The sequence below is a fragment of the Oncorhynchus gorbuscha genome, linkage group LG08 (genome assembly GCF_021184085.1).
Source record: "Oncorhynchus gorbuscha isolate QuinsamMale2020 ecotype Even-year linkage group LG08, OgorEven_v1.0, whole genome shotgun sequence".
Taxonomy (NCBI): Eukaryota; Metazoa; Chordata; class Actinopteri; order Salmoniformes; family Salmonidae; genus Oncorhynchus; species Oncorhynchus gorbuscha.
In genome coordinates this window covers 54,340,298-54,484,476 of record NC_060180.1, presented here as the reverse complement: position 1 = coordinate 54,484,476, position 144,179 = coordinate 54,340,298, and the positions used below count along the sequence as shown (strand labels likewise).

The 144,179-nt window shown below is 43.0% G+C and overlaps 2 protein-coding genes across 3 annotated transcripts; both read left to right on the top strand.

Moving 5' to 3' along the window:
- Positions 1-11,419: 11,419 nt before the first annotated feature.
- Positions 11,420-49,990, top strand: LOC124041840 (cadherin-12-like). 2 transcript variants are annotated; one of them, XM_046359903.1, is made up of 12 exons: positions 11,420-11,808; positions 17,706-17,973; positions 29,625-29,919; positions 31,164-31,283; positions 32,821-32,988; positions 33,350-33,537; positions 41,604-41,857; positions 43,100-43,236; positions 46,359-46,480; positions 46,626-46,740; positions 48,257-48,508; positions 49,276-49,990. In XM_046359903.1, exons 2-12 carry the CDS (start codon positions 17,731-17,733, stop codon positions 49,806-49,808), a joined length of 2,427 nt encoding a protein of 808 aa, XP_046215859.1. In that variant the 5' UTR covers positions 11,420-11,808; positions 17,706-17,730; the 3' UTR covers positions 49,809-49,990. The 2 variants fall into 2 exon arrangements, with proteins under 2 accessions (XP_046215859.1, XP_046215860.1); XM_046359904.1 differs by lacking the exon at positions 11,420-11,808 and adding an exon at positions 12,992-13,033.
- Positions 49,991-59,590: 9,600 nt separating this feature from the next.
- LOC124041838 (cadherin-18-like) lies at positions 59,591-141,677 on the top strand. Its single transcript, XM_046359901.1, has 12 exons — positions 59,591-59,916; positions 98,299-98,824; positions 111,682-111,976; positions 112,434-112,553; positions 124,269-124,436; positions 124,916-125,103; positions 125,406-125,659; positions 126,308-126,444; positions 133,415-133,536; positions 138,369-138,483; positions 140,255-140,518; positions 140,909-141,677. Exons 2-12 carry the CDS (start codon positions 98,591-98,593, stop codon positions 141,433-141,435), a joined length of 2,424 nt encoding a protein of 807 aa, XP_046215857.1. The 5' UTR covers positions 59,591-59,916; positions 98,299-98,590; the 3' UTR covers positions 141,436-141,677.
- The last annotated feature ends 2,502 nt before the right edge of the window (positions 141,678-144,179 follow it).

Below are 144,179 nucleotides of genomic sequence, written 5' to 3'. Positions count from 1 at the left end.
CTGAACCAACTATATTAATTTGGAGACAGGTCGAAACACATTAAACATTCATGGCAATTTAAATGGCTAGCTTACTGTTGCTAGCTAATTTGTCCTGGGATATAAACATTGGGTTGTTATTTTACCTGAAATGCACAAGGTCCTCCGACAATTAATCCACAGATTAAAGGCTAAACCTGGTTCGTTTCTAGTAATCTCTCCTCCTTCAGTCTTCTTCTTTTTCTTCTTTGGACTTTATATGGCAGTTGTGTGGTGGAAGAATCAGAATTAGTTAGGTAAGAAAGATAATTAAGATGTCTTATCTGCATAATATGCTTACATGATATGCTTGTTATTAAAATGTATCCCTTCGGACTCTGGTGTTGGCAGTTGCACTTCTTCCCTCAGCTGTGGCTCTGTCACCTGGGGCCCAGAGAGGGAGAAGTCAGGCGTGTCTTCCACATGTCTATGGTTCTATGCAGAATATCAGAAAGAGAAGAGAACATTATCTTCATATGTGAATGTTCTTTACCTATTCTAAACCATGTGAAGGGATGGCATGATTAATGGGGAACCACTTACTTGTCTCCACAATGTCTGTGCGCTAGTCACTCCCTCGTTTGGAGAGATTATGTCTGACCAAATATGTGTGGGGTAGTGTCTGGAACCATTATATGTCATCTCTGATGTTGCACCTATCCTGGAGTAGTGTATGACCTAGAGGCTCACTCTCCTCAGTGAGCTTGTCCAGGCATGTGGTCAAGAAGGGGTTTTACTTGAGATGGGAGTATCTGGAGTTGACAAATGATTTATGCCATTGAATGAATTGGTGTCTCTGTGCTATGAAGTACCAGGAACGAGATCGGAGCTTTGTCTTAGGGGCCAGACTAAACAATAAGAAAAGTATTCATAGCAAATTCTATCTGGCTGCGGGATACTCCTTTCTCATATATCAAGTGACCCATTCCATACATCTGTTGTTTGGCAAGAAGACTAAAAGGACGTATCTTTCTATAAAATATATTTGTATTCATTGTATGTCAGAGCTACTTGCCACAACAGTTGGAAGTGTTGGAAGTGCCGACCAGCCTTATCATTATAGAAACAATTGCTCTATGCTTTCCTTACTAATACGTGCTGAATAAAGTAATATCCTGATTGGTGATTGACCTTGTCTCTTCTCATTTTTGATTAGAATTTCCACCACAGTTGAAGTGCATTACCACCACCAACTGGACTGGAGTGTGGACCTCAGTTCATCTTTCAATCACACACGTGGCTACGCAGGCGCTCATTGACACACAGTTTAGATTAAATTATTGAATAACACGTGTACATTTATTTTGCATCTCTCGCGCACGTAACGCGAAATGTGTGGTCAGCATGCTAGGCTGAACTCCTCATACATAGCCTAATATCACAGTGGGTATGAATACAGTAGCTCACATCAAATATACAGTAGGCCTACCAAGGCAGACATGAAAACATTAGGCAGAATCATAAATAAACAGTATTCAGGTTTACCTTTCTTGTGTATTTCACGTATTACAGCACAATGAGTCGACGCCTAGGATTGGTGTTGGTGTTGAAGATGGAGATTATTTCATTATAGTCCGAAGAGTCACTGACTTCCCTTTCAAAGGACAACAGGGCTAGATTGTTGAGACGTGCAGTCAGCATTCAAGATCTGATGAACGTTTTCATTTGACCTGTACTGTAGTGGAGAAGTCTCTAAATACTATATGAAGTCATAAGAAGGGTGATGATAGCCCTTTGTAGCCCTTAGTTGATGTTAGGGAAAATGTTAGGGCTGCAGCTGTCCAAAACTTCAATAAGGGACGGGAATTCCTGACCTCCCCCACTCTGAATAAATACGGATAATTCTCAACAGAGATATGATAGTGATCACATTGGGCCCTTATTCTATAATAATGGACAGAGCCCAGTCTTAAAGTCAATCAGCAGAGTTTATTCACGAGAGTACTGAATACGATACAGTTTACCACAGGTTATAAACTGAAAATAACGTCATTAGTTTCAGCACCAACCCGTGCCATCTCCGTTCCAGTACAAAGGCTGTATCTCAAGCCTTCCCACATCCGTCTCCCTACCAATTTAATATAATTTACGAGCCAAGGTCTTCTCGTGTAGATAAGCATTCTAGCCAGTTTGAAGATATCGTTCATTCATTTCTACCAAGGAACAGACAGTCATTGTTCTAACTCTTGACCACATTCACACACATTATATTCAGTACTGGGATCAAGAAAGAAAACTCATACATATACAGCAACATAATAGTATTCTGATTAGTATATATACAGTAACATAATAGTATTCGGATTCGTACATATACAGTAACATAATAGTATTCTAATTTGTACATATACAGTAACATAATAGTATTCTGATTAGTCAGTCCTGATTGAAATGTATACATAATTAGTCATCATTGATAAAAAGTCCCTTAACAAACACCTGTTGAATATGGCCGGTGTCAGTAAACATTGGCAAAAAAAGCCTAAATTGTTGCCAGCAGCACAGTTGCAGTCATCAATGCTCTGGATAACATAAAAACATCCTAACCAGCTCTGCTTGGATGAGTAAAATGGTCAGTGAACGGTCCTCTCACGTTAGCCAGTTATCTTGAGTTCTTGACTGTTGTTGTTAGGACAGAACGCTTGGATCAACCCTTAAAGAAATGGGTGGGCCTAAAGCTTAAGAGGGTGTGAACAATGGGCCTAAAGCTTAAAAGAGGGTCTGAACAAAGAAGAGCTCTCCAAGTATGTACCAAAACAGTCAAAGGCTCTTTTCTCAAATGTGAAGTTACAAGTTTATCAACTTTCAAAGCAGAATTACTTTCCCATCATTCCTCAAATGCATTGCATGATATACCATTTTGTAGCTCTGTGTCTCTTCTTGTATCCAATGTAAAAAACACAGTTTCACATTTTGCAACGTAAGACCGAATCAAGGCGGTTTGGATATACATTTTTCAAAATCCCCAAAGTTGCCCTTATTAATGGCCTCTTCACTCGCCCTATGTCGATGTAGTGCTATGTCCTGTTTAGCGCACAGCATAACAATGTCCAGAACCTCTTTTTCATCACGAAGGTGCTTCCAATCCTTATATCTGTCTCTAACAAATGAGCCTTCCATAGTGGCCTCTAGGAAATGTCGACACATTTGACCGAAAACAGCGTCCCCTGTCAAACTGCATTCCAGCCAATAAAACAGTCCTTTCCACTTCCATGAGAAACACTGTGATTTTTCATTGATCACTTTAATTGGACACACTCACATTTTTGGTTGCGTGTGTGGTTTGTCAACTGCAGACAAATCTGCAGGTAGATTTGTGATGACATGCTCACCGTAACAAGGTAGGGCTTGAAGATGGTGACTTAGCTGGGCTGTGGAAGTTGAAGCAGTAGCCATGCTAGCCTCCTCATTGGCTAATGACTAGACAGATTGAACTCTGGGGTCTTCATCCTCCATCCGTGGCTTTTGAAAAAGCCCTTTGAACTTTGGTTTGCCAGAACTTGTGACTAGCTAGCTAGCACTATCTTGCATTAGCAAATAATTGCAGAGGGTCAAAACAATTTGCCCACTGTTAGCTAGCTAGTAGTCCTTGTGTGGGGAGGGTAGATGTAGCATATGATTGCTGGGTCTAATCCTGAATGCTGATTGGTTAAAACCGCATTCCAGGTGGAGTCTATTCCACAAGTTACCACCAGCTAAATCTATAACGTTACAATGTCTTTTTCCTCTGTTCCATCTGACTGCGCAATCCACTGTCTCATCAGCCCAGCCAGGCACTTTATAAACCTGATCTCCACTCTAAAAAGGATCTAGACCTTATCTCACATTTCTTTTAGACTAACATGTAGTTTTCCACAGAGGAGATTTGTATAAACCTTGCTGTCTGTCTATATGATATTTGCAGCATTGTTTAAATATTCAAATTCGATCTCCAGCTGTCCCATAGTAATGAACGAAATCATGAATCAGGTGGCATCATTTGAAGAGATATATACAAATAAATGACAATTGAAAAAAGCTAAAATGAAACAAAGTGCAGCTAATTTGCAGTCTTTCCAGCTTCAGTTTGAAGTGATTGTGTTAGCTTTGTTGTTGGCTAGCTCCCCTGAACAACAGTGTCCTGATGAGCGAGAACATGTTCTATGCCAGGCGAAATTGTGCCTCGTTGGCTCATTGTTATGGATGTATCCGAATAAATGTCATTAGAAAACAGCTTATACAAATGCAAATGTAGCTACTTTGCTGTTATCCTGGCTGCACTTTTTGACGTGACTGTAAGTTAGCCGTAGTTGGCTAGCTAGCAAGCAAGGGATAAGAACGTTGCCCGTCAGTATGGCAATGGAACATTTAGAACAAGTTACTGGGTGGCGTCCATAGATACAGAACAAAAAGACTGAACGACTGGGTCGCGTCTCTAGCATCTGAACCTATAGAACGAATGACCAGCTGGATTTGGTAGCAACCCTAGATTTGTGTTGGGAATATATCTTGTGGAAGATGAAATAGTATGAATAAATTCATAAAAATAATGTTTTTTAATTAAAATACTGTATGTCAATCATTATTTAAATATGTTGATAACCCTTTGTATAAAAGTGATTATGCCCGAGAAGCCGGTGTTTGGAGGATATATTGGCACGTTTTGCCGGCCCTCGACTTTAATACAAAGTGTTAACCGGCTTCGGGGGCATTTACACTTAGATCCCTAGTACCTCCTACTGCATTTATCGCCATTTCTGATTATTCAGGAGACAATGCAAACAACAAACATGTATTTCTTTTTTTTGTTGAAAAATATATGTTAAGCCATCCTGATTGGGTGTCCGAGTGTTCAATCCTCTGGCCCTGCTGTGGCTTCAACTCTGGACCCATGTCCTAGTAATCCATGAACTGTAGTAACCCAACTCATTATAGTAAATTAATGACAGTAACAGGTTGACATGTGGTTGGTAGGAATACAGTAGAGTAGATCCCCTGAAAGCACTGCAGAGATCAACAGGGTTAACTGAAAGTCAATCCCCAAAGTTACAGCAGGCTTACTAAAGCAACACAACATTTTGAGATTATTCTAGGAATCGGGAGATATGGTTTTCCAGGTAATCCATTTGAACAGCTGAAAAACACTCACATATTTAACAAAATATATATATTTATAGCATAAAACGGTATATTTGTTCATCTGAACAACCTGACGATAAGTGCACTATAATATAGTAGGAATGTGTAGGTCCATATGTTATACTAGCAAACCACCCTTACCGTGTGACAAATGACTGAAGAAGGAGGCAACTGTATCAACACGTTAGATACTATCTCATGGGAAAAGCCCTCTGGACCTTATTAAAGAATAGAAGTAATGTGTAAAGTAAAGTTTATTGGGTATTTGTCAGGAGAAAGCTTTGTTTTGTTCATTCCACTAAGAAAATACTGTGGGCTTCATGGAGAAAAAAAAACAATTACTCTATAGAGTAATTGTATAGTAAATTTTATTTCTGAATTACGACTAACTACAAAACAATTTACTCTAGTCTATTTTTATGTGAACAAGCGAAAAAGTTTATGATTTGACCAGCTCAAAACATTGAACACTGGCTGACTATTATAGTACTGTATACAATGTGAGATATTGTATTGGTTTCTTGAAGGAGGCATATTGGGGGGGGGGGCTAATGAGAAAATACTATAGTATACTATGGTATAAATACTGTAGTATTACTATATTTATATATAGATGCACAGTAAGAGCCTACAGGGAGTTTTACACAAGTAGTACATGTGTACATTTTCAACTGAGAAACAAGCCCACTGAGATGTGAAACTAACCCTGACCTTGGTGGGTGTAGTGTCCATCATTATTTAATTACATGCGTAGCCTTTTTTTTACTCATGGGAATTTATGAATTCATCAATCAAATCTTACATTCTGAACGCACCACCTTCCCTTTGGAGGAAATAGAATTTGAGGAGTCCATACCAATCTCCAGAGAGGGAAAATAAGTGCAAATGCATTTTACAACATCATTTTCTTTGTGCCTAAATATCCGCATGATGGAAGACAATCATGAGTCTTACCAGGAAGCTATAAGCTGGCCAGGGTGCAATGTTGCAAGAGCCTGATATGACACAATCCAGATACTGTAATGTTTATGCCAAAAAGTATGTTAATTTCCATTTTGATGTCAACTGGATGGGAAAATAATGCTTTGCATGTGTAGGGAATCCGTCTAAGCCCTTAAGAATATGCATAAATACTCAACATATTTTAGCCAAACTTAAAGCTTATTTTAGCTAGGAGAAACAACAAGTTTACACACATAATTACGTTAGGGACGTTGCCGTCTGCATCGTTGAGCACATTAGGGGCTTGATTTGTGTCCACCCTGTCATGGTAGATTAACCACCCTGTTAGAGAGGGTGCTACTCTACTTAGTCATTAACCTGTTCTGACTGACCTTGCCAGGGGCTAGACCCACTGAGGTCTCACTCTCCTGTACAAGCTGAGGACATGCTTCGTTTATATGCTGCCCTTAGAAGCCACTATCCAGTCTCTTATAAGGATGAATAAGAATGATAATATCACTGACTGCATTATACAGTATACTGTAGATTATATAGTGTTAACAATAACATAACAATCTATTTTAGTCCATTTCTGACCTGGTAATATTAAAGGTACTGTAGCAGATGAAATATTCTTTCTCCTGGGGGGAAAAGGATGAAAAAGGATGATTAATCATTAGATTGAAATATTGCAATATTATTTTCGGAAGGATAACCAAATCAGTTTGTTCTCTGAGACCTTATTACCGTCTGTGGAAGTGAGAGACAGGACAAATTAAATGTGCGTGGCTGACCATGATTTAATTTGATAGCCATTGCAGAATGCCTCTTAATATCTGATATGTCGCCCTCATTTGTGGTCAGCCAGAGGCACAGGGACTATGAATAGAATAGCCTGTTGGTTCGAACACGGACAGACCTGTATGAATCTAAGCCTCTGCTCTATAATATCATGCAGAATCTAAAAAAGGATTCTGCCCTCTATTCTCCTCTCATATTTTCCTTTGGAATCTCGGAGGACATGTTCAGCACCTCCACACCTTTGAAGAACACAAGAGACCTTTCGGTTCTGTTTAAGTTTACAATGAAACGCTAGTGGAAGGATCCAATGAGACCAACATTCCAATCTATTCCAAGTGGTTGGGCAGAAACAATATCAGGAAAAATCTTCTTCCCCCTCAAGGACAATTTCTAACTCTTTTGACCTCAGGGGGAGGTACTGAATGGCCTAGACTACGTGCCATCACTTCCCAAGTAATACATGTAAAGCAGAGGAGGATGGTGTGAGGAGCTATAGGAAGAAGGGCTCATTGAAATGACTGGAATGGATATAATGGAACAGAGTCAAACATGTGGTTTCTATATGTTTGATGTGTTTGACACCGTTCCACCGTTCCTCCCACCAGCCTCCTCTGGTGTAAAGTAAAGATTGTCATGGCAAAACCAAGGTATAAGAGAATATTGGGAACAGATTCAGCATTCTACTATTTCCATAATACTCAGAATTGCACTATATTCTATAGGCTACTGCCTGGTAAACAAGAGTGAAAGCTTTTACTGATCTGCCATCTTAGGTCAAGGGGAAGATGGAAAAACACATGGAGAAAAATCATAACAATGGGAACGGTTATTCTCCCAGGAAATACACAATAGTCACTTCCATATCCAGGAAATTCATAAAATCACACTCTGGAAGCTCCTACCCTACTGCATGTTGGGGATTTAGTCTCTTCACACGTCAGAAGAGCTGACAGACAATATGAGTTTAAAAACAGCCACATGGGCCAGTGCTCTCAGACCTCATTGTTTGTCAGAGACACGGCACATCAGCAACTGTACAATTCAATTCCCTTGTGATTTCATGAAACCTCATAGCATCTTTGCACAATTCCTTTGTATTGCATTGGATTATCTTCACTTTAGTGGCAGCCACCCCCCATCTGTCACAATGGCACGCAAATCCAAAATTGGTACAGTAGGGGACATAAGCAGTTTAAATTTTTGTTGGGCCTCTAAGCTTCTGTATTTCCTTAAGGCAAAGCAGCAAATCCTTTATCAGGCATCTGGAGCTACTTTAACCTGTAATGAGATGCCTGTTTTATTTGTTCTGACTGCAAAGTGTAACACGGAAAAGGAAATAAATGATCTGCATTATATGGTCAAAGTGTGTGCTAGGGCTTATAAGCAGTACGGTAGCTTGTCACATCCCAAGGTGGGTGTGGGGAGTGTTTTGTAGCTACCTCAGTTTATCAGAACATATGATTCTTCCTTTTCAGAATGCATCAACAGTACACAGATTCTTCATTACAGGTTTTGGCAATGTAATTTAAAAATCTGCAAAAGTACAGTCACAACTACTCCTACAGGTTGCTTGCCAGACCTGTTATATCTACAGTATCTCTCCACTCTCTCTGATTATCCTGTTTACAAATATGCACACACACACACACACACACACACACACACACACACACACACACACACACACACACACACACACACACACACACACACACACACACACACACACACACACACACACACACACACACACACACACACACACACACACACACACACAGAGCACGACTCAGCCCACCATGTGTTAGGAGGATTAAATTGTGTTTCTCAGGGGGAACACCATGCCATCTGGACAGGGGTTGATCAGAGCAGGCAGGGGATTCACATTACTCCATGAACAACAATCAAATTAAGACCACGTTTGGAGAAAGGCAGAGGGTCAGACTCACAGAGAAATGCTATCATGCAATGTTATTATCAAAGTGTGTTACACACCACTACTACCAGTTGCAGTGGCTTAGTCTGTGGGGAGTTCTTAAAGGTCCAATGTAGCAGTTTTTATCAAATCATGTCTGGGAACAATTAAGTACCTTACTGTGACTGTTTCTAATTAAATTGGTCAAAAAGAAACAAAAATTGCTTCTTAGAAAATAGCCATTTCTGAAGTAAGAATTGTACTAGGACTGTCTGGCAGTGGTCAGCGTGGGAAGGGGGAAACTGAAAACTAGCTGTTATTGGCAGAAAGGTTTGGAACGCTCTTTCTTATTTATCTATCAACTCATTGACCGTCTGGTGATGTCACCAGGTAGGAAAAATCTCCATACCAACAAAACAGGCTGAAATTTCAGGCAGTATTTTCAAACAGCTCTTAGACAAAAATCCCAACCTCATAGTGTGGAAATAGTGTGGAAATACACTCATCTTACAGTTTATTAGGTACACCAACCCATTCACGAAAATGGATCGCTCCAACAGACAGTGAGTCATGTGGCCGTGGCTTGCTGTATAAAGCAGGCAGAGGGGTCATTTAGGCATTCAGTTATTGTTCTATTGACCGTTAGAATGGGCAAAAGTGAGCGTTGTATGAACGTCAGTGCTAGGCGTGCCTGATCCAGTATCTCAGAAACGGCTGCTCTCCTTGGCTTTCACGCACGACAGTGTCAAGGGTTTACCGAGAATGGTGCGACAAACAAAAATCAACCAGTAAGCGGCAGTCCTGTGAGCGAAAACAGCTCTTTGAGGAGTGTGGTCAAAGGAGAATGGCAAGAGTTGTGCAAGCTAGCAGGCGGGCCACAAACAGACAAATAACAGTGCAGCACAACAGGGGTGTTCAGAACGGCATCTCGGAACGCACAAGTCGTTGATCCTTGTCACGGCAATTGCAGCAGACGACCACACCGGGTTCGACTCCTATGTGCTAAAAAAAGAAGAAGCAGCTCCAGTGGGCGTGCAATCACCAATACTGGGCAATTGAGGAGTGGGAAACATTGCCTGATCCGTCAAATCCGGGTCCCTGTTGCGTCATGCTGATAACAGAGTCAAGATTTGGCGTAAGCAGCATGAGTCGATGGACCCATCCTGCCTGGTACACGGTGGTGGCGGTGGTGTATTGGTGTCGGGAATGTTTTCAACAGATGTTTCCGACACCTTGTATAATCCATGCCCCAAAGAATTTGGGCTGTTCTGGAGGCAAAGGGGTATCTGACCCGGTATTAGATGGGTGTACCTAATAAACTATCCGGTGAGTGTATATATAAAAGACAGAAAAATTATGTTTTTGTCTGCAGTGGGCCTGTAAATTGCCTTAATGATGGACAAGACCATGTATTCCACTACTACTTCTATGAGAGCAGGGCAAGTACACAGATACCATGCCACTGGGAGAGCTGAACAGACCCCTTACACCCTCTGACTACATCCCAAATGGCACCCTATTCCCTATATAGCGCACTGACTTTGACCAGAGTCATATGGGCCATGGTCAAAAGTACTGTGCTACATTGGGAATAGGGTGCCATTTGGGACACACACCGTGTGATCTGGTGATCGTGTGCTCTGTCTTAATTGTTTCCCAGGCATGTATGCTGTACTTTCGTTCCATTACTGTAGGAACTGAGCTAGGGTTTAAATCCCTCTTTTCTGTCAGCATCCTAACCCATAATCCACCCACATCACTCTCTCTCTAAACTGTAAACCATTTAAACTCTTGTTTGGGAGGCTCAGTATTCAAACAAAACATGACATTTAGCCCCTTCAGTGCATTTACAGTTTTATACAGTTCATGTCATTTTTGTGCTTTATTGACCAATTCTATTTTCATGGAATTACTTTGTTAAATTGTTTTCATTACCCTGATTACATTTGTTTTTACCTTAAACTCCGCTGTTGGGTAATCTTTTATTTTATCTTTGTGGCTGCTTGTCATAGGCTACAGTGTGTGAGATGACATGCCTTGCTGAGCCGTTTAGAAATTACACTATTTACAAACAAAATAATTTTTTTCATTATCTCTTCCCTGATTTTGGAGAAAACAACTCTCAGAGAACCAACCAACGAATGAGGGCCAGAGCTAGACAAGGAGGAAATGATGAGAGAAAAATGTGGAATCCAAAATAGGTCAGCCCATAATGAAGGACATCATACATCAAAAGCTATTTTAAAACTTTGAGTACTGGAGCTTTTCTATTTAAAAAATGGATAAAGTGCATTCATATGAGAGTTTCTCTAATCTATCAATTTCTGAAGACTAGAATATGTAACATTTCATTTCTTAACGAGCCTGTAGCCCACTTTAGTCACACATGCACACACGCACACGCACACACACATACACACACACCCCCTACATGACAGCGCCTCATCAACCCTTGTGTCAGTAATTGAGTCTTTACCATCAAAGTCTCATGGCTCTAGCAAGCTCCTCAAATTCTGAACACAACAGAGCACATCACTGGCTGGCTCCAGCAGGGAGTGGGTTCCTCCCCTCTACTAATGCAGGAAACTAGAGGTGGGAGGACGATTCCAGACCAGCATGGGGACCTTAGGGGATCGAGACTCTCTGACACCCACTTCAACTATATTCACAACACACGGAACAGGAGCATATCAGAGTGCTGGGCTTGCAGCTTGGCTTGACGCTCTGTGCACTGCTGAGCACTCCTGAACACAATAGTACTACATACAGCTGATACTCAATTTCTCATTTTTCATCTCCTCCACACTCATCTGCTGCGAGATAGTGAGAAGAAAGAGTGAGAGAGAGAGAAATAGAGAGAGAGAGAGTGTGTGTGTGTGTGTGTGTGTTTGAAGGGCTGTAAGTCTGAATGTGTTCTTTGCTCGCAAGGGAGTTGCATTGCTTTTGTCATCAGACATTTGGATTAATCTGGTTTTAAAGCGCACCAGCCGGAGAGCCTGGGAGAGACAGTCAAGGTATGTGTCACTGTTAGTGTCCTTAGTTGTTGTTTTTCTTTTATTTTTAGCATAATTTATTTTTATTAGGCAACAGAGAAGTGGAGTAGTTATACCCACTGGGGTAGATGCTGAAGGTTGATGTTTAGTTTAAGAGAGTTCCAATTCATTTCACTGATTCATTAAAAATAATAATTGAACTAAATATTTGATCTTTACAAAGATAAGATATATAAAGAAAAGATATGAAAGTAATTAAATAAGAAATTACCCGTACAGTAGCAAATCAATTCTGTCCATATCACTATAGGACATACAGCCTACTAACTCTATCTAGCTCACATGGAGTGTGCCTATATGGATTCATTTAGAGATATATTGCATTTGAAGGGAAAACATGCAGCAGGTCAGTCAATGGTATTGAGCTCAATGATCTGCAGTGGATGAAATTGATGCAAATGGTGCAGGTATTCAAATAGAGTGCACTGAATTCCATATTAAGCTGGTGTTCTCTCTGTGTGCATTTAAATGGTAAACACAAATGCACATGTAAGATATTCATTTGACCCATTTTGCTACAGAAGTAAAATGATCCAGCAGCAACAGGAAATGTAAACTCTATTTGGATTATAATTCATCCACATTTCTGTAAGGTTGATACATTTTTTTGAAAGCCTTTTTAAACCTCAAATACACAAAAAGTTGTACATATCCTGCATTGCAGGAAAGTTCTCCTGTAACAGGGTGATCAAAATAGGATCCTTCATCTGTATATGCAAAGACAACTGCTTCAGTTTCTTTCTGTTCTCTGCTGTTTTTAGCGCAGATTGACGTTTATTGTCATGAGTCTTGTCTTGGAGGCAGAACTGAGCCATTTCCCCTTAGATAGGCCAACTGCAAAGTCAAAATTGGCAATATTATTAAAATTCATGAAAACAAAAATGTGCTTTTTGGTCTTAATTTAAGATTAGGGTTAGGAAATATATATTGTGTTAGCAGTGTGGTTACGGTTAGGGTTCAGGTTATGTTTAAAATCAGATTTTATGACTTTGTGGCTTGCCAGCTTGCGACCACTCTGCAGAGCTGACTCCAGAACAACATTCATGATGAAAAATGCCAACCTGAGTTTGTATCTTTTATCTTTACTTTCTATTTCTATTTATGTATTTATTAAGGATCCCCATTTGCTGCTGCCAAGGCAACATCTACTCTTCCTGGGGTCAAGCAACATTAAAGATCACAGGAGGTTGGTGGAACCTTAATTGGGGAGGACGGGCTCGTGGTAATTGCTGGAGCGGAATAGGTGGAATGGTATCAAATACATCACATGGTTTGATGCCATTCCAATTGCAACGTTCCAGACATTATGAGCCGTCCTCCCCTCAGCAGCCGCCACTGATTAAGATGTATGAACACACTATATGCCCAAGCATTGTTTCTTGCCTTCACTGCATTAATAAAATATGAGAGTAGGCTACAATAGACCCTGCTAGCATATTTAGTTCTTTGGAAGTTGTAGGAACATAAGTTTATGGTTTCCCATTAATTCTGGGAACAAAGTGATATGTTTCCTGACATGTAAAACTGAACATTTTTTAAATGTTCTGAGAATGGAAGTGAACATGTTCCCTGTTCTAGCAAACATATTTATTTTGTTACGTTGCAGGGAAGTTCTGAGGATGTTTTACTATGGTTCCCTGGATGTTTTCCAGGGAGGTTTTATTAACGTTCTGAGAACATAAATGAACATTTTAACTGAATATTTCAATAATGCTAGCTTATTTGAACTGTTTTGAACTCCAAGCACAGATCGGTGAGATTTGAACGTATTCTTTTTTATTTTCTCCCCATGGGATTAGTCCACTGTGCCACCAGGATGGAGCTAGTTTCTTTTACTCATACAAAGCTGCTAATATTCAAACAAACCCTAGTTCAAAGGAAACAAGCACTCATTAAGATCACCTGAACACACGTAATAAGTTTTGTTGACGCTGAGAACAGAATGTATATGTTTTTAAAGGACAATCTTAAAATGTTCTTTGAACGTTACTAATGTTTCTTGTGGTTTTAGGGAACATTTTCTTAACGTTCTGAGAACATGACTTTAAATTGAACCATGAGGAAACCTGCAGAAACCAACATAAAGTTGGTTCAAGAACATTGTTTCATAACTTTCTCTGAACTATTTGAGAACATTCTCAATGTCAAACCAGTTGGAGAACGTTCCTAGAACATTATCAACATTGAAATTAAGTGTAACCATGTTTTAACTTTTAGGAAACGTTCTGTTAAAATAATTAAATACCAAGAAAATAATGTTTCTTTGTCAAGTTCCATAGATGGGCTGAGAATGTTCCAAAGCCAAGCAACTATCCTGCAACATTCCCAGAAATGTGTTAGAAGGTTGTATGCAAAATAATTATAGGACAACCACTCTCTCACCAAGCTCTAAGAAACATATGGTTCTCGGAACGTTATGTGTTAGCTGGGGAATATCTGACATTCCACTTTTCATAAAAAATATGTATTTATTTACTTTTTTGTAAAGGCCGGTTTTTAGCACAGACATCACCGACACATGATGTGTGCATTTCTTTATGACTTGCCTCAGCTCTATGCATACAGTATGTAATGGAGTTAATTGACTAACATATCCACACAAAATAAAGTTGGTCAAACCATAAAGATAATTGGCCATATTCTATAAAACATTGAACATTCAGCATAATCCCTAAATGATTAATGTACCATAAGGGCATCTCAGACCATCCCTTCATGTTTCTGGTGATGTTTGTGCCTTTGGCCATGACTTAAAGATATGATTATGTTCAGAGGTTACTGTACAGTACATATAAGCCTGAGGTTCATATGTTGGTGCACTACCAAAAACACTGTTTGTCTAGGCTATGCTGGTTCAGATTGGAATCTACATCATATGACAAACGGGCTCTTATGTAACACGATTGCAGTCAAGCAAAACCATTTCCTTTGTCCCGGAATATTGATGCACCAACAAAATGACATGAAATTGTGTTATACAGCACAAAGATGTCTCCTAGAAAAGAGCTATTGTGAGTGATAGTTTAAGCTTTGTAATTGTCTGCGTCCCTTGTACGCCTGTCGTTGCAAACTTGTTCTTCGTTTTTATCTAAAAGTTTTAACACATCTCTCAATGTAGAGAAAGGATGCACATACAAAATCTACAAGTCTGTTATTGCTTACTGTAATCTTTAACATGTATTAAATTCAATATAGTTCAGCCAGCACAAAAATGTTGGCTTCTGCCTTTCTCAAGGGATGCTGTTGGATCTTTCAACAGATCTCTCAACCAACAGTTCTGGAAACCTCAATCTAACTCAGCCTGACATTGTCTGGGAGTTTAAGGATAATTCTGTTGGATTAGGGGTGGCTTTCTGTTAAGTCACATGTTTGTGCATTAAGGGGGTTGGTTGAGCCCTCGTTGGCCAGTATTAGTGCAGTGAAGGCTCCCGCAATACACAAACTAGTCTGTTCCCATAAGGCCTTCTGCTCTGAGGGCAGACACTACAGGACACATCTCACATTATCTGTAAAATAACACTGATGACTGATGATGGCCTGCTGATTAGGACAAACAATAGTTTATAGGACACAACAATAAAAAAGTCATATGGATGCAGGTATTATATTCCACAAGGTCATCCAACACAGTTCAGAACAAATTCTTATTTACAATGACGGCCTACCGGGGGATCAGTGGGGTAACTGCCATGTTCAGGGGCAGAACGACAGATTTTTACCTTGTCAGCTCAGGGATTCGATCCAGCAACCTTTTGGTTAGTGGCCCAACGCTCTAACCACTAGGATACATACCGCCCCAATTTTTTTTTGTGGTCGTCATTCGGTGACCACTGAACTTAGGAAACTGGCATATGGAATAGTCGAGTGCGACACGACACAAGGACATTTTGTTCAATCTTGGGATAAGAATGGCGGGGGTTTAGCCCTCAGCGAATACAGCAATGGATGCACAATAACCTGTCTACCAATGTAGCCTACCATTGCCTTTCAACAGACAACACAGGAAGAATGCATTCAGATTGGGAGCACAATGAAGGAGAGAAACTGTACTGTAAATTTGTATAAACCTGATGCTAAAAATAAACCGGTCTGTTGAAGCAGATTTGTAGGGGGAAGGATTGAAGTAAAGAGGGTAAAGAGGGATGAGGGGCGGGATCAGTGAATGTGGGCCTATATATTGAATGTGGGCCTATATATTATTATATATATTATTATATATATATTATATTATATTATATTATTAGTACTTATCATTCAGTACTGTGCATGCAGACACTGCACTGTAAACAACTAACACTAGTGTATAATGTAATTTGCTAGAAAATAATCCTGCAGCAGTAGGAATTGTGAATTATTATGTGGATTATAACTCATAACTCATTTTAAGTGGAAATTACAAACTTTAGAACCCTTTTTGTATACACCACAAGTTTGCATTTCCTGCTGTGCAGGAGAATTCTCATCAACAAAAGAGTGATCAAATTAAGATCCAACATCTGTATGTAAGTGGAGAGGTGACAGGAATTCTACTTGATTATGCAACATGAAAATTGTTCTCTATTCTCTAGTATGCAGTTGTTGTTAGATATGCAGGAATGTCACATACTCCATGCAAAGTAAATTACAAATTCAAACCACTAACAGAGAACCTGAATCCTTGACATCTAGCTTTTGCACTGCGTCCTCCAGATCAATCGAAGTAAGCATATGCCGATTAAAACACCTGGCTTTCTGAGCAATCTTTTGAATTATTAAGACATGCGCAGATCAAATACACCGCTTAATCGGCGTTCCCTGTGGTGGATTTGATCTGGGCATGTGCCAGCACCAGCAGTGCAAGGCTTCCTCTTATGCGCGAGTGAAGTAAGTTCGGAAAAACTGACAGTATGCATCATCTTACAAAATGTTTTCACATACAAACTTTAAATGTCCGAACTCAGAATCAAATAGGTTTCACAAAAATAACATGGCCACTATGGTAGGACGTTTATTTTGATTGCTGGTTTTCTGAATTAACAAAAGTTCCATCAGGTAGCCTGATTTCAGACGATGTAAACAAAATGAAAAGGGAAATCATTATTTTTGCGAAGCATTTAAACATTTGAAACACACTTTTATGTTAATCTGACTATGCACAATAATTGTATTCTTGTGTGTATGTAATCGTGCTTAGGGAGTCTCTTTCTTTTATCTGATCTACCTTTCCTCTGTATGTGCGACTGTGTTTGATGTTTGCTCCTGCTCCACTAAATTCACATTGCCTGACTTGCAGAGTTAAATGCACTCCTGAGGACCAATTTGCTCATGTTTCGTTTTCACTGAATCATGATCCGTAAAATCCCTCCAGTAAGATACTGTCAAGCTTGACTAGACAAACATATAAAGTGTATTATGACCTCAATTATGAAATAAATTGGAGTAAACACAGCCTGAACAGATTTTGTTAAACAATGTTGATGAGTTGCTGATCGGGCAGTTATGAGATAGGACTGTTTGAAGTACTGCTGCTTATAACAATGTATTACAATGTATTACGTAGCCTCGTCCTAGGCTCTATTACCGCATAGACTGAGAGACAGGTTTGACAGAGAGAGTTGGTTGGTGGAGGAGATTACTTTCCATGTTGTCTTGTAACTACTTCAACTGCAGTGTAAAGTAAGACCATATCACTCCTCTTTCCACCAGCAGACTAAATTCAATGAGGACTAGTTGAGTGAGAAAACCAAAGATCCTGGAGGCAAATCTAACAATGTCTCCACAACATCCCCCCAATCCCCTTCTACCTTGGGTCTTACAACCCAGCTGTTATTGTCTAACTCACAGTCTCTCACTGACTCACAGTCTCTCACATTCAACAGAGATCCTCCACTGCCCAGATTGCCAATGATCACAAAGAACGGTCTCCTGCTGGTCTTTTGGTTTCTCTTGGACAAAGGCTTCCTGGCTCCCCTTCACTCTCCACCCCAAAGCAGGATGGGAAGAGAGCACCACCTGAGGGGCATGGCAGGACAGGGACTGAGGAGACATGGGGCGTCAGGGGTTCAGAGGGTAAAGCGAGGATGGGTGTGGAACCAGTTCTTTGTACTGGAGGAATATATGGGATCTGAACCACAGTACGTTGGAAAGGTAAGGCACAATTTTAGGGTTCTGGTTCTCTAAGACTTATCAATATACAGTTGAAGTCAGAAGTTTACATACACTTAGGTTAGAGTCATTAAAACAAATTTTCGAAGCACTCCACAAATTTCTTGTTAACAAACTATAGTTTTGGCAAGTCAGTTAGGACATCTACTTTGTGCATGACACAAGTAAGTTTTCCAACAATTGTTTACAGACATATTATTTCACTTATAATTCACTATATCACAATTGAAGTGGGTCAGAAGTTTACATACACTAAGTTGACTGTGCCTTTAAACAGCTTGGAAGATTTCAAAAAATGATGTAATATCTTTAGAAGCTTCTGATAGGCTAATTGACATCATTTGAGTCAATTGGAGGTGTATCAGTGTATGAATTTCAAGGCCTACCTTCAAACTCAGTGCATCTTTGCTTGACATCATGGGAAAATCAAAATAATTCAGCCAAGACCATTTGTAGACCACCACAAGTCTGGTTGATCCTTGAGAGCAATTTCCAAACGCCTGAAGGGACCATGTTCATTTGTACAAACAATAGTACGCAAGTATAAACAACAGCCGTCATACAGCCGTCATACCGCTCACGAAGGAGACGCGTTCTGTCTCCTAGAGATGAACATACTTTGGTGCGAAAAGTGCAAATCAATCCCAGAACAACAGCAAAGGACCTTGTGAAGATGCTGGAGGAAACCAGTACAAAAGTATCTATATCCACAGTAAATCGAATCCTATACCGACATAACCTGAATGGCTGCTCAGCAAGGAAGAAGCCACTGCTCCAAAACCACCATGAAAAAGTCAGAGTATGGTTTGCAAATGCACATGGGGACAAAGATCGTACTTTTTGGAGAAATGTCCTCTGGTCTAATGAAACAAATATATAACTGTTTGGCCATAATAACCGTCATTATGTTTGGAGGAAAAACGGGGAGGATTGCAAGCTGAAGAACACCATGCTAACTGTGAAGCACGGGGGTTGCAGCATCATGTTGTGGGAGTGCTTTGCTGCAGGAGGGACTGGTGCACTTCACAAAACAATGATAGCCTCATGAGCAAGGAAAATTATATGGATGTATTGAAGCAACATCTCAAGACATCAGTCAGGAAGTTAAGGCTTGGTCGCAAATGGGTCTTCCACATGGACAATGACCCCAAGCATACTTCCAAATTTGTGGCAAAATGGCTTAAGGACAACAAAGTAAAGGTATTGGAGTGGCATCACAAAACCCTGACCTCAATCCTATAGAAAATGTGTAGGCAGAACTGAAAAAGCATGTACGAGCAAGGAGGCCTATAAACCTGACTCAGTTACACCAGCTCTGTCGGGAGGAATGCGCCAAAATTCACCGAACATATTATGAGAAGCTTGTGTAAGACCTCCCAAAACATTTGACCCAAGTTAAACAATTTAAAGGCAATGCTACCAAATACTAATTGAGTGTATGTAAACTTCTGACCCACTGGGAATATGATGAAAGAAATAAAAGCTGAAATAAATCATTCTCTCTACTATTATTCTGACATTTCACATTCTTAAAATAAAGTGGGGATCTTAACTGACCTAAGAAAGGGAATTTTACTAGGATTAAATTTCAATAATTGTGAAAAACTGAGTTTAAATGTATTTGACTAAGGTGTATGTAAACTTCCGACTTCAACTGTACACCTCTGTTTAACCTCTGCCTTCACTCCTCTGATGAGAGTTTGAGGTAAGAAATCAAACAGAATAGATGCTTGGGCATCTGTTCTTTAAGACTTAAAGAATATACCAATAAGCAGCACGACACAAATCACATCTAATTGCTTGGGCTGCTTGATCGGTTCTGGCTGTGACTTTTGCAATTTTCTCAGTATCATCTCTAATTATCCACACACAAAGGAGGTTAAAGAGTGTTTTGTGCCGTTCTAAATCAAATTTCAAGAGGCATTAAGAACCATCCTGGAATCTGGCACTTCCAGCTCAAATGGGATAATGTTTTAGATTGACTTGTCAGCTGCTGATGCCAAGGCAATCTACTACGGCCTTTCTCAGTACTCACGGTCTCGCTGGATATGTTTCTGTTGGCTGAGAAAGGAGGGATGGGACACATTGTCAAACTGATGCTACCGCTGCTGCTTTAAAATTACTGAGTGATTCACTCCTCACAGAGTGTGTCCCCCAAATGGCACCCTATTTCCTACATAGCGCACTCCCTTAGACCAGGGCGGCCATAGGGTTCATGTCAAAAGCAGTGCACCATACATGGAAAAGGGTGCCATTTGGGACATATCCAGTTTCTGTGTTGAGAATGAGGACGACAGCATCGAGCCGTGCATGGCCAGCCCCGAGACCACAGATTAATCTGCTGCCAGTTAATAGGGGACAGTGTGAAGGATCAGGACCTTGATTATCACTGTGAGCTATATTTTTGGAAATGGGAACATAGATCAAATCTGGCTTGGAAACAGTGTGACTGCCAGGTCATTGGGAGAATCCTAATTGCATACTTCTCTTGCCTAGCCTTCTTCTCTAAACCCATTGGAGGAGAAGGTCAGAGGGGAGAGAGACCAATGGGTTTGAGAAGGATGCGAGACAAGAGGACGCAAGGAGTATGCAATTGAAATTCTCCCATGGATTCGCATTCAGCTCGGGAGCGCTGTCTAATGGCATCCATAACTCTATGGAGGCATATTGTTGTATTTAATGATCATTTGCACATGAAGACTTTTTTCAGCCATTGCTTTGATTATTGTTTCTAAATGTCACCTTTGTATTGAGATTTAGCGAGGCAACACTATTATTTATAAACAGATTCAAAATGGACAACTTTACCAACAGGTAATGACCACAGCTTTGCTGGCAAAACAGGAAAACAAGTGTTTTCTTCCATAACACCTTTGTGTGAACATTTAAAAAAGAAAATGACTGCACCAGTGTTTTGCCGAAAGCTCCTCTGCTGGGTTTGTCCCCATGCATTATGCAACCGTAGAGGCAGACACAGACACAGCTGAGCAGCAGAGTGAAAGAGCCACATTTAAACACTAGCTTACCTTATGCTCCTGGATCTGACGTTCTGCAAGCTTTAGAGGAAGTCTATGTGCAACCGTACTCTGTACAATTAAACAATCTACTTCTGGCCCCCATACTGAGCAAAGGCCATCTGCAAGGAAGACAGGGCTAGTGGGCTAGTCTGGTCTCAGCCAAAACACACTAAGCTTCTCTCTAGTCTAAATCCCTGGGTTAAATTGTCTGTGGTGCTTATGATCATTATAACATGCTGGTTGAGTCTCTCAAGGACAGCCACTTCTCAGGTTAAACTACAACATTTTACTCCAGTTATCATATCATTTAGCATTTTGTATATGTCTGCAGCGCCACTGGCTTCCATGACCAGGGGGAAACTTTCACATTCTGAAATTGCATTTTTGTGCCCCCACCCAGTTTTATAATTGGAATGTGATACAAAACAAGGCAAACGTGTTCTTTAGGACCATGCGTACGCTTCTGAGCGGTCGGGTAGGCTGTTTGGAGTGTTTTTCAGACTGGATAAATAAAATTATAATAACTCAAAAAATATACGTCCCCCGCACTTCTAAAACAAAAGCTCCGCCCATGTCCATGACTATCCATTGCTGCAGGAGATGATAAACTGATCATCATTAGTTTTAATCAGGAAAAGAGCACACCTCTCATGCCCTTTTGAAGGAGAATATATCACCCCCTTGCCCCCTATTCCTTATTGCTGGATAACCTTTTACAATGACACATTCATTTATCTTACAGGTGCCCCTGTGTGTGACTTTCAAACACTCAAATAACCACATTATGCATCAGATTGTATGGATTCGGCTAAATATCAACACCACATTCTATTCTATAACTGTGCTACTGCCAGACAGTTTCTCCATCCCAACACTGATTTGTACTCAGGGCACAAGCTACTCCTCTGCAGAAAAGCACTGGATGGATACTTTTAATAATTCTATTCAAATATGTATTTCCTCCTGATTTATTTCAAGCCAGACATTGTTCCTGTGGAGGTCTCATTGTTTTTTACCACAAATGGCCTCAGTTTTTGATTCACTTTAAAACTCATTATATCTAAACTCATTGTCAAAAAAATTGTGTTCCGCCTGCTGAATGTGCCAGGTACATCAGACAGTAAATGCACATAAAAGAATGTGATGAGCAAATGTGTCTTGAGATTTCGCCCTCTGATTTAATTACATTCAATTCAGTGACTTTCTAAATAAACCATTCATCTCATGGGAAAGGTTTTATGGTCCTCTGCATGCTGAAACTGAATCTCAGTGGTTATGTCCAAAATGGCACTCTATTCCCTATAATAATAAAATGGCACTCTATTCCCTATATAGTGCATTACTTTTGACCAGATCCCTATGGGCCCTGTTCAGAAGTAATGCAGTACATAGCGAAAAGAGTGGGGAATTTTATTGCTCTGTGGCTTGGATTATATGCTACAGATGTAGGATTTCATTTGCTACAGCAGGACAATGATCCTGCAGCAACAGGAAATGTGAATTATTATGTGGATTATAATTAACATACATTGTTTGTAGGGGTTGATACATTTTTTGTTAGGGCAAACCAAGTCTGATATTTTAAAGTGGAAATTACAAACTTTTGATCCTTTTAAAACTTTGAATACAGGTTGCATTTCCTTCTGTCAAGAGGTGACAGCAATTCTACTTGATTATGGACTATGACAAGTATTCTCTATTCTCTAGTATGCAGTTGTTAGAAATGCAGGGATGTCACATACTCCATGCAATGTAAATTACAAAGTCAAAACACTAACAGAGAACTTGAATCATTATTCTAGCTTTAGCACTGCTTCCTGCAGTTTCCGTCATTCACATAAAATAAAATCAATGTTTGGACTTACAGCTGAAGTCGGAAGTTTACATACACCTTATCCACATACATTTAAAATCTGAGTAAAAATTCCCTGACTGATCATATGAGATGTTGCTTCAATATATCCACATAAATTTCCTTCCTCATGATGCCATCTATTTTGTGAAGTGCACCAGACGCTCCTGCAGCAAAGCACCCCCACAACATGATGCTGCCACCCCCGTACTTCACGGTTGGGATGATGATAATAATAATAATAATAATATATGCCATTTAGCAGACGCTTTTATCCAAAGCGACTTACAGTCATGTGATCTTTGGCTTGCAAGCCTCCCCATTTTTCCTCCAAACATAACAAAAGTCATTATGTCCTAACAGTTATATTTTTGTTTCACCAAACCAGAGGACATTTCTCCAAAAAGTACGATCTTTGTCCCAATGTGCATTTGCAAACCGTACTCTGGCTTTTTTTATGTCAGTTTTGGAGCAGTGGCTTCTTCCTTGCTGAGCGGCCTTTCAGGTTATGTTGATATAGGACTCGTTTTACTGTGGATATAGAAACTTTTGTACTGGTTTCCTCCAGCATCTTCACATGGTCCTTTGCTGTTGTTCTGGGATTGATTTGCACGTTTCACACCAAAGTACGTTCATCTCTAGGAGATAGAACGCGTCTCCTTCTTGAGCGATATAACGGCTGCGTGGTCCCATGATGTGTAAACTTGCGTACTATTGTTTGTACAGATGAACATAGTACCTTCAGGGGTTTGGAAATTGCTCCCAAGGATGAACCAGACTTGTGGAGGTCAACAATTTCAACAAAGAGGTCTTGGCTGATTTCTTTTGATTTTCCCATGACGTCAAGCAAAGAGGCACTGAGTTTGAAGGTAGGCCTTGAAATACATCCACAGGTACACCTCCAATTGACTCATGATGTCAATTAGCCTATCAGAAGCTTCTAGAGCCATGATATCTTTTCTGGAATCTTCCAAGCTGTTTAAAGGCACAGTCAACTTAGTGTATGTAAACTTCTGACCCACTGGAATTGTGATACAGTGAATTTTAAGTGAAATAATCTGTCTGTAAACAATAGTTGGAAAACTTACTTGTGTCATGCACAAAGTAGATGTCCTAACTGAATTGCCAAAACTATGGTTTGTTAACAAGAAGTTTGTGGGGTGGTTTTAAAAACACTGTATGTAAACTTCCGACTTCAACTGTATGTGCTGGACACTGGCACAATGCATTGCATCTTTCATGCTCCTTTACAATGAGTATATTTACATGCACACTAATAATTAAATATTAAACTGATTATGGCAGTAGGCCAAGTCTGTAAATGTCATGTTTTGTCTTATTTTGTCTTGTCATTTTGCTTTTCCCTCTGTTCGTTTTCCCCCTGCTGGTCTTTTTAGGTTCGTTCCCCTCTTTCTCTCTTCCTCCCTCTCTCTCTTCTCTCTATCGCTCCGTTCCTGCTCCCAGCTGTTCCTATTCCCCTAATCAATCATTTAGTCTTCCCACACCTGTTCCCTATCTTTCCCCCTGATTAGAGTCTCTATTTCTCCCCTTGTTTTCCGTTTCTGCCCTGTCGGATCCTTGTCTATTGTTCACCGTGCTGTGTTTGTGTATCGCCCTGTCGTGTCGTGTTTCCCTCAGATGCTGCGTGGTGAGCAGGTGTCTGAGTCTGCTAAGTTCAAGTGCCTTCCCGAGGCAACCTGCAGTTCAAGATCGAGTCTCCAGTCGGTTCTCGTCATTACGAGTGGAAATTGTGTTTTTTGATTGTATTTTTACTTTACTGGATTAAAGACTCTGTTTTCGCCAAGTCGCTTTTGGGTCCTCATTCACCTGCATAACAGAAGGATCTGACCAAGAATGGACCCAGCGACTATGGATTCTCTCTACTCTACTCTCGAGTTGTTCGGCAGACACGAGCAGGAATTGTCTGCTGCTCGGCATGCCGTTGAGACCCTGGCCGCTCAGGTCTCCGACCTCTCAGGACAGTATCAGAGTCTTCGTCTCGTGTCACCAGCTACTTCCGGTTCTTCCGAGCCTCCGGAACCTAGGGTTAATAACCCACCATGTTATTCTGGGCAGCCCACTGAGTGGCTCCTTTCTCACCCAGTGTGATATAGTGTTCTCTCTCCAACCCAACACATACTCAGAGAGAGAGCTCGGATTGCCTACGTCATATCACTCCTTACTGGTCGGGCTCGGCAGTGGGGCACAGCTATCTGGGAGGCAAGCGCTGAGTGTACTAACAATTATCTGAACTTTAAAGAGGAGATGATAAGGGTTTTGATCGCTCAGTTTTTGGGAAAGAAGCTTCCTGGTCCCTGTCTTCCCTATGTCAAGTAATCGATCCATAACGGATTACTCTATAGAGTTTCGCACTCTTGCTGCCTCCAGTAACTGGAACGAGCAGGCGTTGCTCGCTCGTTTTCTGGAGGGACTCCACGCTAAGGTTAAGGATGAGACGGGAGGTTCCATCCAGCGTGGATTCTTTGATTTGCTATTGCATTGAACGACGGGTAGATCTTGTCACCGAGCTCATAGAAGAGATCGCGTTAACTGTGTCTCCCCTCTCTCCGACACTACCGTCTTTCCCCACTGACTCAGGTGTTGAGCCCATGCAGCTGGGGGTATTGCATCTCGACTAAGGAGAGGGAAAGGAGAATCACCACCGCCTCTGTCTCTATTGCGGTTGCTGGTCATTTTGTCATTTCATGTCCAGTTAAAGGCCAGAGCTCATCACAAAGGGGACTGATAAGCGCTATTTAGACGGTCCTCTCCGTTTGATTTACCGGTCCATCTACGCTGGACCGGACAGCTTCCTGCAGTGCATTAATAGACTCTGGGGCAGAGGGCTGTTTTAGGCTAAGCCTGGGCGCGGGAACATGACATTCCTCTCAGACAGTTGTCATGTTTGCCTTGGATGGTAGTCCTCTCCCCAGTATATTATATGAAACACTACCTTTAACCCTCACTGTATCTGGTAACCATAGTGAGACCATTTTTTTGATTTTTTGTTCACCTTTTACACCTGTTGTTTTGGGTCATCCCTGGCTAGTGTGTCATAATCCTTCTTTTGATTGGTCTAGTAAATCCTTTCCTGGAACGTTTCTTGTCATGTGACGTGTTTAATGTCTGCTATTTCTCCTGTTTGTTCTGTCCCCTCTTCTCAGGAGGAACCTGGTGATTTGACAGGAGTGCCGGAGGAATATCATGGTCTGCACACGGTCTTCAGTCGGTCCAGAACCAACTCCCTTCCTCCTCACCGGTCGTATGATTGTTGTTCTGATCTCTTCAAGAAGCGTTTTGCATCCGCTTCTATCCTTGTTGCACCTGACGTCACTAAACAGTTTATTGTTGAGGTTGACGCGTCGGGGTGGGCGTGGGAGCCATTCTGTCCCAGCGCTCCGATACTGACGATGGGGTCCAATTTTTCATCGCCTGTCACCGTCGGAACGTAAATGATGTGGCTAAAACTGCTCGCCATCCGTTTAGCCCTAGGCAAATGGCGACAGTGGTTGGAGGGGGCGACCGTTCCTTTTGTCGTTTGGACTGACCAAAAGAACCTTGAGTACATCCGTTATGCCAAACGACTGAATGCGCGTCATGCTCGTTGGGCGTTGTTTTTCGCTCGTTTCGAGTTCGTTATTTCTTATTGCCCGGGTACTAAGAACACCAAGCCTCATGCTTTATCCCATCTCTTTAGTTCTTCTGTGGCTTCTACCGATCCCGAGGGATCCTTCCTGTTGGGCGTGTTGTCGGGTTGACTGTCTGGGGAATTGAGAGACAGGTTAAGCAAGCACTCACGCACACTGCGTCGCGCGCGCTTGTCCTAGTAACCTTCTTTTCGTTCCTGTTTCTACTCGTCTGGCTGTTCTTCAGTGGGCTCACTCTGCCAAGTTAGCTGGCCATCCCGGCGTTCGGGGTACGCTTGCTTCTATTCGCCAGCGGTTTTGGTGGCCTACTCAGGAGCGTGACACGCGCCGTTTCGTGGCTGCGTGTTCAGACTGCGCCAGAAGAAGTCTGGTAATTTTTTTCTGCTTCTGCTCCTGGTCTTGCTGGGTCTCAGTCTGTTCCCTGCCATCGCATCTCTCCTGTTCTTGTTCCTGCCCTTGCTGTGTCTCAGTCTGTCCCTAGTTGTTACTCTCCTGGCCTGTTTGGTCCTGTTTGCTCTAAAGCTTTCAGTTCTCTACCCGTGTCTCTTTTTTTTTTAGAGTAGTACCCTAGTTTCCCTTTTTATCGTTTTTTCGTTACGGTCCTGAGGAGAGGAGTTGGGTTCTTTCTCGGGACGTGCTGGACCGTTTGATCTATGATTTCCTCCGTTGCCGCCAGTGTTCCTCCTCGAGAGCGCCAGGAGGCGCTCGGTGAGTGGGGGGTACTGTCATGTTTTGTCTTATTTTGTCTTGTCATTTTGCTTTTCCCTCTGTTCGTTTTCCCCTGCTGGTCTTTTAGGTTCGTTCCCTCTTTCTCTCTTCCTCCCTCTCTCTCTTCTCTCTATCGCTCCGTTCCTGCTCCCAGCTGTTCCTATTCCCTAATCAATCATTTAGTCTTCCCACACCTGTTCCCTATCTTTCCCCCTGATTAGAGTCTCTATTTCTCCCCTTGTTTTCCGTTTCTGCCCTGTCGGATCCTTGTCTATTGTTCACCGTGCTGTGTTTGTGTATCGCCCTGTCGTGTCGTGTTTCCCTCAGATGCTGCGTGGTGAGCAGGTGTCTGAGTCTGCTAAGTTCAAGTGCCTTCCCGAGGCAACCTGCAGTTCAAGATCGAGTCTCCAGTCGGTTCTCGTCATTACGAGTGGAAATTGTGTTTTTTGATTGTATTTTTACTTTACTGGATTAAAGACTCTGTTTTCGCCAAGTCGCTTTTGGGTCCTCATTCACCTGCATAACAGTAAATACACTACATGACTAAAAGTATGTTGAAACCTACTAGTCGAACATCTCATTCCAAACTCATGGGCAATAATATGGACTCGGTCCCCCCTTTGCTGTAATAACAGCCTCCACTCTTCTGGGAAGTCTTTCCACTAGATGTTGGAACATTGTTGCGGGGACTTGCTTCCATTCAGCCACAAGAGCATTAATGAGGTCGGGCACTGATGTTAGGCGTTTAGGCCTGGCTTGCAGTCGACATTCCAATTCATCCCAAAAGTGTTAGATAGGTTTGAGGTCAGGGCTAAGTGCTGGCCGGTCAAGTTTTTCCACACCGATTATTTTATCTCTGTATGGACCTTGCTTTGTGCACAGGGGCATTGTCATGCTGAAACAGGAAAGGGCCTTCCCCAAACTGTTGTCACAAAGTTGGAAGCACAAAGGGCAGGCTGAACAGGCCCCGATTAACATCGATGGGGCTGTAGGGGAGCGGGTCGAGAGTTTCAAGTTCCTTGGTGTCCACATCACCAACGAACTATCATGGTCCAAACATACCAAGACAGTCGCGAAGAGGGCACAACAAAACCTTTTCCCCCTCAGGAGACTGAAAAGATTTTTCATTGGTCCCCAGATCCTCAAAAGGCTCTACAGCTGCACCATCGAGAGCATCCTGTCCGGTTGCATCACCACCTGGTATGGCAACTGCTCGGCATCTGACCATAAGGAGCTACAGAGGGTCGTGCGAACGGCCCAATACATCACTGGGGCCAAGCTTCCTGCCATCCAGGACTTATATAATAGGCGGAAAGCCCATAAAATTGTCAGAGACTCCAGTCACCCAAGTCATAGACTGTCTTCTCTGCTACTGCATGGCAAGCGGTACTGGAGCGCCAAGTCTAGGACCAAAAGGCTCCTCAACAGCTTCTACCCTCAAGCCATAAGACTGCTGAACAATTCAAAACATCGCCCCCCCCCTCTCTTTTGTACACTCGCTGTTTGTTACCTACTGTATGCAAAGTCATTTTGGCCCCACCTTCATGTACAGATTACCTCAACTAGCTTGTACCCCCACACACTGACTCAGTATTGGTGCCCACTGTATATAGCCTCGTTATTGTTATTATTATTGTGTTACTTTTATTATTACTTTTTATTTTAGTCTAAATCTTTTCTTCTCCTGAACTGCACTGTTGGTTAAGGGCTTGTCAGTAAGCATTTCACGGTAAAGTCTACACTTGTTGTATTCGGCGCATGTGACAAATAACATTTTATTTGAGAATCATCTAGAATGCCATTGTATGCTGTAGCATTAAGATTTTCCTTCACTGGAACAAAGGGGCCTAGTCCAAACCATGAAAAACAGCCCTAGACCATTATTTCTCCTCCACCAAACTTTACATTTGGCACTATGCATTCGGGCAGGCATTCGGGCAGGTAGTGTTCTCCTGGATCCACCAAAACCAGACTGCTCCATAGTCCAATGTCAGCCAGCTTTACACCACTCCAGCTGACGCGTGGCATTGCACATGGTGATCTTAGGCACATGGTGATCTTAGGCTTGTGTGCGGCTGTTGACCATGGAAACCCATTTCTTGAAGCTCCCGGCGAACAGTTCTTGTGCTGACTTTGCTTCTAGAGTCATTTGGGAACTCGATAGTGAGTGTTGTAACCGAGGACAGATTATTTGTTTTAGAGTAGTAAAGTACCCTGAGATTCCTCACTTACTTGAATAACATAATGTTGTATAACAGAGGTACAACACAGTTGTGACATGGCTGAAATATAGCTCATGGAGAAGGTTGGGGAAATGTGAATACAACTAAAGTCACATAAATAACTAGGCCTAGTACATATATACATACTTTGATTCATTTACAAATACAACATGTTTTCTCTATTAAGCTTCACACAGACCTGGACAGGGATGACAGTGAGGTGAAGTACACTCTCTCAGGAGAAGGAGCAGGCACCATCTTCACCATAGACCAGACGACGGGAGACATCCACGCCTTGATGGGTTTGGACAGAGAGGAGAGGTCTTACTACACATTACGAGCTCAGGCTATGGACATGCACACAGGCAGGCCTCTGGAGCCTGAGTCTGAATTCATCATAAAAGTTCAAGACATAAATGACAATGAACCAAAGTTTTTAGAGGGTCCATATACAGCCAGTGTCCCAGAGATGTCACCAGGAGGTAAGAAAGGCACCTATACTGTATTTTTTGGCTTGTAAAAATCCATACGGGGTAAAGCTACTATGACATTGTTGGACAGTGTTGGACAGTGCGCTACACTATGATATTTGACAGGTATCCTTTAGGACTACTGTACAGGCCTAGTTATACTGTCTATGATTTCATCGTCATAGAATCATATGATTGAGACCGACATAGGTTGGATTAATGTCATTGCAGGCAGGTGGCCTTGATGTTTTCTGTTGTAAATGTTTATGCAGTTGAAGGGAATAAAGTACACTATTTGCCACAAAAACACACATTAAAAGCCAGCAACACTCATTCACAGTAAATTGCAGTGGACTCGCCCAGTGTTGGTCATCTCGAACAAACCGCACCATTTTCTAAATGCTTGCATCGCATGCTGAACATAATGAAATGAGCCGTTGTTTAAAGACCTAAACTGGGCTGCGACCGGGGTTGAATAACAAAACATTAAGTCAACTCAACAACATTGCTAACGATGTACTACTTTTAACTAGACCTCAAATGACACTGGCACCAATACAGAGAGCACATGACCAGTCGATGGAAGTGAGGGAACACAAACTAAAGAAAAACAGATTCAGTAAAGACAACATATACATCACAAGTGTTTACAAATGTTCATGAGCTCATGAAGACTGCATACACAGGAAAATGCAACAGATGATTGACATGGAATAATGAAAGAAACACATTCTAAGGAGCGAAATGGCTAAACGGCAGTATGACACAAAACAACACTGGCATTTCGGTAATAGTAGCGAACTAAAACCATGTAATTTAACAAAACACTGTGCTGTAAATGATTGGGTAAGGTCTTAGACAAGTGTCAATGATAAATGCATTATTTAGCCTACAGGGTGAAATTAATAGACAAGGCCTACACATTGATCTACATAAGAAGGTTAAATTAGGGATGGAGCGGCTAGGCCCCTGTGAGGTGAGGTTTATAACACCATAATCTCTTAATTCTCATAAAGTTGAAACCATGTGAAAGCTTCAGACACCAGCATTCATCCAAAAAGTCCAGCTAAATTGTCTTGCTTTGAATGACATCAGAGATCCTATAGTCTACGTAGGTTACATTGCATGTGTCTGATTATGTCGTTACGTTTTTCTTGATAACTCCAAAACCATACGGATATTCTTAAAACGTAATGCTTGACGTCACAAAAAGAACAGAATTTCTAACAATTTCCTCCCCTTTGTCTGACACACAGGTACTTTTGTAATGCAGGTGACTGCCACAGATGCTGACGACCCCACCTATGGGAATAGTGCACGGATCGTCTACAGTATCCTACATGGACAGCCTTACTTTTCAGTCGACTCCAAAACTGGTGAGATCACAACACAGTTCAAATCAAGGCACATCCACAATGTCACGTGGGGAGATTTGAAAACCAAATGTGACTGGCTTTTATGTGACTGGCTTTTACAACGGCAAAATGTAAAGCTGTACCACTGGTGTAACCAAATTGAAACTCCAGGATGCACAGCAATACACAAAAATGTTTGACCAAATTGGACACACTTTAGAGCCCTGACCACTGCAATATCTTATTTTTATGTATTTGATTTTTACTGGGAGAACTTGCACAATTGGTGGCTGACTAAATACTTTTTTGCCCCACTGTACATGGCCAAAAGTATGGGGCACCGGTTCGACGAACATCTCATTCCAAAATCATGGGCATTAATATGGAGTTGGTCCCCCATTTACTGCAACAGCAGCCTCGACTCTTCTGGGAAGGCTTTCCACTAGATGTTGGAACATTGCTGCAAGGACTTGATTCCATTCAACCGCAAGAGTATTAGTGAGGTTGGGCACTTATGTTGGGCAGTTAAACCAGGCTCGCAGTCGGCGTTCCAATTCAACCCAAAGGTGTTCGAAAGAGTTGATGTCAGGGCATTGTGCAGGCCTGTCAAGTTCTTATACACTGAGTGATTCATCACTCCAGGGAACGAGTTTCCACTGCTCCAGAGTACAATGGCGGCAAGCGTTACACCACTCCAGCCGATGCTTGACATTGTGAATGGTAATCTTAGGCTTGTGTGCGGCAGCTTGGCCATGGAAACCCATTTCACGAAGCTCCCAATGAACTGTGCTTGTGCTGTTCATTATTCCAGAGGCAGTTTGGAACTCAGTAGTGAGTGTTGCAAAGAGGACAGATGATTTGTACGCTTTAGCACTTGGCAGTCCCGTTCTGTGATCTTCTGTGGCCCGCTGAGCCGTTATTGCTACGAAATGTTTCCACTTCACAATAGCAGCACTTACAGTTTACCAGGGCAGCTCTAGCAGGGCAGAAATTTGGCATCCTATGACGGTGCCACTTTGAAAGTCACTGAGCTCTTCAGTAAGCCCATTCTACAGCCAATGTTTGATTATGGAGATTGCATGGCTGTGTGCTCGGTTTTATACACCTGTTCGCAACGGTTGTGGCTGAAATAGCCAAATCTACTAATTTGAAGGGGTGTCCACATACTTTTGTATATATAGTGTACACTGAGATAGCCTTTTTTGCAGATAAAGTTGGACTGAGAGTATAGGGAAACACCCTGCTTGACAACACAGTGCAATTCCTTTACCTTTTTACTCATTGTCAGTGGCAACTTGTGACCCTGTTGTACCTGTACCATGGACTGACTCCCGATCAAACGCTATTCACTATTTACACAAAATCCACCTCTTCTTAATTCCCCCCAGTAACATCAAAGTGGATACGATTTCTTATAGTCACAACTCATCTCTCTTTCTACCCCTGTGTTCCTCTCTCTCTCTCTCTCTCTCTCTCTCTCTCTCACTGCATCTCTCTCTTGTTTTTCTCCCTCACACACACTTACATCTTCCCTGTTTGTTTCTGTGACCTTGAACAGGGGTGATAAGGACTGCTTTACCCAACATGGACCGTGAAATGAAGGAGCTGTACCAGGTCCTTATTCAGGCCAAGGATATGGGCGGGCAGCTGGGGGGACTAGCCGGAACAACCACCATCAACGTCACCCTCAGCGACGTCAACGACAACCCCCCCAGGTTTTCAAAAAGTGTGCCACATTGCATTTAAATGACAACGGTTTTGTTTGCTGTTAGCCAATAAATCTAGTAAGTCTAACTGGTATGAAAGTTGAATGCCTGTGTAAATTGTGTGTGCTGAATGTCACCTTATATCTCTAGGCAAATTAATCTAATGATTAATTCATGTTAATTAGTGTAAATCAATTATAATGAGGTTATGCACTGTCTATACATAATCAATTGTTTAAAATGACCAGAGAAGTGATAACTGCACAGAGGATAATGTGAGTCTGTTGTCCTTAACACTACCGCCGTGACTTGACACATACAACCTGTTATTGGCTGATTTTTGTATTTTAAACTTTCTTGTCCATCTTTATTTTACGGCAGGTATTCTCCACCTCAGGGTCTCAGAATCATCGTCTGTGGGCTCAGCAGTAGGGAAGGTCAGAGCTCATGACCTGGATTCTGGGAAGAATGCAGAGGTGGAATATTCTATAGTTCCTGGTGATGAAGGCAACATGTTTGACATCACCTCCAACGGGCACAGTCAGGAGGGAATCATAGTCCTTAGAAAAGTAGGAATTCACCACACTTCACCAGTCACTTAATTTAACTTGCACCCTTTTTCTCTGTGATGAGGATACTGTAGGTCCAGAAATGATATCCATTGCTCATGTTTATGGAACAGTTTCTCAATTTCCTTCCATAAGAATTTCAGATCAGTTATGATAGATCATGAGCAATGCAGTTCACATAGATAATTAAAATAATGGACTACTTGGGCCTTGGAATATTACTAGATTGTTTCTGCATACCTACTCTTATCACAGCTACAAACCACCCTCAGAACCTAACCAGGAGGAAGTAAGGAGAACTTGATGATCCCTATTTCCTGGAAGTCTAAAACTGTTTTGTGATAATTTTCGCAGGAAAGTGCCCACCCACTGGGCACTGACGTCATGTCAATGTCATTTCCACATTGGTTCAACGTCCTTTCTTTGGAATTACGTGGAAACAGTGTTGATTTAACCAGTGTGTGCCCAGTGGGCAATGTTTTTGGATTTAGCTGACATGAATAAATAAATGCCTCCAAGGCTAGGATCAGAAAACACACCTCCTGATGGGATGTGACAAGAAGGAACCCCTTTAGACATCCTCTTTGCAGCAGCTCTTCTCTCTGTGACCCACAGACTTCCAAACTCTTATCTTCACATAAATGGATAGTTGGGGGAAAAAAGAAGCTTTTGTACTGGGTTTGACTGCACCTCTCGTTTGTTCTGGGATGATATTATTACTTGTTCACAGATGCGGTCTGTATCTTGCAGCTGTGCGGGTTCCGTCGCAAATACTGTGTTTTTGTGTTTCTGGAGGACGTCCTTGGATAGATAGACGTCTCCCGAAGTGCCACTTGCATTTGTGTGACAATGAAACATTCGGCACTTTCTTGCAAATACATCGTGGGAATTATGTGTAAATGCACCGTTGTCTTCTGAAATTGAAATGATTATAGGGCCATCGTTTTGTAGATCTTTGTATCACAGCCATCTGTCTTATTGCTCTGTCTATTGCTCCCACCCTCTAACTGTGAGACATCTACAAGATCCTGACAAGTAGCCCAAAATGACCATCCATATACCTGACTTGTGTACATTTGTTAAAACATCACGTGACCACCCACTGTGAAAGCCCAGGTGTTGGAGGAAAGTATAGAAAATTGCTGAGACAGGTTATTTGACTCCCGTCTCTGACTTAGGGAGGGCTCAGCCAACGTTTGCCACAGTGTGATAAGAGGATTTGGAATAATGGGTTCAAGGGATAATCGGCTCCGTCAAAATAAAAGATTATAGTGAAATGGTAGGTAAACTGCCTGTGGGATTTGAATGCCCTCGACATGTATTTGTGTGTCAAGATATCGGGGTCTTTCTACATTGGACAGTTTGCTGGATTTAGTTGCGGTCTGAAAGCACAACCGAATCTAAGATATGCTTCAAGACTCCAGTAGTTATTATCTGGAAGGTTTCAACCTTTATACGTTAGACTATCAACCACTTTTGATTGATTTGAGATAATATGATCTCTTTCCAAGCTGAGTTCTGGTATATTACAAAAGTAGTTACCATGTGGATTATCAGTGAATTTAAAAAAATGTCTCCCCTCTCATTTTAAGTAGTAGGTTGAGGCACTTTTCTATTCAATTGATCTCCTAGATGATGAGGCAAGGGAGGTGAGTCAGGCACACAGGAGGGCAAAGTGAAAACAGCAGGAGCTTCCTCACACAAATACTGTAATTGACACCTCTGTGCCGATGATAAGACATTCCACTAGGTTGTGGATTTGTGGTGGAAGGTAGAGTAGCAGGGTATAGGCCCAAAATAACAATGGGTGGGTTCAATTCACAGATCATTCATATTTTACCTGCTAATTTACATTTATGCAGTGTTGCAGGAATTATGTTCCCTGCATGTAACACTGAACAGTGCTTTTAGGATGGGATGGCACACATGCTGTGGTGTCTGTCCTCCTGCATCACCGGCCCACTCCTGTTGTCTGTCTGGTTGTTATATAGTCAGCAAGGTGGCTGCCATTTTCACAGATGACCAGATGTTTGCATGCATGTGCCTCAGACAGGGACTGCTGTGTGTGTGTGTGTGTGTGTGTGTGTGTGTGTGTGTGTGTGTGTGTGTGTGTGTGTGTGTGTGTGTGTGTGTGTGTGTGTGTGTGTGTGTGTGTGTGTGTGTGTGTGTGTGTGTGTGTGTGTGTGTGTGTGTGTGTGTGTGTGTGTGTGTTGACAGTGAGAACTGTTTGGCTGTAAGCACAAACTAGGGACCCAGCTGAGATAATGTAAGACTGTAACATAGGGTGAGAAAGCTGTTCTCAAAGTATCTTCCTGAAAATCTGTAAAAAACTAAGCACTCACTTTTCATGTCTCAAATGGCTTAAAAGCGGAGACACTGAAGAATATGAATCTCTTTTGGTAAAAGCACATGGAAACCAACCCTTTTGGTTAATTTTAGATTAATCAATCTTGGTTGGTGCAGTTAACAGTGACATTTCCATATCAAAGTGCTTGACTTCCGTCTCTGTTGAGCATACTAAACCGAACAGAGTGTCATGCAGGTGAATGAGGACCCAAAAGCGACTTGGCGAAAACAGAGTTTTTAATCCAGTAAGAAACTTTACAAAACAAAAAGCATAATACTACTCGTAAAGACAAGAACAGACAGGAGACTTGATCGAGAACTGCAGGTTGCCTCGGGAAGGCACTTGAACCTAGCAGACTCAGACACCTGCTCACCACGCAGCATCTGAGGGAAACACGACACGACAGGGCAAAACATAGACACAGCACGGTGAATTATAGATGAGGATCCGACGGGGCAGGAACGGAAAACAAGGAGAGAAATAGGGACTCTAATCAGGGAAAAGGATCGGGAACAGGTGTGGGAAGACTAAATGATGATTAGGGGAATAGGAACAGCTGGGAGCAGGAACGGAACGATAGAGAGAAGAGAGAGCGAGAGAGTGAGAGAGGGAGGGGGAGAGAGAGGGATAGAAAGAGGGAAAGAACCTAATAAGACCAGCAGAGGGAAACGAATAGAAGGGGAAGCACAGGGACAAGACATGATAATCAATGACAAAACATGACAGTACCCCCCCACTCACCGAGCGCCTCCTGGCGCACTCGAGGAGGAATCCTGGCGGCAACGGAGGAAATCATCAATGAGTGAACGGTCCAGCACGTCCCGAGACGGAACCCAACTCCTCTCCTCAGGACCGTAACCCTCCCAATCCACTAAGTATTGGTGACCCCGTCCCGAGAACGCATGTCCATGATCTTATGTACCTTGTAAATAGGTGCGCTCTCGACAAGGACGGGGGGGGGAGGAAGACGAACAGGGGTGCGAAGAAAGGGCTTGACACAGGAGACATGGAAGACAGGATGGACGCGACGAAGATGTCGCGGAAGAAGCAGTCGCACAGCGACAGGATTGACGACCTGGGAGACACGGAACGGACCAATGAACCGCGGAGTCAACTTACGAGAAGCTGTCGTAAGAGGAAGGTTGCGAGTGGAAAGCCACACTCTCTGGCCGCAACAATACCTTGGACTCTTAATCCTGCGTTTATTGGCGGCTCTCACAGTCTGTGCCCTGTAGCGGCAAAGTGCAGACCTCACCCTCCTCCAGGTGCGCTCACAACGTTGGACAAACGCTTGAGCGGAGGGAACGCTGGACTCGGCAAGCTGGGATGAGAACAGAGGAGGCTGGTAACCCAGACTACTCTGAAACGGAGATAACCCGGTAGCAGACGAAGGAAGCGAGTTGTGAGCGTATTCTGCCCAGGGGAGCTGTTCTGCCCAAGACGCAGGGTTTCTGAAAGAAAGGCTGCGTAGTATGCGACCAATCGTCTGATTGGCCCTCTCTGCTTGACCGTTAGACTGGGGATGAAACCCGGAAGAGAGACTGACGGACGCACCAATCAAACGACAGAACTCCCTCCAAAACTGTGACGTGAATTGCGGGCCTCTGTCTGAAACGGCGTCTAACGGGAGGCCATGAATTCTGAACACATTCTCGATAATGATTTGTGCCGTCTCCTTAGCGGAAGGAAGTTTAGCGAGGGGAATGAAATGTGCCGCCTTAGAGAACCTATCGACAACCGTAAGAATCACAGTCTTCCCCGCAGACAAAGGCAGACCGGTAATGAAGTCTAGGGCGATGTGAGACCATGGTCGAGAAGGAATGGGGAGCGGTCTGAGACGACCGGCAGGAGGAGAGTTACCCGACTTAGTCTGCGCGCAGTCCGAACAAGCAGCCACGAAACGGCGCGTGTCACGCTCCTGAGTCGGCCACCAAAAGCGCTGGCGAATAGACGCAAGAGTGCCTCGAACACCGGGATGACCAGCTAACTTGGCAGAGTGAGCCCACTGAAGAACAGCCAGACGAGTGGAAACAGGAACGAAAAGGAGGTTACTAGGACAAGCGCGCGGCGACGCAGTGTGCGTGAGTGCTTGCTTAACCTGTCTTTCAATTCCCCAGACTGTCAACCCGACAACACGCCCATAAGGAAGAATCCCCTCGGGATCAGTAGAAGCCACAGAAGAACTAAACAGACGGGATAAGGCATCAGGCTTGGTGTTCTTGCTACCCGGACGGTAAGAAATCACAAACTCGAAACGAGCGAAAAACAACGCCCAACGAGCTTGACGGGCATTAAGTCGTTTGGCAGAACGGATGTACTCAAGGTTCTTATGGTCTGTCCAAACGACAAAAGGAACGGTCGCCCCCTCCAACCACTGTCGCCATTCGCCTAGGGCTAAGCGGATGGCGAGCAGTTCACGGTTACCCACATCATAGTTGCGCTCAGATGGCGACAGGCGATGAGAAAAATAAGCGCAAGGATGAACCTTATCGTCAGACTGGAAGCGCTGGGATAGAATGGCTCCCACGCCTACCTCTGAAGCGTCAACCTCGACAATGAATTGTCTAGTGACGTCAGGAGTAACGAGGATAGGAGCGGACGTAAAACGTTCTTTTAGAAGATCAAAAGCTCCCTGGGCGGAACCGGACCACTTAAAACACGTCTTGACAGAAGTAAGAGCTGTGAGAGGGGCAGCAACTTGACCGAAATTACGAATGAAACGCCGATAGAAATTAGCGAAACCTAAAAAGCGCTGCAACTCGACACGTGACCTTGGAACGGGCCAATCACTGACAGCTTGGACCTTAGCGGAATCCATCTGAATGCCTTCAGCGGAAATAACGGAACCGAGAAAAGTAACGGAGGAGACATGAAAAGAGCACTTCTCAGCCTTTACGTAGAGACAATTCTCTAAAAGGCGCTGTAGAACACGTCGAACGTGCTGAACATGAATCTCGAGTGACGGTGAAAAAATCAGGATATCGTCAAGATAGACAAAAACAAAGATGTTCAGCATGTCTCTCAGAACATCATTAACTAATGCCTGAAAAACAGCTGGCGCATTGGCGAGACCAAACGGCAGAACCCGGTACTCAAAATGCCCTAACGGAGTGTTAAACGCCGTTTTCCACTCGTCCCCCTCTCTGATGCGCACGAGATGGTAAGCGTTACGAAGGTCCAACTTAGTAAAGCACCTGGCTCCCTGCAGAATCTCGAAGGCTGATGACATAAGGGGAAGCGGATAACGATTCTTAACCGTTATGTCATTCAGCCCTCGATAATCCACGCAGGGGCGCAGAGTACCGTCCTTCTTCTTAACAAAAAAGAACCCCGCCCCGGCCGGAGAGGAAGAAGGCACTATGGTACCGGCGTCAAGAGACACAGATAAATAATCCTCGAGAGCCTTACGTTCGGGAGCCGACAGAGAGTATAGTCTACCCCGAGGAGGAGTGGTCCCCGGAAGGAGATCAATACTACAATCATACGACCGGTGAGGAGGAAGGGAGTTGGCTCGGGACCGACTGAAGACCGTGCGCAGATCATGATATTCCTCCGGCACTCCTGTCAAATCGCCAGGTTCCTCCTGAGAAGTGGGGACAGAAGAAATGGGAGGGATGGCAGACATTAAGCACTTCACATGACAAGATACGTTCCAGGATAGGATAGAATTACAAGACCAATTAATAGAAGGATTATGACATACTAGCCAGGGATGACCCAAAACAACAGGTGTGAAAGGTGAACGAAAAATCAAAAAAGAAATAGTCTCACTGTGGTTACCAGATACTGTGAGAGTTAAAGGTAGTGTCTCAAATCTGATACTGGGAAGATGACTACCATCTAAGGCAAACATGGGCGTAGGCTTGTCTAACTGTCTGAAAGGAATGTTATGTTTCCGAACCCATGCTTCGTCCATGAAACAACCCTCAGCCCCAGAGTCAATCAAGGCACTGCATGTAGCACCCGAACCGGTCCAGCGTAGATGGACCGACATAGTAGTACAGGATCTAGATGAAGAGACCTGAGTAGTAGCGCTCACCAGTAGCCCTCCGCTTACTGATGGGCTCTGGCCTCTTACTGGACATGAATTAACAAAATGTCCATCAAATCCGCAATAGAGGCACAGGCGGTTGGTGATCCTCCGTTCCCTCTCCTTAGTCGAGATGCGAATCTCTCCCAGCTGCATGGGCTCAGTCTCAGAGCCAGAGGAGGGAGATGGTTGCGATGCGGAGCAGGGAAACACCGTTGATGCGAACTCTCTTCCACGAGCCTGGTGACGAAGATCTACCCGTCGTTCTATGCGGATGGCGAGAGCAATCAAAGAGTCCACACTGGAAGGAACCTCCCGAGAGAGAATCTCATCTTTGACCACTGTGTGGAGTCCCTCCAGAAAACGAGCGAGCAGCGCCGGCTCGTTCCAGTCACTAGAGGCAGCAAGAGTACGAAACTCTATAGAGTAATCCGTTATGGATCGATCACCTTGGCATAGGGAAGCCAGGGCCCTAGAAGCCTCCCCACCAAAAACTGAACGGTCAAAAACCCGAATCATCTCCTCTTTAAAGTTCTGGTAATTGTTAGAACAATCAGCCCTTGCCTCCCAGATAGCTGTGCCCCACTCTCGGGCCCGGCCAGTAAGGAGTGAAATGACGTAAGCAACCCGAGCTCTCTCTCTAGAGTATGTGTTGGGTTGGAGAGAGAACACAATCTCACACTGGGTGAGAAAGGAGCGGCACTCAGTGGGCTGCCCGGAGTAGCAAGGTGGGTTATTAACCCTAGGTTCTGGAGGCTCGGCAGGCCAGGAAGTAACAGGTGGCACGAGACGAAGACTCTGGAACTGTCCAGAGAGGTCGGAAACCTGAGCGGCCAGGTTCTCCACGGCATGGCGAGCAGCAGACAATTCCTGCTCGTGTCTGCCGAGCATGGCTCCTTGGATCTCGACAGCAGTGTTACGAGCCTCTGTAGTCGCTGGGTCCATTCCTCGGTCGGATCCTTCTGTCATGCAGGTGAATGAGGACCCAAAAGCGACTTGGCGAAAACAGAGTTTTTAATCCAGTAAGAAACTTTACAAAACAAAAAGCATAATACTACTCGTAAAGACAAGAACAGACAGGAGACTTGATCGAGAACTGCAGGTTGCCTCGGGAAGGCACTTGAACCTAGCAGACTCAGACACCTGCTCACCACGCAGCATCTGAGGGAAACACGACACGACAGGGCAAAACATAGACACAGCACGGTGAATTATAGATGAGGATCCGACGGGGCAGGAACGGAAAACAAGGAGAGAAATAGGGACTCTAATCAGGGAAAAGGATCGGGAACAGGTGTGGGAAGACTAAATGATGATTAGGGGAATAGGAACAGCTGGGAGCAGGAACGGAACGATAGAGAGAAGAGAGAGCGAGAGAGTGAGAGAGGGAGGGGGAGAGAGAGGGATAAAAAGAGGGAAAGAACCTAATAAGACCAGCAGAGGGAAACGAATAGAAGGGGAAGCACAGGGACAAGACATGATAATTAATGACAAAACATGACACAGAGGTGTTAACAAACTGAACCAAGACAAGTATGTCCCCCTAAGCTTTGTATTTGACCATTGCACAGTATATTCAGTGTTCATGTAAAATGTTCGCTTTTTATGTTTTTTTCTGTGTTGATTGATATTTCTGAATAATAAATGCATTTCACTTTGCTGATTACTCCTTCACTCATTATGTTTCAGCATCTCGACTACGAAAACAAAAGGTCGTACACCTTTAAAGTGGAGGCCTCCAACGCTCACCTGGACCCCCGGTTCCTCCACCTGGGCCCTTTCAAAGACACCACCACAGTCAAGGTCAATGTGCTGGATGTGAACGAACCCCCTGTGTTCACTAAGACCTCTTACACCATAGATGTGTATGAGGATACTCCTGTGGGCACAATTATTGGATCAGTTACTGCACAGGACCTAGACGCAAGCAGCAGTGCAGTTAGGTTCGTCATCATGCATACATTTATACATTATATATATATATACAGTACCAGTCAAACGTTTGGACACACCTACTCATTCAAGGATTTTTCTTTGTTTTGACTATTTTCTACATTGTAGACTAAATGTGAAGACATTGAAACTATGACATAACACATATGGAGTTATGCAGTAACCAAAAAAGTGTTCAAAAAAAAAGGGTGGCTACTTTGAAGTATCTCAGTTATAAAATATATTTTGATTTGTTTAACAATTATTGGTTACTACATGATTCCATATGTGTTATTTCATAGGTTTGATGTATTCACTATTATTCTACAATGTAGAAAATAGTCAAAATAAAGAAAAACCCTTGAATGAGTAGGTGTGTCCAAACTTTTGACTGGTACTGTATTTAAAAAGTGTTATTTGCCTACTGTATGTTTACTTAAGGGTGAGCTCCATCACGGCTGGGGTTGAGAAATGGGTCCATCATGGGCTGAGTTACTTTACATTTGGGCACCTACCTCTGACATTTTAAGACCCACCGGTCGCTCTGCTCTTCAGAGGTATAAATGAACACTGATCTACTATCACATTTGTTTGTCGTCATTTTTTTTTTTTTGTCGTCATTTTTCAAATGTTTTTCAAGTACGGTTGACTTCCACTCTGTTAGTGTTGAGAGCGGGAATGTGAGACGCGGGACATGTCTTGCACAAGACCATCAAAATAGTTTGTAGCCCAGCTGTGTGTTTTTTGTTGTCTATGAATATTTCATGGCTTACTACAAATGGAAGAGGCAGTAATTCACCTTGCTTGAAAGGCAGTCTTCGTGATGGCTGCTTAATATTTTAGAGCATTACATTTGTCATCGTTCTTTTGGGATATGGAACACTTAAATGTACTCAAACGCTGATCAGAACACAACCAGGCTGCATCCCAAATGACATCCTATTCCCTATGTGGGGCACTTCCTTTGACCAGGCCCTGGGGATAGGGAATCGGATGATATTTGGGACAAATCCTTAGTCTCTACATGAAAAGAAAATGATTATTTGTCTGTGTAATGTTTGCTGTCATAGCCTTGGTCTTTATTTGATTGATCTTTCTGACATTTCGCCTTGGGGACCAATAAAATATGGATCTATCGCTATAGATCTATTACGTAGAAAAGGTTCAGCTGTAAGTCTTGATTGAGAGATGCCATGTGAGGTTGAGGGAATCATATGTATATGTTTATTATATGTTTTCTGCATGTCTTGTAGGTACTCTATTGAGTGGAAGAGGCCTGTGGACAGCTGCTTTGACATTGATACTGTGGAAGGGACCATCTCCACCAACGAGATGTTGGACAGAGAGAGTAATAGGCAGCACAATATCTCTGTAGTGGCCACTAAAGTTAGTAAGTATTGGGACAAAGAGTTAATATGTATAGAATATATATTAATATTAGAGGCGGCTGGTTGGAGGAGCTATAGGAGGACAGGCTCACTGTAATGTCTGGACTGGAATTAATGGAATGGAGTCAAACACGTTGTTTCCATGTGCTTGATGTGTTTGGTAACATTAATTTATTCCATTCCAGCCATTACAATGAGCCAGTCCGCCTATAACTCCTTCCACCAGCCTCTTCTGGTTAATATACAATGCATTTGGAAAGTAATTAGACCCCTTGACTTTCCCACATTTCGTTACGTTACAGCCTTAATTCTAAAATGTATTAAATATTCATTATTTCTCGTCAATCTACACACCCTTTGCTATGAAACACGAAATTGAGCTCAGATACATCCTGTTTCTATTGATCATTCTTAAAATGTTACCACCTGTGGTAAATTCAATTGATTGAACATGATTTAGAAAGACACACACCTGTCTATAGAAGGTCCCACAATTGACAGTGCATGTCAGAGCATAAACCAAGCCATGAGGTTGAAGGAATTGTCCGTAGAGCTCAGCGATAGGATTGTGTTGAGGCACAGATCTGAGGAAGGGTACCAAAAGATTTCTGAAGCATTGAAGGTCCCAAGAACACAGTGGCCTCCATAATTCATAAATGGAAGAAGTTTGGAACCATCAAGACTCTTCCTAGAGCTGGCTGGCTGCCCGGCCAAACTTAACAATCGGGGGAGAAGGGCCTTGCTAAGGGAGGTGACCAAGAACCGAATGTTCACTGTGACAGAGCTCTAGAGTTCCTCTGTGGAGTTGGGAGAACCTTCTAGAAGGACAATCATCTCTGCAGCACTCCACCAATAAGGCCTTTATGGTAGAGTGGCCAGAAGGAAGCCAGTCCTCAGTAAAAGGCATACGAATGCCCACTTGGAGTTTGTCAAAATGCACCTAAAGGACTCTCAGACCATGAGAAACAAGATTCTCTGGTCTGATGAAACCAAGATTGAAGTCTTTAGCCTGAATGCCAAGCGTCACATCTGGAGGAAACATGGCAACATCCTTAAGCCTAGTGTTTATCAGTGGCAGGGACTGGGAGACTAGTCAGGATCGAGGGAAAGATGAACGGAGCAAAGTGCAGAGGTATCCTTGATGGAACCCTGCTACAGAGTGCTCAGGATCTCAGACTGGGGCGAAGGTTCATCTTCTAACAGGGCAACTATCCTAAACACACAGCCAAGACAACACAGGAGTGACTTCAGGACAAGTCTCTGAATGTCCTTGAGTGGCCCAGCCAGAACCTAGTCCTGAACCCGACCGATCATCTCTGGAGAGACCTGGAAATAGCTGTGCATGTCACGTCCTGACCTTAGTTCCTTTTTTATGTCTCTATTTTAGTTTGGTCAGGGCGTGAGTTGGGGTGGGCATTCTATGTGGTCTATGTTTTTGTATTTATGAGTTTGGCCTGGTATGGTTCCCAATCAGAGGCAGCTGTTTATCGTTGTCTCTGATTGACCACCTGACTGTGCTGCTGCTCCAGTTTCAACTGTTCTGCCTTATTATTATTCGACCATGCTGGTCATTTATGAACATTTGAACATCTTGGCCATGTTCTGTTATAATCTTCACCCGGCACAGCCAGAAGAGGACTGGCCACCCCACATAGCCTGGTTGCTCTCTAGGTTTCTTCCTAGGTTTTGGCCTTTCTAGGGAGTTTTTCCTAGCCACCGTGCTTCTACATCTGCATTGCTTGCTGTTTGGGGTTTTAGGCTGGGTTTCTGTACAGCACTTTGACATATCAGCTGATGTACGAAGGGCTATATAGATACATTTGATTTGATTTGATTTGCTTGAGTACCATACATTGGCAGCCTGTTTTCCCACAATGATTTGTGGGTAGTTGTTTTCTGTGCCTGTGTTTTACCATACAGAACTGTTTCGGTTTTCATTTATTTATCTTGCTCTTTTGTATTCTGTGTTCAGTTTAATAAATATATTATGGACACTTACCACGCTGCGCATTGGTCCGATATTTCAAACTCCTCGTCAGAGGAAGAAGGAAATCATTACAGTGCAGCAACGCTCCCCATCCAACCTGACAGAGCTTGAGAGGATCTGCAGAGAAGAATGGGAGAAACTCCCCAAATACAGGTGTGCCAAATTTGTAGCATCATACCCAAGAAGAATTTAGGATGTAATCGCTATCAAAGGTGCTTCAACAATGTACTGAGAAAAGTGTCTATATACTTATGTTAATGTGATATTTCAGTTTTTTACTTTTAATACATTTGCAAACATTTCTAAAAACTGTTTTTGCTTTGCCATTATGGGGTGTTATGTATAGATTGATGAGGAAAAACAACAATTTAATCAATTTCGGAATAAGGCTGTAACGTAACAAAATGTGGAAAAAGGGGTCTGAATACAAACCGAGTGCACCGCGGCCGTATTCACAAAGCCTCTCAGAGTAGAAGTGTTGATCTAAGAGAATTCTTTCCCTTTTAATTCATCATGAACAAGAGGGGGGCACTTCTCAAAGACTTCTCTGGAGCAAATAACTTGGATGGAGTTTGCAGTAGTTCACCTACACACACAATGTTCCATTCTTTTGGCACCATCTAGTGGAATTGACTTATACTCATAGTAATGCAGACTGACAGATTATACTGTATGAACTAATGCTATTTCTCCACGGGAAGGGCGGCTTTTTATATGGCAAGCTTTTCAATTGGAAAAAATAATTAGCATGATAAGCAAATCACCCAATACTATCAACACATATTATTAATATCTTATAATTTGTCCGTGCTGCCATTTGTTTTTCTATTATTATTATTTTTTTTAAATTCAATGGCTTTTACGTGTTGTGTTATTTCATTGTCAATTTCAAATTGATTGAATGAGGCATGCAATTCCAAATGCAAACAGAGAGTGTCACTGTTGCATATTTTATCAAGCTAGAATTAACATGTGCCCAATAAACCACAATACTGATTGTTTTAAAAAAGCAGTTCAGACATGATAAGAGAAAGGGCTTTTGCAATGCTCACTCATTTGTGATGCTCACTGAGGTCCACTATGTGCATGGTGTATTTATTATGTGTTGTATGATTACTGTTTTCTTTGATTCTGCAGACAACCCTCTCCTATCCAACAAGGTCACAGTCACAGTCAATGTGCTGGATGTCAACGAGTTCCCCCCGGAGCTTGCTGTTCCCTTTGACACTTTTGTCTGTGAAAATGCAGAAGTAGGCCAGGCAAGTACAGTTTCACTGTGAGAAAGACTGTTTGCGTGCGTGGAGTGCCGGTGCGTGTGAGAGAGAATGAAAGAGAATAATTGTGATAAATAGTTTCTCCACTTGGTTCTACGCCTAAAGTTGAAAGCTCTTTGTGCTTTGCCAGGTAATTCAGACCATCAGTGCTACGGACAAGGATCTTCCTGCTGTTGGACAGAGGTTCTTCTTCAAGTCCCCTAGGGAAATCAGAAACAGGAATTTCACCGTGCGAGACTTTGGAAGTAAGCCATATTTTTTCCCTCCAGGAAAAGAAAGAGAGAGACAGAGAGAGAGAGAGAGAGAGGCACGTTCAATAAGGATATTTTTATAGAAAGTTTCTTTATACAATAATATTATACAGGGACTATCTATTATGATGCAGTGCCAGTGACTCACTACAAATCTTTTTCCTTGATACTAGCTCCGTACAATATCCACAAACAATTGGTATTGTTTAGAGTTTTTGTCACGACCCAGGGGATGTCAGGCACTGCAGCCCCCATAAGCCCCCCCACCCCCCTAGGAAATGATCTCTAAAACAACATTTTCTCTCAGCCTCATGGCAAAATGTGTAAAATAGCTTGACATTTTATTTTTTTGTAACTGCACTACGCCACTGATACCAGGGTGCAAACATCCGGCCCACGAGGGTGTCGAATTAGGCCCGCGTGTGGTTTGAGTAAAAAATCAAATGAAGTCAGTATACTTTAAAATTACTAAAATCAATTGAAAGAAACTATTTGTAGATTGTGCCCAGCTCGATAATAATCACCAGAATGAAAGCTAGACATAGAAAATTCCCAGAACGATGGATAGAGAACAATTATTTTCCAATTTGATGTAGAGGAAAGGCCTCACTGAAGTCCGGATGCGGCACACCGGGGCAAGATGAGTTTGACACCCCTGCCCTAGAGCCTTACCATCTCACCAACCTCTGTTAGTATTTTTCTAACACAATAACACATAAATATCAGGCTTGATTCAGAGGGACAGCAGCGCTCATGGCAATCGCAGAAAACAGGCACAAGGTGTGCTTTAATGGCTCCTACTTGTCAAGTGAGATCTTTGTCCATCCAGGCAGAGGGAAGGCTGTACAGAGTCAGTTCACAACCACTATCCTGGTGCTGGAGAGGCAGGGCACATCTCGACACTTCATCTCTGTATAGCCATAAAAACGGCAGGCTTGTGTTTGTTTCTCAGAGCCGTGCATTGTGCTGCTGGCCCTATTTGTTTTCTGTTGTACATTCTAAGTACACACCTTCACCTTATTTCAAATAAGCCGAAAACCAAAAGCGGTAAAAGTGACAATTATACATCTCCCCTGAAGAACATTTGGGCTTGATAAAGGTCGGCTTAGACATCAGCAAATGCATGTAGCCCAAGACCGGCAGCATTGTAGATCTTTAGTACAGGCCCCTATATTCCTCCTGGAAAGAAGAGGATTAAATAAGAACTAAGGAAGTACTGCATGTATGTACTCTCAGTTGTATTACAAGTGAACAGTCTCTGATGGTCTCTCATTTGGTTTTCAGACAACACTGGGGGGATCGTGACCAGACAGACGTATAGGATTTCAGTCAGATATTTAGAGTTAATCGTTAATGGACGTGTGGGGTTTCAGCCATGTTGGGTTAATGGTTGTCATTTGGTTTCCAGACAACACTGCGGGAATAGTGACAAGATGTCTAGGGTTCCGGGGTGGATTTATTGATTGATTTGGGACATGTAGGGTTAAGGATAGTGTAATTTGGTTTCCAGACAACACGGCGGGGATAGTGACCAAGCGTGTAGGGTTCCAGAGGCGGGTCCAGGAGTACTACGTGATACCTGTGGTGGTGGAGGACAATGGGTATCCAGCCCAGAGCAGCACCGGCACCCTCACTGTCCGAGTGTGTGCCTGTGTGACTGAAGGGTCACTCCTGTCCTGCACGGCAGAGGCAGTCTTCCTACCGATGGGCCTCAGCACCTGGGCAGTGATGGCCATTTTACTGTGCATGGTCATACTCCTGGGTAAGTCCCGTCTATCATTCAGACTGCGATCCTGGTGCAGAGGCCGAGTATTTCAGAACTTTTCATCTGACACCTTGAGAATGAGAGTAATAATGATTACCCCACAAGTATTTATTTCCAACTACAGTATGAACTCTGTAAATGCAATTAATCAGAATGTTAAAGTGTATCATTTTACACTAGGGGGAGCTGAAGTCCTAACGTACAGTAACTTCATTAAATTGATGTCACAATTTGAAAAATGGCCCTTGGAAACAGTCCCATAACCATAATCATACTTATAGGTCGATTTAGCTCATTTTTCTTGGTCTGGCCATTCCCCCCTACTTTTTCCTACTAAAGTATCTCTTGCTGTTGCATAACGCAGTGAGCGCTTCATTAGTATGGAGGAGGCTGCTGTGCTGTAGTCTCTACTGTCTGCCATTGGGAAAGAGGAAAAAGGGAGGGAGAGGGAGATGAAAGCCAGGTGAAACAGCCTTTCATCCTGTCTCAGTACTACAATAGTGACAGATAGCATGTCAAAAATGGATCACGGCTGGCCTCAGGCTGTGATTATTTTAAGTTCTCCTGCTGAAAAAAGAAGGTCTGGAGAAATAAGGAAATTAGCTAATGGCTCCTAACACATGACATCCCACGGTCTCTTCCCATACCCTCCTACAGTACCTTGAAAGGCTCTTGAAATGCACGTCAATGTATATTTTCACTGCAGTACATCTATGTATGTAAAAGATAACACACTGTGTGTGCTTGGTTCTTTTATGTTGTAGCGATCTTTGCACTCTATGTCGGCCTGAGACGGCAGAAGAAGAGGGAGACGTTGATGTCATCCAAGGAGGACATCCGGGACAACGTGATCCACTACGATGATGAGGGGGGCGGCGAGGAGGACACCCACGCCTTCGACATGGGCACTCTGAGGAACACCAAAGCCATCAAGGAAAAAATGCTCTGCAGGGGCACAGGGTCAGAGGTCACCGCCCAAACTGAGATCAATGAGTCAACCCCCACCACAGAGGGCAGCGCAGACATCATCAGGGACTACATCCACCAGCGTCTCCAGGAGAACCACCTGGGTTTCTCTGCTCCGCCGTATGACTCACTGGTCACGTATGCCTACGAGGGGGATGGGTCGGTGGGCGAGTCGCTAAGCTCCATCGAGTCGTGGATGGCAGATGGAGGAGAAGACTTCAAATACCTCAGCGAGTGGGGGCCACCCTTTAAAACTGTAGCAGGGATATTAAACAAAGACAAAACAGATCCTCCCGCGGCGGAAGTGGAGGAGAGCCGAGAGTACTTGTGAGGACAAGACAAGCAGAAAAGACTAATGTGTTGCTTTTATGGTAGATTTGTTTTTAAAGACAATGGGAATAAAATCAAGCCTTTCAGTTCAGTTTTAATCATATTTTGTGGTGGTTGTTATTGTTGTTTATTTAGAAGACAGAACATTTGAAATGTTTTATTAAAATAAACTTGATAACCCTCTCTAAGTGCCTCAGGAACTGCTCTGTTTGTATGTAACTAAAAATGTTGTCCGAATATCCAGAATCTACAAAATGTCTTTAAAAAAAAGTATATTTAAAAGAGTCCCTCTCAACCATCCTCATATAGGCCAGCTGCACTCACACAATTGTGCTAAACTTGGCCTTTAGATAATAAACCTTTAAAAGCATGCAATTGTGAAAAACTCTTATCCTTGGATTCTGATGACCGAGCTCGAATTGACAGTACTGCTAATCACAATAGGCAAATTGTTTCCATCGAAAACAAGACTTGGGTCTTGTTTGTCTTGTGCATCAGTGAGGAGCTCCACGTTTTCATCCCCTTCTATTCTTGTCAAATTAAATGTCAAGTGATTTTTAAATGTCAACTGCAGTGGCATCTTTTATTGTAATGCAATTCTTGTTGAAGACCATGAGGATGAGACTCTATCTGGAGAAATACAAGCTTTCGACTTAACCACACACAAACTTCATCAAGCAGTCGGATGTATACATTTACTTTACAGCAAGTCAGCAGGGTAAGCTCAGACCGTTTCAGAGCATTATTTGATTTGTTCATCTACAATATGTTTAACATATTTCAATGTAGGCCTATGTTGATCTACCTAAATGCATACATTACGTTGTTATAATACTAAACACACAATCCTTGAGTAGGCAAGTGATAAACAGTTAATTGTTTTAGCGTGTGTTTTATTTGTTGAAGTAAGCAAATAGGTTGTGAACCTACACTGAGTGTACAAAACATTAGGAACACCTTCCTAATATTAAGTTGCACCCTCTTAAGCCCTCAGAACAGCCTCAATTCGCTGTGCATGGACTACAAGGTGTCGAAAGCGTTCCACAGGAGTGCTGACCCATGTTGATTCTAATGCTTCCCACAGTTGTGTCAAGTTGGCTGGATGTCCTTTGAGTGGAGGACCATTCTTGATACACAAAGGAAACTGTTGAGTGTGAAAAACCCAGCAGTGTTGCAGTTCTTGACACACTCAAACCTGTGTGCCTGGCACCTTAAATCTTTTGTCTTGCCTATTCACCCTCTGAATCACACACGTACGTACACAATCCATGTCTGAATTGTCTCAAGGCTTAAAAATAGTTATTTTACCCATTTCCTCCCCTTAATCTACACTGATTTGTGGATTTAACAAGTGACATCAATACGGGATCATAGCTTTCACCTTGATTCACCTGGCCAGTCTATGTCATGGAAAGAGAAGGTGTTCGTAATGTTTTGTACAATCAGTTTATTGTCACACCTTGAAGGTGACAAAAAGATTTACGGTAATTCCTTTTTTATTGTACTGGTAAAAACCATATGGATGATTTGTAAGTGTGTAGCTCAACATATCCAATATCCACACACAGCGTATTTATTCTACTCCCAGAGAGCAACATGACATACACGTTGACCCTAATCAACATGTCATCATACTAAATCATTGTTATGTTATTCACATATACAGCAGTAACCCCCAGGCCAGAGGCAGCCACACCTCTGGAAGTGAGAACATGGATGAAGACATCATCATCAGGCTGCTAAACTACCGATACCCCCAACTACACAATATTATGTTCCTTGCTCACATGCTGGGGCCTTTATTGGCCATCCTAATTCCGTGCAAAGACATTCACTGTGGCTATTTAAGAAAATCTATTTTTCCTCAACACTATACCACCAGCAGAGGTCTAGAAAGACTGTGTTTTATTCAGGCAGTTGAAATGGCATTTTCTGAGGAATTTCCTTCTCTATGTTGAAATAGATAGATCATAAAAAGTTCCTCTTTGATGAATCCTCCAAGATGATAATTATGTGTGTGCTATCTTTCTCTTTCTCCACAAAACCACTTATTTTGTCCACTTGTTGGCAAACTGTCATTTCCAATGCATAACGAGCACAACATCAGAATTATTCTTTTAACTACTTTAACTAGCTCAATAAGAATAATTATGGAAAGCAGGGGCTGAATCTTGACATCTTATTGTCTCAGTTATCTTGTGAAGATGATTGTTGCATGTTGACTCAATTTATAGCTTTGAGATATACTGTTAATTGGGGGGGGGGGATCTGTGTATCTCTTGGGGTTCCTACTTTTTAATACTTCATTTGCACATGGATTCACTCTCTGATAAAATATCTGGAAATACTGTAGCCTTAAATATATTAACAGTTGCATAAAGTCTTAGTGCTGTAAGTATTTTTTTTATTGTTAATACTATTAAAAACTGAAGAACCCTTCAATACTCCTTCAAAGTTATTTTCAGAAATTTCATGAAATAATGATTCAGGTCAAATCCTGTTACTCTACTGTATTAGATTTTTGAACAAAAATAATGACCCAGACAAGACATTGATTAAGTGCTTTTAGATGAGCATATGCTACAGTACACATACACAGTAGCCTATACCCCCATTAAAGTCCTTTCCCCATTCTTCTTCCCAAGTGAAGTATATAATTCGTAGTTTTAGCTTCCAGGGGAAAGTAATGTACTTTGTCGAGACAAAAAAGGGCAAATGATAAAACCCCCTCAGTTTGAGAAACAGGATTTAGAACATGGATTGCTGCACCTTCTTTTGATTCATAATGTATTCATGGAGGTAGCAGAGGAAGTCAGACCAAGCGAAAACAAACCGGAGACAGTCATAGTAATGTGTTTTACTCCTGCTGTTTTCAGCCACCTTTAGCTTGTTCATGGGTAAACAATTATGAAGAACGTGAGACGCATCAATGTTTGCATGGGCTTATTGTTATATTTGTCTAAATTTCTACATGACCTGAAGGCACACAGTGGGGAGTTACATTCTGTTTTGTATCAAATGGTGAAGGATTTCAAGACTATTTTCCCTAAGGAGGACTACAGTATTTCCTAAGGATGGTACCTGTCAGTCCCCTTCATACCCTTTGCATTTCAAATAGATTTTTTTAGATGCTCATATGCATCAATTTGGGCGGTCTCAATGGTATACATGCTGCAGGTTTTTTTGGGGGGGTGGGGGGTTGCCAAATTTCTCTACCAAACTCTGCCAAATTTCTAATTGGTGTAATGTAATCCAATCAGTACAGTAGCAGCAGCCTCATATTGATTTTCTTGTTAAATTGAGTCCTCATTACAGTTTTTTTATTCGCTTTGGTACAATTTTCACAAGTGTGTGATGAATTAAAAAAATACTCTTAGTACAAATAGGTAACACTTGTAACGCAGACAGTCTTACATTCAAAACCTTTAATTGTGCGTTCATTTTGTTTGTAGACATCTTTCACCACACAACCTTTGTTCCAAAATATACATTTAATGTGAAATATAATGAGTACATTGGTTTAATCACAAATACACAACATAATGATATTATATCTTCTCATTTTAAAAACCATTTAATCCAATAGCAAAACGTGTAGTATGGTACAGTACTATTACGTACAATACATCACACTGTTTTCACATTAGGCACCAATCATAAAAAATGAGTGAACATCACATTTCCGTAATATCTATTCCAGATGTGATCAAAGGTGTTATAATCTTTCACAGTGTAATCAAGTGAAAGAAATGAAAGAAACAATGTTTAGAAGGCACTAGTTTGCATCAGAATTGCAGTAAATATCTTCATTGTTCATGCACCTGGGGAAAAGCCATGTCTGACCTACAGTACCAGTCAAAAGTTGGGACACACCTACTCATTCCAGGGTTTTTCTTTATGTGTACTATTTTCTACACTGTAGAATAATAATCCAAATCAAGAAAACCCCTTGGTTTAGCCCGGTCGCAGACGAAGGAAGCGAGTTGTGAGCGTACTCTGCCCAGGGGAGCTGTTCTGCCCAAGACGCAGGGTTTCGAAAGGAAAGACTGCGTAAGATGCGACCAATAGTCTGATTGGCCCGTTCTGCTTGACCGTTAGACTGGGGATGAAAACCGGAAGAGAGACTGACGGAAGCCCCAATCAAACGACAAAACTCCCTCCAAAACTGAGAGTTGCGGACCCCTGTCCGAAACGGCGTCTGACGGAAGACCATGAATTCTGAACACATTCTCAATGATGATTTGTGCCATCTCTTTAGCGGAAGGAAGCTTAGCGAGGGGAATAAAATGAGTCGCCTTAGAGAACCTATCGACAACCGTTAGAATAACAGTCTTCCCCGCTGACGAAGGCAGACCGGTAATAAAGTCTAAGGCGATGTGAGACCATGGTCGAGAGGGAATGGAAAGCGGTCTGAGACGACCTGCAGGAGGAGAGTTACCTGACTTAGTCTGCGCGCAGTTCGAACAAGCAGCCACAAAACGGTGCGTGTCACGCTCCTGAGTAGGCCACCAAAAACGCTGGCGAATAGAAGCAAGCGTACCCCGAACGCCGGGGTGGCCAGCTAACTTGGCTGAGTGAGCCCACTGAAGAACGGCCAGACGAGTAGAAACGGGAACGAAAAGAAGGTTCCTAGGATAAGCGCGCGGCGACGGAGTGTGAGTGAGTGCTTGCTTTACCTGTCTCTCAATTCCCCAGACAGTCAACCCGACAACACGCCCCTCAGGGAGAATCCCCTCGGGGTCGGTAGAGGCTACAGAAGAACTGAAGAGACGGGATAAAGCATCAGGCTTGGTGTTCTTAGTGCCCGGACGATAAGAAATAACGAATTCGAAACGAGCGAAAAACAACGCCCAACGAGCCTGACGCGCATTGAGTCGTTTGGCAGAACGGATGTACTCAAGGTTCTTATGGTCAGTCCAAACGACAAAAGGAACGGTCGCCCCCTCCAACCACTGTCGCCATTCGCCTAGGGCTAAGCGGATGGCGAGCAGTTCGCGGTTTCCCACATCATAGTTACGTTCCGACGGCGACAGGCGATGAGAAAAATACGCGCAAGGATGGACCTTATCGTCAGAATGGGAGCGCTGGGACAGAATGGCTCCCACGCCCACCTCTGACGCGTCAACCTCGACAATGAATTGTTTAGTGATGTCAGGAGTAACAAGGATAGGAGCGGATGTAAAACGCTTCTTGAGAAGATCAAAAGCTCCCTGGGCGGAAACGGACCACTTAAAGCACGTCTTGACAGAAGTAAGGGCTGTGAGAGGGGCTGCCACTTGACCGAAATTACGAATGAAACACGATAGAAATTCACGAAACCGAGAAAGCGCTGCAGCTCGACACGTGACTTAGGGACGGGCCAATCGCTGACAGCATGGACCTTAGCGGGATCCATCTGAATGCCTTCAGCGGAAATAACAGAACCGAGAAATGTGACGGAGGAGACATGAAAAGCGCACTTCTCAGCCTTCACATAAAGACAATTCTCTAAAAGGCGCTGGAGAACACGTCGAACGTGCTGAACATGAATCTGGAGTGACGGTGAAAAAAAAAAAAAAAAAATCAGGATATCGTCAAGGTAAACGAAAACAAAGATGTTCAGCATGTCTCTCAGTACATCATTCACTAATGCCTGAAAGACAGCTGGAGCATTAGCGAGACCGAACGGCAGAACCCGGTATTCAAAATGCCCTAACGGAGTGTTAAACGCCGTTTTCCACTCGTCCCCCTCCCTGATGCGCACGAGATGGTAAGCGTTACGAAGATCCAACTTAGTAAAGAACCTGGCTCCCTGCAGAATCTCGAAGGCTGACGACATAAGGGGAAGCGGATAACGATTCTTAACCGTTATGTCATTCAGCCCTCGATAATCCACGCAGGGGCGCAGGGTACCGTCCTTTTTCTTAACAAAAAAAAACCCCGCTCCGGCGGGAGAGGAAGAAGGAACTACGGTACCGGCGTCGAGAGCAACGGACAGATAATCTTCGAGAGCCTTACGTTCGGGAGCCGACAGAGAGTATAGTCTACCCCGGGGGGGGGAGTGGTCCCCGGAAGGAGATCAATACTACAATCATACGACCGGTGACCGACTGAAGACCGTGCGCAGATCATGATATTCCTCCGGCACCCATGTCAAATCACCAGGCTCCTCCTGTGAAGAGGGGGCAGAAGAAACAGGAGGGATAGCAGACATTAAACATTTCACATGACAAGAAACGTTCCAGGATAGGACAGAATTACTAGACCAATTAATAGAAGGATTATGACACACTAGCCAGGGATGACCCAAAACAACAGGTGTAAAAGGTGAACGAAAAATCAAAAAAGAAATGGTTTCACTATGATTACCAGAAACAGTGAGGGTTAAAGGTAGCGTTTCACATAATATACTGGGGAGAGGACTACCATCCAAGGCGAACATGCCCGTGGGCTCCCCTAACTGTCTGAGAGGAATGTCATGTTCCCGAGCCCAGGCTTCGTCCATAAAACAGCCCTCAGCCCCAGAGTCTATCAAGGCACTGCAGGAAGCTGCCGAACCGGTCCAGCGTAGATGGACCGACAAGGTAGTACAGGATCTTGACGGAGAGACCTGAGTAGTAGCGCTCACCAGTAGCCCTCCGCTTACTGATGAGCTCTGGCTTTTACTGGACATGAAATGACAAAATGTCCAGCGGAACCGCAATAGAGACAGAGGCGGTTGGTGATTCTCCGTTCCCTCTCCTTAGTCGAGATGCGAATACCCCCCAGCTGCATGGGCTCAACACCTGAGCCAGTGGGGGGAGATGGTAGTGATGCGGAGAGGGGAGACACTGTTAACGCGAGCTCTCTTCCACGAGCTCGGTGACGAAGATCTACCCATCGTTCTATGCGGATGGCGAGTTCAATCAAAGAATCCACACTGGAAGGAACCTCCCGGGAGAGAATCTCATCCTTAACCTCAGCGTGGAGACCCTCCAGAAAACGGGCGAGCAACGCCGGCTCATTCCAGTCACTGGAGGCAGCAAGAGTGCGAAACTCTATAGAGTAATCCGTTATGGATCGATCACCTTGACATAGGGAAGACAGGGCCCTGGAAGCCTCCTTCCCAAAAACTGAACGATCAAAAACCCATATCATCTCCTCTTTAAAGTTCTGATACTCGTTAGTACACTCAGCCCTTGCCTCCCAGATTGCCGTGCCCCACTCACGAGCCCGTCCAGTAAGGAGAGATATGACGTAGGCGATACGAGCTCTACCCCTTGAGTATGTGTTGGGCTGGAGAGAGAACACAATATCACACTGGGTGAGAAACGAGCGGCATTCAGTGGGCTGCCCAGAGTAACACAGTGGGCTATTAATTCTGGGTTCCGGAGACTCGGAAGCCCAGGAAGTAGCTGGTGGGATCGAGACGGAGATTGTGAAACTGTCTTGAGAGGTCGGAGACCTGAGCAGCCAGGGTCTCAACGGCATGACGAGCTGCAGACAATTCCTGCTCGTGTCTGCCGAGCATCGCTCCCTGGATCTCGACGGCTGAGTTGCGAGGATCCGTAGTCGATGGGTCCATTCTTGGTCGGATTCTTCTGTTATGCAGGTGAGTGAGGACCCAAAAGCGACTTAACAGAAACTGAGTTTATTAAAGTCCAAACAGAGATAACATAATCCTCAATCCTTTACAGGAAATGTCCAAACGGGGAAAACATAATCCTCTAGTTGTTGAGGGGAATTGCAGGATAAGCGGCAACAGACTGCAGGTCCCTTCGGGTAGGCGCAGGCCGTAGCGGACAGAGACACCTGCTCACACGCAGCATCTGATGATAAGGCAAAACACGACAGGACGGAACAAGGACACAGCATACAGCAAACAAGAATCCGACAAGGACAGAGGCAGAAACCGAGAGAGAAATAGAGACCTAATCAGAGGGCAAAATAGGGGACAGGTGTGAGAGAGTAAACGAGGTAGTTAGGAGAATGAGGAACAGCTGGGAGCAGGAACGGAAGATAGAGAGAGAGAGAGGGATAGAGAGAGGGAAAGAAACCTAATAAAATCAGCAGGGGGAAACGAATAGAAGAGAAAGCACAGGGACAAGACATGACAATATATGACAATACATGACACTATCTATGGATTTAACATGATTGGTCATTTTTACCCTAAAAGAAAAGGTAGGGTGAGCCTCCCGAGTGGCACTGCAGCGCATTGCTTTAGGCGTCACTACAGACCTGGGATCGATCCCAGGGTGTGTCACAGCCGGCCATGACCGGGAGACCCATGAGGCAGCGCACAATTGGCCTAGCGTCGTCCGGGTTAGGGGAGGGTTTGGCCAAGGATTTTCTTGTCCCATCGTGCTCCATCAACTCCTAGTGGTGGGCCAGGAACCTGCAAGCTAACTACGGTCGCCATCTGGACAATGTTTCCTCCGACACATTGGTGCGGCTCTCGACCTTCGCCTCTTCCGAGTCTGTAGGGGAGTTGCAGCGTTGGGACAAGACTAACTACCAATTAGGGAGAAAAAGGGGAATTTTTAAATAAAAATATAAGGTAGGTGCTCAGATCAGAAAACCAGTCAGTATGTGGTGTAACCACCATTTGCCTCATGCAGCGTGACACATCTCCTTTGCATAGAAGTGATCAGGCTTTTGACTTTGGTAGGTGGAATGTTGTCCCACTCCTCTTCAATGGCTGTGCGAAGTTGCGGGAACTGGAACACGCTGTCGTACACTTCGATCCAGAACATCCCAAACACGCTCAATGGGTGACTGGTGAGTATGCAGGCCAAGGAAGAACTGGAAAATGTTCAGCTTCCAGGAATTCTGTACAGATCTTTGTAATATGCATGCAACATGAGGTGATGGCCGGGAAATGAAAGGTACGACAATGGTCCTCAGGAACTCATCACCGTATCTCATATGGATGTCAAGTTCTGACCTTAGTTATTTTATGTCTTTGTTTTAGTATGGTCAGGGTGTGAGTTGGGTGGGTTGTCTATGTTAATTTTACTATGAATTGCTATTTCTGTGTTTGGCCTGGTATGGTTCTCAATCAGAGGCAGCTGTCAATCGTTGTCCCCGATTGAGAACCATGTTTAGGTAGCCTGTTTTCTATTGTGTTTTGTGGGTGATTATTTTCTGTTTTCTGTTCTGTGTCTGCACCAGCCAGAACTGTTTTCGGTTGCCGGTTTATTGTTTTTGTTCTGTGCTCAAGTTCTTTATTAAAAGATATGGACACATACCACGCTGCACCTTGGTCCTCTTCTTCCACTATCGACGACCGCTACAATGGGACCAAAACTTTACATGTTGAGTTTATATTTGTGTTCAGTGTAGTTCTCCAAGTTTGTAGTAGACAAAGCAGTATACATGTCAAATCTCTAGGTTTACCAAATGTTTAAGTGATCATCAATTAACAGCAGTGGGCTTAAACAATAGTAAAATGTCTTTAACAAAAGAGAAGAGAGTCAAATTAAAAGGAATGTGAGCATTGCACTGTGAAAGGCAATTACTTCATATGAACATGTATGGCATTTCTAGATGACTGTATGTTTTGTGTGTTGTACTTAGTCAACTACCTTTTTGATGATCTGTTTACAGTTTTGAACTGAGTTGTGAAAATGTACCACATACTTGTGAAAATTGCACCAAAGCGATTAAAAAAAACAGTATTTTCCATCAAACCCAATTGATTACACAACAGTAGTGGGAGTGCAAGAGCACAGGAGAGTCTGAGTGTGTGTGTGAGAGAGGGGGGGGGTTAGAGAGAGGGACAGCGAGAGAAAAATAGAGCAATAGAGAGGAGAGAGGGGGGACCGAGAAAGAGAGTGAGAAAGAGGAGAATCAAGAGCAAGAGGGGGAGAGCGCAGACTGCCAGAGTCATGTGCTGTCGTACTCTTCTTTTCCTCTGTATATTTAAACATTTTCTTGTACTGGACATTTTTTCCTGTTTGTGGCGGTGATCAAATGAGGACAATGCACATCCCTAGGTCTCGTGGGTGACTGGAGCTCTGGATTTGTTCATTCTTTATAGCATCCTGAATGCAGCGTGTGCATTGCATTCCTCTCTCTGCATGTGGTTTCTGTACCTGAGTCACGCGCCTTTGAGATGGAGCCATGAGATTTCAATGAAAGTGAAACAGGTAGGGTGGAACACTCCTGAGATTTTCTAGTTGATAGAAAATGTTGTTTTCAGTTACTTTTAAAGAATGTTGTGTGTGGGACTGTCGAGAGCTATTTCCGGCTGAGGGAATTTTCACTCATAAGGGATGGCTTTTGTTGTGTTGTCTTATAAGAGACATTGAGAGGGGAAATAATATGTTTTATTGTCACATACATCGGATAGGCATGGAATGTACAGAGGATGCGGTGGAGAAGACCGACAATAACATGTAAGAGAGGAATTCAGTAGAGGCAGTAAAAACTATTTCGAAATGCTGTGTACAATGAGGGTCTTTCGTGATTAAGCAATTGAAGTGAAAACAGCCATTTACATGAACTGACAGACTAGTGAGGAGCACATCAAAAAGAAACAGAGGGTAAGGGCAGATAGCTCACTTAATTCAGTTTCAGTTCACATGGCTGGATAACTTCAAGGTTCTGAGGCTGTCGATAGGTGTGTAGGTGTGTGTGTGCAAATGCTTGCGACCGGGCATGTGTGTGTATTGGCAGGGTGGTGTACTACACTCTTATGTATTTCATTATAATGTATGCATGTGTGCACCTTCATTCACAGTGTGAAAACATAAAATAATTGGTGAATATATACAGGCACCATTTAATTATGCTTACTTAGTTTCTCAGCAATATCCTGGAAATACTTTACCTCAGAATAAAGTGTATCCTAAGCGTTAATTGTACAGCTATGTATGACTCATTGGGGCATCAAAAACCTCTATTCCAAACAGGTATGGAGTGCTCCTATGACTGTTGAGGCTCTTAGACTGGATGCACCAGCACTGACAGCTGCAGCTGGCTTGTGAATCGCTTTTCACACCGCATAAGGCAGTAAACCCAGAGAGGAAGAGGCGAAGCGTGAGGGTTTTTACTCTGCCCAAAATCTGTCCACGTTAAGCAGATCATTCACTGTTCAGCTGAGTTTTTATATGGGGGGCAATAAGAGAGTTGAATTTAGTCAAGATACAAATTTATATTTTGATATGTGAGGCTTATTTGATCTAATGGAAGTTTCATAATGATTAGGTTGTTACTAGTGTACTGATATAAGTAGAACACGTGACATCCCAGAAACCTTAAAGAAAAAACACTTTATATCGGAGTTATCCCTGTTGAAGTCTATGCATATTCATGAGACTAGCATCTCTCTCTCCATTGAATACAGGTGGTTGATGTCAACACCCCTCATTGAATATTTTAAAAAGTATTCAAATAACAAGATGTATCCACCAGTTTGACAGCCCGCTGTTCCGCTCGGTGGACGATGAATCTCATTGTTATGGTGGAGAAACAAGCATCTCATAATTGTATCCAGTATCTCTGGTATACCTCAGACAGACAACAGGATCTCATATAGATCATGTGGAGAATGTACTGTAGAATAATGCAGGGATATTACACTATATGTAATGTGGCCAAAAGTAGTGCACTTTATAAGGAATAGGGTGCCATTTGGGACACATTCATCATTTAACAGTCTAACACCTACTCAAACCAGCCTCAAGTGATGATTCTCTGGCCTGACCTAACTGACTGTTAATGAAGTTGTCCACCATTAAAAGTGCTGTGGGTTTGATCACATGTGATTTTTATTTGACTTCAGTTGCAGCTTCTCAGCATGACAGCTTAGAGTGTAAATCTCCCTCTGACATCTGAGGAGGAACTCTACCAACTGACTGGCAGTCCAGAGAAATACCCACCATAATAAACTAGTTTAGCACATTTTGGGAGATTAGCAGCTCAACAGCTTTCATCTCCCATCTTATCAGGTTTGGTCCAACTTAGCTTTTATCAACTGTCTCTCAGTAGAGTCCCATCTTCTCTCCAGAACCCATCAAGCAGCTGTCGTTCTGTTTCTTTGAGATTTTGGCAATGAAGCTCTTTACCTACTGCCCCAGCTGAACTAGTGGATACAATATTTATGTTTCCAGTATGAAGAAAGTTAGAGGTAGTTTCTAGCAGGTACCCATAGACTTCCAGTCATTGCGCTAACGCTAGTTAGCATTGGCTCGTGAAACTACCTCTAACTTCCTTCATACTGGACACAGAGAAATAAAAATGGCATCCACTAGTTCATCTGACTCTGGGGAAGTAGATAAAAGGATTCATTGCCAAAATCCCAAAGTATCCCTTAATGAACAGCAGCTGTTCTTTTAATATGTTTATAATGGGGACAATTCCACTGTCATTTAGCTCACAAAGTAGTTCAGAAGTTGTCCTTCAGGAGAGGGTAAGCTAAGGCACAAACGTGGACATCTCAATATTACAGTATGCTGATATGCAGACATCCATCTTTACAGCACTGTCTCATCAGGGTCTGCAATTGAGTAATGACTATGTGTGATGAGGCTCAGACTGGCATTGTACTCAAGCCCCAAATCCTAATGACCAAAGGTAATTGCATTGGGGATAATTGCTAGACACTTTCATGTTAAGTCTGACAATTATCCACACGTCATGATGTTATCAGTCATAACATGAAAGGTCTGCCATAAAGTTGATAACTCTTATGTGCCGTTATGGGATATGTTACCAAAATTGGAAGACCATTTTTATATTGACAGATAGCAATATATGCAATTTTGTACTTAATATGATTTATCATACTGCTGTAGTTGGTATATGACCTGTTACTTTGGCTGCCCTGTTTCTGTCCAGCTTTGGCAGGTCCACTGGCATTCCTATATAATATTAAGGCATGCTCTCCAGAGTATTCCAGGCAATTATGGCCTACCAGGAGTGTGCTCAGCAAAAGTAAAACATTTGCAGAGGTAACATTTACACAACAGACAATCCCAAACCGGTCATTTCATGTATGTAACACACATTTCCCATTCCCGAGGATAAACCAACAGTGGTGTAGTCTAAGAATAGATACTGTGTGCAACTTGAATGCATAGTGCGTCATATTCGTCTTGGATGTTTCATGGAAAGCTTCATTGTCGAATTGTGTGTCGGTTACTAGCATGAACATGCATGTGTATAGAGGGATACATGATTATATTTCATTCACATAGTCCCAAACCTATGACTCGTCTCCCTATGGCACTTCTTGACACATCTAGTAGAATGATTTTTACTAGAATGATGTGGATTAGTACTCGTGTTTTTAGACAGGCCTAACATAACCACCCATCAAACCGCAACAAAAAACTAACAAAACCAAACAGACATCAGGTCATTCTGTGAGAACACATTGGGAACAGAGCAACATGAAGAGAAAAAAAATAACTCCCTTGCTTCAGCACCACTACACCCACAGCTTCCCAGGCACCCAGTCAGAATAACAACAGATTGATGCTGATGCCGCCTGCCAGTTATCTGCTCTTTAGCCACTCTATCACTTACTCAGAAAGGCGCCCTGTCACTGAGAATGTCCACAGGAATATTTGATGGACCTATACCGGTGATCCCAGACAGCGATGAAAATGTGGCCACAGAAATAACAAGCTGATGAGATAGAAGACTGTCAAGTCTCTGTAAGGCTCCATTCCTCCATTCCTAATTTATCTGACACCCCAGTGTCAGAGGGTGAGGGAATGTAGGGTGACAAGAAATTGGAAATAATATAACAGTCCCCAAATGTTGAGAGCAGTTTGGTGGATTCGGAAGGGTTATACGTTGGTAGCTCCTGAGGAGAAACCTAGAGCGAGCACACTTTTATGTGCAAAGAGAAGTACGAAGCATATGAAGTTGAGTGAAGAAGAAAGAGGGAAGTTATGATAGGAACTCTATGTGATGTAAGTGGCTCACTCAAGTGCTCAGAGTCAGTGGAGGAGAAGAAAGAAACTTTAAAAGAAGTTTCCATCAAATGCCTGATGCCGTTTCCTAGTTTAGCTTGAAATAGAGAGAGAGAGAAATTATCTCAGACGACAACCTACCTCATGGGAAGGGTAAATTGGAACAATTTTAACATTACAATGACACGTCAGATAGATTATGTTCTAAGATACTGTAGTAAATGTTTAGCCAGAGATGTGTTAGTATGTTAACACAGGGAGAGGAAAATGAGTTACCCTTCTCTAAACTTTGTAGAGAATCAAATAGAGTTCCAACATGTAATAATATATTGCCCTGCTCAACTTTGCCAGTCAAATAACGGTTGTTATAGTGCTTTACTATGAGCTCAATATAGTAGATATGATTTTCTGGTTGCCCCCTATATCAGAGCCCAGCTTGTGCTTTCTTGAACCCCTGCATGCTTGAGCATTCCATGATGTTGACCTTGCAGTAGTTCTGGCCCACTAAAGTGACTGCCTCACCGAGATTAATGCCACCCCTTTTGTAATCTCAGTCACACACCACCACTACCACAGCCATGAAAATAAATGACTAGTATCAGTGCCCATTCGTCATCTTTGACTAATGCCCAACTGTGGAATTGCAATGTGACATTTATTCACAATTTCAAAAGATAAGAGAAGGCTCTACCATGTGCATGGCCTCCTCTTCTAAATTGCCAGCTGCCTAGCTGCCTGGAAAGAAAGTGCATTTCTGGATGGAAAATGAGCACAGGGGAAAGCTTTCATCACTAAACACATTGTAATGCATTCATTTAAATTACTAAAGCCCTTGTCAAAGCTTAGACAAAGAAGACATGAGCCATGGTATGGATACACAGGCGTATTGCATATAGTTACCAAGGACAGGAGTTTTTGTTGTAGTTGCTGACTATGAGATGAGGAAAACTATGGGCCACAGTGCAAATATCACGTAGTATAGTTTCAATGTTCCATTTGGAAGATATTACATACAGAAATTATGAAAAGAGAGAGTGTAACTTGGCTCGTCAAATTCAAATGATTTGAAATTGTGATATTTAAGTCAGTTAATGTAATTGATGTCTTCCTCTTAGGCAAAAGTCTCCCTGACACCATGTAACACTGATGCCGAATTAAGATATTGGATAATGGGACCTTGTCAGGTCCACTCATTTTAAAGGAATTACTGTCTCAAGGGCTTGGCTAAACCAGTTTGCATTAAACATAGAGTTATTTGATGAGCAATCATGCTTTGTGATATGCTGATGTAGATGCCATGCAGTATCCCCAGACATTGAAAATGCTTTTTAAAAAGTATAACCCTCTTATTCAATTATATGTTGCAGTTATAGCCTAACGCCTCATCATCGTGGATCAAATATTTTCTAGCATAACTCAAATCTTGTGAATTCTTTAAAATAACTCATCCACCTGGTCAATTCATGTCAGCATGACAAAACATTGAGGTGAGGGGAATTTAAGGACAGCTTCCTAATGTTGAGTGGCACACAGACACAAAAATCCTTCTTTAACCTGTCTCCTCCCCTTAATCTACACTGACTGAAGTGGATTTAACAAGTGACATCAATAAGGGATCATAGCTTTAAACTGGATTTACCTGGTCAGTCTATGTCATGGAAAGAGCAGGCGTCCTTAATGTTATGGACACTCAGTGAATGTTTTTCATAGGTGAAGGTAAAAATCTGTGTTTTCTTTGTAAATCTTTGAATTATGGGAGTATCCATGAACAATTATGTTTGTTGAAGAGTATGTGTGTGTACAAACACACACACACACATATAGTACACACAATTGTATTCTCACTGCATAAAATGCTGCTTTTTGTCAGAGAAAAGCTAGTCCTAAAACATTGTATACTATATTGATTAATTTCCTATGACATAAGTCACAATAAACATTGTGACAACCAACAACGCACTGTGTGACATCCAACCCCGCGATTGGGCTGGTTGTCACAAGTGGACAGATTGTATTTGATGGCTTATAACGCCATGTTGGAATAAGATATGAGGATCAAAATGTTCCCCATTCCAACCCAGGACCTTGGTATTTCTCCTAATATTGAAAATAGTCTTGTAAGTTAAACTGGTGCTGAGAAATACACACAAGAGTAAACAGTGTGACAACCAACCCCGGTCTCCCCTACAGTGTTGCATAACTCAACCTGGGGCCCACCAACAGGGCCACTCATAATGTCGGCAGAGGTAAATAAATAAATGAGTCTGAAATGATAAATCACCTCCCTATCCTTTGAAGATGTGGGTGGATACCGGGCATAGATGATGGATGGCATGGGAGTCAACTGTGAAGGTTTGATGACTTTAGGGCTCTGGTATGTAAACCTCGTTTTCCTCCCATAAGCCCTTTGTTTTATCACATTCTCAACTCTTTGCTTTCTTCCATGATACTATGCGCAACCCTCCCTCCCCTGTATTTTTTTTATGTGCCGACACATTCGCTTTCATCTCAGTTAAAAATGCCCCATGGTCTGGAGGGGCTTCACGATCTTTGCTGCACATCACTCTTCCCTCCCTCCCATTCACTCTCAGTCTTATATTATTCATTAGGATTCCTTTAGGAGCAACACTCACCTATATTCAACCCTCTGCTTTGAGCTTGTTCCACCTTAGTCACTGATGCAGCAGATGTAGAAAGAGAGAGGGAGAGAGAGAGAGAGTGTGTGTTTAGTCAGCCAATCAGAAGCCCACTCCAGAGCTGCTGCAGACAAGTAAGGCAGCAACCTGGCGGATTGAGGAGATGACTCCACTGAGGTGGATTGGGAGCAGCAGTTGACAGATGGGGTAGGAAGCAAAATGAAGAGGGAGAGTCTGATCACAGCTCACTGTTCACACACCTTATCATCTGTTTGGAGAGGAAAGGTAAAGGGAAATTGTTCAGCACTTTCAATCCATCTCTGTTGTCATAGCCTTCACATCTGCTACTGTTTGTGCTTCTACTCCTGCTGCCTCTGCTGTTGGATCCTCTGAAGCTGCTTTCGCCTGTGGTGAGCACTGCTTCTGTGAATAAGTGCAAGTTAATTTGTTTTATTCACGCTGCTTTAGAGCCTCTCTATACGGCCAGGGGTGTGCTAAAGCAAGAGCCCTGACGCCACATTTTCAATGGTTTTATTGTTTCAGCTTTAATGAGCAGTGGTGTCCTTTTTATTATCACCAAGGTATCTATCACATTACCATTGGATCTCTCCTCACTCATTGCTCCAGCTCTAAGATGGAACAGGAGAGTGGAACCCTGTGGAAACAATTTCACTGCTCCATGATCAATTCACTGCAGTCTAGCAATTGACTCTGTTAGTGCCTCAGAAGGTGTAGCTGGCGAAAGACCTGGAAAAGATGGCGGTTCTGCAATAAATATCCACTTAACATGTAGAGGAAGAATTGTAGTTTCTGCAAGTGCTGATTTGTATAGAATACATAAGCGTGTATGTAAGCTGCTATTTTAAAATGCATTTGTCAGCTGCTGCACATTACTTTTTGATTAGAGAGATCCATGCTAAATGTATGTATAATTCCCTCCATTGAAAGGCCAAAGCAATTCTCCTGAATTCTGTTTAATCTACAAGGGGAGGTTTAAGACTCACTGGGACAGCCCGTCTCCGCTAGCTAGATACCTCTTCACTAATGCCTTATGCAGTGGAGAAGTCAATGTGCCAGACCCACATCAATTCTTCCCTGGAGTCATTCTCTGGACTCTACTAATCCTGTAATGAGCATTCATTCTCACCCTCAGCTCCTGAGCCTTACTAAAACAAGGGGTGGTCTTTCTTCCTTTCCTCTCCCGCCAGTCTCCACAGAGGGAAGAGGAAACCGGAAGCAAAGTCAAATTAGATTATTTTTGGGGAGCAAAAATCCCCTGCTAGGTTTTGTAGTTCTCAAACCCTGGGAGATGAGTTTTATGAAAGAAATTTCTGGGTAAATCCCCTTTGACTATGGTGGTGGATCCATGGTGGTCCCATAATGTTTTACTCAAACTATACCCAGTGACAGTGTGTGTTCTAGTAAAGATAGGGAATGCATTGTCTACCAAAATATCATTATTGCCAAGCAGGACATAGCATTTAAGAAAGTGTTTCTTGATTGCAATTGTTAGATGTGTTAGCAAATGGCCAGATGAACAGAACATGACAAACCTTGGTCTTGAAGACCTACAGTATAAACTTCAAAATATAAAGCTGCAGTTACAGCAGGGTTGGGCAAACCTTTTGGCTCGAGGGCCTCATCGGGATGTTGAATGCCAGAGGGCCGCACAGGTTGACCGATTTGTTTGTTAAAATCAATGATGATTGGGATCAGTGATGGATGGCATGAGTCAACTGAAGGTTTAATGACTTTGGGGCTCTAGCATGTAAACCTCTTTCCACCCATAAACTCTTTGTTGTATCACACAAATGTGTCTGCTTGCTTCCACAATAGTAGGCGCAACACTTCCTAGCCTTTGTGTTTAATGTCACATCACTCTTCCCTCACTCTTATTTATTAGGATTCCTTTAGGAGCGACACTCGACTTAAAGCGATTTCAGCCCTCTGCGTTGAGTTGTCCCTTACGCAGCTGATAGAGAGAGAGAGAGAGAAAAAAAAGGGATTGTGTGAGAGAGTAGAACATTTAAGGAAAATGCTGAGATGACTGTATGTGCCAATCAGGTTTTAAAATGTCCCAGGCCACCACACACATTTTTGTTGAAATGAAATGACTGTATATAAAAAGGACTTCAGGGCAATGTCATAGTATTCACGATGGTGTTACGGGATGTCTTAAAGCAGTACGTCAGTTATTTTGAGGCATTAAAACAACTTACCTAGAAAGGTACTCCTGACTGGACATTCACATTATTTTACATGGTGTCAGAAGCGGGATGACAGGCTCACATCCTACTAAGAAAGTTGACTATGGCTAAGTTTGACACACCGCAAAACTTCAGCTTTGATAAGCCGACAGAGTGGAAACAAGGTTAGGAGATTCAGAACCGTGTCCAAATTGGATCAGGAAGATGGTGATGCACAGGTCAGTTTCCTCATATACCAGCAGCGAGGCAAAGAACATTTTAAAATCATTCATCTCTGCATCGGAGGATGAAAAAGAAGACATTGAAATTGGCATGAGGAAATATAATTAGTACTTTTTCCCCCACAAACAGGATGTTATTCAAGGACGTGACTGTTTTTAATCAAAGAGTACAGAGGCATTTATCAGAGCCCTTTACATGCTTTCAGAGCATTGTGACTGGTGCGAATAGAGAAGAGCGTATATTCGGGACTGAATTGTCGTGGGCACACTGGATAAAGGACCGTCTCACAAACTTCAGATCTCACGTTAGCAACTATTGTACAATAAGTCTGTCAGAGAAAGTTAGCATGCAACTAAGCAGGCAGGGAGAAGCTGCGTGATGTGCAGGAGATCACAAGGGGGCACAAGAACCCAAAATGGCGCATGAAATGGAATGAAAACAGAGATTTAAGGGACACAGAGCAGAAGGAAAATGCAACCCTGTGTTGGAAAATGCAACATAAAAAGCAGGAAAGATGTCTAGTGTCAGAAAACCAGATATTGGGAAAGAATGTGCCATAAAATTGGTTAGTGAAGTTACAGAATATTACAACCAAGCATATTTTTTGGCATCCGTTAGCAATACCGGTAGGAGTGATGTCCAACAGACTGAAAAATGAAAAATTTACGCTGGAACAGACGCTTGTGTTATGTTTGAAGAGACATTTGATATACTCATTCCAGCCGTCTACCATTACTCTGTGAAGTCCCAGGGGCTAGTTGAATTGTTTAGGGCAATTTCAAGCGACCACCACATGCAAAGAAAAGCACTATTCCTTCCCAGTATGTCGCTCAGGGACCGTGTGTGAACAACTAACTCAGCCGGTCAACAGCAGCTGAGATTTGCCTGGTGAAATGCATCAAACAGGTTTATGATGCATTAGGAGAACATGGCTTGCTCAACACTGAACCAGTGAAAATACAACTGAAAGAGAACAGTCATATGCAGTGTACACAGCGCACAGCTTTCAATACCATTTATGCAGAAGGTGAAAGAGGAGTTGTGCAGGATAGAGGAAAATGACATTGTGGAGAAGGTGACAACCAAAAGATTGGTGTGCACACATGGTGCCTGTCTTAAAGAAATATATATACAGTGGGGAGAACAAGTATCTGATAACACTGCCAATTTTGCAGGTTTCCTACTTACAAAGCATGTAGAGGTCTGTAATTTTTATCATAGGTACACTTCAACTGTGAGAGACGGAATCTAAAACAAAAATCCAGAAAATCACATTGTATGATTAAGTAATTAATTCGCATTTTATTGCATGACATAAGTATTTGAAAGAGATATAAGACTCTAGCTTCAGAGGTTTTTTGCAATTTGGTCCTGTCATTGGCAGCAGAGAACTGGAAGGAAAGGCGGCCAAAGGAAGTGTTGGCATTGGGATGACCAGTGCAATATACCTGCTGCAATATACCTGGTGGAGCACGTGCTACGGCTTGATGTTGCTATGGTGACCAGTGAGCTGAGATAAGGTGGGGCTTTACCTAGCAGACTTATAGATGACCTGGAGAAAGTGCGTTGGGCGAGGAATATGTAGTGAGGGCCAGCCAACAAGAGCATACAAGTCGCAGTGGTGGGTAATATATGGGCCTTTGGTGATAAAACGGATGGCACTGTGATAAGACTAAATCCAGATTGCTTAGTAGAGTGTTGGGGGTTATTTTGTAAATGGCATTGCCGAAGTCAAGGATCAGTAGGATAGTCAGTTTTACGAGGGTATGTATGGCAGCATGAGTGAAGGAAACTTTGTTGCAAAATAGGAAGCCGATTCTAGATTTCATTTTGGACTGGAAATGCTTAATGCGAGTCTGGAAGGAGAGATTACAGTCTAACCAGACACCTACCTTAGCCAAATACATTGAATCTCAGTTTCACAATTTCTGACATTTAATCCTAGTAAATATTCCCTGTTTTAGGTCAGTTAGGATCACCACTTTCTTTTAAGTATGTGAAATGTCAGAATAATAGAAGAGAGAATTATTAATTTCAGCTTTAATTTCTTTCATCACATTCCCAGTGGGTCAGAAGTTCACATACACTCAATTAGTATTTGGTAGCATTGCCTTTAAATTGTTTAACTTGGGTCAAACGTGTCGGGTAGCCTTCCACAAGCTTCCCACAATAATTTGGGTGAATTTTGGGCCATTCCTCCTGACAGAGCTGGTGTAACTGAGTCAGGTTTGAAGGCCTCATTGCTCGCACATGCTTTTTTAGTTCTGCCCTCAAATGTTCTATGGGATTGAGGTCCGGGCTTTGTGATTGCCACTCCAATACATTGCCTTTGTCGTCCTTAAGCCATTTTGCCAAATCTTTGAAAGTATGTTTGGGGTCATTTGGAAGACCCACTTGCGACCAAGCTTTAACTTCCTGACTGATGTCTTGAGATATTGTTTCAATATATCCACAATTGTCCCGCCTCATGATGCAATCTATTATGTGAAGTGCACCAGTCCCTCCTGCAGCAAAGCAACCCCACAACATGATGCTGCCACCCCCATGTTTCACGGTTGGGATGGTGTTCTTCGGCTTGCAAGCATCCCCCTTTTCCTCCAAAGAGAACAATGGTCATTATGGCCAAACAGTTATATTTTTGTTTCATCAGACCAGAGGACATTTCTCCAAAAAGTATGATCTTTGTCCCCATGTGCAGTTGCAAACTGTAGTCCGGCTTTATGGCAGTTTTGGAACGGTGGCTTCTTCCTTGCTGAGCGGCCTTTCATGTCGATATAGGACTCGTTTTACTGTGGATATAGATACTTTTGTACCGGTTTCCTCTAGCTTCTTCACAAGGTTCTTTGCTGTTGTTCTGGGATTGATTTGCACTTCTCACACCAAAGTACGTTCATCTCTAGGAGATAGAACACATCTCCTTCCTGAATGTTATGACGGCTGCGTGGTCCCATGGTGTTTATAAAAATAATAATATATGCCATTTAGCAGACGCTTTTATCCAAAGCGACTTACAGTCATGTACTTGTTCATCTGTACAAACGATAGTACACGTGGTACCTTCAGGCATTTGGAAATTGCTCTCAAGGATGAACCAGACCAGAGGTCTACAATTTTTCTTCTGAAGTCTTGGCTTATTTCTTTTAATTTTGCCATGATGTCAGGCAAAGAGGCACTGAGTTTGAAGGTAGACCTTGAAATACATCCACAGGTACACCTCCAATTGACTCACATTATGTTAATTAGCCTGTATGTAAACTTCTGACCCACTAGAATTGTGATACAATGAAGTATAAGTGAAATAATCTGTCTGTAAACAATTGTTGGAAAAAAGTACATGTCCTAACAGACTTTCCAAAACTATAGTTTGTTAATTAACAAGAAATTTGTGGTGTGGTAGAAAAAAATAGTTTTAATGACTTCAACCTCAGTGTATGTACACTTCCGACTTTAACTGCAGGTATTTGTAGTTGTCCACATATTCTAGGTTAGAAATGTCCAGAGTAGTGATTCTAGTCGGGCGGGAGGGTGCAGGCAGCAATCGGTTGAAGAGCATGCACGGAAGGAGTGTTGTATGGCGTTGAAGCTCGTTTGGAGGTTTGTTAGCACAGTGTCCAAGGAAGGGCCAGATGTATACAGAATGGTGTCGTCTGCGTAGAGGTGGATCAGAGAATCACCAGCAGCAAGAGCAACATCATTGATAAAAAAAAATGTTTAAAAGAGTCGGCCCGGGAATTGAACCCTGGTCCGGACAACAGGCCCTCCGATTTGACACACTCAATTCTGTCTGAGAAGTAGTTGGTGAACCAGGTGAGTCAATCATTTGGGAAACCAAGGCTGTTGAGTCTGCCAATAAGAATGTGGTGATTGACAGAGTTGAAAGCCTTGGCCAGGTCGATGAAGACTGCTGCACCATCGATGGCTGTTATATCGTTATGGACCTTGAGCGTGGCTGAGGTGCACTTATGACCTGCTCGGAAACCAAATTGCATAGGCTAGTAATAGCAGTTGCAACAGTTTAGATCATTTTAAAAAGAGGGCAGATCATTTTAGAAAGAGGGTCCAGATTGTCTAACCTAGCTAATTTGTCGGGATCCATATTTTCTAGTTCGTTCAGAACATCAGCTGTCTGGATTTGGGTGAAAGAGCCCGGGGTTGGGCAAGTAGCTGCAGGGGGTGCTGAGATTTTGGCCGGGGTAGGGGTTGGCAGGGGGAAAGCATGGCCAGCCGTGGAAAAATGCTTATTGAAATGATCGATAATCGTAGATTTATCGGTGGTGACAGTGTTTCCTATCCACAGCTCAGTGGGCAGCTTCCCCATGGACTTTAGTGTCCCAAAACATTTTGGAATCAGTGCTACAGGAAGCAAATTTCTGTTTGAATAAGCTAGCCTTAGCTTTCCTAACTGACTGGGTATATTGGTTCCGGACATCCTGAAAAGTTGCATATCGCGCAGGCAATTTGATGCTAATGCAGAACGTCACAGGATGTCAAGTGCAGTCAGGTCTGGGGTGAACCAAGTGCTACATCTGTTCATGGTTCTACATTTTTTGAATGGAGCATGCTTATTTAAGATGGAGAGGAAAGCACCTTTGAAGAGCAACCGGGCATTCTCTGCTGATGGGATGAGGTCAATATCCTTCCAGGATGCCCGACGGGCCAGGTCGATTAGAAAGGCCTGCTCGCTGAAGTGTTTTAGGAGCGTTTGACAGTGATGAGGGGTGGTTGTTTGACCACGGACCCATTACGCATGCAGGCAATGAGGTAGTGATTGCTGAGATCCTGGTTGAAGACAGCAGAGGTGTATTTAGAGGGCAAGTTGGTCAGGAAGATATCCAAGAGGGTACCAATGGTTACGGATTAGGCTTGTACCTGGAAGGTTCCTTGATAATTTGTGAGAGATTGAGGGCATCTAGCTTAGATTGTAGGACGGCTGGGGTGTTAAGCATGTCCCAGTTTAGGTCACCTAACAGCACAAACTCTGAAGATAGATGGGGAGCAATCAATTCACATATGGTGTCAAGGGCACAGCTGGGGGCTGAAGGGGGTCTATAACAAGTAGCAACAGTGAGAAACTTGTTTCTGGAAAGGTGTATTATTAGAAGTAGGAGCTTGAATTGTTTGGGCACAGACTTGGATAGTATGACAGAACTCTGAAGGCTAACTCCGCCCCCTTTGGCAGTTCTTTCTTGTTGGAAAATGTTAAATAAAGGTTCAAAAAAAGGCAACTTGCCCCAAGCCCCACCAGAGAATGTGTAAGAGCTGAAGAGAGTTCTGGTTAACTAAGGAAGTATATCCCCATCCTTTCCATAGTAGGTCAACCACTGCATGAGCTCCTGAGGTCAAAGACAGCTTGGACTTGGGATCATGCACAGCAGGCATCCATCCAGCGCCTCAAAGAACTGATCTTCTGACGTTCTATGAAAGCAAGAGAGCCACCGAAGTCTCGGCAGATGCAAGCATCTTTGGGCTTGGTGTTGTACTACTTCAGCTCCATTGAGAGGAGTGGAACCCAGTGCGTACTGCCACAAGCAGCTCACAGGGGCAGAAACCAGATACACGCAGATTAAAAAAAGAGTGCTTGGTGAGTGCTTGGGCCTGTGTGAAGTTTGAGAAATGTCTGTACGGCCTGGATGACTTCAAGCTTGTGTCAGACCACATGCCCTTGGTCCCACTAATGAACAGCAAGACTTGGATAATGGACCTTTACGGTGCCAGAGACTACTCTTGGAGCTTATGAGGTTCCAACCCACAGCGGAGTACGTCAGGCAACATTTTGGCGGACACTGTAATGAAGTCTGTTGACACTCACAGAAAATAAAACAGACACGCATACGAAAGTGGAGTGTTACATCGCAGCCATAATCAACATACCTGCTACACAGACACGCACACGAAGAGCATCAGAGTTGCCACCGCAGCAGATGATAGAGATCAAGTACATCAGGTCAGGCTGTCCTGAACATGTGAGTAAAACCCCAGACAGTCAGTTTTTCCCCAATGAAAAGTGAACTGTCAGAGTACAATGGTATGGTCACAAGGGGGAACCACATACTAGTACCACAGACAGTAAACATTCTTGATAGAATACACGTTGGACATCAAGGTTGTGACTAAATGCAAAGAGAGGGCCAACGCCTCAGTAAGGGGGCCAGGGATCTCAGGGATAAAGAAAAAGCTCCTGTCTTGTTGTGAGCTTAGAAAGGCCCGGCAAAAGGAGCCACTAATCTCAACGTGACTCCGTGACAGGTAAGGAAAATTAATTGCTCTGGATCTATGTGAGCATAACAAAACAAAACGATCCGATAATCTCTGACTACTATGATACTACACACACCTACAACGACAGCACACAGGTCGCCCTGAAGCTGAAAGGAACCGTTGAAAGGTATGGCATTGCAGATGAGGTACTTTGTGATAATGGGCCCCAATTCTGTAGTTCCGAGTTCCAAGAAATGGCAAAGCAGCTTGACTTTAAGCACATTACTTCCAGCCCACACAACCCTCAGGGTGACGGTCACGCAGAAATGGCAGTGCAGACCGCAAATAGGATTCTCTTGCAGAAAGATCCACTGGTTCCTCATGTGCTACAGGTCAACCCCATGCACAACAACGGGAGCGAGCCCAGCATAGCTTCTCATCAGTAGGAAAATCAGAATGACACTCCCAACCTTGGAGAGAAACCTGCAACCTAAGTGGTCCAAAAAAAAACACATCAGGCTAAAGGGTGCAGCAGAAAAGAGGGAACAAGCCCTCTACTACAACCAGCGTCACAGGGCGAGAACATTAGTTGCTACTGCCGGGAGAAACCATGCTTACTAAGCTCGATCATCAAAAAGAGTGGACTTCACCTACAAAGGTAACAGGTGAAAGCGCCAAACCCAGGTCTTACGTCGTCGAGATGCAGAAAGGAGGAACACGCACGTAACAATTGCCACCTCCAGGCAGTGCCTAGCCCAACTAAAGGCATTGCACCTGCCTCTCCTGAAAGAACAGGTAATAATGTACTTTCAGACAATGGTCAACAAGAGACCTTGAGTAACAGCACAGACTAGTGGTCAAGAATGGTTACTTACCAGGTCTGGTAGGGTTAACAAACCAGTTGTCAGACTGTACCTGTAATGAACAACTATAGACTCCAAAGGACATTGAAAAGAGAAACTACAGGTCAAGACTGTCGGAGGGGGGGGTTGTAGTGGTGATAAAAAGAAAACGTACATGTGAAATATTGCGTTGCTTTAGTGTTCTTTCAAAACCTTTACTGTAACATTGTTTCTGTTTATCACTATTCTGAAGTATGGTCGTTTTCATTATGGTTACACTAACTTGTAGAAGGTGCTGAAAGTAAAAAAGTGTTAAAGTTAAAGGGGGAATTGTCAGTATTGCGCAACAGTGTTTTGGGATTTCGTAGAGCAGCTTTGTTGAGGCATTCTGGTGAGGCGTGCATTAAAATAAATTAACTTCAAAAGTACTGACTGGACATTCACATTATATTACAGGCAACACAACACAGAACCACCCAAAACATTTACAAGACAAAGGCCATCAGATAATACAATCAAAACAGCCTATTTGTCCTGGTAGGCGGCATTGTAGTCGTGGCTCGGTACAGGTCAGTTTGGGCATTGCCACTGCTGCCCGACAGCCACACCAATGCTGAATTCGGCAGCCCGCCACTTCAATGGATACTAAACATACAGATGAGTGGAAGAGAGCAAGGGTAAGGAGTAGGCCATTCGCACCTTATCATTCAGGCTCACTCACACGGGTAATCGTTAGGCCCCATCTGGAAGGTGACATACTTCGCAGCAGCATCTCTGCATCATAGCACATTCTTCGGTCCAGCTCTGTGCTCTCCCTCTGGGTTCAGGCTGCCGTAATGGTGGGAGAAGAGCACAGTGGCAGCAGCTCTGAGGCAGTTGTGTTTCCACAGTAGTAGCTCCTTTGGAACTGAGCTCTCTGCTCCCTTTTCAGCAGTCTATTGCTTGTTAAAGTGATTGCACACAGGTGCACCAGGCCAGGGTTAAATCAGTCTCCAAGGAGACCAGACAAAAAGGAGAAGTAAATAAATAAATTAGGGAAACACAAAGAAAGAGAAAAGGAAACCAAAGTGATCACACAAAGTACAATTAAGCGCAATAGTTACTGCAATTGAAACTAAGAATATCACACAAAAAATGTTAAATTAAAATTCACAAATCAAATCAAATCAAATGTATTTATATAGCCCTTCGTACATCAGCTGATATCTCAAAGTGCTGTACAGAAACCCAGCCTAAACCCCCAAACAGCAAGCAATGCAGGTGTAGAGGCACGGTGGCTAGGAAAAACTCCCCAGAAAGGCCAAAAACCTAGGAAGAAACCTAGAAAGGAACCAGGCTATATGGGGTGACCAGTCCTTTTCTGGCTGTGCCGGGTGGAGATTGTAACAGAACATGGCCAAATGTTCACATGTTCAAATGTTCATAAATGACCAGCATGGTCAAATAATAATAATCACAGGCAGAACAGTTGAAACTGGAGCAGCAGCACGGCCAGGTGGACTGGGGACAGCAAGGAGTCATCATGTCAGGTAGTCCTGAGGCATGGTCCTAGGGCTCAGGTCATCCGAGAGAGAGAAAGAAAGAGCTAAGTTAAAAAAAGTCACTGTAAACTCTCAAATACAAATTAAATACACAGAGAAAGGGCTGGTATCCAATTTGGGGAAGATTTAAGGGTGAGCAACATCTGACATATGCATATGTGATAGAGAGAGACAGAGAGAGAGAGAGAGAGCATCTGTGTGCGTCTCCATGCCTGTGTGTGTGTGTGTGTGTGTGTGTGTGTGTGTGTGTGTGTGTGTGTGTGTGTGTGTGTGTGTGTGTGTGTGTGTGTGTGTGTGTGTGTGTGTGTGTGTGTGTGTGTGTGTGTGTGTGTGTGTGTGTGTGTGTGTGTGTGTGTGTGTGTGTGTGTGTGTGTGTGTGTGTGTGTGTGTGTGTGTGTGTGTGTGTGTTTATGTGAGCCACAGTTTAGTCAGCCACTTACTGTAGAGCCCCACCACAGAGTTGCAGCAGGCAAATGAGGCAGCAACCTGGCGGATTGGGAGATGACACCACTGAGCAGCAGTAGACAGATGGGGGCCACTGTTTGTGCTGCTACTACCTCTGCTGTTGGATCTTCTGAAGCTGGTTTTGTCTGTGGTGAGCACTGCTTCTGTGAAAAAGTGCAAGTTAATTTATGTTTTATTCACGCTGCTTTAGAGCCTCTCTATACGTCCAGTGGAGTGCGAAAGCGAGAGCCCTGACGCCACATGTTAAATGGTTTTATTGTTTGAGCTTTAATGAGCAGTGTTGTTCTTTTTATTATCACCAATGTACGTATCTATCAAATTACAATTGGACCTCTCGTAGCCACTCGTAGCTCCAGCTCTAAGATGGAACTAAACAAGAGACTGAAATCCTGTAGAAACAATTTCAGTTCACTACAGTCTAGCAATGAGCTACTGTATGTTAGTGCCTCACTAGGTGTAGCTGGCTAAAGAACTGGAAAATATGTGGTGTTTCTGCAAACAATGTCTACATAATATGTAGAGGAAGAGCTGTAGTTTCTGCAAGTGCTGATTTGTATATAATTCTATTCTAAAATGTAATGCAGTGCATTTGTCAGCTGCTGCTCATTACTTTATGATTAGAGAGATCCATGCTAAATGTATGCATAATTCCCTCCATTTGAAATGCCAAAGCAATTCTCCTGAGTTCCATTTGATCCAGAGGGGGAGGTTTAAAACTAAATGGGCTAGCTAGATACCTCTTCACTAATTCTTTATGCAGTGGGGATTTCAACGTGCCAGACTCACGTCAATCCCTCCCTTGAGTCATTCTCTGGCCACCGCTAATCCTATAATCAGTAATGAGCAATCATTCTCACCATCATCTCCTGAGCCTTACTAAAACACCACAAGGGGTGGTCTTTCCTCCTTTCCTCTACCGGAAGCAAAGTCACGTGAGATTTCTTTGTGGAGAGCAAAAACCACCTGCTAGGTTTTGCAGATCTCAAACACTGGGAGTCTTATGAAAAACATGTCTGAGCTAATCCCATTTGACTATTATGTGGGGAACTCATTGTGGTCCCATTATGTTTTACTCTCACTGTAACCTGCTACACTACATGACCAAAAGTATGTGGATACCTGTTTTTCAAACATCTCATTCCAAAGAAATGGCCATTAATATAGAGTTGGTCCCCCCCTTTGCTGCTATTAACAGCCTCCACTCTTCTGGAAGGCTTTCCACTAGACGTTGGAACATTGCTGCGGGGACTTGCTTCCATTCAGCCACAAGAGCATACGTGAGGTCGGGCACTGATGTTAAACAATTAGGCCTGGCTCGCATTCTGCATTACAATCCATCCCAAATGTGTTCGATGGGGTTGAGGTCAAGGCTCTGTCAACACCGATCTCGACAAACCATTTCTGTATGTACAGTACCTCGCTTTGTGCATTGGGGCATTGTCATGCTGAAACAGAAAATGGCCTTCTCCAAACTGTTGCCACAAAGCTGTAAGCACAGAATCATCTAGAATGGCATTGTACGCTGTAGCGTTAAGATTTCCCTTCACTGGAACTAAGAGGCTTAGCCCGAACCACGAAAAACAGCCCCAGACCATTATTTCTTATCCACCAAACTTTACCGTTGGAACTATGCATTGGGGCAAGTAGCGTTCTCCTGCCATCAGCCAAACCCAGATTTGTCCATCGGACTGCCAGAAGGTAAAGCGTTATTCATCAATCCAGAGAACGTGTTTCCACTGCTCCACAGGCCAATGGTGGCGAGCTTTTATAGCAATCTAGCCGACGCTTGGCATTGCGCATGGTGATCTTAGACTTGTGTTTGTCTGCTCGGCTATGGAAATCCATTTCATGAAGCTCGTGACGAACAGTTCTTGCGCTGATGTTGCTTCCAGAGGCAGTTCGGAATTCGGTAGTGAGTGTTGCAAAAATCTATGGGATTTTTAGGTGCTTCAGCACCTGGTAGTCCCGTTCTGTGAGCATGTGTGGCCTACCACTTTACGGCTGAGCCGTTGCCGGTCCTAGACGCTTCCAATTCACAATAACAGCACTTACAGTTGACCGAGGAAGCTCTAGCAGGGCAGAAATTTGACAAACTGGCTTGTTGGAAAGGTGGCATCCTATGACGGTGTCATGTTGAAAGTCAGTGACCTCTTCTGTGAGACCATTCTTCTGCCAAAGTTTGTCTATGGAGATTACATGGCTGTGGGCTCGATTTTATACACCTGGCAGCAACCAGTGTGGCTGAAATAGCCGAATCCATTCATTTGAAAGGGTGTCCACATACTTGTGTATATATAGTGTATGTGTTGTCAGTAAAGATAGCTCATGCATTGTCGACATAAATGTCATTGTTATCAAACACCAAGCAGGATGTAGCTTTTTAGAAATTGTGTCTTGGATGAGTGCAGTTGTTAGCAGATTTGTTAGCAAATGGCCTGATGAACAGAACATGACAGACCTTGGTGTCGAAAAGACCTGTAGTATAGACTTCATAATATAACATGTAAACGTGAATAAAGCTGCACTGACAGCGGGCGTGTGCAAACCTTTTGGCTCAAGGGCCTCATTAGGATTATGAAATTCAACGGAGGGCTGGAACGGCCAAAACTTATCGCCACTCAATTCCATTGAGATGTGATGTATATGTTTTGGATTTGAGAAGTCTCAGCTAGCCTACTCCTGGACTTCCAGCAATGCAAGGGTCCAAGCTTGGTAGCATAGAAGTAGCACGTTGAGTTTATGTATGTGAGGTTTAAGCCTAGCTATCTGGTGTATCCCCCAGTAGCCTATTGTTGAGGGACATGCCCAAAGCTGTGTTAGCTAGTGACTTGATAGTGAAGTGTAAGGCCAGCCTTCTCAAAATACATAGATACTGTAGTGCAGTGATCAGTAATTTAATTTCTCTAGCATAAATCTAACTGCATTGTGCTGGTTTGGCATACTGTAAATTCCAGGGTAAGATTACATTGCATGCTAAAAGCACCATTTTCACAGGTTTCAAGCTAAAAGCTCATTTATCAAGCTTGCTAGAGCCAGGCTACAGCTTGGCTAAACTGTACAGCATGGATAATTATGTAAAATAAGTTTTACCAACATGACTCCTAAACTTAGTGTAGGGGAGAAGGGGAGGCATATGCGCGGGTCTAAGCTACGGCCTCAGATGTGGTCTCAAGGTCCACAAAGTTTTTCTCTCCAATTAGTGTTATAATTAGCAACGTGAAATACTTGTCAATTGTTCATTTGTTGAGTGGCCCTCAACTACCCAGAACAAATAGTTGTAACACCCTTAACTTGTATTTCATACAGGGACAATCAATTTACCTTGGAAACATTGGATATTTGATTTATACGCTGATAGCCTGGAAGCATGTTTAGCTATACCGTACAACACAGATGTGGGTGTTGTCATGGTATAAGTTATATATTTCCTTTGAATTTTACTATAGAGAGAAAACCTGCAGAGCAATATCCACTATATCTCACTGACTGTTATTTATAGCTACATGCATTTCTGCTGTCATTCTTAATAAATAAAACCATGTTGAGGGATGTAGCGATAGAGTGAATATCCTGCGTGAACCTACTGCTTATAGCAATAATTTCCCATGGCTATAATCTCACAGAGCAAATGCTACCTTGATTTCAGAAGATCTATGATTGTGGATGTTGACAAACGTAAATAATCACATAAGAAGAGATCGTGGAGCAATTCAGGTGATACTGTGCCCATAATGAGCCCTTGAAACAACGCTGACTCTTGACGCATGAAGCCGCACACATAGAGAATTATTGATTGATATGTACATCAACCTAATGGTGTGCCAAGTTGAAATGAAATGTTTTGTGTAGTTAATGATTAGAAAATTAAAAGCTGTATCTACAAAATGTATGAATGCAGTATTTGCAATACACAGATACTGTGATGTCTGTGCTTGGTATAATATAACCAAGTAACATGGAAATCAGTGGCAGTCGGTGCCATTTAAGACAAGGGAGGATGATCATTTTGCTAATGAGCATGGCCTCATTTCTATTAAAGCATATTGGGCGACTATCATTTATATTCCATTCAACCAGCTCAATGCAACACAGATAGATTCAGGCTATTACATGACACTCTAATTTTCCCTATACCCATTATGAGGTTGCTACAACCTAACCTATGAATGAAGTTTACCACGTAGGTGCACAGGCCGAGAGGAAAAATGTGGGTAATCAAGGTGACAGACAGTGACACATTCAATACCGCCGTACATACTCTTGCCTGCATCTAGCTGATCTAGGGTGTAATCATTAGTCCAACAGTTGCAAACAAATGTTTCTGTTGTACAAATTCAGGTATGTTTATCCTCGTTTCATTCCCGTTTGCTTCCGTTTAAGAAACGTTTTTCAACACAATCTACTCCATAACCCTTCTTATCCATTTACATTACATTTAAGTCATTTAGCAGACGCTCTTATCCAGAGCGACTTACAAATTGGTGCATTCACCTTATGACATCCAGTGGAACAGCCACTTTACAATAGTGCATCTAAATATTTTAAGGGGGGGTGAGAAGGATTACTTTATCCTATCCTAGGTATTCCTTAAAGAGGTGGGGTTTCAGGTGTCTCCGGAAGGTGGTGATTGACTCCGCTGTCCTGGCGTCGTGAGGGAGTTTGTTCCACCATTGACCATTGGGGAGCCAGAGCAGCGAACAGTTTTGACTGGGCTGAGCGGGAACTGTACTTCCTCAGTGGTAGGGAGGCGAGCAGGCCAGAGGTGGATGAACGCAGTGCCCTTATTTGGGTGTAGGGCCTGATCAGAGCCTGGAGGTACTGAGGTGCCGTTCCCCTCACAGCTCCGTAGGCAAGCACCATGGTCTTGTAGCGGATGCGAGCTTCAACTGGAAGCCAGTGGAGAGAGCGGAGGAGCGGGGTGACGTGAGAGAACTTGGGAAGGTTGAACACTAGACGGGCTGCGGCGTTCTGGATGAGTTGTAGGGGTTTAATGGCACAGGCAGGGAGCCCAGCCAACAGCGAGTTGCAGTAATCCTGACGGGATATGACAAGTGCCTGGATTAGGACCTGCGCCGCTTCCTGAGTGAGGCAGGGTCGTACTCTGCGGATGTTGTAGAGCATGAACCTACAGGAACGGGCCACCGCCTTGATGTTAGTTGAGAACGACAGGGTGTTGTCCAGGATCACGCCAAGGTTCTTAGCGCTCTGGGAGGAGGACACAATGGAGTTGTCAACCATGATGGCGAGATCATGGAACGGGCAGTCCTTCCCCGGGAGGAAGAGCAGCTCCGTCTTGCCGAAGTTCAGCTTGAGGTGGTGATCCGTCATCCACACTGATATGTCTGCAAGACATGCAGAGATGCGATTCGCCACCTGGTCATCAGAAGGGGGAAAGGAGAAGATTAATTGTGTGTCGTCTGCATAGCAATGATAGGAGAGACCATGTGAGGTTATGACAGAGCCAAGTGACTTGGTGTATAGCGAGAATAGGAGAGGGCCTAGAACAGAGCCCTGGGGACACCAGTGGTGAGAGCGCATGGTGAGGAGACAGATTCTCGCCACGCCACCTGGTAGGAGCGACCTGTCAGGTAGGACGCAATCCAAGCGTGGGCCGCGCCGGAGATGCCCAACTCGGAGAGGGTGGAGAGGAGGATCTGATGGTTCACAGTATCGAAGGCAGCCGATAGGTCTAGAAGGATGAGAGCAGAGGAGAGAGAGTTAGCTTTAGCGGTGCGGAGCGCCTCCGTGATACAGAGAAGAGCAGTCTCAGTTGAATGACTAGTCTTGAAACCTGACTGATTTGGATCAAGAAGGTAATTCTGAGAGAGATAGCGGGAGAGCTGACCAAGGACGGCACGTTCAAGAGTTTTGGAGAGAAAAGAAAGAAGGGATACTGGTCTGTAGTTGTTGACATCGGAGGGATCGAGTGTAGGTTTTTTCAGAAGGGGTGCAACTCTCGCTCTCTTGAAGACGGAAGGGACGTAGCCAGCGGTCAGGGATAAGTTGATGAGCGAGGTGAGGTAAGGGAGAAGGTCTCCGGAAATGGTCTGGAGAAGAGAGGAGGGGATAGGGTCGAGCGGGCAGGTTGTTGGGCGGCCGGCCGTCACAAGACGCGAGATTTCATCTGGAGAGAGGGGAGAAAGAGGTCAGAGCACAGGGTAGGGCAGTGTGAGCAGAACCAGCGGTGTCGTTTGACTTAGCAAACGAGGATCGGATGTCGTCGACCTTCTTTTCAAAATGGTTGACGAAGTCATCTGCAGAGAGGGAGGAGGGGAGGGAGGGGGAGGAGGATTCAGGAGGGAGGAGAAGGTGGCAAAGAGCTTCCTAGGGTTAGAGGCAGATGCTTGGAATTTAGAGTGGTAGAAAGTGGCTTTAGCAGCAGAGACAGAAGAGGAAAATGTAGAGAGGAGGGAGTGAAAGGATGCCAGGTCCGCAGGGAGGCGAGTTTTCCTCCATTTCCGCTCGGCTGCCCGGAGCCCTGTTCTGTGAGCTCGCAATGAGTCGTCAAGCCACGGAGCGGGAGGGGAGGACCGAGCCGGCCTGGAAGATAGGGGACATAGAGAGTCAAAGGATGCAGAAAGGGAGGAGAGGAGGGTTGAGGAGGCAGAATCAGGAGATAGGTTGGAGAAGGTTTGAGCAGAGGGAAGAGATGATAGGATGGAAGAGGAGAGAGTAGCGGGGGGAGAGAGAGCGAAGGTTGGGACGGCGCGATACCATCCGAGTAGGGGCAGTGTGGGAAGTGTTGGATGAGAGCGAGAGGGAAAAGGATACAAGGTAGTGGTCGGAGACTTGGGAGGGGAGTTGCAATGAGGTTAGTGGAAAAACAGCATCTAGTAAAGATGAGGTCGAGCGTATTGCCTGCCTTGTGAGTAGGGGGGGAAGGTGAGAGGGTGAGGTCAAAAGAGAAGAGGAGTGGAAAGAAGGAGGCAGAGAGGAATGAGTCAAAGGTAGACGTGGGGAGGTTAAAGTCGCCCAGAACTGTGAGAGGTGAGCCGTCCTCAGGAAAGGAGCTTATCAAGGCATTAAGCTCATTGATGAACTCTCCGAGGGGACCTGGAGGGCGATAAATGATAAGGATGTTAAGCTTGAAAGGGCTGGTAACTGTGACAGTATGAAATTCAAAGGAGGCGATAGACAGATGGGTAAGGGGAGAAAGAGAGAATGACCACTTGGGAGAGATAAGGATCCCGATGCCACCACCCCGCTGACCAGAAGCTCTCGGGGTGTGCGAGAACACGTGGGCGGACGAAGAGAGAGCAGTAGGAGTAGCAGTGTTATCTGTGGTGATCCATGTTTCTGTCAGTGCCAAGAAGTCGAGGGACTGGAGGGAGGCATAGGCTGAGATGAACTCTGCCTTGTTGGCTGCAGATCGGCAGTTCCAGAGGCTACCGGAGACCTGGAACTCCACGTGGGTCGTGCTAATGCGCTGGGACCACCAGATGATACAGTTCTGCTGAAGTAGGTGGCAGTGGCTGTGTTGTTGCCACGCGTTGTTGGTCGTTCCGTTGGTGTAATAGTTTCTACAGTGCGCTTTGTATGGTCTGTGCAGAGAGGAGAGAACAGGGATTAGACAGACACATAGTTGACAGGCTACAGAAGAGGCTACGCTAATGCAAGGAGATTGGAATGACAAGTGGACTACACGTCTCAAATGTTCAGAAAGTTAAGCTTACGTAGCAAGAATCTTATTGACTAAAATTATTAAAATGATACAGTTCTGCTGAAGTAGGCTAGCTGACAGTGGCTGTGTTGTTGACTTTGTAGGCTAGCTGGCAGTGGCTGCGTTGTTGACACTACACTAATCAAGTCGTTCCGTTGAGTGTAATAGTTTCTACAGTGCTGCTATTCGGGGGCTAGCTGGCTGCTAGCAGTGTCTACGTTAAGGACGACAAATAGCTGGCTAAAGATAATCACTCTAAGACTCAATTATCTAGATACGAAGACAGCAAAGACAACTATGTAGCTGTTTCGTTCAGTTGAGTGTAATAGTTTCTCCCTCTTTCTTTGCTAGCTGGCTAGCTGCTTCTTCTGTCGAAATACGAAGTTGCAATAGAAGTGCTGACTGTTTCACTTTGTTGTCCTCTTTCTTTTCCTTTTTCTTCTGTCCTTCTTTGTCCTTATTTTGTCTTCCTTTCTTCTGTTAACTAGATATTTTTTTGTTGCTAGCTAGCAGTGTTGATTACGTTACGTTGAATAATAACCCTAACCCTATAAAAGGTGTGTCGTCATTTAACCTTTTGAAAATGACTGATATGAAAATAGCTGGCTAGCTAACCTAGAAAATCGCTAAAGGTCTATGACTGACTACAAAAAACAATTATCTTTGATGGTCACACAGTTAACTTGTTGCAATGCAGACAGAGAAACAAGCAAGACATGACAATAGCATCGTCAGACAAGCCTCTATGACACCTCACATAAAACATTTATCACTTGCAAATTGTTTATTGTTGGATGGCTGTACTCTGCTGACAGGTGGACTGATTTATTTGGAAGAAATGCTTCAGAAAATAGCAAAGTTGAGTTACCAATCAAGCCCTAAGAAAAGTGATAGATTGTAAATTACTGTTTTATATTACCTTTACTGTTTTGTATCATTATATCATCTTAGTATTAACAGACTGAAAGTAGTGTTAGGTTTAAGCTCTTTGTGTATGTACTGTAGTAGACTAATAATGTGTATTTCAAATAATTCAGTGTCTCCTGACTGATAAGAAGTCCTGAGATATGAAAAGAGGAGCACGGGGAAATCCTGAGTGATGGAAAAGTACTGAAGTACATCTTTGTGGAAGGGAGGGGTGAGAGCTAAGGGTATAAGTGGACACTGTGCTGTATTGAATGTATGCATTCAGCTGGTACATCTTCGCTGAGTAAACATTTACAACTTCACTCTGAGTTTGGGCTCTTTTGAATGATAAATATGTCTTCTGCGTATTGAGGTATTGGTCTTATCAATTGGCGTCCCGAACCGGAATTCACACTTAAGGAACATATTTTGGAGAATAATCGGTACTAGAAGAGGCTGGGCAAAAAACAAAGGTAAGCTTGTTTGTTACCAATTCTGTTTCTTACCAATTCTTACCAACTGTATGCTCGGCCCTAATTTATGTGCTCTCTGTCACCTGGAGCTTCATGGCAAATGGTCCAGGAACACAAGGAAAGCACAAAGGACAATGCCCAAGGTCTAGTCTGCCCATCCCCCTCTGAGGGACCAAAATGTATCTCTTTTTTACAGTATTCAGAGGACTGACTATTGAGTGATAGAATAATGTTATAGTATCCATGTTTGGTATCTACCTGAATCTTGCTCAATGAGGAGAACTCCGATGATATCTATATGGATGTCTGATCTCTGATCTCTGTGTTAATGTGTATCTGTACACGTTGAACTCTAAATAACTCTACTCAAAGAGTTTTTATGGTCCTCTCAGAAATTCTGTCTAATTTACATTGGTCTCATCCCCACACAAGCTCTTAGATGCTGTGGCACCCTGTGGAGATTGGGCCTTGACGGTCAGATTATGGTGGTTGGTTTTGGGTTGAAAGGTTACACCCTCGGATGCTATAAATGGAATTAAATGCCTTTGTTATTTCTCTTATCCTGTTTCCAGTCCATGGAGGAAGGTTGTATGATCAATTCTCATTTCCTAGGCTTCTAGGCCTTTGGCCTAGTAGGCATTTCTTTGTTCATTCTTTGTCTTGTAAGTTAATATTGTACTGCAGTGGGCTAAATTAGGGTCACACAGAGTGTTTTTTTGGTGTTCTTAAACATATCTACTTTGAAACACAATTATACACTTCACACACATTTTTATGGGCTTAAAAACATAAGATACCTGTACCATGTCAGAATTTATTGGAATGTATTACATTTTGAGTTTGCATCCCAATATTATACTTTATTTGTACTGAAGAAAAATATAAACGCAACATGCAATAATTTCTAAGATTTCACTGAGTTACAGTTCTTAAGGAAATCAGCCAATTGAAATGAATGAATTAGGCTATAATCTATGAATTACATTTGCCTCATGCAGTGCAACATCTTGTCACGGGTCCCTACGGAACTTTCATTGCGTACACCTGGTCCCTATTCCCACTGATTGTGTTTGTATATATGTGCCCTTTGTTCACCATGGTCTTGTCGATTATTGTTACAATGTCCGTTGGTTCATGTGAGTACCTGTTCTGTGTGTTTTGGGCTTTCATGCCCTTGTGGATTGCGCAGATGATTATGGGTCTCGTCCCGTGTGTTAATCATTGTGCCCTTGTGTATTTATTCGACGTACTCCTCATTCAACCTGTGTTTTGTAAACGTGTTTGTTTGGTGTTTGTTTGGTGTTTGTCACCGTGCCTTTACATGGCACGCCGTAATTTGTGGCTTAAAAAAAAAACTATTAAGCATTATGTCTTCTGGAACTCTTCATGCCAATGTGACACAACTCCTCGCTTAGAATTGATCAGGATGTTGATTGTGGCATGTGGAATATTGTCCAATCCTCTTCAATGGCTGTGGGGAGGTGCTGGATATCGGCGGGAACTGGAACACGCTGTCGTATGCTTTGATCCAGAGCATCCCAAACTTGCTCAATGGGTGACATGTCTGGTGAGTATGCAGGCCATGCAGAATATGCAGGTATGCAGAAGAACTGGGACATTTTCAGCTTCCGGGAGTTGTGAACAGATTCTTGCGACATGGGGCCATGCATTATCATGTTGAAACATGAGGTGATGGCGGCAGATGAATGGCATGACAATGGACCTCGGGATATCGTCATAGTATCTCTGTGCATTCAAATTGCCATCGATAAAATGCTATTGTTTTCATTAATTTCATTCATAGCTTATACCTGCCCATACCATAACCCCACTGCCACCATTGGGCACTCTGTTCACAACATTGACGTCAGCATGCCGCTCACCCACACGACACCATACGCGTGGTCTGCAGTTGTGAAGCCGGTTGGATGTACTGCCAAAGTCTACAAATCTGAAAATCAAACAAAATGTTCTTTCTTACATGCGCTGAATAGGTAGACCTTACTGTGACATGCTTACTTACAAGTCCTTAACAACTAAAAAAGAGCAGCAGTAAAATAACAATGAGGCTATATACAGGGGGCACCAGTATACAGGCAATGTGCGGGGTCACCGGTTAGTCGAGGTAGTTGAGGTAATATGTACATGTAGGTAGAGTTAGTGACTATGCATAGATAATAACAGAGAGTAGCAGCATCGTAAAAGGGGGGGGTGGGGGGTAATGCAAATAGTCATTTGATTACATGTTCATATGGCTTGTGGGTAGAAGCTGTTTAGAAGCCTACTTGGACCAACTGTAGACTTGGCGCTCCGGTACCGCTTGCTGTGCGTTAGCAGAGAGAAGTCTATGACTAGCATAGCTGAATTTTTAGGGCCTTCTTCTGACACCGCCTGTTATAGAGGACCTTGAAGACAGGAAGCTTGGACCCAGTGATGTACTGAGCCGTACGGTCGAAGGCCGCAAGGCTCTCTCTGAGAATGGGGGCGTGCTCAGTCCTCCTTTTCCTGTAGTCCACAATCATCTCCTTTGTCTTGATCATGTTGAGGGAGAGGTTGTTGCCCTTCCTCCTATAGGCTGTCTCATCGTTGTCAGTGATCAGGCCTACCACTGTTATGTCATCGGCAAACTTAATGATGGTGTTGGTCATGCCTGGCCGTGCATTCATGAGTGAACAGGGAGTGCAGGAGGGGACTGAGCACACACCTCTGAGGGGCCCTCGTATTGAGGATCAGTGTGGCAGATGTGTTGTTACATACACTTACCACTCTTGGGCAGCCCATCAGGAAGTCCAGGATCCAGTTGCAGAGGGAGGTGTTTAGTACCAGGGTCCTTAGCTTAGTGATAAGCTTTAAGGGCACTATGGTGTTGAATGCTAAGCTGTAGTCAATGAAGCATTCTCACATAGGTGTTCCTTTTGTCCCGGTATAAAAAAAAGGGCAGTGTGAAGTACAATAGAGATGCATCATCTGCGGATCTGTTGGGGCGGTATGCAAATTGGAGTTGGTTTAGGGTTTCTGGGATAATGGTGTTGATGTGACCCATGACCAGCCTTTCAGGCACTTCATGGCTACAGACGTGAGTGCTACGGGTCGGTAGTCAGTTAGGCAGGTTACCTTAGTGTTCTTGGGCACAGGGACTATGGTGGTCTGCTTGAAACATGTTGGCATTACAGACTCAGACAGGGAGAGGTTGAAAATGTCCGTGAAGACACTTGCCAGTTGGTCAGCGAACGCTCGGGGTACACATCTTGGTAATCCGTCTGGCCCTGCGGCCTTGTGAATGTGGACCTGTTTAAAGGTCTTACGTTGGAGACAGGTTATTGTTGAGAAAGGAACACTAAATTCTCAGGCAACAGCTCTTGTGGACATTCCTGCAGTCAATTGCACACTACCTCAAAACTTGAGACATCTGTGGTAGCGTTGTGTGACAACTGCACATTTTAGAGTGGCCTTTTATTGTCCCCGGCACAAGGTGCACCTGTGTAATGATCATGCTGTTTCATTAGCTCCTTGATATGCCACACCTGTCAGGTGGATGGATTATATTGGCAAAAAAGAAATGATCACTAACAGGGATGTAAACAAATGTGTGCACAACATTTGAGAGAAATACATTTTTATGCATATGGAACATATGTTATTTCAGCTTATGAAACATGGGACCAACACTTTATATGTTGTATTTATTTATTTATTTGACCTTTATTTAACTAGGCAAGTCAGTTAAGAACAAATTCTTATTTTCAATGATGGCCTAGGAACAGTAGGTTAACTGCCTGTTCAGGGGCAGAACGACAGGGATTTGAACTTGCAACCTTCTGGTTCCCATTCTCCCTCTGAATGGCACACACCCAATCCATGTCTCAAGTGTCTCATGGCTTAAAAATCCTTCTTTAACCTGTCTCCTCCCCTTCATCTATACTGATTGAAGTGTATTTAACAGGTGACATCAATAAGGGGTCATAGCTTTTACCTAGAATCAGTCTATGTCATGGAAAGAGAAAGTGTTCCTGGTATTTTGTTCACTCAGTGTAGATCCCTACATAAACATGTAGGAGGTGGTTTTGGCATGTGCCGTTGTGGACAGGTGGGTGAAGTAGCCTGTTTGTTTAGTACTTAACAGCGTATGGTTCTGGAGTGGGAATTGTATCTAACTGGAGGAGAAAATATTGTGCATATACAAAATATTCCTAAATTAATGAATGAATCAAGAAACACCATTAGTGAGCGACAATCAAAGTATTATCAAAGGATACACTATAAAACCCAGCACAATATAACCCACAATTTGAAATTAAAGTATAATAGTTTTAGAAAAAGGAGTAAAGAATGTGGGTTCCAATTTATGAATATGATGGGAATGAGAGACATAGTGTAGATGTGGTGACTATTCAGTTCATTGAACCTATGCATTAAACCTTTGAGAAGTAGATTTTTTTAGATTTTTTGTTGTTAGACAACAGTCCTCAATGAAAATAACACACCACTTCACCCAAGAGTTAAAAGAGACTAAAACAAAATAGGAAATGATGCAGAAAGCTGCAAAGAGTAGTTCAATCGATACAATACATTTGAATTTGGTTAGCATTGGTATCTGGCTGATTTATTTTATAATTTGGGTACATAACATATTCATCTCAAAATAATAGACATTTATGAGTGAGACGCAAATGATGAATATCCAACGGAGATTGGTAATAAATATATACAGTAAAAACTTTAGGGTTGACTAAAATACAAATGATGCCTTCCATTAAGGAGAAAATAAAGGGGGGACAGTTGCCTCCCTGTGAATAGAAGTTATCATGTTTTGTCTGTAATTAAAACATCTTTGTTCACATAGTTAAACAAGTGTTAGAGTGGAAGAGAAATGTACTGGGTGATAGTGATTGAGAGATTGAGAGCTTTCATTTTGGGAAGAGTGGAAGTGTCCGAGTTGAAGGAACCAGACATGTAGACTGTGGTCCTTCTGTAGCTCATTTGGTAGAGCATGGCGCTTGTAACGCCAGGGTAGTGGGTTCGTTTCCCGAGACCACCCATACGTAGAATGTATGCACACATGACTGTAAGTCGCTTTGGATAAAAGCGTCTGCTAAATGGCATATATTATTATTATTATATTATTATATTATTATTATTATCATCATATATTATGAAAGTAACATGAAGAAAGTGAATTCTGAGTAGAAAGGATGGACATGGAAAGTAAAATGGAAAGATTCATGGTATTGTAATGAGTATTACCAGTATAGTTCATAATAGTATGTAGCTTTCAGCCAGCACTCTAATGATACAATATTTGAGCAATTTGAAGCTAAGGTTCTCAATACTCGGTCACGTGATAAATACGAGTGTTGACATAATCTACGTTATATTGTTGAATATGTTCCTCAGTGAACAGAGGGATTGAGTTTAGGCACTGATATTAAATCCAAGCTCATCATTATTCCTCCACCCCGGCACATCTGGTGTTTGGGTTAAAGATAAAATGTGCCCTTTGTGTTGTGAACATAAACAGGCTTTTAAGAGACAGTAGATCATTTGGAACAGAGGCACGAATAATTGAATTCTAATTATTATTTCTCAAATTAGATAGAGTTGGAGTAACACCAGTGATTTAAATAAGAAGTCATTTCATATAAAATAATATGCTCCTATTACATGAAACTTTATGCAAAATTGAAATGAAGAAGATCCAAATAAAAGGGCTGTGAAACAAAAAATAGTGGGTTTAATAAAGGCTTCCTGCCAAGATGCAATAAGCTCGATTGGAAAATAGAGGAATGTACTGTACATAGGTTGAGTAGTACCTAATACTGCATTTGTAGGACAGATTTTACATTTTTAGGACTTATTTAAGATTTAGCATAGGGAAAACTAACTAAATGTTTTTTTTCTTTTCCAAGAGAGGATGGGGTGTCCCCTATCAAGAGTGTAACAATGATTCTGTATCTCTCCCTTTGAAATACTTCCTGACGCCTGCTGCCTTGTGAGAGCAGTTATTGAAATTCTACAAGTGACCGAATCCGTCCGTTAAGGGAGCTCCCAAATTAAGAAATGCCATTTGTTAGTTTTTTGCCCCTACGTTTTACCCCCCCCCACCCACAACTGCATCCACACAACACACCAATCTACAAATAGGAATATTTGTTAGTAGTGTTAATACCATGTCTGATTTATTGTGTGTGGTCTTTTTATTTGGTTTTAGTAGGTTATTCACGGGTGAGAAAGGATGCACCTTAAAGGACACACAAATACAATGTTCTAGTACATTGTGACTGAATTTTGGTTGCACATACGGTACCAAGTCAAAGGTTTGGACACACCTACTCATTCCATGGTTTTTCTTTATTTTGACTATTTTCTACATTGTAGAATAATAGTGAAGACATTAAAACTATGAAATAACACATGGAGTATGTGGTAACCAAAAAAGTGTTACACAAATCAAAGTAGGCACCCTTTGCCATGATGACAGCTTAGCACACTCTTAGCATTCTCTCAACCAGCATAACCTGGAAAGCTTTTTCAAGAGTCTTGAAGGAGTTCCCACATATGCTGAGCCATTTTTGACTGCTTTTCCTTCACTCTGTGGTTCAAATAATCCCAAACCATCTCAATTTGATTGAGGTCGGTTGATTGTGGAGGCCAGGTCATCTGATGCAGCACCATCACTCTTCTTCTTGGTCAAATAGCCCTTACTCAACCTGGAGGTGTGTTGGGTCATTGTCCTGTTGAAAAACAAATGATGGTCCCACTAAGAGCAAACCAGGTGGGATGGCGTCTCGCTGCAGAATGCTGTGGTAACCATGCTGGTTAAGTGTGCGTTGAATTCTTAATAAATCCCTGACAGCGTCACCAGAAAAGCACCCCCCACCCCATCACACCACCTCCTCTGCTTCATGGTGGGAACCATACATGCAGAGATCATCCGTTCACCTACTTATCAGACCAAAGGACAGATTTCCACCGGTCTAATGTCCATTGCTCGTGTTTCTTGGCCCAAGCAAGTCTCTTGTTTCTAGTGGTTTCTTTGCAGCAATTCGACCATGAAGGCATGATTCACGCAGTCTCATCTGAACGATTGATGTTGAGATGTGTCTGTTACTTGAACTCTGTGAATAATTTATTTGGGTTGCAATTTCTGAGGCTGGTAACTGGAATGAACTTATCCTCTGCAGCAGAGGTAACTCTGGGTCTTCCTTTCCTGTGGCGGTCCTCATGAGAGCCAGTTTCAACATAACGCTGGATGTTTCTTTGCAACTGCACTTGAAGAAATGTTCAAAGTTCTTGACATTTTCCAGATTGACCGAGCTTCATGTCTTAAAGTAATAATGGATTGTCATTTCTCTTCACTTATTTGAGATGTTCTTGCCATAATGTGGACTTGATCTTTTAACAAATAGGGCTATCTTCTGTATACCACCCCTATCCCTTCACTAAAACAGTGATTGGCTCAAACGCATTAAGAAGGAAAGATATTCCACAAAACAACTTTAACAATGCACACCTATTAATTGAAATTCATTCCAGGTGACTACTCCATGAAGCTGGTTGAGAGAATGCCAATAGTGTGCAAAACTGTCATCAAGGCAATAGATTTTGATTTGTTTATGTAACGGTTTTCTTCATCTGAAGGAGAAGCGGACCAAAATGCAGCGTGGTTTCTTTGATTCATGTTTAATAACAAAAAGATAAACACGATCACTACAAAACAATAAACGTGGAAAACCAAAAACAGCCCTATCTGGTGCAAAACACAGAGACAGAAACAATCACCCACAAACACACAGTGAAACCCAGGCTACCTAAATATGGTTCCCAATCAGAGACAATGACTAACACCTGCCTCTGATTGAGAACCATATCAGGCCAAACATAGAATGCCCACTCAGATCACACCCTGACCAACCAAAACATAGAAACATACAAAGCAAACTATGGTCAGGGTGTGACAGCTTAACACTTTTTTGGTTACTAGATGATTCCATATGTGTTCTTTCATAGTTTTGATATCTTCACTATTATTCTACAATGTAGAAAATAATACCTGGTACAGAGCATGTTTGTAACTATGTTTGTAACAATGAGTCTGAAGTACAGGGAAAGAACAAACTCATTTAATGTTGTGGGCCTCTGTTCTGACATTCTGGGGAGTCCTGATCACACCTCACTAAAAAGATTATAGACACTGGGTGAAATTTAAATCTAATATGTACATGCTGATAATTATGAAGAAGTGTATTGCTGTTTTGTTTGTTTTTTGTTTACTGTATTTGATCCAATACAAAACTCACCAGATTGGGTCTGGGGTACTGTTGAGATTTCTCTCCAAGGGTGAGCCCTCTAAATCCCTGACCCTGTAACTCCCCGGTGAGATCGCCAAATATGATAGGGAAGTATAAGCCAACCTGCAAAATAGTTTCAAAAGTGTTTTAGTATTCTCTTTTGTATTAATAATGTTGGAAAATGTAATAATTAGTCATACAGTGAATAGCCTGTCATTAATTCTTGAATCAGAAATGCCCTTAACTGTTGTTCTGGTCTTTCTTCTCTCGAGGTAATGGCGATTGTGACTCTGGATGGTATCTTGATGCATGGAAGGGATCATTTGACTGAAATCAGTGTGAGCCCCACCCCTTATAACAGGCTGAAGTAATGGTGGCAATGGCGTCCACTGCAGCCCTGTCCCTCAGCACTTCTACCTGAGACCGAGCCAGCAACCTGTGTGCAGCATTCAGTCATATATCAACTGCCTTTTCTATCAGGAGTGCGGCATGAGTCCTGAGACCGAGCACATGGAGAGTGATCACTTCTAAACTTCTCTCATGCTACTGGGGCACAATTTTAAAAAATGGGCGAGACAGAATTGACATTAAAGGATGGTTGTGGCTAAGGTGAGCGATTCGTCTGGTTGGGAAAATCTGACTATCCCCCAGATACTGGTTGGGACATCATCAAGGGCCACCCACTTCGACAGGCATGAGTAACATGTGTGCCATTCTGAGTATGAACTTTAAAGCCATCAGAAGAAGAAAAGTTAGAGATACTAGAAGAATGAGTGTTGGGGGAGGGGGCTCAACCTTGCCCTTAATTGATTTGGGATTGCCAAAATAGTTTATCTGGGGTATTGGGTTGATTGTGGGGGTCCTCACACTGGAAAATGTATAGTAATCTAGACTTTAAAAAATGCATTGCGATACTGATACCACTCACAACAGTATAAGACAAGAACAAATGGGGACCATACTGAGAAAAAAGAATGCTAGAAATGTAAAATAAATCAAGTTTATTTTAACGTTAGCAGGATAAATGCTTCCCTTTCTGTAAATGTATGTTCTGCCAGTGTCTGTTAGGGCTAAATCGAATGATAAACTCAACGTGAAGCACCCTTTCATGGGGTTCATCAATTTCGGCTGTGTGACAGTTAAATTAAGAACTGGGTCTACAGTATTTGGCTACATCCGTAGTTTTATTCAGTCATTCTCGTCAATGGCTACGAGGTTGAATGTTTTGACAGAAGGGGGGAAGCAGGGACGTGACCCAGTAGACTGGAGACCAGAGTATCAATTTAAAACAAGCGCTGTGCGAAGCCCCCGCTCTGGGAACACCAGATGTATATAAGGAGATTGAGATGTTGTGCACGGGGATAAGGGACTGTCATTCTAAATTTGGGTTGGATAATTTAGCAATAGTTTTAATTCCTCTTTGGACAGGCAAGACGGAGAGACCGAGCGCTGCCCCTGAACGATTAAGAAATCGCAAAGGGAGGTGCGGGTGCATTACTCACAACAGCATATGAGAGGTGTGAGAGAAACCTCTATCTAGTCTATTTGATTATTCCTTGAATTCCTTTATGGATGAAAAATGATTTCCTTGTGAATTTATCAAGGGTTGTAATTCTAATTCGGCGTGGGCAATTAATTATATTTGTTCAGAATTTTTTCATAATTCAGAGGTAATATTAAGTTTTATACTGCCAAGGGTGGTGTTATCATAGAATATGGGGTCATCTTGCAGGTTGTTTCTGAAATGAATTCAATCTTGGTAAGAATCCATTGAATCTAAGTTAGGGAGGGTTTCCTCCAAGGTCGAGAGAGGAGGACCTGTTGTATTCTCCATCCTCTAACAAGCTACTTGTATCTGTGGTCTCATGTCAACAACACTGATGTAATGGTTAAGTTCGTCACCTGGAAGCTTAGCCAACTATGGTCTACCGGTTTATTGAAACTCTACACTCAAGCTGTTGTCATATGTTGAATTTGATTACTGTAACTAATTATCTCCAAGTATTTTTTTTTTTTTTGCACGTGACTCAGTTTTGTGCTCGACACTCAACGGCACTATTATCTCCACCTTTTTTTGTGAACAGATAACATTTGACATACCTCCCGGAGGTCTGGGACCTTTGTGGAAGGGAGAGGGCGAGAGCGAAGGGTGAAAGTAGACACTGCACTGTATAGGATGGATGTATTCAGCTGGTACATCTTTGCTGAATAAACATTTGAAACAACACTCAAGAGTTTCGGCTCTTTTGTATGACAAATATGTTTACTGTATATTGAGATATTGGTCTTGTCAAAAGGAAAGGAAAACACTAAATGCTTTGCTGCAGTGGAGGCTGGTGGGAGGATTTATAGGAGGCTGTAATGGCTGTAATGGAATTAATGGAACGGTATCAAACACATTAAACATATGAAACCACATGTTTGATTCCATTACATTTATTCCATTCCAGCCATTACAATGAGCCTGTCCTCCTATAGCTCCTACCACCAGCCTCCACTGCTTTGCTGAGTAGCAGATGGATAACACGTCTTCTCACATGCCATGGCAATATCCTTTTTAAAAACAGTGATTGAAGGTTTTTTATTGTTTTCTCATAGAATATCCAAACAACGGAATTATTCAAAAGTGTTTCAAGTACAATATTGACAGACACTGGACGATAGCTATGCTTGTGTGAGGGTGTTTACCAAGTGACACACGTTCTGTAACAGTGTAATAGACGGTGAGAATCACATGATCAAAAGCAGCTTATCATTGTGATAGACTCTGACAAAGAACGCACAAAAGAATGTCCCCAAAAAGCTATTCTGGCCTATGGAGATACAGTTATGGCTGTAAAACCATGTTAAATTGAATGTCTTTCAGTTGTGAGGTATGTCAGAGACGGCTTAGCCTTTTGAGCTCAGACTCCGCAATGTAGTTTTGAATACTCTGGTTTGCATCCGAAGCGGACGGAAATACTCAATTCATGCACCCAGCGGAAATTGCCTCTCAGAAATCAAGTCAAAATGACAGTTTTCATCAGGAAAGAACATTGTGCTTTTAAAAATGAGTCAACGTGTAATTTCAGAGTACCCGTTCCATCAAATTGCATCGGGGGATTTCACAGAAAGAAAAACATGACTCATTATCTGTGTTTCCTTAATGTTCTTTCTTCTTATCTTTCAAGGGGAAACAGCATGGCAACCTGCTCAGACAAGACCACTGGTGAAATCTTCTGAGGATCCTCTTAGCAAATTAACAACCGGCCTCTCCCCTCCGCCTCCATCCGACATGGAAACGGACCTTGGTTCTACTCTTTAATGGACAGACTGAAACAAACCATGGAATTTAAGAGAAACCTCTGGACTGGTCTTATCTACACCTAGTACTGTCTTACTATTGAGATGTCTTTGTGGCCTCTAGGTACACTGTGTGCCTAAGGTACAGTGGAGGACTTAGAGAAGCATACTTTCTCTACCATGAGAATTCCTGCTACCACAGCCTGCCTCTGCCCTTTGCTGATCTGCCTGTGCTTTATCCAGAAGAGCTATGGGACGTCCCAGCTCAGGCCCAACGTCAGAGCACAAAGTAACCAAACCAAATACCCAGACGGAGAGAGAGACGTGCACCACCGGCCCAAGAGGGGCTGGATATGGAACCAGTTCTTCGTTTTAGAGGAACATATTGGACCGGAAGCACAGCATGTTGGAAAGGTATGCTATTCATGTTCACTTTCAATGGCGTTCTTTTGATGTGAGGTATTTGCATGCTGAGAAGAAAACAGTAGGCCTACATATTGCTGTCTGTAGCTGTTTTTGCATGATACAAAGTTGATGATTGTCACTGCGCCTGGGAGTGCACAGTGACAGTCATTTGAGAGCAATTTTGTACCAGGTTATTAGAGCCGTACATTTACGAAAGGTTTAGAGCACTTTTCTTTCTTTTGGAAAAGTTTTTCAGCTTATTTTCAGAAAAATAATCATATATTTCTACTTTATATGATAAATAACCCAAATTTGTAAACCTATTACACAACGATACAACCTGAAGAAGGTATCTAAAATGAATCATTTTATGTACGAATTTGAATGAAGAATACATTTTGGGGGAATACATTTGATCAATTGTTTGTATGGTCATGGTCAGGATAGTTCATTCTTATTGAATATCTAAACATGGCAACATTATGAGCTGAAAGCAGTGTTAGCTAACTGCCTTATGATACAGCTTACCACAGGAACCAGATCTTTTGATATTGTGTAGCAGAGGCTTCTTGAAATGCACAAGTTGTAGTGGGTGAACTAATCCACTGTGAAACTGACATTGTATGACATTGACACTACAGTATGTACCAAAGGTGAGGGTTAAAATGGGGCTTGTGAGAGATGTGGGAAGTGAAAGGCTGGTAAGAGATGGCTCACACACACACACACATCCCCTGAGGGAGGGAGGGGGGTTGAGTGCGTGATTCACTCTCCTCAAAGATGCTGTGATAGTTGAATTGTGTGTTCTTCTTCCACTAAGATGGCACCTCTCTTGGTATTGATTTGGCCATGAGGAAAACAGCAGGTAATAGAGTATCAAGTAGCCATTTTCAACAGCACACAAGCCTACATTTATGAGCTTGATTCTTGTCGGCACGCTAAGTATACAAAACATGAAGGACACCTGTCCTTTCCATGACATAGACTGACCAGGTGAATCCAGGTTAAAGCTATTATCCCTTATTGAGGCCACTTGTTAAATTCACTTCAATCAGTATAGATGAAGGTAAAGATACAGGTTACCGAAGGATTTTTAAGCCTTGAGACAATTGACACATGGCCATTCAGAGGTTAAATATGCAAGACAAAAGATTGAAGTGCATTTTTATTTCTTTTATTTCACCTTTATTTAACCAGGTAGGCCAGTTGAGAACAAGTTCTCATTTACAACTGCGACCTGGCCAAGATAAAGCAAAGCAGTGCGACAAAAACAACAACATAGTTACACATGGAATAAACAAACGTACAGTTAATAACACAATAAAAAAAATCTATATACACTGTGTGCAAATGAGCTAATATTAGGGAGGTAAGGCAATAAATAGTCTGTAGTGGCGAAGTAATTACAATTTAGCAATTAAAAACTGGAGTGATAGATGTGCAGAAGATGAATGTGCAAGTAGGTGCGAAGGACCAAAAAATAAACTATGGGGATGAGGTAGTTGTATGGGCAATTTACAGATGGGCAATGTACAGGTGTAATGATCTGTGAGCTGCTCTGACAGCTGATGCTTAAAGTTAGTGAGGGAGATATGAGTCTCCAGCTTCAATTATTTTTGCAATTCGTGCCAGTCATTGGCAGCAGAGAACTGGAAGGAAAGGCAGCGAAAGGAGGAATTGGCTTTGGGGCTGACCAGTGAAATATACCTGCTGGAGCGCATGCTACCAGTGGATGCTGCTATCGTGACCAGTGAGCTGAGATAAGGCAGAGCTTTACCTAGCAAAGACTTATAGATGACCTGGAGCCAGTGGGTTTGGTGATGAATATGAAGTGAGGGCCAGCCAACGAGAGCATACAGGTCGCAGTGTTGGGGCTTTGGAGACAAAACGGATGGCACTGTGATAGACTGCATCCAATTTGCTGAGTAGAGTGTTGGAAGCTATTTTGTAAATGACATCGCCGAGGTCAAGGATCGTTAGGATAGTCAGTTTGAGGGCATGTTTGGCAGCATGAGTGAAGGATGATTTGTTGCGAAATAGGAAGCCGATTCTAGATTACATTTTTTATTGGAGATGTTTAATATGTGTCTGGAAGGAGAGTTTACAGTCTAACCAGACACCTAGGTATTTGTAGTTGTCCACATAAGTCAGAACCGTCCAGAGTAGTGATGCTGGACAGGCGGGCAGGTGCAAGCAGGTGCACCCTAACCCTAACCCTAACCCTAACCCTAACCCTAACCCTAACCCTAACCCTAACCCTAACCCAGGTCAACACATGAGAGAGCCTGGAGAATGGGAGTGGAGCTAGGCACTGCAAGGCCTGGATTAGCCTCTCCATCCCCAGAGGAACAGAGGAGGAGGATAAGGGTACGACTAAAGGCTATAAGAACTGGTCGTCTAGTGCATTCGGAACAGAGAGTAAAAGGAGCAGGTTTCTGGGCATGAAAGAATAGATTCAAGGCATATTGTACAGACAATGGTATGGTAGGATGTGAGTACAGTGGAGATAAACCTAGGCATTGAGTGGTGATGAGAGAGGTTTAGTCTCTAGAGATCATTTAATCTAGGTGAGGTCATCACATGTCTGGGAGGTGGAACAAAAGGGCTAGCTAAGGCATATTAACCAGGGCTGGAGGCTCTACAGTGAAATAAGACAATAATCACAAACCAAAACAGCAATAGACAAGGCATATTGACATTAGGGAGAGGCATGCGTAGCCGAGTGATCATAGGGACCAGTGGGAAGCTAGGCGAGCTGGAGACACGGCGATTCAGACAGCTAGCGGGCCGGGGCTAGCAGGCTAGCAGAAGGGCCTTAGGATGTCGGGGATGTCGCGACGGAAGAGTCTTTTGTAGCACCCTTGGACGTGTTATGCAGGTGAATGAGGACCCAAAAGCGACTTAGCGAAAACAGAGTCTTTATTCCAGTAACTGGCAAAAGTATACTCCTGGACAATATAAGAAGAAAACAAAACATGAAAAACTAAAATCCACTCGTAGTGACGAGGACAGACTGGAGACTCGACCATTGACTGCAGGTTGCCTCGGGAAGGCACCGACCGTAGCAGACTTAGACACCTGCTCACACGCAGCATCTGAAGGAGACAAGACACGACAGGGCGAGACAATGACACAGCACAGCGAACATCATATAAGGATCCGACAAGGACAGAAGCGGAAAACAAGGGGAGAAATAGGGACTCTAATCAGACGACAAAATAGGGGACAGGTGTGAAAAGACTAAATGAGTGAGTTAGGAGAATGAGGAACAGCTGGGAGCAGGAACGGAACGATAGAGAGAGGAGAGAGAGGGAGGGGGAGAGAGAGGGATAGAAAAAAGGAACGAACCTAATAAGACCAGCAGGGGGAAACGAACAGAAGGGAAAGCATAATGACAAGACAATATAAGACAAAACATGACAGGACGATTACGTCAGCAGACAAGTCGTGATGGATCGGCGGGGCTCCGTGTGGGCAGTCAAAGGGGTCCAGGCCAATTTGGTAATATAAGTATTGTAGCCAAAGGAGTGGCTGATGGACCTCTTCAGCTAGCCGGGAGATGGGCCTAGCACGAGGCTAGTTCCAGGTTAACTGGTGCTTGCTTCGGGACAGAGACGTTAGCCAGGGGTAGCCACTCGGACAACAGCTAGCAAGCTGCGATGGTTCAGGTGAAAAGGTTCAGAGCTTGTGGTAGGAATCCGGAGATGTGAGAGAAGCTGTCTAGCTTCTGTTGGGGGTTCTAAAGTATTGAAAATAGCAGATCCTTATCACATTGGATGAGGCGGGTTGCAGGAGAGTATTGAAATTGAGGTTAAAAATATAAAAAATGTATCCGAAATATATACAAAGAAAAAAAAGATATATACACGGGACACGACAAGACAAAGACATCTGAAGTGCTATGCCATCTTGGAAAATAATGACCGGGGTATGGTAGTAGGTGTCAGGCGCCCCGATTTGGGCCTGACCTAGAAAACGGTTATACTTTTCACGGCTTCAGATGTGTCAGCGTGATGAAAGGATGAAAAATGGCCACATGTATCTGAATTTTCTCAACTCTGCTCTGCTGTGACTAATTAGCTATACAACCTTCTCCTACATCACAGAGACTATATATACCTAGCTGTTCTCGGTATAGGCTAGACATGTACTGCACACTGAGTGTTGAAACTACACTTTCCTCTGATTTAGATAACAAGGTTACAGCCCCAGTCCACATACATCCCAACCTCTTATCAATCAATGGGATTGACGTGTAGAGGTGGTGTTGGTGCAGCGGAGGCCAGAGATGGTTGATATAGTTGCACACCGTTAATACTACCAAGTCTCTCAGGCAGCAGTGCCATCACCTCTCACTACAATCTTAATAATAAATAGTTCCAAAAGGGTTCTTCGGCTGTCCCCATAGGCAAACACTTTTTGGTTCCAGGTAAAACCCTTAAAAGTGTTCAACCTGGAACCCAAAAGTGTTCTTCAAAGGGTTCTCCTATGGGGACAGCCGAAGATCCCTTATTGGTTCTAGATTGCACCTTTTTTCTAAGAGTGTAGAGTTAGATAATATGATTAAATATCCCTTATCAGACCTCAGAGACAAATATTACATAAAATCTTTCACCCCGGCTCACTAATACCAAGACTGGGTATAAAACAATTATTGTCTGTGAGCTCTTGCTGCAGCATAAAAATTGACCTTTCCATCAGCGTGCCTCATGTAATTTGTGGTTAGCAGAGGGGGTAGATTCCTGATTTAATCAGTCGGCGGGTTCTTGGAGCGTAGTCAGTTTATCAGCCTCTGTACAAGCCTATACCAGTGAACTTGGCTCCATGGGAATTTAGTGAGTGGATAGCTGCCAGTGTATGGGAAGACAGTTTTGTGTCATTATTTAAGAGCATTCTAAATGGCATCATTGTGTAATTCAATGAAATCCTACAAAAGAAATGTGTAGGCTATGTAAAGTTTGCAAACTAGGCTATTGCCTCCCTGTGCATACACACTTCTTATTCCAAAGACTGCTTCTAAAACTGGAAGTATCTACAGTATGCCTGTGAAAGTCTATAAATGGATGTAGTAGTGGAGGGATTTTACAGTGAAATCTTGCAGTATAGCAACTGAGCCTATTTATCCTCCCTGTAGATATAAACTCAGCAAAACAAGAAACATCCTCTCACCAAACCTTTTTTAGTTAAAAAATATATATTTGTATGAACATAACAAGATTCAACCACTGAGCCATGAACTGAACAAGTTCCACAGACATGTGTTAACAGAAATGGAATAATGTGTCCCCGAACAAGGGGGGGGGGGGGGGGGGGGTTAAAATCAAAAGCAACTGTCAGTAACTGGTGTGGCCACCAGCTGCATTAAGTACTGCAGTGCATCTCCTCCTCATGGACTACACCGGATTTGCCAGTTTTTGCTGTGAGATGTTACCCCACTCTTCCACCAAGGCACCTGCAAGTTCACAGACATTTCTGTGGGGAATGGCCCTAGACCTCACCCTCCAATCCAACAGGTCCCAGATGTGCTCAATGGGATTGAGATCCGGGCTTTTTTGCTGGCCGTGGCAGAACACTGACATTCCTGTCTTGCAGGAAATCACACACAGAATGAGCAGTGTGGCGGCATTGTCATGCCGGAGGATCATGTCAGGATGAGCCTGCAGGAAGGTTACCACATGAGGGAGGAGGATGTCTTCCCTGTAACGCACAGCATTCAGATTGCCTGAAATGACAACAAGCTCAGTCCGATGATGCTGTGACACACTGCCCCAGACCATGACAGATCCTCCACCTCCAAATCGATCCCGCTCCAGAGTACAGACCTCGGTGTGACGCTCATTCCTTCGACGATAAACGCAAATCCAACCATCACCCCTGGTGAGACAAAACCGCGACTCGCCTGTGAAGAGCACTTTTTGCCAGACCTGTCTGATCCAGCGACGGTGGGGTTATGCCCATAGGCGACATTGTTGCTGGTGATGTCTGGTGAGACCCTGCCTTACAACAACAGGCCTAAAAGTCCTCAGTCCAGCCTCTCTCAGCCTATTGGGGACAGTCTGAGCACTGATGGAGGTATTGTGCATTTCTGGTGTATCTCATTCAGTTGTTGTTGCCATCCTGTACCTGTCCAGCAGGTGTGATTTTCGGATGTACCGATCCTGTGCAGGTGTTGTTACACGTGGTCTGCCACAGCGAGGACAATCAGCTCTCTGTCCTGTCTCCCTGTAGCGCTGTCTTAGGTGTCTAACAGTACGGATATTACAATTTATTGCCCTGGCCACATCTGCAGTCCTCATGCCCCCTTGCAGCATGCCTAAGGCACATTCACGCAGATGAGCAGGGACCCTGGGCATCTTGATTTTGGTGTTTTTCAGAGTCAGTAGAAAGGTGTGTCCTAAGTGTCCTAAGTTTTCATACCTGTGACCTTAATTGCCTACAGTCTGTAAGGTGTTAGTGTATTAATGACCGTTCCACAGGTGCATGTTCATTAATTGTTTATGGTTCATTGAATAAGCAAGGAAATAGTGTTAAAACCCTTTACAATGAAGATCTATGAGGTTATTTGTATTTTTACGAATTATCTTTGGAAGACAGGGTCCTGAAAAAGGGACGTTTCTGTTTTTGCTGAGTTTAGCATTTTCCCTTATGTGAAATTCTATGAAGTAAAGGCGTGCCAAGCACAATAACTCATTCTTACACCAAGAGTGACAAAAAACTCACCATATGGAAAAAGTGGACAGCAGACACACAGGCTGCTTGCATATCGTGAAATCAGATCATGCTCTGCATCCATTCTGCAACCAGACCCCTGGTGATATATTACCAAAGTGGATAGTTCCATATATTTATTTATCTATTTATCTGTTTGGGGTTTTTCCCCCATGGCTCTTTTTATCCTTTCATCTCTTTGATAATGCAGGGCCTAGGGTAAGCATCAGTCATGAGCTGTACTCCCATTACCCTGCTAGTGAATAAAGGCACCATAGCGAAAGATAAATGAATGCTACTCTCTCACTGCAGGCAGCGGTGTTCTGTGAGTGAGAGCAGTATTCTGAGCCAGTGTAAATGCTTGCGCCAGCCCAACCTTCCTGAGAAAGCCAAGGTTATCATCACAGTAGTTCCACCAACTTCCACTGAATGATATTGGCCTTGGATTCTTATGTACAGTATATTACACCTACTGCGTACTACGCAATAACATTTATTATTGTGTCGTAGCCTATTACACTGTGTTTTGGAGTGTCCTAAGAGGACAATATAGTCCACTACTTAACGCACATGTTGTACATTTGGTGCTTTATGAGTCTTGGACACCCTCCATATGATTCTGTAGCAAACAGGGTTGCTGCTTGTACCCTCTTCAGGCATGTGAGGCGGTGTGGAGGTGAACACTGTCTTTGCTAATTGCTCTCTGCTAAGGGATTACACTCACTGCCAAGAATTAAGAGCAGCGTGTGTGTGTGTGTGTGTGTGTGTGTGTGTGTGTGTGTGTGTGTGTGTGTGTGTGTGTGTGTGTGTGTGTGTGTGTGTGTGTGTGTGTGTGTGTGTGTGTGTGTGTGTGTGTGTGTGTGTGTGTGTGTGTGTGTGTGTGTGTGTGTTTAACTATACTTGTGGGGACCAGAGGGTTCGTTTTAGGGTTAGGAGCTTGGGTTAGGGTTAGATTTTTGGTTTACAGTAAGGGTACGGGTTAGAGTTAGCTTTAGGGTTAGGGGTTAGCTAAAATAGGATTTTGAACGTGACTGAATTGTGTGTCCCCACTAGGTTCGTTGTATAAGACTGTGTGTGTGTGTGCGCGTCTGAAGGGTTGAAGGTGGAGGCAATAAAAACCATACACTGAGGAATGTATAAAATACAGCTTTATGATTGTAACTGCCAACAGTTGCTGGCTTTATTCGTCATTCAGGACATTTCCCCTCAGTGTCTATAGAGAAAATAGCATTCTGCCAAAGAGCAAACACTTGAATTCATAATAGGATAACTGACTTGGCTGGCCAGTTGTGTTGTTATACAGATGATGCAAGCCAGCTCCAACAGTGTTGGTGCTGTCAAGAGATTCACAGCTTTTCTTTAATGGTTTGTTATCCATCATTCACTTTCATCCTTACAGAACCACCCTCAGCATCAGCACCACAGCTGTCTGGAAACATGGAGGCTTGGGTGCATCCCAATAATCTCTCCTTCCTCCTGATGTGTGCACTTGTTCACTACTCCCCCAAAATTTAAAAGCATTGGATTGATGAAGGCATTGGCTAGAGGGAGTTTCCATAGACCAGCATTTTTTTTAATGCATGAAGGCAAGTGAATAACAAGCGATTATTGCGATTCAACCCATGTTCTTAAGAAGTGGTGTATTGATATGAATGGAGAAGTCATACTCTGGTTGATATATTTATGAGATTCTATCAGATCCATTTTAAAGCTAATGGGGGGGGGGTGTTTTACACCTCTCTCAAACAACCTTCCACACCACTTGACTTGTTTAAGACTTTGTAAAAAGCCATGTGCCAGGCACGCAGGCACAACCCCAAAATATTCAGACGACACGTCAACAAGGAACAACAGATTTAATTTGCAATGATGCAACTCGGTGTAGCACAACTAATCTGGATAGAGCTGGATTAACCGGTTTGTGTGTTCACACATTGCATTGGCTTTGTTCTGCTAGGCTACGAAAGGGGATACATCAGTACCAAAATGTCAAGGCAGTTAGAAACACTGTTCTTCTTGTTCTCGACGTTTTACATCAGAGTTGACACAGCATTTTTATATAGATCAGTATCATATGATACCCCAATGATTTAGCCTCGCTAAAAGAGTGTGGATTTTCTTTGCATCAAAAATTATGCATGATTTGTTTTTAGATAATGACGTACGCTGCGAGTCGGGAAGCAAGTTCAGAGAGTGAATACATTTAATAAATAAACACATAACACAAACAGCGCACTGACATGGAACAGAAACAGAAACGACGACGACTTGGGAAGAAACCAAAAGGAGTGACACATAAAGGGCAGGTAATCAATGAGGTGATGGAGTCCAGGTGAATGTCATGATCTGCCTAACCCTGGTGACAGGTGTGCGCCGTAACGAGCAGCCTAGTGACCTAGAGGCCGGAGAGGGAGCACACATGACAGTACCCCCTCCCTGAAACCCGGCTCTGGGTGGAGGACACTGACCAAGATGACGATCCCGGGGGATCAGGAGCGGACTGGTCACCTCTGCTAAGGCGCGGGAACCTGTCGATCCGGCTGAGGCACGGGAGTATGACGACCTAGAGCGCCGGAGAGAGAGCATACATGACAGTACCCCCTCCCCGGAGCGTTCAGCTCCAGCCGCAGGACACCAACCACAGGGACGATCCCGCGGATCCGGAGCGGACCGGTCGCCTCCGCTGAGGCGCAGAAACCTGATAAACCAGCTGAGGAGGGAACCTGATGAGCCGGCTGAGACCTCCCCGTTTGCCTCGGCCGAGGCACGGGAACCTGCCTATCGAACTCACTCCAAACCGGCTGAGGCCTCCCAGGTAGGTCCGGCTCCAACACCCGGACTCAACATCACCCCCGACACAAAAAATAAATACACTCCCCGATGCGTCCCTTTGTTGAGGCGTCATTCTGTAACGATGTACACTGCAAATTGGGAAGCAATTTCAGGCACTGAATACATTTAATAAATAAATGTAACACAAAGAGCACACCGACATGGAACGAAAACAGAAACAATGACAACTGGGGAAGAAACCAAAGGGAGTGACACATTAAGGGCAGGTAATCAACGAAGTGATGGAGTCCAGGTGAATGTCATTATGCTCGTAATGCTGGTGACAGGTGTGCGCCCTAACGAGCTGCCTGGTGACCTAGAGGCAGGAGAGCTGTATCAGCTGTACAGCAGAGACTTTCCCATTCAGGATTTGTATGAATTAGTAATGTCTACACAACAGATTTTTTTTTAACCTCTGAACACTAAAATGGCATATAGTGATAGATTTATGCAGCTATGTGCGATTTAAGTGAATGCAAAAACAGTCGGGTATGCAGGCTACTTGTACACTAAGGGTGGGTTGCACCAACATGGATTAACTCTTAAATTGGGTTAAATCAAGGTTTATCTATTAATCTTGTTGCACCAAATGTTAAACAAAGATTTAAATGAATCCTAGTTCAATTAAATCGTTCCTCTAATCTAAATTTAGTCTTCACTTCATTAATTTTAAGCCTGTTGCTCAAAGAATGTCTGTAACGGTTTTCTTGCGGTGAAGGAGAGGCGGACCAAAATTCAGCCTGGTTTCTATTCAAGGTTCTTTAATAAAGACTCTACACATGAACAAACTAACAAAACAAGAAACGTGAAAACACAAAACAGCCCTATCTGGTGCAAACACAGAGACAGGAGCAATCACCCACCAAAACCAACACCAAACAGGCTACCTAAATATGGTTCCCAATCAGAGACAATGACTAACACCTGCCTCTGATTGAGAACCATATCAGGCCAAACACAGAAACAGACAAACTAGACACACAACAGAATGCCCACTCAGATCACACCCTGACCAAACAAAACATAGAAACATACAAAGCAAACTATGGTCAGGGTGTGACAATGTCACAAAAAAATACATACATTTACATTGGAGATTAATTCTAAACTGCTACTTGAGGTGGTTTAACTGATCAAATGGCAGTATATCTTCTGTGGAGAGACCAAAACAACCGAGTTCTTCAGAGTTTATGATAATTAACTCATTATTAGTAGGCTATTTACGTGCCCATTTTGTACAACAATTGAATTGGGGCTTATGATATGTCCAGCCTTGGTACGAAAGATGATGTTATGCAACATGTTGTAACGAGCCTGATAATGGTAACATTGTAGTATAGTATCAATCAAATGTATTTATAAAGCCCTTCTTACATCAGCTGATGTCACAAAGTGCTGTACATAAACCCAGCCTAAAACCACAAACAATGCAGGTGTAGAGGCACGGTGGCTAGGAAAAACTCCCTAGAAAGGCCAGAACCTAGGAAGAAACCTAGAGAGGAACCAGGCTATGAGGGTTGACCAGTCCTCTTCTGGCTGTCCCGGGTGGAGATCATAACAGAACATGGCCAAGATGTTCAAATGTTCATAGATGTAGTAATAATCACAGTGGTTGTCGAGGGTGCAAGAGAGAGAGAGAGAGAGAGAGAGAGAGAGAGAGAGAGAGAGAGAAGAAATACTCCCGATATACCCTAGCCCCCTACACATAAACTACTGCAGCATAAATACTGGAGGCTGAGATAGGAGGGGTCGTACGATGATACCCCTGGACAGGGCCGAACAGGCAGGATGTAACCCCACTCACTTTGCCAAAGCACAGCCCCCACACCACTAGAGGGATATCTTCAACCAAACACTTACCATCCTGAAACAAAGCTGACTACAGCTGAACAAAAAATGTATGGGTCAAGTTGTCCGTCATCATCATAGGGGTTATGGAGAGGGGCAAACTGCTGGGGAATCCTCTTCTCTTTTAATCCGGTATTTTTATCCTCCAGTTCAGTACTGAATTCCTCCATCAGCTCCGACAAGAGTTTTTTTCATAAGCGGAGAAATGTGAACTTATTTGACGTGCAATGGTCATGTGGTTAGTGGACAAATAATAAAATGGCACAGTAACGTTAAGTAATGACAATAATTAATAATATCGTATGCTAGCTAGCTTGGTTTATAAACTAGCTAGCTACAGTAGCTAACGTTAACTAACACATTTATTTTCTGTCTAGCACTGGCAAATAACAGATTTTATTTCAAATCAGCCATCACATGAGAACCTTTCAAGATGGAGATGCAGTAGTTCAATCATCACATTGTTATTATTTTATCAAGGAACAGCAACATTTGTGACCTCATTTGTCAAGTAGGCTAGCTACTTTGTTTCAACTCACAAAATACTTCATATATTTTTTTCTTTTTTCTTTTTTTTTCTTTATTTAACCAGGTAGGCTAGTCGAGAACAAGTTCTCATTTACAACTGCTACCAGGCCAAGATAAAGCATAGCAGTGTGAACAGACAACACAGAGTTACACATGGAGTAAACAATTAACAAGTCAATAACACAGTAGAAAAAAATTAAGTCTATATACATTGTGTGCAAAAGGCATGAGGAGGTAGGCAAATAATACAATTTTTGCAGATTAACACTGGAGTGATAAATGATCAGATGGTCATGTACAGGTAGAGATACTGGTGTGCAAAAGAGCAGAAAAGTAAATAAATATAAACAGTATGGGGATGAGGTAGGTAAATTGGGTCGGCTATTTACAGATGGACTATGTACAGCTGCAGCGATCGGTTAGCTGCTCAGATAGCAGATGTTTGAAGTTGGTGAGGGAGATAAAAGTCTCCAACTTCAGCGATTTTTGCAAAGAATAATTTTGCACGCCCAATTTTTCAGTTTTTGATTTGTTAAAAAAGTTTGAAATATCCAATAAATGTCGTTCCACTTCATGATTGTGTCCCACTTGTTGTTGATTCTTCACAAAAAAATATTTATGTTTGAAGCCTGAAATGTGGCAAAAGGTCGCAAAGTTCAAGGGGGCCGAATACTTTCGCAAGGCACTGTATATAATGTAAAATAACGCTATTAACCGGTTCCCATGCTTTTAACATAATGGTTCTGTTCCGGAACAGTATGGATCATTTTCCTTCCAGGTTCCGTTTCTGTTCATTGAAAAATTCCTTATTTTCCAGGTAATTGTTTCTGTTCCCTGAACCGGTTCCAACACATGGTCAACCATGGTGGTGAAATCCATGGGTATAGTTTTCTATGTTCAAATGAGTATTGTTATATCTGTGTGTAAAAATTCTGTAATTTCCTTCCCAGCTGCACTCCAACTCAGACAAAGGAGACGGCTCCGTCAGATACTTGCTGACGGGAGAGGGCGCTGGCACTATATTTGTCATCAATGAGGTCACAGGGGACATCCATGCCAGCAAGAGCCTGGACCGGGAGAAGAAGGGACATTATGTCTTACATGCCCAGGCCATCGATCGTTCGACCAATAGATCTCTAGAGCCTGAGTCCGAATTCATTATCAAGGTCCAGGATGTCAACGACAATGCACCCAAGTTTCCAGATGGCCCATTTGCTGCTGCTGTTCCCGAGATGGCCGATGTTGGTAAGGCAGAATACTGTCAACATATTTTTTAAATGCTGGGTGCACCTGGCTGTAGGGAGCTGGCTTTGTACCCTGACTGTGAGAGCAGTCACATCATTAGCTGGGTCATCAGTATTGCTACAGATGCCTACTGCATCCAGAGGCAGTCAGGCATTAATGCACAACTCTGTAAATGGATTTTGACAGTCCTGATAAATGGGTTTGGATTAATTGGGAGATAACAGATTTCGGCCTCACTTTATGCGATACAGAAACACTCTGTGGTATTTTTAGATTTGCATGTAGTTTTACTATAAGACAACCATGACAATATAGTGAGTTGTGCTACAGTATGCCATTGTAGTTTTTACAGTGATCATGGCACGTTGTACTTGTACTATCTGTGCGTTCGTGTGGTTGTAGTTAAATGGGTTTTGTTTGGAAATACACTACTGATATAACCTTTCCTTCCATGCAGGCACATCAGTGTTTCAGCTCACAGCCACAGACGCAGACGACCCCACCTATGGGAACAGTGCCAAGATTGTGTATAGCATACTACAGGGACAGCCTTACTTCTCTGTAGATCCCAAAACCGGTGAGACGCCTGCCTTCTACTTAACATTCACTGCAATATAACGCTGCATGTGTGAATTGCTTCTGCCAAGTGAAAATAGCTTTGTTCTACAGTATATGTTTTATTAGATGTTGATTGTTGTAATCAGGCTGTTAAACTGTGAAAGGGGCCAAAGTGCCTCATGATGATGTTTAATGACACAGCTGATTACAGAGGCAATAAGCTCGAATTGGGTCTAGTTTTAGAGAAGGCTGCAGTACTATATGTGTTCAATAAATTACATAGTAGAGGGAAAAAGACAGCAATAGTGTTCCTCGGTCTTAAAAAGAGATACCTGCCAACTGTTCTGTATTCTAGCATTCTTAATCCCCCTCTCGCTCATTGTATAAAGGCTCTCAGACATTTTGTTCTTTGCTTTGAAGACATAAGAGAAATAAAAAAGCCTTGAATAACTTTGACAAAACATCCACCCTTGACAAATGCACAACATTACCAAAAGTATATGGACACCTGCTCGTCGAACATGTTATTCCAAAATCATGGGCATTAAATGGAGTTGGTCCCACCTTTGCTTCTATAACATCATCTAGGCTTTCCACTAGATGTTGTAACGTTGCTGCGGGGACTTGCTTCCATTCAGCCACGAGAGGATTAGTGAGGTTGGGTGCTGATGTTGGGCAATTAGGCCTGACTTGCAGTTGGCATTCCAATTCACCCCAAAGGTGTTCGATAGGGTTGAAGTCAGGGCTCTGTGCAGGCCAGTCAAGTTCTTCCACACCGATCTCCAAAAACTATTTCTGTATGGATCTCGCTTTGTGAAACATGCTGAAACAGGAAAGGGCCTTCCCCAAAGTGTTGCCAAAACGTTGGACGCACAGAATTGTCTTCAATGTCAGTGTATGCTTCAGTAAGGCCATTCTACTTCCAATGTTTGTCTATGGAGATTGCATGGTTGTGTTTGCGATTGTATACCCCTGTCAGCAATGGGTGTGGCTGAAATAGCCAAATCCACTAATTTGAAGGAGTGTCCACATAGTTTTGTACATAAAGTGTACGTATTCTGTGAGGATGCTTTTCAAAGGATTCCAGTAAATGTAATATTAAAACATTTTATTTCACCTTTATTTTATCAGGTAGACATACTGAGATCAATGTTTATTTTACAGTTGAGCCCTGAATTACAGATAATACAGAAATACACACATCTAAATACAAATATGAAATGCAAGCAAAAATACAAACAAACACATTCGTCACTATTACGGTCCTCAATCAACTTTCTGAATTGCCCTAGAAGCACCAAAACATCAAATTGAAGAACATTTTGAAGATTGTTCCACAAATACGGTGTAAAAAACTAAAGGCTGATGTACCTAACTTAGTAGAGACCAAAGGAATTGAATCCCTAAGACTGTGTAATAACAATAGATTAGATTAGAAATAGCTAAATGTTTATGTGTCTGTGGTGTGTGTCTGTATGCAGTACATCCTGATCCTGGGTCCCATGTGGCTCCTTGCAACGAAAGGATTGTGGCTTTGATTCACGTGTGGAGCTAGTATGAAATATTGATGCACTTACTACTTTAAGATGCTCCGGATAAGTGTGTGTTACAGTGATATGAACACCTAAAGAGAACAAGGAATAAATATAGACATAAGTTATTTTCTGTGCTTCAACAGTCAATGTGTGTTGAGAAGGCAGAGTGAATCTGGCAGTGAGACTGTATTATATGCCATCTGTCAATACTCAAGATGATAGTCCTAGCCATGTTCCCGTCACATATGCTCAAGTGCTATTGACACCCATCAACCCAATGTGCCATGAATGTAACCAAGCACTGGTATAACCACTATGATGGGTCCAGTTTTGTCATCTTAAAAGTATGTTTTATCGATGTCCATGTTGCACTGCTTAGCTACTTGAGTGAGTGGTTCTGATTTGGTTTGAGGCATAGATGTGAAGTAGCCTGGCTGGATTGTGGCCATGCCAGCTTCAGTGCATACTGGGCCATAGCCATGGCAATGCCAGCTGTTCCTGCCTCTCTCCAGCAGCTTATTGGGGCCCCATCAGCAGGAGACCCGGTCACTCAGCCCACAATCAGAGCAGAATCAGAGCTGCCTCTACACTACAATCATCTGTCTGTGATCAGGGAGTGAGGTGTTCAGCTCCTGACCAGTGATTATCACTGACATGCAGAAAAGCACACATGCACACCCCTATGTATGCATGCGCGCACAAACACACAGACACACACACACACACACACACACACATTTACAAAAATGGTTCCTTTTCAGACATAGCTAATCATAACCATTACAAAAAGCAATATTTGGACGTAGTGAGCATGCAAATGAAACATGAATCCTTCCTTATGTATAATCGACCCATATCGACCCAAAAAGCTAGATTGTTAGCATAGTCAATCTGACATGGATTGGGAGGTTGAATAAAAGGCCTGAGACGATATGATACTAAAACAGCATGAACAGTTTACCTGTATCTTCCAATAGACAACAAAAGTCTGGCATGTAATATTGACCGGTGTAAATAAAGGACCCAGAGGAATATTTCACAATAAGACCTGCATTTAATGGCATTGATTACCCATCCCTAATCTGACTAACATAATTACAGTAAGCTACCGGTGTTTCCTCCATTATACTCCTGTTTTATAGTTACATAGACAGCAGTGGTGGAAAAAGTATCCAATGGTCATACTTGAGTAAAAATATAGATACCTTAATAGAAAGTTACTCAAGTAAAAGTAAAAGTCACACAGTAAAATAATACTTGAGTAAAAGTATTTGGTTCTAAATATACTTAAGCATCAAAACTAAATGTAATTACTAAAATATACTTAAGTATCAAAAGTTAAAGAAGTTTAAATCATTTCAAATTCCTTCTGTTAAGCAAAGCAGGCCACACCATTTTATTGTTTTGAAGATGTATGGATTGCCAGGGGCACACTCTAACACTCAGACATCATTTACAAAATATGTTTTTGTGTTTAGTCAGTCTCCTACCAGATCAGAGGCAGAAGGGGTGACCATGTGTTGTCTTGATAAGTGCGTGAATTGGACCATTTTTCTGTCCTGGTAAGCAATCAAAATGTAATGAGTACTTTTGGGTGTCAGGTAAAATGTACGGAGTAAAAAGTACATTATTTTCTTTAAGAATGTGGTGTAGTAAAAATAAATGTCAAAAATATAAATAGTCAAATAAATTACAGATACCCCTAAAAATGACTTCAGTAGTACTTTACACCACTGGTAGACAGTAAGGAGGACAGCAACTTTCCCGTTTGCCTTTTAAGTAGGAAAGGTTTTTTGTTTGTTTTCACGCAGTCAGGGGATACCGTCCATTCCACGTACTGCTAGGCTGATACGTGTATACATTTTAAAGTGAGCAGGGATTATACAACCTTTAACATTTGATCAATTGAAGGAATTGCCAGCTGTTCTTTTGGATTTGATTGATATTTACATTTTCACTGTCAGTCTTCTCTAATAATATGAGGTTCATTCACCACCCACCCCCTCCAATGAAGCTAGCCATCTGGCAAAGCATTATAGCCAAAAATCTCCAGAAGATGCTGTAAGGAACAAATGGCAAATGCCTGACAGTTTGTATGTAATATTATGTTATTTTATCAGATTGCACTAGAATACTTATTAGCAAATGTCAGCTTTGCATCAATCATTGGTATTGTTCTTACTGTATATCGAACAACATACCTGAACTCTGATTTGCCTTGGCTAAATAAGCAGAGTAGGCATTGTCTACTCTTCAGAGGATCCAGAGGAGAAGAGACTTGTAGTACAGTAGTTTGGCTGTGCCTCAGAGAGGCAAAGGGACTACAGTATTGGCTGTGCATCAAAGAGAGGCAAAGGGACTACAGTATTGGCTGTGCCTCAGAGAGGCAAAGGGACTACAGTATTGGCTGTGCCTCAAAGAGAGGCAAAGGGACTACAGTATTGGCTGTGCCTCAAAGAGAGGCAAAGGGACTACAGTATTGGCTGTGCATCAAAGAGAGGCAAAGGGACTACAGTATTGGCTGTGCCTCAGAGAGGCAAAGGGACTACAGTATTGGCTGTGCCTCAGAGAGGCAAAGGGACTACAGTATTGGCTGTGCATCAAAGAGAGGCAAAGGGACTACAGTATTGGCTGTGCCTCAGAGAGGCAAAGGGACTACAGTATTGGCTGTGCCTCAGAGAGGCAAAGGGACTACAGTATTGGCTGTGCCTCAGAGAGGCAAAGGGACTACAGTATTGGCTGTGCCTCAGAGAGGCAAAGGGACTACAGAGGCAAAGGGGATTGGCTGTGCCTCAGAGAGGCAAAGGGACTACAGTATTGGCTGTGCCTCAGAGAGGCAAAGGGACTACAGTATTGGCTGTGCCTCAGAGAGGCAAAGGGACTACAGTATTGGCTGTGCCTCAGAGAGGCAAAGGGACTACAGTATTGGCTGTGCCTCAGAGAGGCAAAGGGACTACAGTATTGGCTGTGCCTCAGAGAGGCAAAGGAACTACAGTATTGGCTGTGCCTCAGAGAGGCAAAGGGACTACAGTATTGGCTGTGCCTCAGAGAGGCAAAGGGACTACAGTATTGGCTGTCCCTTTGAGAGTCCCTGGGTCAAGAGCAAAGTCAAAGACATCACATCACCCACTCTGGCTGGTCCTGAGAGCTGAGGGGAAATGACTGGGGAATCCCAAGGTCAATTGGAAAGCAAACAGCACAACAACATGGCCCTAACAGCCTTTTATCCCTTGTCACAGTGGCACTACATTATTCCTAGTGATGGGGGGGGGGGGATAAGCACATTTACATATCTTAATAATATTTTTTATGATATATCGTATCATGTCGTTTTGACAATATCGCAATATTATTTTTGCACGAGTACCTGCACCAAAACATATTTTTCCTTCATAGCTTGTTCTCCAACTTATTTTTTAAAAGGGAGCCAGGACTCCCGGGTGGCGCAGTGGTCTAGGGCACTGCACCGCAGTGCTAGCTGTGCCACCAGAGACTCTGGGTTCGCGCCAAGGCTCTGTTGCAGCCGGTCGTGACCAGGAGGTCCGTGGAGCGACGCACAATTGGCCTAGCGTCGTCCGGATTAGGGAGGGTTTGGCCGGTAGGGATATCCTTGTCTCATTGCGCACTAGCGACTCCTGTGGCGGGCCGGGCACAGTGCACGCTAACCAGGTCACCAGGTGCACAGTGTTTCCTCCAACACATTGGTGCGGCTTGGTTGGGTTGTGTTTCGGAGGATGCATGGCATTCAACCTTCGTCTCTCCCGAGCCTGTACAGGAGTTTTAGCGATGAGACAAGATAATAACTACTAACAATTGGATACCACGAAAAGGGGGTAAAATTCAACAACAAAAAATAGGGAGCCAGTTTGTTTTCAGCACTTTTATTTCCATGACTGATCAAAATTCTCATGGCCCTATCTTGTCCCTCTACAGCATATAAACATATAAACTCACAGTATTGTATTACAATACAATATCTCAAATTCTGAGAATCACAATACATATTGTATTGGCACTGAATCGTTGATCATATCATATCATATCATGAGGTCCCTGGCAATTCCCAGCACTAATTGTTCCCATATAATGAGAATGGAAGCTGAACAAATTGGTTATATGGTAATGCCTTAACCTGGACAGAATGAGAATGGAGAGAGACTGGAGTATAATCCATTTGCTGAATTCTGTTATTTGGTCGGGCTAAATTCAGCGTATTCATGTTCAGACAATTTTTGTTCTTCTTCCACTGGCTGAATACTGAGAGGCTTTTAAGCATTATTGTGGTTTTGGTGTGTTGACAGCTGAACTTACTTGTCCAGGCAGGTGGTTTGTGGCCACAATGTGTTTGGTGCAATCTCTATGACATTCTCTGGGGCGGAACACTTCTCTGTATTCATTTGTTCTGGCAGGTTGAGCTATCTGTTAGCATGTTTTTCTTTCTCTCATTTTCTCACCATTCATTCATTCGTTCATTCATTCGTTCATTCATTCATTCATTCATTCACTTCTTCATTCATTCATTCATTCATTCATTCACTTCTTCATTCATTCATTCATTAAAGTACAGCAAGTCATTTGTTGAGAATTCAGCGACAGAGTGTTTTAGTTTCTGAAAGGAAAACAACCCTGTGAATTGGTGCCCATAAGATACACCATAGCATTGGCAAGGTTTTCTAAAAAACGTTTATTTGTTTTGTTACAATATACAGTAATTTAACTGTAGCCTTGGGAGGCTGTATTTCAGTGCCTTCATGGTTGTATAAGTATACTGATAAAAAGCATGAGCTGGCGCACACCCCAAAAACGCTGGTCGAGGTGCTGACTAACGGCGAGTAAACTGTATACTATAGAAATAAATTATAGTGTGCGACTCTCTTTTACAAGCTCCCAGTAATTTATGTGGTAAACCACCAACATGGGCTCCTGAGTGGCGCACCGGTCTAAGGCTCTACATCTCAGTGCTAGAGGCATCACTACAGACCCTGGTTTGTTTCCAGACTGTATCACAACCAGCCGTGATTGGTAGTCCAATAGGGCTACGCACAATGCATGGTTAGGGTTTGACTGAGGCAGGCCGTCATTGTAAATAAGAATTTGTTCTTAACTGACTTGCCTAGTTAAATAAAAAAGACCAAGGTTAGCCTACAAGTACATACTTCTAGACAAGCTCCCAGTCATTTATTGGGTAAAACACCAACGTTTCAGCATCACTGTGGCCTCTCCAGGGTAATGTCATGAATGCTTGAACCAGGTTATGTAGACAAACAGTGCAATTAGTGCACCCAGTGACAATAATGAGGGGTGTGTCATTGTTACATTTTTTTTCATTCTCATCACCATAGTAAGACAATAGTTTACAGCTTGTTGAATATATTAGGCTATTGTTATCATACTGCTACATTGTTTCCATTTCATTTCATCTTTGTAACTTGTGATCTTTTGATTGAAGCGTAATGCATATTAAGCATCATCAACAATTATCGTGCATTACGGTTGAACCAAAAGATTACATGTAACAAAGATGAAATGGAAACATTGAAATATGTAATATGTATGTTAAATTAAATAATCGGTATGTAAATAATAATGTAAGTTGATCGAATTACTATGTACAATATCTAATTATGTTGCAATTTGATAACAATAACCTAATATATTCAACATTCTGTAAATGTTGTCTTTTATCAGTTACGTTGTTTTCATTCACATCACCCTAATGACTATGACACACCCCTCACTATTGTCTACATAACCTGGTTCAAGCGTTCATGACATTACCCCTGAAGAAGGCACAGTGATTGTAACGGTGTTCGTCAGTTGAAGGAGAAGTGGACCAAAATGCAGCGTGGTGGTTACTCATGTTCTTTAATGAAGAATCGACGATACATGAAATAACTATAATATACAAAAAAAAAAAACGAAACGCGAAACCTATTACAGCCTATCTGGTGAACACTAACACAGAGACAGGAACAATCACCCACAAAATACACAGTGAAACCCAGGCTACCTAAATATGGTTCCCAATCAGAGACAACGAGAATCACCTGACTCTGATTGAGAACCGCCTCAGGCAGCCAAGCCTATGCTAGACACACCCCTAATCAGCCACAATCCCAAAGCCTACAAAAAAACAATACGACAACACAACAAACCCATGTCACACCCTGGCCTGAACAAATAATTAAAGAAAACACAAAATACTAAGACCAAGGCGTGACAGAACCCCCCCCCCCCCCCCCAAGGTGCGGACTCCCGGACGCACCTCAAAACCATAGGGAGGGTCCGGGTCCGGGTGGGCGTCTGTCCATGGTGGCGGCTCCGGCTCGGGACGTGGACCCCACTCCATTAATGTCTTAGTTCCTCCCCCTTGCGTCCTGGGATAGTCCACCCTCGCCGCCGACCATGGCCTAGTAGTCCTCACCCAGAACCCCACTGGACTGAGGGGCAGCTCGTGACTGAGGGGCAGCTCGGGACTGAGGGGTAGCTCGGGACTGAGGGGAAGCTCGGGACTGAGGGGAAGCCCGGGACTGAGGGGAAGCTCGGGACTGAAGGGAAGCCCGGGACTGAGGGGAAGCCCGGGACTGAGGGGAAGCCCGGGACTGAGGGGAAGCCTGGGACTGAGGGGAAGCCCAGTACTGAGAGGAAGCCCAGTACTGAGAAGAAGCCCAGTACTGAGAGGAAGCTCTGGCAGGTAGTTGGCTCCGGCAGATCCTGGCTGGCTGGCAGATCTGGAAGAGTCTGGTTGACTGGCAGATCTGGAAGAGTCTGGTTGACTGGCAGATCTGGTTGACTGGCAGATCTGGAAGAATCTGGTTGACTGGCAGATCTGAAAGATCATGGCTGACTGGTGGATGTAGCTGCTCTGGCTGCTCCATGCAGACTGGCAGCTCTGGCTGCTCCATGTAGACTGGCAGCTCTGGCTGCTCTATGCAGACTGACAGCTATGGCTGCTCTATGCAGACTGACAGCTCTGGCTGCTCCATGCAGACTGGCAGCTCTGGCTGCTCCCACAGACTGGCTGCTCTGGCTGCTCCATGCAGACTGGCAGCTCTGGCTGCTCCATGCAGACAGGGAGCTCTGGCTGCTCCATGCAGACTGGCAGCTCTGGCTGCTCCATGCAGACTGGCAGCTCTGGCTGCTCCATGCAGACTGGCAGCTCTGGCTGCTCCATGCAGACTGGCAGCTCTGGCTGCTCCATGCAGACTGGCAGCTCTGGCTGCTCCATGCAGTCTGACAGCTCAGGCTGCTCCATGCAGACTGGCAGCTCAGGCTGCGCTGAACAGGCGGGAGGCTCCGACAGCGCTAGAGAGAAGGATGGCTCAGGAAGCTCTGAACAGGCGGGAGGCTCCGACAGCACTGGAGAGGAGAAAGGCTCTGGCTGCGCTGAACAGGCGAGGCGCACTGAAGGCCTGGTGCGTGGTGCTAGAACTGGTGGTACTGGATCGAGGACACGCATAGGAAGCCTGGTGCGGGGGAGCTGCCACCAGAGGACTGGTGTGTGGAGGTGGCACTGGATAGACCGGACCGTGCAGGCGCACTGGAGCTCTTGAGCACCGAGCCTGCCCAACCTTACCTGGCTCGATGCCCACTCTAGCCCGGCCAATACGAAGAGCTGGTATGTACCGCACCGGGCTATGCACCCGCACCGGAGACACCGTGCGCTCCATAGCATAACACGGTGCCTGCCCGGTCTCTCTAGCCCCCCGGTAAGCACAGGGAGTTTGCGCAGGTCTCCTACCTGGCATAGCCATACTCCCTGTAAGCCCCCCCCCCCCAATACATTGTTGGGGCTGACTCTCAGGCTTCCATCCACGTCGTCGTGTTGCCTCTTCCTACCAGCGCCTCTCCGCTTTCGTTGCCTCCAGTTCTTCTTTGGGGCGTCGATATTCACCAGTTCGTGCCCAGGGTCCTTTTCCGTCCAATATCTCCTCCCAAGTCCAGAAGTCCTTTGATCGCTGCTCCTCACGATTAACAGGGGGAGATGGCTCAGGTCTGAACCCTGACTCTGCCACACTCTCCCTGAGCCACCCCCCAATACATTTTTGGGGCTGACTTTCGAGTTCCCTTGCCAACCGTGTTCCCTCATAACGTCGGCTCCTCTCTCCGGCTGCCTCTGCTCTCCTAAGTGCCTCCACCTGTTCCCATGGGAGGCGATCTCTTCCAGCCAATATCTCCTGCCAAGTGTAACAACCCTTGCCATCCAAAACGTCTTCCCATGTCCATTCCTCCTTTCGCTGCTTCTGCTCTCGGTCCACTCGGTCCGGGTGTGGTGGGTGATTCTGTAACGGCGTTCGTCAGTTGAAGGAGAAGCGGACCAAAATGCAGCGTGGTGGTTACTCATGTTCTTTAATGAAGAATCGATGATATATGAAATAACTATAATATACAAAAAAACAACAAACGAAATGCGAAACCTATACAGCCTATCTGGTGAACACTAACACAGAGACAGGAACAATCACCCACAAAATACACAGTGAAACCCAGGCTACCTAAATATGGTTCCCAATCAGAGACAACGAGAATCACCTGACTCTGATTGAGAACCGCCTCAGGCAGCCAAGCCTATGCTAGACACACCCCTAATCAGCCACAATCCCAATGCCTACAAAAAAAACAATACGACAACACAATAAACCCATGTCACACCCTGGCCTGAACAAATAATTAAAGAAAACACAAAATACTAAGACCAAGGCTTGACAGTGATGCTGAAACGTTGGTGGTTCACCCAATAAATGACTGGGAGCTTGTCGATAAGTATGTACTTGTAGGCTAACCTTGGTCTTTTGAAGTGTGGATACATAGGGTAAAAAGCAGACTGATGTAACCGCTACAAAATGTGAAGGACAATCAAATAAGTTATAAGGACTCATTCATACATTGGAGTGAAGCCATTTCACTCAGGTGATCTAAAATGTTATCTCCTTTCTGTTCTGAGTAAACGTATCCTGCTCTTTGTCTGTCCATTGAATTTCACTGTACTCGTTGACAAGACATACTGTACTAATTATCCTGATAAACATATAGGGCACAGAACCAACCACTGGTTAATCCACACATTCATTGATTCAATGTGTGGGGGATGGGTTGACTCATATTTTCAATTAAGTTTATCACATCTCAAAAAGCTTGGGAAATAACCTTCTTTGAGATGAGTCGTCTTACTGTAATCCATGTGATCCCAATAACTGACAAATGCCTGAGTGTTCCAGAATAACTAGTTAACCCCCACAGTGTGACACCACCCGCAGTTAACTATGGTATGTCAGACCCTGTGTTCTTCCGTTTAGTGGTGGTTGTTCCAGACAATGTTCCACCGAGGACACCTTGCTTTCAGTACTGAGTGAGCTATGTCCTGGCTGTTGTCCCCTTGGCCTTCCTCTTGTACAGGTGCACAATGTACAGTATGGTCAATCTGTTCTCTTTTCCTTCTAGCCCTTGTTCAGTCTTCAGGGTGAGATTAGGGCAGATGGGATTCTCCTTGGTAACGCTGTGAAGCGAATAATGCGGCATAGCAGTGCCTCTGGCCAGAGCATGGTGTTTAGGTGCGGGTCTAGCTGAAGGGAGAGGAGGTAGGAGAGGAGGGGATGGCAAGCTGATAGTTCAGAGAGGGGTAAGCCAAGCTTGCTTATGTGTTAGCATATCAAATGGGGTAATGAACCAGCACAGGGGTGAAGCATGGGGATGGAGACATTAGGTTTTTTTTGATGAACATTGTATTAAAGCTGGTTGTAATTATGGCTGAATTTAGAAACCCTTTATGAATGATTTATTAATGTGAAGTGATACTCAATTTGAAGAAATCAATGTTCCTTCTCCTGTACAACAAGTCAGACTTTCTTTTTCCTGCCTTCAACCTGAATGAAAGTGACCGGCATCTTATCCATCCAAGATTGGAATTGGAATAATGCTGTTGAGGAAGAAAATCTCTGATTGTCCACAGCTGCTAGACCCTGGCTGTGACCCCACTATCCGAGAGGTGTCTCAGGGAGAGATGGGATATGCAAAAAACGAATGTACAATTCATACATGCGTATTCATACACGTGTGAAACAGGACAAATACAACAAGCACCCACCAAATTATTATTATTGTTATTATCATCAATACATACAGTATCTACTCTAACAGACAATGTTTATTTATGGTTATTTGTGTGATATAATGAGCATTCTTGTCTTATCATTACCCAGGTGTCATCAGGACAGCCCTATCCAACATGGACAGAGAGGCCAGGGAACGGTACTCTGTGGTGGTCCAAGCCAAAGACATGGCCGGCTCGGTGGGTGGGTTGTCAGGCTCCACCACCATCAATGTCACACTGACAGACGTCAATGACAATCCTCCTAAATTCCCCCAGAGTATGTAGACAGACGTCTTACTGTTTGTTTTTCTACCTCACTGTTTGTCCTTACAGATGGATTCTCTGCTGTAATAAAACACAATATTGATATAGCGCTATATCGAACGCTATATAGGAGTTTAACACACAAAGATGCTTGTACCGTGAGTAATGTACGATTATAAGTAGAATCATATAATCAGGGATTCTGTTGATGTGTAATGCACAGCCAAATGTTACTTCTAAAGTTGTAGCCTATAATCAATGTTTTGCCAATGTGGGTGTGGCTATAAGTGATACAAACATGATGTAGTGTGTAGATGATCTTTGAATTGCAAGCAGGCAGAAAATGTGATTCATTAACCAATGTATTCACATTTACAGCTAGCTGGTATGCATAAACAGTAGGCTAAATATTCCTCTATCTACTCATAAATGCTTTATCATACATGCTAAGATAATAACCCCTTGCTTATTCATGTGCTCCTCCCATTAAAGAAAACTACCAGCTGTACGTTCCAGAGTCTGCTCAGATTGGAAAAGCTGTGGGTAAAATTAAAGCCAACGATGAAGATTTGGGCGTCAATGCAGAGATGAGGTACAGCATAACCAATGCAGAGGGGAAGGCCATGTTCTCCATCACTACAGACACTGACCAGAAGGAAGGCATCATATCACTAAGACTGGTACAGTACAGTGCTCCCCTTCATTCCATCACAACAACAACACCTGTGCTTATGGTTCATATAATAGTCCCCTTTTTTAAAGATGGATATCAAATCAGTGAAAAAAAAATATTTGGATATCCTGGGAAATCAGATAATATGGTAATTACATAATTGCCTAATAAATTTGCCAGGAGGTAACCAAATGTTAAATAATATTAGTAAGTACCCATTGTTACCACGTACCTTCTCAAATACTAGCAGAAACGGGACAAAAAAAGCACTACTTTGAAAAGAGGATTGCTTTCCGGTTTCCTCCGCAGCCTTTGAACTATGAGAAGAGGAAAGTCCACACGCTTCACATAGAAGGACTGAACACACACCGGGACCCACGCTTCTCCCACCTGGGCGCCTTCAAAGACACCACCACCCTCCGGATCATCATTGGAGACGTGGATGAGCCGCCTGTCTTTTCCATAGACTATTACATCATGGATGTATACGAGAACTCCCCCGTGGGAACAGAGGTCGGCACTGTGACGGCTCAGGACCCTGACAGTACCAAAAGCCCTGTAAGGTAAATTACATGCATGTGGCTGACATTTTGTGGGCATTTAAAACACTATCACAAGAACCCAAGTGTAATGAACACGAGGGGAGACAGAGAGCTGGTTTCAAACGCAGGGCGCAGCAGGTGTTAATTGCAAAGGACCACAGGAGGAGGCAGAAGGTCATACACAGAGGGTCCAAAAGGGCAACAGTACAGGCAGGGAAAAGGCTAGTAACGTAGTCCGGGAGATCAGGCAATATGTAGATAACAGGAAGTCCAATAAGGAAAAGGTGTCGTTAGTGAGGAAGGCAAAAACTATCATACACGGGATGCGTAAATCACGGGAAAAACAGCACCCCGAAAGATGTGTGTCACAAAACAAATAATACCTCACAGTGATGGGGTGCAAAGAACTGAACTAAATAGTGCTTGATAATGACATACAGGTGTGTGAACTGGTGATTGGGATCTGGAGAGTGAGCTGCTGAGTTCAGGGGATCTAGGTGGATGAGGGTGTGAGTTGGAAGCAGACGTTACACAAAGCTTCTACCTATGCATGTTGAAAGTCAGATATGTTTTGAACGAGAGATACAACAGCATCATCTGATTTTTAATTCAATTAAATTCAAATAACTTAATTCATTCTATTTTAATTGTTCCCTCTGCTACATGTAGGTATTTTATAGACCACAGTGAAGAGGAGCAGGTGTATTTCACCATTGGTTTGAATAATGGGGTGATCAAAACCACCCGGAGTCTGGACAGAGAGGATGTGGCCTGGCACAACATCACTGTGATGGCATCAGAGGTTGGTAAGTACCATAATACACAGAGGATCATCTTCCCTTATTTCTCTTTCAAATAACATTACTTTATCATGGCTTTCAAAATGGAGGATAAATATGCTCATGACCCTGCTTGAATGCATTAACGATGTCACTTTAATAATATGTATCAGTATTAAACACATGGCTTACCAAAATGAACAGCCAGCAGTGGCTTCTGGGATTGATGCCGGGGCTGCGTGTAACATCATAGTGTGATGCTGAAGGTGGTCGGGTCAATCATTTTTTTCTTTTCCCTCTCTTTTTCCACTGATGCTTATCTAAGCAATTACCCTTTCCTTTACCCTTTTCCGCACAATACTGTTCAGCTAATGGACTGAACTAGCAACTGATAAATGTCAGCTGACACTGTGCTGATGATGTTAAGTCACCATAATTAATGGGAAAACCAGTCCGCACCTTTCTGGAGACTGTTGTATGTTAATGAGGGATTCATGACTTACATAAACACTATACATATAGTGCATAGTGTACAGTGCCTTCATAGTGTACAGTGCCCTCAAAAAAATATTCATACCTATTGACTTATTCCACATTTTGTTGTGTTACAGCCTGAATTCAAACTGGATTAAATAGATTCTCTCACCCATCAATACACAATACCTCATAATGATTAATTGAAAACAGGGTTATAGAAATGTTTGCAAATTTATTAAAAATGAAGTACAGAAATATCAAATTAACTTTCTGGGTAAGTCTATAAGAGCTTTGCACACCTGGATTGTACAAAACAAATCTTCAATCTCTGTCAAGTTGGTTGTTGATCATTGCTAGACAGGGATTTTCAAGTCTTGCCATAGATTTTCAAGCCGATATAAGTCAAAACCTTGTGTTTTAGGTTATATTACTCCTGGTGGCGGGCAGGCGCATGCACGCTGACCCGTGTCGCCAGTTGTATGGCGTTTCCTTCGACACATTGGTGTGGCTGACTTCCAGGTTGTGATTCGCCTCTCCCGAGTCCGTACGAGGGCAGCGATGCGACAACTACCAATTGGATATCACAAAATTGGGGAGAAAGGGGGGGGGAGTACACAAAAATTATTTGAAAAAAATTGTTCTACAGCTGCACCATTGAGAGCATCTTGACCAGTTGCATCACCGCCTGGCATGGCAAGTGCTCAGCATCCGACCGTAAGGTGCTATAGAGGGGAGTGCGTATGGCCAACTTTCCTGCCATCCAGGACCTATGTACTAGGCGGTGTCAGAGGAAGGCCCAAGAAATTGTCAAAGACTCCAGTCACCCAAGTCATAGACTGTTTTCTCTGCTACCGCATGGCAAGCGGTACCAGAGCGCCAAATCTAGGTCCAAGAGGCTCCTAGCGACCCACTTCGAGAACATCCGGTGAAATTGCAGTGAGAAATTCAAAATACAAAATCTGTACTATTGAACAGTCATGAATATTCAAGTGTCATACATCATGTAAAAGCATTTAAAAGCTTAACTTCTTGTTAATCCAGCCGCTTTGTCGCTTTACGGCAAAAGCATACCATGCGATTATCTGAGGACAGCGCCCGCGTACAAAAGCATTAAAAACATTTTCCAAACCAGCAGAGGCGTCACAAAAGTCAGAAATAGCGATAAAATAAATAACTTACCTTTGAAGATCTTCATCTGTTTGCAATGCCAAGGGTCCAAGCTATAAAACAAATGGTAGTTTTTTTCGATATCCCCCAAAAAGTCATTTAGTTGGCGTGCTTGATTCAGTAATCCACCTGTTCCACTCGTTCAAAATGCATACAAAAGTTACCAATAAACTTCGTCCAAATAAGTCAAACAACATTTCTAATCAATCCTCAGGTACCCTAATATGTAAATAAATGATACAATTTAAGACAGAGAATAGTGTGTTCATTATCGGAGATAAATAAGGAAGTGCGAGCCCTCATGCACGTGCGCCAGAAGACTACAGTCAAAATGAGAGCCACCTTGAGAAACTACAAATTCTAACAAATTTTTCAAAAAACAAGCCTAAAACCCTTCAGATGTTTTTATTTTTTATTTTACCCCCTTTTCTCCCCAATTTCGTCGTATCCAATTGTTAGTAGTTACTGTCTTGTCTCATCACTACAACTCCCATACGGGCTTGGGAGAGACGAAGGTCGAAAGCCATGCGTCCTCCGAAACACAACCCAACCAAGCCGCATTGCTTCTTAACACAGCGTGCATCTAACCTGGAAGCCAGCCGCACCAATGTGTCAGAGGAAACACCGTGCACCTGGCGATCTGGTTAGCGCGCACTGCGCCTGGCCCGCCACAGGGGTCACTAGTGCGCAATGGGTCAATCTGGCAGGATTTCCTTTGATAGACAGGCATTTCAATGGGTGGTCACCTCAACAACAACAAAATTCTGGATGGATTCTCCTCAGGTTTTTTCCTGCCATATCAGTTCTGTTATACTAACAGTTTTAGAATTAGAGTGTTTTCTATCCAATACTTCCAATTATGCATATCCTAGCTTCTGGGCCTGAGTAACAGGCAGTTTACTTTGGGCATGTCAGTCATCCGAATTTCCGAATACTGCCCCCTATCCCTGACAGCTTCTACCCCCAAGCCATAAGACTGCTGAACAATTAATCAAATGGCCACACAGGCTATTTGCATTGAACCCCCCCACCCCCTTTGTTTTTACACTGCTGCTACTCTCTGTTTATTATCAATGCGTAGTCACTTTACCCCTATCAAACATGTACAAATTACATCGACTAACCTGTACCCCGCACATTGACTCAGTACCGGTACCCCCTGTATATAGCCTCGTTATTGTTATGTTATTGTGTTCCTTTATTTATTTTTACTTTAGTTAATTTAGTACATATTTTCTTAACTATATTTTCTTAAAACGGCATTGTTGGTTAAGGGCTTGTAAATACGCATGTCACTATGACGTCTACACCTTTTGTATTCGGCACAAATAACATTTGATTTGATCCTCAAGGAACCCTTAAGTCTGTGTGGTAGTGGATCAGATGTGTATATGTAATCCACAAGTGACAGAATGTGAAGTGGCAGCTGCCGGTTCTTATCCAATGATGAAAGGGAGTATAGTATATTTAAGTGACCGGGTCACCTTTCAAGTGTCGCCAGGTAACATGGCGAACCTCAGGACACGGACAAACACGAGATATACCAATGGATGGAGGCTCAGTGGGAACGTAACCTTAATTGATGGAGAGATACTCTGACTAAAGAGGGATGAACATCACATGCGCTAAAAGTGCCTGACATGAACACTGGACAGAAATATATACAGTTGAAGTCGGAAGTTTACATACACTTCAGTTGGAGTCATTAAAACTCATTTTTCAACCACTCCACAAATGTCTTGTTAACAAACCATAGTTTTGGCAAGTCGGTAAGGACATCTACTTTGTGCATGACACAAGTAATTTTTCCAACAATTATTTACAGACAGATTATTTCACTTATAATTCACTGTATCCCAATTCCAGTGGGTCAGAAGTTTACATACGCTAAGTTGACTGTGCCTTTAAACAGCTTAGAAAATGCCAGAAAATGATGTCATGGCTTTAGAAGCTTCTGATAGGCTAATTGACATATTTTGAGTCAATTAGAGGTGTACCTGTGGATATATTTCAAGGCCTACCTTCAACCTCAGTGCTTCTTTGCATGACATCATGGGAAAAATCAAAATAAATCAGCCAAGACCTCAGAAAAAGTCTGGTTCATCCTTTGGAGCAATTTCCAAACGCCTAAAGGTACCACATTCATCTGTACAAACAATAGTACGAAAGTATAAACACCGTGGGACCACGCACCTGTCACACCGCTCAGGAAGGAGACACGTTCCGTCTCCTAGAGATTAACGAGTTTTGGTGTGAAAAGTGCAAATCAATCCCAGAACACCAGCATAGGACCTTGTGAAGATGCTTGAGTAAACCGGTAAAAAAATATCTATATCCACAGTAAAACAAGTCCTATATTGACATAACCTGAAAGGCCGCTCAGCAAGGAAGAAGCCACTGCGCCATTAAAAAGCCAGACTACGGTTTGCAATTGCAAGTAGCTTGTGGACAAAGATTGTACTTTTTGGAGAAATTTCCTCTGGTCTAATGAAACAAAAATAGAACTGTTTGGCCATAATGACCATCGCTATGTTTGGAGGAAAAAGGGGGAGGCTTGCAAGCCGAAGAACACCATTCCAACCGTGAAGCACGGTGCGGGGGTGGCAGCATCATGTTGTGAGGGTGCTTTGCTGCAGGAGGGACTGGTGCACTTCACAAAATCATAAGGTAGGAAAATTATGTGGATATATTGAAGCAACATCTCAAGACATCAGTCAGGATGTTAAAGCTTGCTCACAAATGGGTCTTCCAAATGGACAATGACCCAAGCATATTTCCAAAGTTGTGGCAAAATGGCTTAAGTACAACAAAGTCAAGGTATTGGAGTGGCCATCACAAAGCTATGACCTCAATCCTATAGAAAATGTGTGGGCAGAACACATTTTGTGTGAGAGCAAGGAGGCCTACAAACCTGACTCAGTTACACCAACTCTGTCAGGAGGAATGGGCCAAAATTCACCCAATGTATTCTGGGAAGCTTGTGGAAGGCTACCCAAAACGTTTGACCCAAGTCATCCAATTCAATAGGCAATGCTACTAATTTCTAATTGAGTGTATGTAAACTTCTGACCCACTAGAATGCGATGAAAGAAATAAAAGCTGAAATTAATCATTCTCTCTACTATTATTCTGACATTTCACAGTCTTAAAATAAAGTGGTGATCCTAACTGACCTAAGACATTGAATTTTTCCTAAGATTAAATGTCAGGAATTGTGAAAAACTGAGTATAAATGTATTTGGCTAAGGCGCATGTAAACTTCCGACATTCGCAAAGTATTCAGACCTCTTCACTTTTTCCACATTTTGTTGCGTTACAGCCTTATTCTAAAATGGATGAAATATTATTATTTTCTCATCATTCTACGCAAACTACCCCATAATGACAAAGTGAAAACAGGTTTTTAGAAATGTTTGCAAATGTACAAACAGAAATAAACTGAAATACATGACCTAAATCAGTATTCAGACCCTTTGCTATGAGAATCGAAGTTCAGATCAAGTACATCCTGTTTCCATTGATCATTCTTGAGATGTTTCTACAACTAGATTGGAGTCCACCTGTGTTAAATTTAATTGATTGGACATGATTTGGAAAGGCATACACGTGTCTATATAAGGTCCCACAGATGACATGAGGTCAAAGGAATTGTCAGTAGAGGCACAGATCTGGCGAAAGGTACCAAAAAATGTCTGCATTATTGAAGGTCCCGAAGAACACAGTGGTCTCGATCATTCTTAAATGGAAGAAGTTTGGAACCACCAAGACTCCTCCTAGTGCTGGCCACCCAACCAAACTGAGCAATCAGGGGAGAAGGGCCTTGGTCAAGGAAGGGACCCAGGTGGTCACTCTGACAAACACCAGGGTTATTCTGTGGAGATGGGAGAACCTTCTAGAAGGACAACTGTCACTACAGCATTCCACCAATCAGGCCTTTATGGTAGTGGCCAGATGGAAGCTACTCCTCAGGAAAAGGAAAATGACAGCTTGCTTGGAATTTGCACCTGAAAGACTCTCAGACCGTGAGAAACAAGATTCTCTGGTCTGATGAAACCAAGATTGAAGTATTTGAATGCCAAGTGTCACGTCTGGAGGAAACCAGGCTCTGCTCATCACCTGGCCAATACCATTCCTACAGTGAAGCATGGTGGTGGCAGAATCATGCTGTGGGGATGTTTTTTAGCGGCAGGGCCTGGGAGACTAGTCAGGATCAAGGGAAAGATGAATGAAGCAAAGTACAGAGAGATCCTTGATGAAAATCTTCTCCTGAGCGCTCAGGATCTCAAACTGGGGCGACGTTTCACCTTCAGGACAGGACAACGACCCTAAACACATAGACAGGAGTGGCTTTCAGACAAGTCTGTAATGATATTCGTCTGCTGTTAGAAGAGAGGCAGACCGAAATGCAGCGTGTAGGTTACTCATGACCTTTAATAAAGATAAAGCGGTACATGAAATAATTGAAAATATGAAAACAACAAACAAGTGAAACAAAATACAGCCTATCTGGTGACTAACACTAAGACAGGTACAATCACCCACGAAATACAACGCGCACTCAAGCTACCTAAATACGGTTCCCAATCCGAGACAACTAGAATCAGCTGACTCCAATTAGGAATCGCCTCAGGCAGCCAAGCCTAACTAGACACACCCCTAATAATACACACTCCCAATTAATACAAACCCAATACGAAATAACAACATATAAACCCATGTCACACCCTGGCCTACCCAAACATATAACAAAAACACAAGATACAATGACCAAGGCGTGACAAAGTCTCAATGTCCCTCAGTGGCCCAGCCAAAGCCTGGACTTGAACCCAATCTAACCTCTCTGAAGAGACCTGAAAATAGCTGTGCAGCGACGCTCCCTATCCGCCATGACAGAGCTTGAGAGGATCTGTAGAGAAGATTGTGAGAAACTTCCCAAATACAGGTGTGCCCAGTTTGTCAAAGATGAGTAAATGGTCTGAATACTTATGTAAACGTAATATACATTTTTTATTTTGAAAACATTTGCAACAAATGCAAAACATTTTTTTGCTTTGTCATTATGAGGTGTTGTGTGTAGATTGAGGGAAAACAACTATTTAATCCATTTTAAAACAAACAACTATTTAATCCATTTTAGAATAAGGCTGTAACGTAACTATGGCTTGTGATGTGCTTTTTAGATTTGTTTTACATAGGGGGGTTATTATATGTGTTTAGTGTTTTATACAGACAGTAGCTATTATTATTATTATTATTTTATTATTATTATTATTATATTATTATTATTATTATTATTATTACTATGCAATATAAGTGTTCTATTTAATTCATTTTTTTTATTTGTTATTTTCAGACAATCCGAGTCTCGTTAGCCATGTTCCTATAACAATCCAGGTGTTGGATGTAAATGACAACGCTCCCTACATAGCAAGAGATGATGAGATCATTGTGTGTGAAACCTCCAGGGCAGGACAGGTGAGTATCTTTCATTAAACACACCTCCCTCCATCTTTTCAGCTATTTTCCACTTTACTCCCCCTCTCTCTCCCACCTTCTCTCCCGTGAGATCATATTCTCCCTTCTTCAACTGTTGTCTTTTAAAACCTCTTATCACGAACTCACATGCATGCAGTCACGCACATTCTCCCACAGACATACACGCACAGACACACACAGTACACACACATACCCTCTCTGCCTTTGTTGTGTGTTTGACACCATCAGGAATGGATTTATCTGTGGTGCTGCAGACTTTTGCAGCCTCTTGAACCCATAAATTATTCAGCATGTACCAATTTCTCCACAAGCAGATAGGAGCTGCATTAAGCGCAACAGAGCCAGATTGCAGAAAATGTTTATCATCTCGCATTCAAATTTGGCCCGTGTCCAGCAAACCACGACTGCTCAGATTCACATCGCAATAGCATTCTCTCTTCATATTTTTCCCCTTGAATGAAGATTACTAAACAGGCTGCAGCATATAATCAGTTAGCTGCCTGAAGGCGACAGATGATGCATGCTAAGATGCCGAGGCTCTTTTTCCAAAACTGCAACAAATTACATTAAATTAAAGTAACTTTCAGGAAATGTGGCTTGATGTATGGTAAAATATGCTGTTATGTTCATCAAAAGGAAGTAAATTATTATTTAGTTGAGAACTAATTGTACTTTAGGGCCACACACAATCATTGCCTCGACAGCTAATTCTGTATTTCCAAAGCTTAGTGTATTACTGTATCCGGTGTGGCAGGGTAGCCTAGTGGTTAGAGTGTTGGACTAACCTGGTCCAACTTTGGACTAGTAACCGAAAGGTCCCCAAGTTCAAATCCCTGAGCTAACAAGGTACAAATCTGTCGTTCTGCCCCTGAACAAGCAGTTAACCCACTGTTCCTAGGCTGTCATTGAAAATAAGAATTTGTTCTTAACTGACTTGCCTAGTTAAATAAAGGTAAAATATATTTTTTTAAATCCTACCAAAAGTTTAGGAATGCTTCTTATAGACTGGCAATGCTATAGTGGAGTGTAGGTACAGTAGCCAGATTAATCACCAGGCAGTGGTGTAAAGTACTGAAGTAAAAATACTTTAAAGTACTACTTAAGTAGTTTTTGGGGGTATCTGTACTTACAACTGATTATTTTGACAACTTTTACTTTTACTTCACTACATTCCTAAAACAAATCATGTATTTTTTACTTGTTTCATGTTGAATGCTTAAGAGGACAAGAAAATGATCAATTTCACACACTTGCACATCCCTGGTCATCCATACTGCCTCTGATCTGGCGGATTAACCAAAAACAAATGCTTCATTTGTAAATTATGTCTGAGTGTTGGAATGTGCCCCTGGCTATCCGTAAAATAAAAAAATAATTTGAAATTATTTATACTTTTGATACTTATGTATACTTTGAAATTACATTTATTTTTGATACTTGAAAAGTACTTTTCCTCAAGTATGGCAGTTGGGTACTTTTTCCACCACTGCCACCAGGGCCGTGCAGAGACGATTCAGAGGGCAGGTGCTTGAAATGTAAAAAAGGCTGCAATTCATAAAATACACTATATATACAAAAGTACGTGGACACCCCTTCAAATTAGTAGATTCGGCTATTTCAGCCACACCCATTGCTGACAGGTGTATAAAATCAAGCACACAACCATACCATCTCCATAGACAAACATTAGCAGTATAATGGACTTTCAACGTGGCACCGTCATAGGATTCCACCTTTCAAATTTTGGCCCTGCTAGAGCTGCCTCCGTGAACTGTAAGTGCAGTAATTGTGAAGTCGAACAAGGGGCGAAGTGGTAGTTCACACAAGCTCACAGCACGGGACCGCCGAGTGTTGAAATGCGTAAAAATTGTTTGTCCTTGGTTGCAACATTCACTACCAAGTTCCAAACTGCCTCTGGAAGCAACTTCAGCACAATAACTGCTCATCAGGAGTTTCATTAAATTAGTTTCCATAGACGAGCAGCCACACACAAGCCTAAGATCACAATGCGCTGGAGTGGTGTAAAGCTCACCGCCATTGGACTCTGGAGCAGTGGCCTGCACAGAGCCTTGACCTCAACCCCATCGAACACCTTTGGGATGAATTGGAACGGCGACTACGAGCCAGGCCTATTCACCCAAATTTAGTGCCTGACCTCACTAATGCTCTTGTGGCTGAATGGAAGCAAGTCCCTGCAGCAATATTCCAACATCTAATGGGAAGCCTTCCCAGAAGACTGAAGGCTGTTATAGCAGCAAAGTGGGTACCAACTGAGATGTTCGACGAGCAGATGTCCACATATACGTATATACCACCACCCAAAAGGGCACTTGGCGAGTGGGAGGGCAAATGTGTAACCGATGTGAAATGGCTAGCTATTTAGTGGTGGTGCGTGCTAATAGTGTTTCAATCAGCGACGTCAACTGCTCTGAGACCTTGTAGTAGTTGTTCCCCTTGCTCTGCAAGGGCCGTGGCTTTTGTGGAGCAATGGGTAACGATGCTTTGAGGGTGACTGTTGTCGTTGTGTGCAGAGGGTCCCTGGTTCGAGCCCAGGTTAGGGCGAGGAGAGGGACGGAAGCAATACTGTTACATCGGCACCGGTAGACTCCTATGTGTGCATGTACCTGGTAACCACTACAATTCGTGAATTGTCCATATGAGAGTTTTTCACTCAGGTCACCTGCTGACGGAAGCCAGTCTTTTTTATGAACTGACAATACATCAGGGACAATGCTGTTAGAGACAGGTCACATGCCCTAGGTCAGATCTATACTCCTGTCTGGAAAAAGGCTGCATGTGGAACAATGGCACATCCTAATGGAATAGCTAACAGAAAGGGAGGGAGGGTTAAAGACGTGTTCAGTCAGATAGTCTTTACTATGATATGAAAATACATTGTGAGTTGACTTACTTAACTTATTCCTATTATATTTAGCTGCTTGTGGAGCAGTACATAATGTACTATGTGTGTATATATATATATTTCATAGTTTTGATGTCTTCAGTATTATTCTACAATGTAGAAAATAATAAAAAATTAAGAAAAACCCTGGAATGAGTAGGTGTGTCCAAACTTTTGACTGGTACTGTATATTATGTATATTATATTATGTATATTGATTTTTCTTTTGACTGGTACTGTATATATATATATATATATATATATATATATATATATATATACAGTACCAGTCAAAAGTTTGGACACACCTACTCATTCCAGGGTTTTTCTTTATTTTTACTATTTTCTACATTGTGGAATAATAATGAAGACATCAAAACTATGAAATAACACATATGGAATCATGCAGTAACCAAAAGTGTTAAACAAATCCAAATAGATTCTACAAAGTAGCCACCCTTTGCACAGCTTTGCACACTCTTGGCATTCTCTCAACCAGCTTCACCTGGAATGCTTTTCAAACAGTCTTGAATGAGTTCCCACATATGCTGAGCACTTGTTGTCTGTTTTTCCTTCACTCTGCGGTCCAACTCATCCCAAACCATCTCAATTGGGTTGAGGTCGGGTGATTGTGGAGGTCAGGTCATGTGATGCAGCACTCTATCACTCTCCTTTTTGGTCAAATAGCCCTTACACAGCCTGGAGGTGTGTTGAGGCATTGTCCTGTTGAAAAACGAATGATAGTCCCCCTAAGCACAAACCAGATCGGATGGCGTACCGCTGCAGAATGCTGTTGCAGCTATGGTGGTTAAGTGTGCCTTGAATTCTAAATAAATCACAGACAGTGTCACCAGCAAAGCACGCACACACAATCACACCACCTTCTCCATGCTTCACGGTGGGAACCACACATGCAGAGATCATTCGTTTACCGTTGCTGCATCTCACAAAAATGTCACATTTGGACTCATCAGAACAAAGGACAGATTTACACTGGTCTAATGTCCATTGCTCATGTTTCTTGACCCAAGCAAGTCTCTTCTTCTTATTGGTGTCCATTAGTAGTGGTTTCTTTGCAGTAATTCGACCATGAAGGCCTGATTCACACAGTCTCCTCTGAACAGTTGATGTTGAGATGTGTCTGTTACTTGAACTCTGTGAAGCAGTTATTTGGGATGCAATTTCTGAGGCTGGTAACTGAACTTATCCTCTGCAGCAGTGGTAACTCTGGGTTTTCCTTTTATGTGGCGGTCCTCATGAGAGCCAGTTTCATCATAGCTTTTGATGGTGTTTGCGACTGCACTTGAAGAAACTTTCAAAGTTCTTGAAATGTTCCACATTGGCTGAACGTCATGTCTTAAAGTAATGATGGACTGTCATTTCTCATTGCTTATTTGACATTTTCTTGCCATAATATGAACTTGGTCTTTTACCAAATAGGGTTATCTTCTGTATACCACCCCTACCCTGTCACAACACATCTGACTGGCTCAAACGCATTAAGAAGGAAGGAAATTCCACAAATTAACTTTGAACAAAGCACACCTGTTAATTGAAATGCATTCCAGGTGACTACCTCATGAAGCTGGTTGAGAAAATGCCAAGAATGTGCAAAGATGTAATCAAGGCAAAGGGAGGCTATTTTGAAGAATCTCAAATATAAAATATATTTTGATTTAACACTTTTTTTGGTTAAAACATTATTCCATATGTGTTATTTCATAGCTGTGATGTCTTTACTATACAATGTAGAAAACACTAAATATAAAGAAAAACCCTTGAATGTGTGTGTCAACTTTTGACTGGTACTACATATATATATAATATATACATACTGTACATACATATAGACACACACCCATTTCCCTCTCCCTCTCTTCCCCAAACTCCTCTCCCTCTTCTCTGACAGGTGATCCAGACAGTGAGGCCATCAGACAAGGACAACTTTGCAAATGGACGATTCTCGTTTGCCCTGCCAATTGACCTTCCAGTCAATCCTAATTTCACCCTGAAGGATAACGAAGGTAGGCTTTGTGTGGCAATTAAAAAAATGTGCACAACATATTGTTCAACCATCACCAGGGATTCTGGGTGTGGACAGATATTTGTGTCAGATACTCTGGAGTGGCATTACACAAATATATCTAGTGGCGTTTGTTGTCTAACAGCCCCGTTTACACTTTCTCCTCCCTCAAGACATATTTTAATATAAAAGCGAAGGACCTGCAGGGGTGTTTCCTTGGTAACAGACAATAATTTTCCTCGTCCTTATTTTAGCTTAAAGCTACTTGGTTGAATTCAGAGAGAACACTGTTTTTTTATTGTCTGAAAGCTCAATAGCTCCATTGGCAGATCAGGGAAAATCTCGAGATTAAGGTAGACTTCCAAGATGGATGACAAAAACCTGAAAGATGCCAGACAGAGGCAGTGAGCTTCCACTGAGTTTTGTATCAGCGCTCTGTGCTCTCGGTGGTGGTGTAGCCTAACACTTAGCTTTTATCCCCTCCCCAACTGGCCCTGTTTTCCCTCAGGCGCTTGTTCAGTGAAACCACATTTCCACTGATGTGCATTATGCCTATGTTTACACAGGAGCACCAGGTAGTACTCCTCAGCTAGAGCTAAAAGGAACACTGCTGCATCAGTGCACTGATTGGGTGGTAGTAGGATACTCTCGCTCCCTCAGGCTGTGGAATCTAGTAGATGTGGTTGTTATGTTTTGCTTTTGAAAGGTTTTGATTTCCAAAATTATTTAATATATAATCAGTGCCCTGGGGTTAGTCTGGATGATTTCCTGACATTCACCAACTGATAGTCATGATTGATATTGCCAGAAATGCGTTGTGAATGAGGTAGAATTTTACAGACCTACAGCAGCTTACTCTCCAGGATGTGTTAGAGAGAAAGATAATCATCTATGATTTCCTCTGCTGTAATCATAATCATTTGGAGGAAGAAAGAAGCTGGGAGGTGGCTTTATATTCTATTGTCTCCCAAGTGGAGGATGAAGGAGAGATATATTGGGTCTTTTTTGTTTACCTGTTTCCTCTCAGTGGGCGAGGAGGTACAGTAATGAATTTTGACTTGAAGCTTGTGGGCCAGCGCCCCTGCATGCCAATAGGAATCCTATGTAAATGAACGCTTCCTCCTATGCACCTTCCCATGGGCTCGCTCTGTTGGAATACATTTGTTGATATCCAGAAGGTTGGCCCCTCCTCCTCCCCCCACCCCTCTTTCCCTGTCTCTTACCATCCCAAGTGACATGCTTTATCATGGCTCTGTGCGCCTGGGGGAAAATGAATCTGTATTGTGAAGAGGAGGGCCGTGATTGTGCATACAAAAGCGTGGCTCTGGGCCGTGAAAATGAAAATCTGCTGGAGCCTCTCCAGAATGAGAAAAGCTATGGCAACAGCCGTGCTGGGCTGGATAGAATACTGTTGGCCGGTTTTAATAAAGCCTGAAGAGGCAGTCGCTATCTGTCCCCAGTCTTTTCTAATAGATAGCAGTGGGAATGAATGGGGAACTATGGGCATCCTCTGCAATGTTGGAGAAAACTCCCCATATCTCAGGGAAAGTTATTTGTTGTACTGGTCATCTGTTCTCCGTGGTTGCATATGTTATTTCAGGGGGAAAACAGGTCAGGGCAACGTTCCTTTAGATGGTATATTTTGGAAAAGTAGATAAAATGATTGAAAATACACTACATTTTGTAGTAATGTTTGTATCAATACTTATAGGGACTTTTTGTCAATACAAGTATACATCCAGTGTATTTAAAATTTTGTCATTCTGCTCCAGACAACACTGCCAGCATCATGGCGCGGAGGCGTCAGTTCAGCCAATCGGAGCAGGATCTCTACCAACTTCCTGTGGTTGTGAAGGATGGAGGAGAGCCTGTCCTCAGCAGCACCTCCACCCTGAACCTCCGGGTGTGTGTCTGCCAGAGAGGAGGAGGTGGCAGCAGCAGGGTGAAGGCCTGCCGAGTCCCGGCCTTCCTCTCCACAGCAGGCCTGAGCACCGGGGCCTTCATCGCCATTTTGCTCTGCATCATCATCCTGCTGGGTAAGAAACAAGAGAGTGGGGGGATATGGCATGGTAGGGAAGAGAAGATGGGAGAGAAGGGGGGGTAGAGAAAGAAGGGAGAAAGAGGGAGGGATAGAGATGGAAAAGGAGAGATATTCTTGCCTGTGTATGTGTTTAGTCAGCCGCTTAGAGCCACACTCCAGAGCTGGGGGAGGGGGAGAGAGAGAGACCTTCTTGCCTTGAGGTAGAGATAATGAAAGGCTTCACACCAGCTGGAGGAGTAACTCTGGCTGATTTGTTTCCAGCAGCTAAGGCCACAATTCCACTCTAAAATCGATGCATTGGAGAATAGGGTGTGCATTTTGAGCCTGTAATGACATATTGTAAGTCGCTGTGGTCTTGTCCCCTCTCCTCTGTCCTGTACTGTAGCCATCGTGGTGCTATTTATCATCCTGCGGAGCAAAAAGGGCAAGAAGGAGCCGTTAATCATCTCTGAGGAGGACGTCCGGGAGAACGTGGTCACATACGACGACGAGGGCGGGGGCGAGGAGGACACAGAGGCGTTTGACATCGCAGCACTGCGGAACCCCGCCGGGGCGGAACGGAGGAGGCTGCGGCGGGAGGTAAGGCCGGGGACGGAGGGTTGGCTGGTGGCCTATGTGCCCCAGAGCCCATCCCTGGTTCTGCTGGATACAGAGGATATGCACCATGTCATTAGACAGAAAGTGGTGGAAGCTGACAGGGACACCAGCGGGCCGCCCTATGACTCCCTCCAGACTTACTCGTACGAGGGACGTGGCTCTCCCACGGGGTCGGTCAGCTCTCTGGGGCTGGCCCAGGTCGTGCCCCCTGAACTCAGCTACAGTGACCTGGAGGACTGGGAGCCGGAGGGTCACACACTGTCCAGACTGTTCGAGACAGAACTCTCTGAGACAGAACAGACCATAGCCCTGTAAAACATCTCTCCTCTTCAATCCCGTTAAAGGTTAACCTAACAATACAGAGCTAATTGGAGTTATACAACTTGTTTCATTGTGGAATTGACTGTAATTTTACACTGGGCTCTGACAAGTGAAGTGGGGGAAAGTATTAACATTTTTGGAGAAAAACAAACCCCCAAAATCCTGAAGTTGTTTAAAAAAGGAAACTATTTTCCCTAGTGTATATTTTTATTGATAAATAAAGGTCAATGATTCTGGATAAGTGAATTAATATGCAAGTTGTGTGTCATGATGTATGATGTGTCCGGTTCCATAGGAGTTGTCTCCTTAGTGCCATTGCGGTAAGTCTCTGGGTCAGTACTCATAAAGTATCTCAGAGTACAAGTACTGATATAATCAGTTAGGTCCCCTCAGTCCATATTATCATGATCATTATGATCTAAAAGGCCAAACTGATCTTAAATCAGCACTCCTACTCTGAGACGCATTCTGAATATGGACACTACAACAGTAACTAAACAGTCTTTCAACTCTTTCTTTAGTTAACCAATCTAAATTTGTGTACAGCTCCCCAAAACTACATCAGAGGACCAGAGCAACTTTTAATTGGGAAACAACACCATTCTATGAATGATAATTGGATCCAAATGCTTTGGTGTGCAGCTTTTTATCACTTCCCGGGGATTTATAAATCAGCTGTGAAAAGGTCTTGTTTCCCGCTCAGTCTTGATCAATTCCCAGGAGAGCCCAGCTCCATAAAAAAAGTAACAAGAAATCGTTCCTTAATGTCTTTAATAATAACAGGCGATGAGGGGACTCCTATTTGAATTACTGGGCTATTTTTACAATACAATATTAATCATGGTTTCATGTTCTTATAAAACAGGAATAAGGATAATCAAGTAAGATCTTATCCATTAACTCACACTACGTCGTATATATCATATTGAAATGATAATGTGTCATGACACTACTTCCATTTCATTGAATATGACAATAAGGCTTATCAGCCCATAATACTATTCCACACCCACCTACAATAATACACAATATGCTGCATTGCAAACATTCCTACTGTGCTGCTTATTCACAGCAAGATAATTAAGGAAGATATGTGTGTACTTACTCCTTTGAAAACAACTGTGACCCCCCCCAAGAAAAGAATAATTCTGTTGCCATAATGGTTGTTAGATTATGAATAATGCATTACTATATAATTGCATTCTATCTGAGAAGGATGTTTAAAGGTTATGGAGGGTAAATAGCATCTCTGCGGCCTCCACAAATGTGATTACTTGTCCAGTTTCTTTTACCCATAAAGGAAACCCACCAGATGAACTGTTATGACAATTTTGCTTAAACTTGTCGGATCGTCAAAGAGCTGATGATAAAAGGAGAATCCTGGTCAATCCCAGGCAATACATTCTAATACAGTATAGATTCCTGTATCTTAGCGTTAGATGATGCTACATACTGTACTTCCTCATGAATTAAAGGGTCTATCATCAGTTGCTACATCAGTTTTTGGACTTATAAAGTAATGTACCCAATGATTCTTGAAGAATATACACTACAAGAACAAAAGTACGCGGACGCTTGCTCGTCAAACATCTCATTCCAAAACCAAAATCATGGGCATTAATACGGAGTTGGTCCCCCCCTTTGCGGCGTAACAGCTTCCACTCTTCTGGGAAAGCTTTCCACTAGATGTTGGAACTTTGCTCCGGGGACTTGCTTCCATTCAGCCACGAGCATTAGTGAGGTCGGGCACTGATGTTGGGTGATTAGGCCTGGCTCGCAGTCGGCATTCTAATTCATCCCAAAGGTGTCCCTGCCATACTACAGCTTTGGTGGCTGTATGCATAAGATCCAATGAGTAGAATAGTAGCCATTTTTTAATAGGTCTACTGTTAAAGGGATAGTTCGCCCAAATGACAAAATATCATATTGGTTTCCTAACCCTGTAAGCAGTCTATGGACAAGGTATGACAGCAATCCATGCTTTGGTTTATTTTCCCTGTCACTGTTTCTGCATGCTAATGTTTTAGCATTTGTGGCACAAATGCCATTCCAGTCATGGTACTGATAATAGCATTTTTCGCACATCATGTTTAAATCAACTATAAGCGACTATGTTGAGCTTCAAAGTCAATTTTCTGATTATGTGGACATAATGCGCAGGATTTGTGCCACAAATGCTAAAACGTTAGCATGTGGAAACAGTGCCAGGGAAACTAAACCAAAGCATGGATTGCTGTCATACCTTATCCATAGACTGCTTACAGGGTAAAATCTTAAATCAAAACAAATGTTTAGCTTGATGAAGGCAAGGTGTTATAAATCATATTTAAAAAATAATTCTGCATGGAACACAACTTGCCATTGTTGCCACAAGCTTAAAATAGTCCAGGTTTCTGAGTTTGTTTACCTGGGGGATTTTAGAAATATCTACTACTTTACAGCCCGTGTCACTTTACTTCCCTCTCTATCATAAGACTAGCTGCTGTAGTGCCTGAATCCTGTCTTTTCTTTCAGACAGCACTGTATACTGTAGCTACACACTCTCCTATTGTGCAAATTGATTAGACACACGTTTAACTACAAAAGTAGACCATGGACGAATGCAGGATGTCACATGCATGTATTTCATTTGATCCACCTCTGCATAAGTAGTTAGGGGAATCAAACAGTGATGAGCTGTTCTACTACATAGACCAAGGCTGGAGTGCTGTAATTCCCCATGCTGACTGACAGCTACA

Coding starts and splice junctions, on each gene's coding strand:
- LOC124041838 (XM_046359901.1), top strand. CDS start 98,591: ATGAGAATTCCTGCTACCACAGCCTGCCTCTGCCCTTTGCTGATCTGC. Junction 125,104..125,405: donor GCATCATATCACTAAGACTG/GTACAGTACAGT, acceptor TTTCCTCCGCAG/CCTTTGAACTATGAGAAGAG. Junction 138,484..140,254: donor CACCCTGAAGGATAACGAAG/GTAGGCTTTGTG, acceptor ATTCTGCTCCAG/ACAACACTGCCAGCATCATG.
- LOC124041840 (XM_046359903.1), top strand. CDS start 17,731: ATGATCACAAAGAACGGTCTCCTGCTGGTCTTTTGGTTTCTCTTGGAC. Junction 32,989..33,349: donor CCCCCCCAGGTTTTCAAAAA/GTGTGCCACATT, acceptor ATTTTACGGCAG/GTATTCTCCACCTCAGGGTC. Junction 46,741..48,256: donor CACCGTGCGAGACTTTGGAA/GTAAGCCATATT, acceptor TTTGGTTTCCAG/ACAACACGGCGGGGATAGTG.